This window comes from Amblyraja radiata, chromosome 5, assembly GCF_010909765.2.
Source record: "Amblyraja radiata isolate CabotCenter1 chromosome 5, sAmbRad1.1.pri, whole genome shotgun sequence".
Lineage (NCBI taxonomy): Eukaryota > Metazoa > Chordata > Chondrichthyes > Rajiformes > Rajidae > Amblyraja > Amblyraja radiata.
Genome location: NC_045960.1, coordinates 102,965,243 through 103,109,421, shown reverse-complemented (window position 1 = coordinate 103,109,421; position 144,179 = coordinate 102,965,243). Strand labels below are relative to the sequence as shown.

Below are 144,179 nucleotides of genomic sequence, written 5' to 3'. Positions count from 1 at the left end.
AAGTTCACAGTTAATTCTTATTCAATTAGTATAACACCTTGGTCGAGAACTTTTTGCATGGTGTATATTTCTGAAACCACAAATTGCTATTTTGGGAAGAAATATATATATTTTTAAATTTATTTTCTTTCATTGCAATGTTTGGGGTGGCTCAGCGGTAGAGTTACTGCCTTACAGTGCTTGAGACCCAGGTTCGATCCTGACGGAGTTGGTACGATCTTCCCGTGACCTGTGTGGATTCTCTCCAGGATCTCCGGTTTTATCCAACACTCCAATGACGTACAGGTTTGTCTGTTAATTGGCTTGGTATATTGTAAATTGTCTCTAGTCATATGCTGAGAGAATGGAGTGGATGCACTAGTCCCACCTGACTGCGTTGGTTTCATATCCCTCCAAACCTGTCCTATCCATGTACCTGTGTAACTGGTTCTTAAATGTTGGGATAGTCCCAGCCTCAACTGCCTCCTCTGGCAGCTTGTTCCATACACCAACCACCCTTTGTGTGAAAAAGCTACCCCTCAGATTCCTATTAAATCTATTCCCCTTCACCTTAAACCTATGTCCTCTGGTACTTGATTGACATACTCTGGGCAAGAGACTCTGTGCATCTAACCGATTTATTCCTCTCGTGGTTTTATACACCTCTATAAAATCACCTCTCCACCTCCTGTGCTCCAGAGCATATAGTTCCAGCCTGCTCAACCTCTCCCTGTAGTTCAGACCCCCCAGTCCTGGTAACATCCTCGTAAATCTTCTCTATACCCTTTCCAGCTTGACAATATCTTTCCTATAACATGGTGCCCAGAACCGAACACAATACTCTAAATGCGGTCTCAGCAACATCTTATACAACTGCAACATGACCTCCCAGCTTCTATACTCAATACTCTGACTGATGAAGGCCAATGTGCCAAAGGCCTTTTTGACCAACTTATCTACCTGCGACTACACCTTCAAGGAACCATGCACCTGCACTACCAGATCCCTCTGCTCATTATGAAAAATAATATTGTTTGCCCATTTGTAGCTTTTATCAGATTACAGCAGGATCTAGATCAACTTGGAAAGTGTGCAAGGGAATGGCAGGTGGGATTTTGGTCAAGTGCAAAATTATGTGCTTTGGAAAGATAATCTAGGCATACACGGTGAATGGTTGGGCCCATGGACGTGTGTCAGGAGCAGATAAGAAAGTAGGATAGCATGGAACTGGTGTGAACTGATGGTTGATGGTCAGTGTGGACTTGGTGGGCTGCTGGGTCTGTTTCCATTATGTATCTTTCAATCAATCAAATTCTCTCAGTTTCTTCCTCCAAGTCATACTAAGACCCTATAAACAATACTTACATTCCCAGGTTTGAAGGCAAACTTCACCCCAGTTCCAGGTTCCATATCCCAAGTGTTAAATAAATGTCACCCATTTCTAAATAACTCTGAGTTGTGATATGATCAGGCCCTGGGAAAATCATAGTAAAATCCAATTTTAGGCCCTTCACGTACTGTACTAAATGAAATGCCTGCTTATTTATAGGTTTCAAGCTTTCATGCATGCAAGTGCATCCTTGGACTGCTAATTACACATCAGTGAGAGTTATGAATCATAATGGTATTATTCTTATCCCATTTCCTTTGCCTCGATGCAGCGCATTGAAAATTATGGACACGAAGGTGCAAACTATTTTAAGGTGCTAGGATTCTTTTGTGCAAAATGAGTTTAATAATAATTATTAAATATGTTACAGTCGCAACTCCACACAGCAAGAAAGCAATTTGTCAAAGTTAATACACGAGCTGAGTTTTTAAAGCACATTGTGACGAGTTGTAATCTCCCACCTACTATAGACTTTGACCACTTCATCAGTCAGAGCATTAAGTATAGAAGTTGGGAGGCCATGTTGCAGTTGTTGGTGAGACCGCATTTAGAATATTGTGATCAGTTCTGGGCGCCATGTTATAGGAAAGATATTGTCAAGCTTGAAAGGGTTCAGAAAAGATTTACGAGGATGTTGCCAGGACTAGTGTGTGAGCTATAGGGAGAGGATGAGTAGGCTGGGTCTCTATTCCATGGAGCACAGGTGGATGGGGAGATCTTATAGAGGTGTACAAAATCATGAGAGGAATAGATTGGGTAGATGCGTAGAGTCTTTTGCCCAGAGTAGGGGGAATCGAGGACCAGAGGACGTAGATACAAGGTAAAGGGGAAAAGATTTAATAGGAATCCGAGGGGTAACTTTTTCACACAAAGGGTGGTGGGTGTATGGAACAAGCTGCCAGAGGAGGTAGTTGTGGCTGGAACTATCCTGTCGTTTAAGAAACAGTTAGACAGGTACATATATAGGACAGGTTTGAAGGGATATGGGCCAAATGCAAGCAAGTGGGACTAGTATAGCTGGGACATTGTTGGCCGATGTGGGCAAGTTGGGCCGAAGAGCATGTTTCCACACTATGACATCACTTACAGCTGCAGGTTAAAATACAGATTAGATACTAATAAAATACTATATTAGAAAGATAGATAGATCAGCCATGAATGAATGGCAAAATAGACTCATTGGGCCGAATGGCCTAATTCTGCTCCTATGACCTATGAACTTCATCGTTGTTTACAACCTTGCTCTGGCAGCTCCTGCGACGGCGCTGGTGCCAAACTGTAACGGCCCTGTTGTTCCTTTGGATCGATCAGCGACGTGGAGAGGGGGGACGTGCTGCATGGGCAACAGCCTGGGCGATGTCATATGGAGGACACTCCAGCTTTGCCTGCGGCGTCGACACAACAAGGGGAGCAACAGCCACCGGTTATAAGTCATCGGTAGTTGGCGTAAAGTGAGGCACAAGGGGTTGCTCCCGACGGTGGGACGGATTTTCGGATCTCACTGAACAGCTACCGCCCGCCTCAAGCTGGGCAGCCCCCAGCAAATAAGGTGCCGTCCCGCCACAGTCTGCTATCCTCATGGGGATTAGGAACCATCCGAACAGCAGATCGCAACCTTCACACCTACCAACAAAAGAACACTTCAAAAGAGACCAACTCTAAAACGGGGAACTTGGAATGCCCAGACAATGATGACCGGCCTCTCTGAAAACCTACAGGACATCAGCGATTGCAGGAAAGCAGCTGTCATAAACAACAAGCTCAAGAGACTCAATGTAGACAAAGCCACCATCCAGGAAACAAGGCTGGAAACAAGGAAACAAGGAGAAGGAGTACACATTTTATTGGCAGGGGAAGGACTCTCACAAGCCCAGAGAGCACGGAGTAGGCTTCGCAGTAAGGAACAGCCTGTTGAACATGGTGGAACAGAGCTGTAATGGCTCAGAGCGACTCCTGACTCTCTGCCTCAACACCACCGCAGGCCCAGTCACTCTTGTCAGCGTGTAGGCCCCGACACTGTCCTCCACATCAGACACAACGGACGAGCTCTATGAGAACCTCGCATCCATCATCAGCAGCATCCCCAGCAAGGAAGAACTTGTTCTCCTGGGCGACTTCAACGCCAGAGTGGGCGCAGACCAGGAATCGTGATCTTCCTGCCTTGGGCAGTTTGGTGTGGGCAAAATGAATGAAAACGGGCAGCGACTGCTTGAGCTGTGCTCTTACCGTAATCTGTGCATCGCCAACTGGTACTTCCAGACAAAGCCCCAGCACAAGGTTGCCTGGGGACACCCACGCTCAAAGCCTACGATGACGATGACCTATGAACTATATAGTTTCCACATAAAGATTCCAGATTAATTCATATTTAGACTTTAGAGATACAACATAGAAACATAGAAACATAGAAATTAGGTGCAGGAGTAGGCCATTCGGCCCTTCGAGCCTGCCTCGCCATTCAATATGATCATGGCTGATCATCCAACTCAGTATCCTGTACCTGCCTTCTCTCCATACCCCCTGATCCCTTTAGGCACAAGGGCCACATCTAACTCCCTCTTAAATATAGCCAATGAACTGGCCTCAACTACCTTCTGTGGCAGAGAATTCCACAGATTCATCACTCTCTGTGTGAAAAATGATTTTCTCATCTCCCGTCCTAAAAGATTTCCCCCTTATCCTTAAACTGTGACCCCTTGTTCTGGACTTCCCCAACATCGGGAACAATCTTCCTGCATCTAGCCTGTCCAACCCCTTAAGAATGTTGTAAGTTTCTATAAGATCCCCCCTCAATCTTCTAAATTCTAGCGAGTACAAGCCGAGTCTATCCAGTCTTTCTTCATATGAAAGTCCTGGCATCCCGGGAATCAGTCTGGTGAGCCTTCTCTGTGCTCTCTCTATGGCAAGAATGTCTTTTCTCAGATTAGAAGACCAAAACTGTACGCAATACTCCAGGTGTGGTCTCACCAAGACCCTGTACAACTGCAGTAAAACCTCCCTGCTCCTATACTCAAATCCTTTTGCTATGAATGCTAACATACCATTCGCTTTCTTGACTGCCTGCTGCACCTGCATGCCTACTTTCAATGATTGGTGTACCATGACACCCAGGTCTCGTTGCATCTCCCCTTTTCCTAATCGGGCCCTTTGGCCCGTCGATTCCACGCCGACCAGTGATCACCCCGTACACTAGCACTATCCTACACAATAGGGATAATTTACAATTTTACTGAAGCCAAATAACCTACAGAGCTGCATGTCTTTGGAGTGTGGGAGGAAACCGGAAGACCCTGAGTCACAGGGAGAATGTGTAAACTCCACACAGGCAGCACCCAAGGTCACAATCGAACCCAGGTTTAATTATTTTTAGTTTAGTTTAGATACAGCGCGGAAACAGGCCTTTCAGCACACCGAGTCGACCAGTGGTCCCCGCACATTAACACTATCCTACTCACACTAGGGACAATTTACATTTACACCAAGCCAATTAACCTATAAACCTGTGCATCGTTGGAGTGTGGGAGGAAACAGAAGATCTCGGAGAAAACCCACGAGGTCACCGGGAGAACGTAAAAACCTCCATGCAGACAGCACCCGTAGTCGGGATTGAACCTGGGTCTCCAGCGCTGTAAGGCAGCAACTCTACTGCTTCTCAACCAATTCAACACCAGCCCCCCTGATACCGCACCCTTTCAATTTATCAAGTAATATATTGTGATCAATGGTCTGTCAATCTCTGCCTTAAAATTATCCATTGACGTGGCCTCCACAGCTGTCTGTGGCAATTAATTCCACATATTGACTGAAGAAACTCCCCCTCCTCATCTTCTTTCCAACGCTACGTCCTTTTATTCTGAGGCTGTGTCCTCTGGTCCTTGACTCTCCCACTAGTGCAAACATCCTCCCCACGTCCACTCTATCCAGGCCTTTCACTATTCGGTTAGTTTCAATGAGGGTCCCCCCCTCATCCTTCACAAATCGAGTACAGGCCCAGTGCTGTCAAACGTATTAGTTAAACGGGAAACGGGAAAACGAAAATGGAGATGAACGGCAGTGTTTTGAACAAATTGAAGTTTTTGAAAGATGTGGAATGGGAGTCTAGCTAAAAAAACTTTAGTTAATTCTGGAGTCACAAAGTAACAGATTAGCTAAGCTAAGCGACATGTTTTGACAAATGTTTCCAGGATTTTCAGCATGATGTTTCCTCTCCCTGGTGTTTCATGGCCGATCAGATGGTTTAAAATCAGATTAATTTCACATCAGGATTTAAATTTGACGTCTGTGTTGTCAATCACTGTAAATGTGTCCTCTGATAACTAAACGCCTGTCAGTTTCTTTTTTTATTAAAACTTAAGGAGACGTGGGAGAAGGTATAAGGACAGATGTTGCAGTTTGCAGGGGAAACCACCTGGGGAAGAGGTGGTTTGGGTGGGAAGGGATGAATGAACTGAGGAGTTGAGGAGAAAGTGTTCTCTGTGGAAGGCGGAAAGGAGTGGAGATGGGAAGTGGTGGGATTACGCTGGTGATGGAAATAACCATATATCCATATAACAATTACAGCACGGAAACAGGCCATCTCGACCCTTCTAGTCCGTGCCGAACACGTATTCTCCCCTAGTCCCATATACCTGCGCTCAGACCATAACCCTCCATTCCTTTCCCGTCCATATAACTATCCAATTTATCTTTAAATGATAAAAACGAACCTGCCTCCACCACTTCCACTGGAAGCTCATTCCACACAGCCACCACTCTCTGAGTAAAGAAGTTCCCCCTCATGTTACCCCTAAACTTCTGTCCATTAATTCTCAAGCCATGTCCCCTTGTTTGAATCTTCCCTACTCTCAGTGGGAAAAGCTTATCCACGCCAACTCTGTCTATCCCTCTCATCATTTTAAAGACCTCTATCAAGTCCCCCCTTAACCTTCTGCGCTCCAAAGAATAAAGACCTAACTTGTTCAACCTTTCTCTGTAACTTAGTTGCTGAAACCCAGGCAACATTCTAGTAAATCTCCTCTGTACTCTCTCTATTTTGTTGACATCCTTCCTATAATTAGGCGACCAAAATTGTACCCCATACTCCAGAATTGGCCTCACCAATGCCTTGTACAATTTTAACATTACATCCCACTTTCTATACTCAATGCTCTGATTTATAAAGGCCAGCACACCAAAAGCTTTCTTTACCACCCTATCTACATGAGATTCCACTTTCAGGGAACTGTGCACAGTTATTCCCAGATCCCTCTGTTCACCTGCATTCTTCAATTCCCTACCATTTATCATGTACATCCTATTTTGATTTGTCCTGCCAAGATGTAGCACCTCACACTTATCAGCATTAAACTCCATCTGCCATCTTTCAGCCCACTCTTCCAACTGGCATAAATCTCTCTGTAGACTTTGAAAATCTACTTCATTATCCACAACCCCACCTATCTTAATATCATCTGCATACTTACTAATCCAATTTACCACACCATCATCCAGATCATTGATGTACATGACAAACAACAGTGGACCCAACACAGATCCCTGTGGCACCCCACTAGTCACTGGCCTCCAACCTGACAAACAACCATCCACAATTACTCTCTGGCATCTCCCATTCAGCCACTGTTGAATCCATCTTGCTACTCCACCATTAATACCCAACCATTGAACCTTCTTAACCAACCTTCCATGAGGAACTTTGTCAAAGGCCTTACTGAAGTCCATATATACAACATCCACTGCTTTACCCTCATCAATTTCCCGAGTAACCTCTTCAAAAAATTCAAGAAGATTAGTCAAACATGACCTTCCAGGCACTGGAAATGTCTAAAAAGGATGTGTTGCATGCAGAGGCTGGTGGGGTGAAAAGTGTGGACCAGGTGAACTCTATCCTTGATGGGTCTAGTATGTACCAACCCCAGTTAGTATATCAGATTTCATTTCTTTGAGGAAGAGTTTGGTTCGGGGTAAGACTGCAGCATGGTGGCGGTAGAGTTGCTTCCTTATTTATGCCCCTGTCCCACTTAGGAAATCTGAACGGAAACCTCTGGAGACTTTGCGCCCCCAACCAAGGTTTCCGTGCGGTTCCCTGAGGTTTTTGTCAGTCTCCCTACCTGCTTCCACTACCTGCAACCTCCGGCAACCACCTGCAACCTCCGGGAACCGCACGGAAACCTTGGGTGGGGCGCAAAGTCTACAGAGGTTTCCGTTCAGGTTTCCGAAGTGGGACAGGGGCATTACAGCGCCAGAGAATTAGGTTTGATCCCGACTACGGATGCTGTCTGTACGGAGTTTGTACAGCATGGAACTGCATGGGTTTTCTCCTGGTGCTCCGGTTTCCTCCCACACTCCAAAGACGTACAGGTTTCTCGGTTCATTATCTTGGGTAAAATTGTAAATTGTCCCTAGCGTGTAGGATAGTGCTCGTGTACAGGTTGATCGCTGGTCAGCACGGACTCGGTGGGCTGAAGGGCCTGTTTCCACTCTGTATCTCTAAACTACACTAAACTAAGTTGCAATTACTAATATTAGCTTTTTTTCCCAAGATTTATTTCATTACTTGAAGTTGAATCTCCTCGCGATCACGTAGGGATTTGAATCCATGTCCCCAACTCAAACGCCAAAGAACAAGATACCTCTCCATCCTACCGTGAGTGATTCTGAACATTATTTTGCTGTTGCTGAATATACAAAATGACTTCTGGCTTTACAATGGGAATTCGGAGTAATGACGTTAAGTGGAGCATTTTATCAACCTATTGCAGAGAAATGGTGCTCCACAGATATAAAATAAAGAAAGAAAACAAGGCAGAGTTCAAACATTAATTTAAACAAATTGCCGCTAAGCAGCATAATGTCTTTCCACGTTGTATTTTTCAGCATTGGACAGGTTGCAGGAGCTGCCATTTTTCTTTGCCTGGTAAACATGCACAGAATCTTTTCTTTCCATTAATTTCTCCCTTTGGTGGCAGCAGCAGCAGCAGCAGCCAGAATGCAATTAACTTTCCAGAGGTTTCTTGCAGAAGCTGAGCAAAATGCATTTGTTACCCACGTCAAACTGTCTGTTGATGCACCGGACAAAACAGGAAGTAAATGGGAGTTCAGATTGATTTGTAATTTTTCCATGTTACATTTATTAAATTATTCTACAAACAGCCCATTTTAACATTATTGCTATATATTTAACGGAAAGAGTTGAATAGTGGAAGGCCTGGATAGAGTGGATGTGGAGAGAATGTTTCCACTGGTGGGAGAGTCTAGGACCAGAGGCCACAGCCTCAGAATCAAAGGACGTACCTTTAGAAAGGGGATGAGGAGGAATTTCTTTAGTCAGAGGGTGGGGAATGAGTGGAATTCATTGCCACAGAAGGCAGTGGTGGCCAAGTCAATGGTTACTTGTAAGGTGGAAATTGCTAGACTCTTGATTAGTACGGGTGTCAGGGGTTATGGAGAGAAGGCAGGAGAATGGGGTTGAGAGGGAAAGATAGATCAGCCATGATTGAATGGTGGAGTAGATTTGATGGGCCAAATGGCCAAATTGTGCTCCCACACCTAATGAAATTATCCCAGCCAGAAACAAAAAAGATTTTTATTAGCAGTTCCCAAGCAGTATTGCAAATCAGGTCCAGTCATGTTTGGTGCGTTGTTATTGTGTTTGAAGGCCAGTGCATTGATGGTTTACAGGGTTTTGTTATTAAACCACTGGACATCAAGACGAGTAAAGGGCCTGTCCCACTTGGATGTCATTTGCGCGTCATTTACGCGACATCGTTTACGCGTCACGACGCACGACGCATGCATCGTGATGTGCACGTGAAGCGTGCATGGTACGCATTACGCGCGCATGGTGCGTGGTGATGTAGGCAGTGATGCGCGGTCACGGGCTGCGCCCCACGATTTTGTGACGTACAATATCTTCGCGCACCATCTGCGTGACGCGCAAATGACGCCCAAGTGAGACAGGCCCTTAAATAGATTTCCTTCTTAGCAACGCCAGGGAACAAAGAAATATAACAATAACAGCAGTTAATTAAAATTATCCTTACAAAAAAAACATCAAATTATAAATAGGAGAAACATTCCTAGTAAGGAATATGACAATGTTTTAAAGTTAAAAAAACGCTAATTTTTAATAAATGACAGCGGTTATAGCTATTCAAAGTGAATGCCATAGTGACCTATGTGAAAGTCGACACTATCTGTCCTACGTATTATATTGAGGGGAAAGTAGCCTTATCTGTACTTGTGAGAATTGTAAACTATCAGAGTAACATTGCCATCTGTAAACAGCAGTCCACCTGCCAGCTCCATAAAGCGGCATTGATGAAAAAGTAGAATCTGTGAACTTTGGAGAGCTATTCAATCAATGACACCAATGAAATATCGCAGAATATTAGTTAAAAGCACCAAGCCCCAGATTGCAGCACACCTGCGCTAGGGAATTGTGTTGGAGGCAATTCTAATGTGCACCGGCTGATTTGTGGGTAGGTTCAATGCATTTTTTTTAAAAGAGCATTGTAATGGGTCCATTATTACTTTTATTTATATGTATATATTTTTCAGCTGGATCCAAAATAAAATTGGCAGTTGAAACCATTTCTCGAAAACTAAATGTCATGATGTTCTAAGTAAAAAGTCCAACTTTTCAAAGTTAAGGTTGCTGTGGGAGCTACAGCGAACTACACTTAAAGCCTTAGAGTGGATAGAAATTTCACTAATGTAATTAAGTTCAATAGCAAAATTTTCATCCTACATTTTCATGTTCATAAATTCAAGCAGATTTAGGCTTTTCGGCCCATCGAGTCAACTCTGCCATTTAATCACGGCTGATCTATCTTTCCCTCTCAACCCCATTCTCCTGCCCTCTCCCCGTAACCCCTGACACCGCCCCTGTCCCACTTAGGAAACCTGAATGGAAACCTCTGGAGACTTTGCGCCCCACCCAAGGTTTCCGTGCGGTTCCCAGAGGTTTTTGTCAGTCTCCCTACCTGCTTCCACTTCCTGCAACCTCCGGCAACCACCTGCAACCTCCGGGAACCGCACGGAAACCTTGGGTGGGGCGCAAAGTCTCCAGAGGTTTCCGTTCAGGTTTCCTAAGTGGGACAGGGGCTTTTTTTTAACTAATCGTAATTTTTGAGAAAAAATGTCTTATTATGATTTTGTTTTAAGTTGGTAAAAAAATAATGACAAAAAGTAACAAATCAGTTCTGCACATTTTTATTCCATTAAGTAAGCAGGCCTGCAAGAAATAAAAAATAATATGTGTAGCATCAGAAACCAGTGCACTCGTGGAATGATTACTGTGTGGCCTTGGGCCATATGTAGTGGCAGGCCTTGGTCACCGTTGCAAGAAGATAAGACTGTACTAAGAACTTTTGATGCTTCGGCGGTGCCAGAAACGTGGCAACTCTTTGTGTACTGTCTCGGTGAGACATGTAGTTTCATTACAGAATAATGAAAGGCATAGATAGAGTGGATGTGAAGAGAATGTTTCCACTGGTGGGAGAGTCTTGGACCAGAGGTCGTAGTCTCAGAATTTAAAGGGTACTCTTTTAGAAAGGAGGTGAGGAGGAACTTCTGGAGTCAGACTGTAGATCTCATTGCCACAGAGGGCTGTGGAGGCCAAGGCAGTGGATATTTTTAAGGCAGAGATAGACAAATTCTTGATTAGAACGGGTGTCAAGGGTTATGGGGAGATGGCAAGAAAATGGGATTAGCCATGATTGAATGGCAGAGTAGGCTAGATGGGCCAAATGGCCTAATTCTACTGCTATAACCTGTGAACTTGTGCGGCATGATTTTATCACATTGTATGCAATACAAAGTATTTCACTGTACCACTGCGTTTCACTGTACAGTGACATTAAACATGATTGATGTGTAGGAAGGAACTGGAGATGCTGGTTTAAACTGAAGATTGACACAAAAGGCTCAGAGGGTCAGGCGTGCATCACTGGGGAAAAGGAATAGGTGATTTTTTGGGACGAGATCCTTCTTCAGACAGATCGAGCCCCGAAATGTCACCTATTTCTTTCCCCCAGAGATGCTGTCTGACCCGCTGAGTTACTCCAGCTTTTTGTGTCTATCTAAAGTATCATTGATCATTGAAATGCATCCATGCCAACCAGGATGTCAAACTGAACTGGTCAGATCTGCCTGCATTTGGCCCATGTCCCTCAAAACCATGGACCAGCCCGAATGATTTTTAAACATTGTAATTGCACCTGGCTCAATAGCGTCATCCTATAGTTGTCCCATATACCCACGATCCTCCATGTGAAAAGTTGCCCCTCAAGTCCCTTTGAAATCTTTGTCCTTTAGACTCCCCTACTGGGGAAAAAAACTGTGATCGACCACCTTATTTAACTCTATAAATCGCCATTCAACTTCATACGTTACGGGGGAATTAAATCCTAGCCTATCCAGCTTCTCATTATAACCTCAGCCTTCCAATCTCAGTCACAAAATCATGATTTATTTTTCAGGATGCCTTCCAGTTTATTGATAAGTTAAAAAATGCTTTTCATCAAAGTTACTAATTTGCATGAAAATAAAGTATTCTTGTTGTTGGAGGTCTGAAATGAAACTGGAAGTGTAGGAAATACTCAGCAGGTTGGGCAGTTCATGCAGTGAAAGTTCATCCACCAGAAACTAACTCTATGTTCCTGCTAAAAACTAGGCTACCTGTTTCTCTGTTAAATGTATCTGTACAGACATGAATGTCTCCACTCTGCACTGGACCGCTTGGACAATACAAACATATACATCAGACTGTTGTTCAAAGGACAGCAAGTTCAAGCAGAGGGACAGATGCAGGATAATCTTGGTTATTGGGGAAAGAGACCTGACTGAGGTATATGGAGGAGAGGAGAGGGGAGGGGAGAGGAGTTGCTCCAGCACTTGGTGTCTATCTTACATAGAAACATAGAAATTAAGTGCAGGAGTAGGCCATTCGGCCCTTCGAGCCTGCACTGCCATTCAATATGATCATGGCTGATCATCCAACTCAGTATCATGTACCTGCCTTCTCTCCATACCCCCTGATCCCTTTAGCCACAAGAGCCACATCTAACTCCCTCTTAAATATAGCCAATGAACTGGCCTCAACTACCTTCTGTGGCAGAGAATTCCAGAGATTCACCACTCTCTGTGTGAAAAATGTTTTTCTCATCTCGGTCCTAAAAGATTTCCCCCTTATCCTTAAACTGTGACCCCCTTGTTCTGGACTTCCCCAACATCGGGAACAATCTTCCTGCATCTAGCCTGTCCAACCCCTTAAGAATTTTGTAAGTTTCTATAAGATCCCCCCTCAATCTTCTAAATTCTAGCGAGTACAAGCCGAGTCTATCCAGTCTTTCTTCATATGACAGTCCTGACATCCCAGGAATCAGTCTGGTGAACCTTCTCTGCACTCCCTCTATGGCAAGAATGTATTTTCTCAGAGTAGGAGACCAAAACTGTACGCAATACTCCAGGTGTGGTCTCACCAAGACCCTGTACAACTGCAGTAGAACCTCCCTGCTCCTATACTCAAATCCTTTTGCTATGAATTATCCTTATATCTTTGGTATAAGCTGACATTTGCTGTTCTTTGTTCCTACATTTTGCTCTATGTTCTGTGTTGTTTTCTTTAGAACAAAGGAACCTGTTGATTGAGTTATGGGTTGACGTCAATCAAAAGAGACCATTTATTTAGGGTAAGCATAGAAACATAGAAATTAGGTGCAGGAGTAGGCCATTCGGCCCTTCGAGCCTGCACCGCCATTCAATATGATCATGGCTGATCATCCAACTCAGTATCCCGTACCTGCCTTCTCTCCATACCCTCTGATCCCCTTAGCCACAAGGGCCACATCTAACTCCCTCTTAAATATAGCTAAAAAGCTAAAAATAAACCTCCTTTGAATGCATAGACTCATAAAATGCTCGCAAAGTAGATGGTGGTGATTTTGCCTGTTTCAGTCCATACTGACTCCAGAGGAAGAATAATTCACCCACTCCCTCACCAACGTCCCATAGCCCAGCAAAAGCTTCCAGATACTTCCTTTCAACACTGGGTTTCTAGTTGAAAATATTTGGTAGACTGATTGGAGAGAGATTCAGGTGGAAATAGAGTATATAATGTCTTAGAGGGTGCTAACAGGCCCTTCGGCCCAACTTACCCACACCTGCCAACATGTCCCATCTACACTAGACCCACCTGCCTGGATTTGGCCCATATCCCTCTAAACCTGTACCTGTCTAATGTTTCTTAAATGTTACAATAGGACCTGCCTCGACTACCTCCTCCAGCAGTTCGTCCCATACACACATTACCCTTTGTGTAAACAAAAGTAATCCCTCACGTTTTTATTAAATCTCTCCCCCCCCCTCACCTTAAACCTACATACACCCACCACCCATTGTGTGAAAAATTGGTTGGCATGCAACAAAATAATTTCACTGGCAATAAACTAAACTTAATAAACTAAACTGAAGAATGAAGAACGAGTCGCTCTGACCACTGGGACGATTAATGCATTAGTCCTGCCTCACCCGCTGAGTTTCTATATTGTGGTCTATCTTCTGTGTAAACCAGCATCTGCAGTTCCTTCCTACCCAATGCATTGGTCGTGTTCGGTGCAGTGTGCGGTGCTGAGTCTCGGGCTGGTGGTGATAAGTGTGTTTTATTCATTGGCAGGGCATGGACTTCGCTGGCAATGCTGTCATTTATTGTTTGATGGCGTTTATCCCTGGATTGAGGATCCATTAAACTGTGAGCCACATCGGCAGGTCTCGGAATTTTACATAGGTCAGGCTCGGTAAAGGTACAAGACTGTGTTCCGAATAGGGTGATTTCACGAAAGGTCACTGGATCATAGATCCTCACCCACGTGGACGCAAAATTTAACTGGGGTACAAACGTCACTTCCGGTACATGTTATTGATGCTGGAAACGCGAACTTTCAAACCCGTTAAAAACCGCGAGAACGGCCCGTTTTTGAGCTGTAAATAACTGTGCCAGTCGGGGTGACCGCGAGTCACATTTATCTTACTTTAGAGTCCAGAAGATAAAGAAAAACGAAGGTAAAGACAAGAGGGAGCTGAAGGGGCAACAACAGCGGAAGTGGTTAACAAACATTGGCCGTGGAGATATAAAGATAGAAAATATCGGGAATTATCGCGTTTGCTCGCTGCATTTCATCAAAAGTAAGGCATTATGTTGTATCTTTATTAATTTGTTATGTAAAAAGTTTTAAAAGTGAAAAATCCATCATTAAAATTGCAAAATCTTCCATGGTTCTCAGGTGGGTTTTAACATGCAAAAAGAAAATGCTTCTGAAGCTCCATTTACCATTTAAATAATCGTAAACCATAAATGCGTTTTGAAATGAATTTGCTCAGATGCAAGCTAAGGAATGGGATAATCAGCTGTTAATTGGACAAAATCAGGACATTTTATTATTATTATCCAATTAACAGCTGATTATCCCATTCCTTAGCTTGCATCTGAGTAAAATTCATTTCAAAACGCATTTATGGTTTACGATTATTTAAATGGTAAATGTAGCTTCAGAAGCATTTTCGTGAAATCACCCTATAGACTTCTCTGTACCAAATGGATTTTCACGCCAGTCCGCTGCGTTTATGGTTATTGTTTCTGAAAATAATCATTTTTTTCAAACTTCAGATTGAATGTATTCTGTGCTATGGTGTTCAACGTTATGGGAATGTTCCATAAAATCCAATTTTTTAAAAGTTGGCACTTTGGCGCAGCGGTAGAGTTGCTGCCTTACAGCGCCAGAGACCCGGGTTCGATCCTGACCACGGGCGCTGTCTGTGTGGAGTTTGTACATTCTCCCCGTGACCTGCGTGGGGTTTTTCCTAGTGCTCCGCCCCCCCCTTGTGAGTCGGGTGTTAATATGCGGGGATCGCTGGTCGGCGCGGACTCGATGGGCCGAAGGACCTGTTTCTGCAATCTATCTCTAAACTCTTACTCAGAAGTGCAAAGCACAAAGTGGCCGATGTTAGCGGGTCGGGCAGCATCTGTGGAGGGAATGGGCAGGCGACTTTTCCAGTCGGGACCCTTCTTTAGACTGATGCGCTTTAGGAGATTCCACCTCCATATTATGAACGATGTGGATCTTGTTTTAAATATCGGAGCAACATAATTGATGTTGATTCAGGGTGGCGTTGATCACAGCAACGTTCCACTGAGGAGAAGTTTTCGGAGTGAAAGGTGAAAATTCTGCTAAAAGTCTCATATTAAAAGAAGTGTCACCAGCGGATCACAGGTATCACGACAGTGTTATAACGCCCAACATCATGTGAATTTTAGGATGAGATTATCACACTCAGTGACAAGGAGCTTCCGCGTTTCAAGAAACTTCAAATGCACTCTAGATCAGCCGGCAATTTCCGACGCGGTCTTTAATTCACGGGTACGTGGACAGGATAGGTGTAGAAGAAGTCTCGACCAGAAAAGGCACCCCATTCCTTCTCCAGAGATGCTGCCTGCCCCGCCGAGTTACTCCAGCTTTTTGTGTCTGGCTCAAGGTGTAGAGGGATATGGACCATTGTTTCCGGTAAACTGTCCCCGTGTTCCCCATTCCTGTCATTGTTATTGGCGTCTCTCATCCCCCACCCACCTGGTTGAGAACAGCTGTAGACTTGACTTTAGACTTTAGAGATACAGCGGGGGAAACAGGCCCTTCAACCAGCGACATCCAAAGCCAATGCATCTACAATTTACCTGCAGGTCTTTGGAGTGTACCAGGAAACCGGAACACCCGGAGAAAACCCTCGCGGTCACGAAACTCCGTACAGACAGCACCCGGAGTCAGGATTGAACCCGTATCTCTGGTGCTGTGCGGTAGCGATTCTACCGCTGCGCCCCTCGCAAGATCAATTGTCATAATGTCACAGTGTCATACAGCACGGAAAGAGGCCATTCGACCCAACATGCCCATGCCCACCGAGACGGCATTTCCGGCTAGTTCCATTTGTCTGCATTTATTACGAGACCCATAGATCTCTTTAAACCCTCCTCTCCATCCATTATGGATATCTGTCCAAATGCCTCTGTAAATGTCCCCCCCATCGAGATGTAGGTTAGATGCGGAGGGAGGGGAATAATCCGAAGTGCAAGCGTTTAATTGCAGGAGGTGAACTTCAAGGGTGTGAGTGGTGAATTGACACGGGTAAAGTGAAACCAAAGGTTAGTTGAAGTGCGGCAGAACAATAGGTGGTCTTTGAACGCGAGCTGCTCCTTGTGCGGGCTCGACACATTCCCGCCGGTACAAATGAACACACACAGCAGGCCAGCTGGTCCCTCAAGCCTCTCCCTCATTCATCCGATCAAGACTGATTTCACCTCGGTCTCCAGCTGTGTTCTGTGTTCTCCAACTACCTGATCTTTCAGCTACCTCTGAACACCTCCAATGATGCAGCCTCCACCACAGACTGGAGTAGGACATTCCAGAGATTCACCTCCCTTTGTCAGAAACTACATTCCTGAATCTTAAATGAACACCCTCTCATTTTCATGAGTTCATAGGAGCAGAATTAGGCCATTCAGCCCACCAAGCCTAGTCCGCCATGGCTGATCTATCTCTCCCTCCTAACCCCATTCTACTGCCTTCCTCCCATAACCTCTGACATCCGTACTAATCAAGAATGTTGTAACCTCCTCCTGTTCCGGGCTCTTTCAGTTACGGAAACATCCCACCTTCACACTGCACACTTGAGGTCAAACATTTCAGTAGCATCCCTGTTCATGCTTTCAAACTGCAACAAAATGCAATCTAAAACTTTGTATTATGGCAACTGTAGCGAGGCCAGCCAGGTTGAGCAAAGTGATTTTTATGGTCAATAAAACCAACACAGAACTCGTGAAGTACACGTGTCTGATTGAACTAACAATAATAGCTCCAGTTACCAGGAGGAGCGCTGACTGACTAACACACCCTAAAAAGCCCGTGAACGAACCCCCCGCGGTCACGTGACCGACTCGACCCGACCCATGATGAGGGTTCTAACCTCCCCACCCCACCAGTAGGTGCCGCTACAGGACACCCCCCAGAACCGGAGGAAAGGAAACAAGCGGGCGTCCGAATGAGGCGGCCAGACCGAGTGGAGACAGGAGGGACTATCACAACCGGGGCCACAGGCGGAACAGGGCGAACAGTCGGAACAGTGACAATAGGTAAAACAAGCACAACAGGTGCAACCGGTGATAGTGGCACGGCCAGCGGACGACCTCTACGCCGGGTTGGGCGTAGAGGTCGACATCCAGATGGGCAGGCTTGAGGCGGGCCTCCGAAACGATCTCCTCACGACCCCCGACATCTAACATAAAAGTCGCAACCCCAGGCCGCAACACCTGGAAAGGCCCCTCATAAGGCCGCTGGAGCGGAGTTTGATGTGAGTCCCTGCGAACAAAAACAAAATTGCAGTCTTTAAGCATCAGCGGAACATACGTAGGAACAACCCCATGGCGCGAGGTGGGGACGGGAGCCAGGCCACCCACTTTCTCCCGCAGATGCCTCAGCACAGACGAGGCGGTCTCCGGCGACCTTCGAGCCGCAGGAAGGAAATCCCCAGGCACCCGCCGCAGGGCACCGTACACCAGCTCTGCGGAAAATGTGTCCAAATCCACCTGAAGAGCTGTGCGGATCCACAGCAACACCCAAGGCAACTGGTCCACCCAGTCCGGGCCTTCAATCGTGTACTCGCTTGAATTTAGAAGATTGAGGGGGGATCTTATAGAAACTTACAAAATTCTTAAGGGGTTGGACAGGCTAGATGCAGGAAGATTGTTCCCGATGTTGGGGAAGTCCAGAACAAGGGGTCACAGTTTAAGGATGAGGGGGAAATCATTTAGGACCGAGATGAGAAAAACATTTTTCACACAGAGAGTGGTGAATCTGTGGAATTCTCTGCCACAGAAGGTAGTTGAGGCCAGTTCATTGGCTATATTTAAGAGGGAGTTAGTTGTGGCCCTTGTGGCTAAAGATATCAGGGGGTATGGAGAGAAGGCAGGTACAGGATACTGAGTTGGATGATCAGCCATGATCATATTGAATGGCTGTGCAGGCTCGAAGGGCCGAATGGCCTACTCCTGCACCTATTTTCTATGTTTCAACGCCAACTTCAAATGCCAGTGGTACCGCACAACCAACCTGTTGGCCTGAGGATGGTACGCGGTGGTACGATGCAGCTGCACACCGTACAGCTGAGCCATGGTCGACCACAAGGCAGAGGTGAACTGGGCACCACGGTCGGTGGAGATGTCAGCAGGCACACCAAAACGCCTGCAAGGGCTCAGGCACGTCGGGGCGGAGGTGTCGCACAGCGGAACAGCTTCAGGCCTCCTCGTGAATCGGTCCACAATCGTGAGCCGGTGAGTGGCGCCAGGAGATGGCGGCAGAGGACCCACCAGGTCGACGTGAATGTGGGCAAACCGGTGAGGTGGGACCACGAAATCCTGGAGCTGCGCATGTACATGCCGCTGGACCTCGGACGTCTGGCAGGGATTGCAGGCTCGAGCCCTGGCCCAGGCCGCAACCTGCTTGCCAAAGCCATGCCACACGAACTTGGCCGCCACCAACACAGAAGTGGCCCGGATGGAAGGATGAGCCAGCCCGTGGATAGAGTCACACACACGCCGCTGCCAACCCGCAGGGATGATAGGTCACGGCTGCCCGGTGGAGACATCGCATGGGACCGTCACACCTGCAGGACCGAGCGGAACATCGGCCAACACCAATCCCGACACGGCAGTCCGATAGCCTTGCATCTCGTCTCCCTCGTGCTGTGCAGCAGCCAGCCCAGAATAGTCCAAACCTGGGGACACGGCAGTATAGCATGGATTGCAGGACAAGACAAAGCATCTGCTATCTGATTCAGTTTGCCCGCCATGTGCCGAACATCGGTGGTAAATTCGGAAATGAACGGCAGGTGCTGCTCACGGTCGAATGCACCAGTACCGGCTGAAAAAGGCAAGTGGTTGCCAGCGACCATTGATAAAATGCTCCAGGGCCCCTCCGCCAGCAGTGTCCGATACGTCAATGGTGAGGGCGGTGGGAGCAGCGGCCCGCGGGTGAAAACAGCATCATGGCGTTGGCCAGTGCCTCCTTGGCACCATTGAAAGTGGACTCAGTCTCGGCGTCAGACACGAGATCCTGCCGCTTACCGGCCAGGCACTGGAACAAGGGCCGCATGATCCGAGTCACCGCCGGTACAAAACGATGGTAAAAGTTCACCATTCCCACGAACTCCTGCAGCCCCTTGATGGTGAGCAGCCGCGGGAACTGCCGAATCGCCTCCACCTTGCCGGGAAGAGGGGTGGTGCCCTGTTGGGTAACATGGTGCCCAAGGAAGGAAATGGAGCTGAGACTGAACTGTGGCGTTAACGACCAGGCCGTGATCCTGGAGCTGCTGGATCTCACAGTGTTCCTGGTGAGAGCGGCTGGCAACCAGAATGTCACCGAGGTAGACGAAAACAAAGTCCAAACTGCGAGCAACCATGTCCATCAGGCACTGAAAAGCCTGCGCTACGTTTTTAAGTCCGAAAGGTATCCGCAGCCACTCAAACAGGCCGAATGGAGTAATGATAGCTGTCTTGGGCACATCATCGGGGTGGTCGGGAATCTGATGGTAGCGCGCACCAGATCCACCTTGGAGAATATGGTAGCACTATCCAAGTGGGCCGTGAAGTCCTGGATGTGTGGGACCAGGTCACGATCGGCGGTTGTGACGGTATTCAGGCGGCGATAATCCCCACATGGCCACCACCCGCCGGTCGACTTGGGAACCAAATGAAGGGGGGAAGCCCAAAGGCTGTCGGAGCGCTGCACGATGCCCACGTCCTCCATCTTCTGGAACTCCTCTCTCGTTAAATGCAACTTGTCGGGCGGGAGCCTGCGCGCCCGTGCAAGCAGCAGAGGACCAGCGGTAAGGATGTGGTGCACCACTCCATGTTTAGGGACGGAGTTAGGATCTCTGGGAACTCTGCCAGGATCGGAGCACCAGCCCCACCCACGTCTGACACGGATCCGAGCAGTGGATTGGGTGAAACCACGGGCTGCGAGGCCGCAGGCTGGGGGGGGGAACCGGAGGAACGAGGCGCTGGCCCCGAACGTCCACCATGAGGGAAAAGGCCCGTGAAATATCAGCACCGAGCAACGGCGGGGAGACATCCGCGATCGTGAAGGGCCACGAATAAGAGCGAAAGTCTAGGAGGAGGGAAGCAGTCTAGGAGGAGGGAAGCAGTCTGAGTCCCGTAGGTGCGGTTGGGGCTACCATTTACGGCGGTCACCAGCACGGGTATCGAGGCCGGTCGAAGGTAGGATGCTGAGCTCAGCCCCAATGTCCACGAGGAAACGAAGCCCGGAATGGAGATCCCTGATGTAGAGGCGATGTTTCTGGCCAACCCGCGATATGAATGAATGAATGAAAACTTTATTGTCATTCAGATATACACCTAGACACAGTGCACCTTGAACGAAATTTCGTTGCCTTTTACTCTCCAAATCAGGTAAATAGTAAAAGTGCTAGGTGCGTCCATAAAAATGCCTCATGTGCATGGTTCTGTAAAATAAATATATATAAAAAGATAGCCTCTACTGCGTGGCTGCAACGCCTTGCGACCCTCGTATTTTCCAAAAGCGGGGGGGATTCTGCAGGAAAGGCAACAACCGCTGAGCGCACCCACCACGTAGAAATAGCGGGTAGCATCCGCGACGATCTGGCGGAGCTCGAACTGGGCCTCGATGTGCGCGAACCACACTTGAGGCTGCACCGCCCAGAAAACGGGCAGTTTCAGTGCAACCGTGTTCTGCTGGGTGGGCGAGGTTCTCGGCAGCATACGTATCAAGAAGAAATCTGAAAAACGTTCGGATTGGCGGGGTCACCAATGTAGCGAGGCCAGGCAGGTTGAGCAAAAGTGATTTTTTTTTTCCAATAAAAACGAAACAGAACTCGTGAAGTACGCGTGTCTGACTGAACTAACAATAATAGCTCCAGTTACGATGAGGAGCGCTGACTGACTAACACACCCTAAAAAGCCCGCGAACGAACCCCCCGCAGTCACATGACTGAACCGATCAATGATGAGGGTTCTGACCACCCCACCCCGCTATACAACATCCTCGGTCCTGGAATGAACCGTGAAGATAGACACAAAATGCTGGAGTAATTCAACTGGTCAGGTAGCATCTCTGGAGAAAAGGAATAGGTGACATTTCAGGTCGAGACCCATAGTCATACAGCGTGGAAACAGGCCTTTCGGCCCAACTTACCCACACCGGCCAACAAGTCCCATCTACACTAGTCCCAGGGCATCAGGGAATGCCTTCAGCGCCTCCAATGTCGGCTGCAGGAGGCATCCCGGATGGGCTAGGAGAGGAGAGGATGGGGACATCAGTTCACAGAAACTGTTCCTGTACATTGAGCGCGTGGGCCAAATGGATTTTGGACTAATGGCGCCAATAATGTTGGTGCCTGCGTGTGTAATACATGCAAAGAGAATCTCACTGTGAAGTTGCACATGCGACAAAGAAAGCATTATTAACTATCCATTTACCTGTCTAATTGGTTCTTAAACTACCTCCTTCGGCAGCTCTTTCCATGCGCCCTCTGTGTGAATTCGTTACCCCTCAGATTCCTATTAAAAAATCTTTTCCGCTCCACCTTAAACCTGTGTCCTCTGATTTTCAATTCCCCTACTCTGGGCAAGAGACTCTGTGTGCCTATCCGATCTATTCCTCTCATGATGTTATACATCTCCATAAGATCACCCCTCATCATCCTGAGCTCCAAGGAATCAATCTTCTTCAGATTCGACCCAAAACGTCACCAATTCCTTTTCTCCAGAAGGTGGATAAACAGGGGGCGGTAGGAATGGAGGAGCTAAATACTATTAAGATCACCAAGGAGGTGGTATTAGGGAAATTAATGAGACTGAAGGAGGATAAATCCCCTGGGCCTGATGGATTACATCCAAGGGTCTTGAGGGAGATAGCGGTGGGGATTGTGGATGCATTGGTGATAATTTTCCAAAACTCCCTGGAGGCAGGAACGGTCCCAGTGGATTGGAAAATGGCCAATGTAACACCTATATTTAAAAAAGGAAGTAAACAGAAGGCGGGTAACTATAGACCGGTTAGTCTAACATCGGTGGTGGGTAAAATGTTAGAGACAATTATTAAAGAAACACTAACGGGGCACTTGGATAAACATGACTTCATCGGACAGAACCAGCATGGTTTTGTGAAGGGGAAGTCCTGTTTAACGAATCTGCTCGAATTCTTTGAGGAAGTAACAACCCGGGTGGATAAAGGGGAACCGGTGGATGTGGTATACTTGGACTTCCAAAAGGCTTTTGACAAGGTGCCACATAAGAGACTATTGCTAAAATAAAAAATTATGGGATTGGGGGTAATATATTAGCATGGGTAGAGGATTGGCTAACAAATAGGAAGCAGAGAGTGGGGATAAATGGTTCATACTCGGGATGGCAACCGGTAACTAGCGGGGTTCCGCAAGGGTCGGTGCTGGGACCCCAGTTGTTCACAATTTATATAAATGATTTGGAGGAGGGAACCAAGTGTAATATATCAAAATTTGCGGACGATACAAAAATGGGAGGAAAAGTAGGGGATGAGGAGGATAGGAAGAGTCTGCAAAAGGATATAGATAAGCTAGGTGAGTGGGCAACAACTTGGCAGATGAAGTTTAATACTAATAAATGTGAAGTCATTCACTTTGGGAAAAAAAATGATAGGGCAAGTTATTTTCTAAATGAGGAGGAGCTGCGTTGTAATGCAACGCAAAGGGATCTAGGGGTATTAGTACATGAATCACTAAAAGTTAGTATGCAGGTGCAGCAAGCAATCAGGAAGGCCAATGGAGTTTTGGCCTTTATTGCTCGGGGGATTGAGTATAAAAACACGGAGGTCTTGCTGCAGCTGTACACAGTATTAGTGAGACCACATTTGGAATACTGTGTACAGTTCTGGGGTCCATACTTAAGAAAGGATGTACTAGCCCTGGAGGCAGTGCAGCGAAGGTTTACAAGATTAATTCCTGCAATGAGGGGATTGACATATGAGGAAAGGTTAAGTAGGCTGGAACTCTACTCTTTGGAGTTTAGAAGAATGAAACATTGAAACATATAAGATCGTGAGGGGCCTTGATCGGGTGGATGCACCGAGGATGTTCCCAATGATCGGGGAAACTAGAACTAGGGGACATAGTTGCAGAATAAGGGGGGGCTCTTTTAAAACGGAGATGAGGAAGAACTTCTTCACCCAGAGGGTGGTTAATTTATGGAATTCACTGCCCCAGGGAGCAGTGGAAGCAGAAACTTTAAATATATTTAAGACTAAAATAGATGGTTTTTTAGCTGCCAAGGGGATAAGGGGCTACGGGGAGAGGGCAGGGATATGGACCTAGGTATGGTTAGTATAGTAAGACCTGAGTGATCTCCTGGACAAGTGTCGATCGCCTGGATTGGGGTCGGAGAGGAATTTCCCGGATTTTTTTCCCGAATTGGACCTGGGTTTTTATCCGGTTTTTTGCCTCTCCCAGGAGATCACGAGGTTTTTGGGGTGGAGAGGGGTGATAGCGGTATAAAGGGGAGGGTAGTGTCTTGTGTTCTGTGTCTTGTGTCTACTGTTTGTGGGTAAGTGTGTCTGTTTAGTGTTCAGCCATGAGCGAATGGCGGTGCGGGCTCGACGGACCTGGTGGTCTACTCTCGCACCTACTTTCTATGTTTCTATGTTTCTATGCCGCATGAGTCGCAGTTACACCAGCATTTTGTGTCAGTGTCCGGTGTAAACCGGCATCTGCAGTTCCATCCCAAACATGAACTAAGTGAATCTCTTTTCCACAGTCTGCAATGTTATTATATCCAGCTTTAGTTAATAGTACCAATACTGTGCGCCATACCCCAGATGTAGCCTCTACATTTAGAGGCCCATTGAGGATGCGCTGACCAGCTTGTGGTGACTCAGGATTGATTCAACATGTAGTTTTAGATATATGGTGTGGAAATGGGCCCTTCAGCCCACGGAGTCCATTCCGACCAGTGATCACCCCCATACATTAGTTCCATCCTACGCACTAGGGACAATTTACTGAAGCCAATTAACTTACAAACGTGCACGTCTTTGGAATGTGGAAGGAAACCGGAGCACCAGGAGAAAACTCACCGGGTCACAGGGAGAATGTGCAAACTCCATACAGACAACACTTGTAGTAAGGATCGGACCCAGGTCTCTGGCACTGGAAGGCAGCAACTCTACTGCTGCGCCACTGTTCCACCACTGGGCCATTGTAGGGTTTGGAACAATACTTCCCTACTCTTAAACCTCAATCCCCTTGCAATTAGTCACTTAGTTTGAGCAATGTCATTGTTTCTGTACATCTCGGTGTTGGGCGGCTGGGTCTGTTTCCCACGCCATTATATTCAGTCCATCTAATAACTCTACTGCTTACAGCTGTACTGAGATTTGGTTTGCCATCCTTTCCCTTTGCAAAGACCAACAATAACAAACTCAATGGGTTGGATTCTCCTGGATTTGTCCCATGGCCCAATTTACTGCCTGGGGTGTCTGGATGTCTGCTGCTACACTAACCTGATATGGGTAGAAGTATAAAAAATTATGAGAGGCATAGATAGGGTAGACAGGACCTTGTCCACAGATCGGTAACATCAAATACTAAAGTGCATGACTTTAATGTGAGAGTTTTAGTTTGGAGATACAGCGTGGAAACAGGCCCTTCGGCCCAACTTGTCCATGCCGACCAGTGATCAACCTGTACACTGGTTCTGTCCTACACACAGCTGAAAGGTGATGTGTGGGGCAAGTTTTATTGACACAGAAGATGCCTGGAACGTGCGGACGGGGCGGAGGTGGAGGCAGATATGACAGTGGTGTTTACGAGGCTTTTAGAGAGGCACGTGGATATGCAGGGATTGGAGGGATATGGATCACATGCAAGCAAATGAGATTTGTTTATCTTGTCATCATGTTTGACACAGAGATGGTGGGTTGATGGGCCTAGTTCTGACCTGCACTTTTCTTTATTGCTTGTCCTATGGATATAAAATACCCTCATGTGCAACAGTCCCACCATCGAGCAGATCATCGATAAAGTCTGAAGAAAAGTCCTGTTCTGTAATCAAACCATTACAAAGTATTAGGTGCACCACAAAGCATTTATTAAAACCTATGCAGTGAGAACAATACATACTGTTGCACTTGTTGCATCTTCTTACAGACTGCCGAGCTAGGGACGAGCAGGCTGTTATCAGTAACTGCATTCCTACTCAAATCCTACTCAAATCCCGGACTGGATTACATGGTGGAATGTATATCATGCATAATATATGTGGCGAAGGTTATATTGACAGATATTAATATGGTCCCAACCCGAAATGTCACCCATCCTTTTTCTCCAGAGATGCTGCCTGACCCGCTGAATTACTCTGGTTAAGACAGAATAGACAATGGACAATAGGTGCAGGAGTAGGCCATTCGGCCCTTCAAGCCAACACCGCCATTCAAAGTGATCATGGCTGATCATCCCTGCCTTCTCCCCATATCCCCTGACTCTGCTATCTTTAAGAGCCCGATCTAGCTCTCTCTTGAATGTATCCAGAGAACCTGCCTCCATTCCTCTTGTTATGAAGGCCAACATGCCATTCGCTTTCTTCACTGCCTGCTGTACCCGCACGCTTACTTTCATAGACTGATGAACGAGGACCCCCAGATCCCGTTGTACTTCCCCTTTTCCAAACTTGACACCATTTAGATAATAATTTGCTTTCCTGTTTTTGCTACCAAAGTGGATAACCTCACATTTATCCACATTAGACTGCATCTGCCATGCATCTGCCCACTCACCTAACCTGTCAAATCGTCCTGCATTCTCATACCATCCTCCTCACAGTACACACTGCCACCCAGCTTTGTGTCATCTGCAAATTTGCCAATGTTACTTTGAATCCCTTCATCCAAATCATTGATGTATATTGTAAATAGCTGCGGTCCCAGCACCGAGCCTTGCGATACCCCACTAGTCACTGCCTGCCATTCTGAAAGGGACCCGTTAATCCCTACTCTTTGTTTCCTGTCTGCCAACCAATTTTCTATCCATGTCTGCACCCTACCCCCAATTCTTCCCACACTCCTATGACGTGTGAGTTTGCAGGTTAACCCATACCCAGCGGTATGAATATTGATTTCTTTGACTTCCAGTAACACTTGCATGCCCTCTCTCTCTGTCCCTCTCCCATCCAGATCATCATACTAGTTTCACTGTCATCGTGCTGAGTTTCACTGTTTATGTCACTTGTTATCACATTCCCCACAGCCAGAAATAGACCGTTGTGGGCTCCACCTTTCCTCAATCATCGTTGCTGGCTTTGATCAGTCTTTTTACATATCTTTCATTAATTTGTTCTATGTACCTTTTCATATGTCTCGGTTCCCTCTCCCCGACTCTCAGTCTGAAGCAGGGTCTCGACCCGAAACATCACCTATTCCTTTTTTCCAGAGATGCTGCCTGACCCACTGAATTAGTCCAACACTTTGTGTCTAACTTTGGCATAAACCAGTTCCTTTCTACATATAGATAAAGGCCAATTTGTCATTTGCTTTAACAACCTGGTTAGGGCTGCCTGCTAACTTGTTTTTGTATTTCAGTGGCAAGGGCCTCGGGATCACCCTGAAAAGGATCATCAGCTATGTCCTTTTCACTGGTCTGCTATGAGCTGTTCTCTGCTGTGAATTCCAATGAATTATAGGATGGAGCCCTTGGTCAAGCAGGAGGTCATAATGAACCTTCTACCCTGCCACAGGACACTGTAGTGTGAGGCAGGGTGAGAGGCAGAAAAGGACACAGAGTGATGGAGTAACTCGATGGGTCAGGCAGCATCTCTGGAGAACCTGGATCGGTGCAGTTTTGAGTCAGACAAGCGGGTTGGTGGGATAGTGGGAGGAATGGGTGGATTTAAGAAAGAGTTAGATAGAGCTCTAGGGGCTAGTGGAATCAAGGGATATGGGGAGAAGGCAGGCACGGGTTATTGATTGGGGACGATCAGCCATGATCGCAATGAATGGCGGTACTGGCTCGAAGGGCCGAATGGCCTCCTCCTTCTGCACCTATTTTCTATGAATGGGTGTGCACCAGAAGTGGAGCACTGGAAAGAAAGAGGGATTAAAGAGAAAGGGAATAAAAAAGAGAGGAGGATCTAAAATTGGAGCATCCAATGTTACAGAGATGCTGCCTGACCCGTTAGGTTGGTCCAGCACTTTGTGTCATTGAATGTTCATACCATTGGGTTGCAAGTTAGGTGAAGGGGAAAAGATTTAATAAGAATCTGAGGGTTACCTTTTTCCACACAAAGGGTGGTGGATGAATGGAACAAGCTGCCAGAGGGGGTATAGGTAGTTGAGGCAGGCAGCATTTCGACATTAAATTATGACATTTAAGAAGCAGTTAGACAGGCACATGGATAGGACAGGTTTGGAGGGATATGGACCAAATGCTGGCAGGTGGGACTAGTGTAGCTGGGTCATGTTGGCCGGTGTGGGCAAGTTGGCCCGAAGGGCTGGTTTCCACACTGTCTGACTCTATGACTATGAATCTATGACTCTTTGAGTCTATCACAGTGGAATATGAGGTTCGCCAGATCAAGCAGCCCCTGTGGAGGATCGGTGACCTCTCATCAGGGACTATTTCTCTCTCCTCAACTGCTGCCTACACTGATAAGTATTTTCAGCATGTTCTGTACATATTTTTAAATTATAGTGTTATTTAGCTACCTCGCCACAGGCGGGCCCTAACTCTATGTGTGTAACCCAATTGTTTTCAAGAGAGATTTAGATTTAGCTCTTAGGGCTAAGGAAATCAAGGGATATGGGGAAAAAGCCAGAACAGGGTACTGATTTTAGATGATCAGTCGTGATCATATTGAATGGCGGTGCTGGCTCGAAGGGCCAATTGGCCTACTCCTGCACCTATTTACTATGTTTCTATGACCATGTTTCGATATCCTATCATACAGTTACCCACACAGTAAGACTCTATTCCTTGGAGCGCAGGAGGGTGAAGGGTGATCTTATAGAGGGGTATAAAATCATGAGATGAATAAATTGGCTAGATGCCCAGTGTTTAAGGGGATTAAGGGGAGGGGGAATGATTTAATAGGAACATGAGGGGTAAGGTTTTCACACCAAGGGTGGTGGGTGTATGGAATGAGCTGCTGGAGGAGGTAGTTGAGGCTGGTACTGTTGCAACGTTTAGGAAACATTTAGACAGGTGCATGGATAGGATGGGGTTTAGAGGGATATGGGCCGAACGCCGGCTGGACAAGTATAGATGAGACATGATGGTCGGTGTAGGCACGTTGGGCCGAAGAGCCTGCTTCCACGCTGTATGACTCAATGACTAATGAATAGCTCACCAATCCTAAACTGAAAACAATGAGTTCACGTATTAACTGGACAGAGCCCAAAGTAATGTGACTGCATTTAACATATACATTTTTTTTCGGTGTTTGGCTGTTTTTACCAGGATTTGACAGAGAATTAATAAACAATAAACCAACCCTATTGCAATTGTGTTTAATTAAACAGTATATTAAGCAGTATTTATCCTGCCGTCATCAAAATAACTAAACAGATTATCTGTTCATCAAAATAACTAAACAGATAATTTTCTCGGTTCCTGAAATACGTATTTAGGCGGGAGATCAATTATTGTTTAAAGAAATGTTGTGGTGTAAGAAACTCCACTAGCCAAATATCTTCGGTTATTCAGCGCTGCGAGGATCCGTGAGAGGACAGCAACAAGGAAGACTATCAAAAACTGTTCACTTTTCCTTTTAAATCCACAAAAGTGTCCGGCAGGAAAATGTGGGATTATATTTCACATGGACAATCTCTTTATTTCTTGGCCACCTCTTCTGACACCTTTAAATACAATGTGACTTATGCATACTTCCAAAAGAAATCGGAGGTCTCGACCCGAAATGTCACCTATTCCTTTTTCTCCGGAGACGCTGCATGAACCGTTGAGTTACTCCAGCACTTCGTGTCTATCTTTGGTATAAACCAGCATCTGCAGTTCTTTGTTTCTACATTTTAATTTAGATCTTACCGATCGGGTCGTATGACTTATTGTCCATTTATTTGTCTGTTTATAGTTTTACATACATATAAATAAATATATATAAATAACTATATAAATAGTTATTTATATATATATTTATTTATATATAGTTATTAATAACACACACACGCACATATATGTATATGTTATATATATATATTTGTATGTGTTCGCGTATGTTTACGTTATATATATATATATAAATAATATATGTAAATATATATACACACACGCACACACATATATACTGTAGAGAGAGAGATTGATATATGTATATATATATATATGTATATATATATATATATATATATATATGACAATAAAACCTTTCTCTCTCGCTCTCTTTCTCTATCTATCTATCTATCTATCTATCTATCTATCTATCTATCTATCTATCTATCTATCTATCTATCTATCTATCTATTTATCTATCTATCTATCTATCTATCTATCTATCTACCTATCTATCTATCTTTCCCTCTCTATATCTCTCTTTCCTTCTCTATATTCTCTTTCTCTATATCTCTCTCTTTGTATCTCTCTCTTTCTATATATATATATATATATGTATATATCTATATGTATATATATCTATATATATATCTATATATATATATATATATCTATATATATATATCTATATATATATATCTATATATATATATATATATATATATATCTATATATATATATATATATATATATATATATATCTATATATATATCTTTGGGATAGACAATAGACAATAGGTGCAGGAGTAGGCCATTCGGCCCTTCGAGCCAGCACCGCCATTCAACGTGATCATGGATGATCATCCCCAATCAGTACCATTGGTTCTTGGTTTCTTGGCCCTCCAAAATATTCCAAATGGAATTTAAACTGGCCATACCACCTGACTCCGCTATTTTTAAGAGCCCCGGACCGTTTAATATTGCCCTGTGGTTTGTAGCTGGAGTGAACTTTATTTGAACAAATGTCTGTTTAAAATGCAGTCATTTTGATTTTGTTTCTGCGCTCCATTCGAAGTTCAGGGCGTTAAAAGTTATGCAATGTTAGTAACTCATTCATTGTGAAGTTGGTGTTTTCGCGCTGTTGTTTTAAAATGTGTAACGTGAAGTGGCTCCACATGTCAGATTAACCAAGGAGACTCTGCAGCAAAGGTACCGGCTTAAAGCCCATGTATGTATGTTTCACATCCACGCCCGTCTACGTGCTCGCGTTAACGGCGAGAGCTGGCGACAACACACTTGGCGGAAGAAAGTTAAAATCTTGCGAAGAAAAATCAAACAAAAATTGCAGCTGCGGGATATCTGAAAGAAAGCTGAACGTGCTGGAAAACCCGGCAGGCCAGGCAGCATCGGATAAGTCTCTTGCCCAGAGTAGGCGAATCGAGAACCAGAGGACATGGCTTCAAGGTGAAGGGGAAAAGATTTAATAGGAATCTGAGCGGTAACTTTTTTCACACGAAGGGTGGTGGGTGTACGGAACGAGCTGCCAGAGGAGGTAGTTGAGGCTGGGTCTATCGGAACGTTTAAGAAACAGTTAGACAGGTACATGGATAGGACAGGTTTAGAGGGTATGGGCCAAACGTAGGCAGGTGGGACTAGTGTAGCTGCGACGTGTTGGCCGGTGTGGGCAAGATGGGCCGAAGGGCCTGCTTCCACACTATAGACTCTATGACGGTCTAAGTTTGGGCCTCATGGTTATAGAACCGATACGATTGTGACTTTTGAATAGGTACATGTATATACAGGCAACGGAGGGCTGTGGAGTTTGTTGTTTTCTGAAAATATAATATGGGTTATATTGAAGAATATTAAATCTGATTCTTAATCTAATCTACGAGTTAGATTTGGTATAATCTCTGGGTCAGACATTGTGGACCGAAGGGCCTGATCCTGTACTATGTTATGGTCATAGGGTCATACAACGTAGAACAGGCCCTTCGGCACAACTTGTCCATGCTGACCAACGTGCCCCATCTACACTGGTCCCACCTGCCTGCGTTTGGCCCATATCCCTCTAAACCTGTCCCATCCATGTAATGTTTCGTAAATGTTGCGTTCCTACCTGCCCCAACTACCTCCTCCGGCAGCTCGTTCCATACACCCACCACCCTTTGTGTGAAAAGATTACATCTCAGGTTCTTATTAAATCCCCCCCCCTGCCTTAAACCCATGTCCTTTGGTTCTTCGAAAGACAAAAATGCTGGAGAAACTCAGCGGGTGAGGCAGCATCTATGGAGCGAAGGAGATAGGCAACGTTTCGGATCGAATCCCTTCTTCAGACTCTTCTTAAATCATTTGGTTCTTCATTCCCCTACCACGTTCTCGTGGTTGCAGACACATCGCGGGATGGAGTCGGACAAGAGCACAACCTTGGTGTAAATCTGTTCCAGCATGTTAGATGTGAAAAGGGAACTTCGTTCAAACTTGAAATTAAAAAAATATAACGATTGCAGCAGCTTTAAACTTAAGTGTCTTATATTACAGAAGGGTCTCGACCCGACCCGAAACGCCACCCATTCCTTCTTTCCAGAGATGCTGCCTGTCCCGCTGAGTTAGTCCATCTTTTTGTGTCTATCTTCGGATTAAACCAGCATCTGCAGTTCTTTCCAACACAGAAGAGAGTTTGAGGGTCGATTTGACACACAGGAGGAGAATTGCAAGGTGCTAGCGAGGCAGTGCATGCAGTGCAATAGTCGTGGAAGCGGGAATAACTGCGAGCGACGCGTGGAGGAAGAAACTGCTGGCTTACACCGAAAAGCTGGAGTAACTCAGCGGGACAGGCAGCATCTCTGGAGAGAAGGAATGGGTGACGTTTCGCCTCGAGACTCTATGACACTGTTGAATTATGTAGACGCTAATAATGTCTGCAGAGTTTTTACACAGTTTTTGTTTTGTATATATTTTTATTCCTAATAAAATTTCTTTTTGGACAAAAAAAAATCCCACATATAACAAGTTAATGCCTTTATTGAACATATTTTTAACGGTATTACCCGTGAATCGAACAACTGATTTCGAAAATATAAAGAAATAGAAACAACAAGAGACCGTTCAGCCCATCTTGTCTTTTACGATGCTGTCAGAATATGCTCTTATGCTTGCCGCCACTATCGTGTAGTAATCCCCAGCTCTCGATTACCTTCATGCCCCAAAACCCATGCGTCTTGGATGTAATCTGTCTTTTTTTCGTGGTATAATGTGTATAGAAGGGTCTCGACCCAACAGGTAACATATCCATGCTCTCCAGAGATATTGCCTGACCCGCTGAGTTACTCCAGCACGCTGTGACCTTTGGTGTAAACCAGCATCTGCAGTTCCTTATATCTACAGAACGCATTGTTTTTGTTTAGAAAACACTCTGGAAATTGATAAGAAAGTTTGCCACCCCAAAGTTTCACACCACTGTCTCTCAGAAAAAAAGTTGTGATGTATATCTGAAATAGTACCGTTGCAATAAATCGTAAAAAAAAAAAATATGGCTTCACTTCCCTGAGGCAGGTGGATTTAAATATCGTGTTCACAGTATAATCGGCTTGGTAATTGTCCTCCTACATATTTATTTGTGTTTAACTAACTTAACTTTCTTTCACTTCAGCTCTGAAGATATATTAGGGACAACAGTCCACAGTGGGTGTGTACAATGTTATTTATTTACACGAACGAAAGTTTATTTCCGTTTATTAAACGGGAAAGTAGTATCGTATTGAAAATGTGTAAGATTTTTTTAATTCCTGGACGAGTCCAAGATAGCACAGAACTCTTGAGAAATTCTGTTAATCCAACCGTTTATTTGCTTGCAGCATCAACAATTGGTTTCAATGTTTCTGTGAATAATGTTTCTGTGTGCAGGGAGGAACTGCAGACGCTGGTTTACCCCGAAGATAGACGCACAGTGCTGGAGTAACTCAGCCGGACAGGCAGCATATCTGGAGAGTGACGTTTCGGGTCTTCGGACTGAGAGACATGGGAGAGGGAGACACAGAGATACAAATAGGGTACAAATAGAATGTTTTTTGTGTGTTTTGGGTAAATTATTCATTGTTCTTCATAACATTTCCGCAGTGAATATCCTTTGCTTCACTTTCGCAGTAACATTAAGATTCGCAATGGTAAGGGTAAGGGACTAATTTCACAAGAGGCTGGTTCTACTCGAAGTTAGTCACTTCTCACTCGTCAGAACCTTGCGCTTCGCACAGCACGGAAATAAACCTTGCAAAACCACTCACTCTAATACATTAATTAATAATTAATCAACCACATGCAGAATATCCCTTTAAAATCTTTGAGGGAACGGGATTATAGAGGATTAAAATTACATTCAATTGCACGCATATTAGGATCGAAGGATTCGTGAAAAGAAAACAGGGGTTATTTCAAGTAAATTCCAGGTATCCATTGATGAAGCTAGCCGTGTTTTAGTGTGATTTATTTTAAGGCCAGGAATGACTTATACATTGATCTTAATAATAATTGTATGCGCTTCAGAACATGTCTCGACTTTTATTTCGTCGTGAAACCTTAAAACCGCTGTGGTGTGATTAATATTCATTAGCGGAGGCCTCATTAAAGACATCTTTAGTATCACCTTCGCGCTACAGTGTGGCAATAACATGTGCCTCTTATTAGCAATATAAATACAACAGCGTTTGTGTGTGGGGGGAAATTAAGGTGCAGACAATTGTGACATATGGAAAATATATTAACAGCTTGTGCAGACACCCGGATAGAAATCGCCACATTCTGCAGAACCTATCTTCCCATTCACCCAAACGCAAACATAGCACGTTTGAAACATTGAGCGAATTTAAAATTGAAACGGATTCGCTCTGCAATCGTTGATGGATGAAGGGTGAATATTTCTTAAAATGTGTTTTAGATTATAGAAGCATCGGTAATCGTGTACGTTTTCATCACCGCACACTGGTTACTGGTACTTTGGAATATTTCGATCATTTTTGTGATTATCACATTGCTTATGTAATGAGTACATGTTTTACAAACTCTGGTCGTGTAATTGGTATTTTGCAACAGTATTTTTAAATGCACTTCACTCTTGCAAAGTGGCAAATTGTAATTATCATTTTTATGTCAGTCGTGGTGTCCCTAACATGTTGAAGAAACTTAAAGTTACCTTGCACTCGTTATTTTGTTTTAATTCATAGTAGGGCGATGTGAAGACAATATCAGTAAGTTTCGTTTAACTCTTTGCTGTATCTTTAGCACTGGTGTGCTTAAAGAGGCGTTTGTCATGTATAATGGTGCCTAATCACACATCTCGAAGACCTTAATTTCCCCCCTACTCAACATTTATATTTAATTTCCATTTTGAATTATTGCCAGATTTAAAGAGGATGTTCGGGTCCTAGTCTTAGCAGCTCGTTTACAATAACATATTCCAAATTCAATAACTTTTACGCTTCGAAAACAAAAATGTTTATTTTGGGACAATTAGTCGGAAGAAAGGTCCCGACCCAAAACATTCTTTGCCACAGAAGACTGCGGAGGCCGAGCCAGTGGACATGTTCAAGGCAGAGATAGGTAGATTCTTGATTAGTACGGGTGTCAACGGTTATGGGGAGAAGGCAGGAGAATTGGGTTAGGAAGGAAAGATAGACCTGCTATGATTGAATGGCGGAGTAAACTTGATGGGCCGAATGGCCTGATTTGCTCCAAACACTTACGACCTTAAAACATCGCCTGTCCATTTCCCTCCCCAGATGCTGCCTGAATGACTGAGTTCTTCCAACACTTTTTGTGTTCTTTTGCTTGGGGTCTTTATGGATCTCGTAAACACAGATGCACGGTTATTGTACTAAATGCATTTCGCATAGCTAATATTGAGAAGCTTGGAAACTCTACAAATATATCAATAGATAGACACAAAATGCTGGAGTAACTCGGCGGGTCAGGCAGCATCTCAGGAGAAAAAGAATATGTGACGTTACGGGTCGAGACCCTTCTTCAGCCTCTCGATATGTTCCGATTAATAGAAACATAGAAACGTAGAAAATAGGTGCAGGAGTAGGCCATTCGGCCCTTCGAGCCTGCACCGCCATTCAATATGATCATGGCTGATCATCCAACTCAGCATCCTGTACCTGCCTTCTCTCCATACCCCCTGATACCTTTAGCCACAAGGGCCACATCTAACTCCCTCTTAAATATAGCCAATGAACTGGCCTCAACTGCCTTCTGTGGCAGAGAATTGCAGAGATTCACCACTCTCTGTGTAAATTTTTTTTTTCTCATCTCGGTCCTAAAAGATTTCCCCCTTATCCTTAAACTGTGACCCCTTGTTCTGGACTTCCCCAACATCGGGAACAATCTTCCTGCATCTAGCCTGCCCAACCCCTTAAGAATTTTGTAAGTTTCTATAAGATCCCCCCTCAATCTTCTAAATTCTAGCGAGTGCTTTTGAAATCAGGCATTGCATTATATTTAAACTATTTCGTGCAATGTATATACAATACGAACTACAGTTCTGCGCTTAATTATCCCTCTGCAATAAACAGGGGTTTCTTTCCGCATTAGTTTAATAAAGAGTAATCAGTTACCGTTGCAATTTAGGAATGGATTCTGGGTGCAGGGAGTAATAATGCTTCTTGCTTGGGGTTGGAGGTTAAAGCCTACGTCTAACATCACGCCCGGCGCCAATGGGAGCGGCGCTGGGCGGGCGGGCGAGCGCCCAGGGGCGGACTGGGAAAAGACTGGCGGCGGAAAGTTCCGCCGCTCACAGCTCGGCAGGCAAGTAAAGTTCAGCGCAGCGAGCAGTCCGCACAGCAGCGGCCGCCCGCCCGCCCGCCACCCCTCAGCACAGCCGAAAGGGAGGAGGGGAGGGGGAAGCAGAGAGAGAGAGAAAGAGAGAGAGAAAAAAATTAACGCACAACAAACCCGAGGACGCTGCTGCCCTTTGGCCACTTTCCCAGCCGTTTGCAGAAGATTGCCCAAGTTCGCCCCCACCCCTAGAAAAATGCAACTTGACTTTTAGTGGGTAACGCAAGGTGAGCAGCAAGACACATGCGGGCACAAATAATGCAGCCACCAGTGAGCGCCGCGCCAAAAAGCCAAGTAAATAATCTAGGATTGGAAACAAACGAACACAGGTAGAATTGCAAAGTTGGTGGCTTCAATAAACATAGCCCGTGTCTGCAACGTGTTGTGTTTGGGTTTAACGTCTTTCTTGTTGGTGTGTTTATGAATTAGGTTGCCGTTGTGATTAGAATGAAAGTCGTGAGCTACCTGATCATGCCTTGCTTCTGCTTGCCTTTTTGCTCTTGTAATTGCCCGGTGTCTTTCTTGTCTTCTTGCAGAACCCTGTCACCCGCGGGTATGAGAAGAAGTGGAGGAGCGCTTTGACAATTGCAGCCGGAGAGAGCTGCAAGGGAGGGCAAGTTTGGGACTTTGAGGTTTTGTCTGGATTATGGCACCTTCGCTGCGAAAACAGTCCCCCTCCAGGTACAAAGCCACGATCGAGTCCCCGGCACAGTCATGACAAGCCCGCTGCAAGAGTCTTGATCTACATTGGATTCGAATGTCAAAACCTCATACTCCACACATATAAAACACACTGACTTGCTCCGGCGACTTCCATCCAGGTTTGGATGTTCTTGAGTGTTTCAACGTTAAGGCTTCCCCGTGTAATGTTGGCATATTTAGTTTAATTGAAAAAGGGGAGGGTAGGTATTCACCACCCCCCCTTTTTAAAAAAAAAACGCAATTAATTTCGACATTTATATGCTGGCTTCGCACTTGGCGTTAAAACCACAACCGGTTTCTTTACTCGGGGGGGTGGGAATGAACCTGTGGCGGCCGCGCTGTAAGAAAAAAGGACAATAAATCGAAATGAAGGAAAAATCCAAAAATGCTGCCCGAACGAGACGGGAGAAGGAAAACAGTGAATTTTACGAACTAGCCAAATTGCTGCCGCTGCCGTCTGCAATAACATCACAGCTCGACAAAGCTTCCATCATAAGGCTGACAACCAGTTACTTGAAGATGCGGGTGGTTTTCCCTCAAGGTATGTAGTAACTATTAAAAACATTGGTATCCGCCGGAAAACTAAAACTGTGCTTACGTGGAGAGCTGAAGGTGACGGCTGCACCGCGTACGCGATTAAAAAAAAATGTATTTATATAACAACATAAAAAAATGAAAGGTGCATGTTAAGACATTTGATGATAAACCAGGTGAGGTGTGTGCTTGGTGTGCGATAGCCTTGGTTGGCCGTGTGCTTTCAATGTCGGTAAAAATGGATACTCATGTTGGGAGATTTGAACGGCATTTCATCAATAATGTGAGCGTGTATTGTTATAATCAAATTTAAATAAGAAGAAAATTAAACAGGACATTAAAATCATAATTCTGTAAATCTGCGGCCATTGTAACAGCTAGGCTATTTTTACTATCATTTTTGTAAACACTAGGCTAGTCAGCAGATCAATGGATTTTGGGGTGGTTTTTAAAAAAAAAGACATTAATTGTTCTTATTTATTCATGTGCCTTTAGGGTATAGAATGTAATAGCGAATTCTGGAAACCCACACGTTAATTCCCGTTCACAGTGACTCATTTGTTTTATGTAACAGGTTAGATATAGAGTGCAGCGGTGGTTATAAAACGAGATCACACTGGTTGGGAAATAAAAATAGCAGTTTCATGCACCATACGAAGCAATTTTATTCGTTCAGTGCAAAAGACGCGAATGTGAACTACTCGGCTGAAATCATCTACTGGTTGATTCTTATAAAGGGAAGTGGGAGCGCTGTGTGTTAAAAATACTTCCAATCTGAAATAATGCTCTTTCTGGGTGGTGTGGAACTACTGAAGACTAGAAGACTGGTGCACGTGGTAATATCCCATCAAACGAGGCGCATGTTGTTTCACCGGCGAGGCGAAGTTACAGTGACACACACAATAATATATATTTTAAAGTGACAATTTGACTGTAGGATTTCTCGGGGATTGAATAATTCGATCGCATTTCAGACGTGGGCCCAACATGGCGTGTTCACGCCATTACTGTTAACTTTTTTTCTGTGCAATTCATAATTAGGCCGATCTGGTTCAATGGTGTTTATTTGTCACAGTGAAATTAATTTTTGTACACAGTTCAGTACAAGTATCACTATACGCAAGCGAAGATAGACACAAAATGCTGGAGTGACTGGGCGGGACCCCTTCTTCAGACCACTGCCTGTCCCGCTGTTACATAGAAACATAGAAAATAGGTGCAGGAGTAGGCCATTCGGTCCTTCGAGCCTGCACCGCCATTCAATATGATCATGGCTGATCCAGCATTTTGTGTCTATCTTCGGTGTAAACCAGCACATGTAGTTCCTTCCTCCACGATACATAAGCGCTCAGACACGTCTTCGATAATTGTGAGTTGCTAACGTGTAGGGAGGGCAGTGAACTATTTCTTTGGATAAATAGGGAGGAGTTTACATCGTGTGAACCTGTCCAAAAATTATATATTTTTTAAAGTACAATTCGTCCATACCACGCTAAGTGCAACATGAATATCGGGGAGTGTAGGAGGGAACAGCAGATGCTGATTTATACCGAAGATAAACATAAAATGCCGGAGTAACTCAGCGGGTCAGGCAGCATCGCTGGAGAAAGGGAGTAGGTGACTTTTCGGGTCAAATCCCTTCTTCAGATTATTGGGGTGATTATATCAGATTAAAGGAGTGTCATTTTTACACATTGTCCCAGAGATTGCTAATCATTCAACATTCACATTCTGAATACCTTCCCTTTCAACGCCGAAATGTTTATGATTCCCCCCCCCCCCCCCCCCCCCCCCCCCCCCCCCACACACACACACACATACTCCTTCCTCCCCCAACACACTTCCTTGAGGTGATTTAGCAGCCTCGCTGGGCTCCTTCTCTGCGTGCTTGTAGAAGCGAATTGTCAATTACGTTTTTGCATATCTGACGAGTTGATTGATCAGACGAAGCATATGTTACAACTTGGAAAGGCGACGAGTAATCTATAGGGTTTCAGAGAGAGAGAGAGAGAGAGGGGGGGTAGAGAGAGAGGGGGGGGGGGGGGGGGGAGGGGGAGAGAGGAGAGAGAACGGATCTACCCGTCAGAAACTCGCTCTGAAAAAAAAACATTTGTAGACCCCAGGGACCGCCGGAGCAAAGTGCAATGTAGCAACAACTGCTAACACAGCGTTGTACTGAACCGTTAGGAAATAGCGTGGATTTAGTGGTTGTACAACTCCAGCGCCTCACACTGCACATTCACACCCCAGCCCCAATGCTTTTTGTTTTAGTGCTCGCCACACATATTTATCGTCTCATGTAGGAATTGTCGGTCGACACCTTCAATTCACATCGGCTCCAGCCGAGAAGGGGGCCGGCCGAGCATTGCTTGCTTGGACTTTCCAAAATCTCTTTAAAATTAAATTCTGCCCGCTATAACAAGTATCCACTTGCGAGACCCTCGAGTCAGACACAGGAAACGAATTGCCAATCGTCAAACAATCTTAAATGTAATAGAGAGACCTATTGTCATACTGATAATAACACAAATCTCCGCCGTTGAAAGTCTAGTGATTGTGTCACCTTTGTCCAAGCGGCTGGAGAGGGGAATAATTCATTATATTATTTGTGTAAAATAGTTCCGACCAGGTTCTGAGCGGGGATATTTTCTTCTCACTGGGAGATTTATCGTTGCAGAACCGGTGGATGTAGTGTACTAATTCTCACTTTGAAAGAGTTCAATAGCTCTCCAAAGTGTCTGAACAAAACAGCAACTTTTGCAAGTACGTCTATGTTCAAACGCCATAACTGAGCGATTGAAACGTTGTTTGCAAAAGCCCCACACGAGTGTTACAGTTTAGGAAAGTGTTGAGATTTTCGACGAACCGCCTCCAGATTTATCGAAGCGGGAAGATACCAGCGCTAAATATAATTTCATCGTGACAAATTGTAGAAACATTCGGTGTCCAGCTATTGAGGAACTTCCTGAGGTTTTGTCGACAGTTCCTTGCAGTATTCCTTTAGTCCAGTGCGTTTGGTTTGCGGCCCTAATGCTCTCGACAGCTCTGATCCCCTGTAAACACTTTCATTCTAAAGGTTGGGTATTCGAAATACAGAGAATTCGTTTAATATAGAAAGTATGAGAGAAATATGTGTTTCGAAGCAAATAACTGAAAATGCACGGCCCCTGCTTAGAAATGTTGAATGTATTTTGTGCATACACCGAATTCTAAAATATATATCATAAATATACATGATAAAATAAACTTCCTGCTTCAAAGTAGATACAGTCGCAACCGATGGACGTGTATCGTGTGAAGCCAACACAACATTTAAAACGTTGCCATTTCGCCCAAAGCTTGTTTGATCAAACTCAAATCTCTTCAAGCTAAATTTAAACGGGAAGTATTATCCCCCTCTTCCCCACCCTGGTCCCAACAACTGCAAGTGCGTTGAATTAAAAAACATTTTTTTTGACTGGACCAGATGGGAAAATTGGCGTTAAAAGTGTGATTCCCAGGGGAGCTAAAAAAATGTTTGTGTGTGTGTATGTGTGTGAGTATTTATGTGAGTATCATATATATACATATATTCCTTCTATCCAGAAATGCTGCCTGTCCCGCTGAGTTACTCCAGCATTTTGTGTCTCCTGCATATATATATATATATATATATAATATATGCGCGTGTGTGTATGTGTGTGTGTATTTATATATACATAAGATATGTGTGAATATCATATCTATGTGTGACCTATATATATATATAAGACTTACAAATGTTATATATATAAATATATATACTATACACACATATATATACAATAATATATAGTATATAAATCTATATACATTTATATTTATGTGTGTGTATATATATATGTGTATATACGCACACAGACACGCGCATATATATTTCCTAAATATATAATATATACACAGAGTGTCGCAGCCACTTCTATCGACAATTGATTGTAACATCCCGCTGAATAACTTTCGATTTACCTCCGATTGACTGAGTGCAATGTGACTTGGGAAATGTAGCTTATGGTCTAATGCTAGTAGTTGCTGTCATTGACATTTTAAAGGCTCACAACTGACAACTCTGACAGCCCGGTAAGGATACCTTCCACTAGCGCACAGAACAAACACACATCATTAAATGGTGTAAGATATTCGGTGTTTTGACATGAGCTTGAGTCGACTATTGCGAGCTTGGCTCTCGGTTCGTTGCGCGGTGGCTCGGCGGTTCCCACCGCCTTCTGTGCAGACATCTCTTGGTGCGGGAAATCTGCAAGTAATGTCACCGCTGCGGCGACCAAACACCTGCCGTCTCCCGATCAACAGAACAGCAAGCGAGGAATCCAAGTGCTGGCCGTTTCCGACCAACACTTTCGCTTCTCCACTTACAAAGTACCGTGTGGCAGCCTCGTTTACAAACAATCACAACGCCTTAATTGTAACACCCCCATGATTGTAGCCATCAAGCATCGCTAGTACTTTGTCCCAAACCAGTCAAAGTTTAAACCGGATAGACACAAAAAGCTGGAGTAACTCAGTGGGGCATCTCTGGAGATGATGCCTGTCCCGCGGAGTCACTACAGCTTTTTGTATCTATCTTCTATATATATAATACATATATATACACACACACACACACACACACACACACACACACACACATATATATATATATTCACACACACACACACACACACACATATATATATTCTCACACACACACACACACACACACACACACACACACACACACACACACACACACACACACACGTGTGTGTGTGTGTGTATGTGTGTGTGTGTGTGTACACATAAAGTCTGAAGAAGGGTTTCGGCCCGAAACGTCGCCTATTTCCTTCGCTCCATAGATGCTGCTGCACCCGCTGAGTTTCTCCAGCTTTTTTGTGTACATTCCTAAATCTATGTAGTTTAGAGCTTATTTAGATAAAATAGGAACACCAAAATGTACCCCCTCCCAAAACAAAGATAACAATACTGTTTACAAAGAGGTCATGGCGTGGAAGGGGTGGTGGAGTGAAACTTTTTTTTGCCGGGGGGAAGGATCTCAGACTGCCCCGCGAAAGGGAAAATTTGCTGTTTTCATTTATCGCTAATCAGGAAAACTTCCCCGTTCTCGACCTCTGTTTTCCTTTAAGTTAACGCATCGTGTTAAAGGGTCACCGACCGTGTTCAGACTTCAGAGAGCTTTTGTTTATCAATTCACAATTTAGTTGACGTTTACTGCTGATTGCGGGGGCCGCGGGTGCCATCGTGATTTATCAACACTGCTAATGCACACGGCGGAGGCGAACCGCGCGGTACCACCTTTTCTTTTAGAAGTTTTGCCCAGTCAGGTTAGAATGAAACACTATCCGAGCCTCGGTGCTTAGAAGTCTTCTGCACGGCGAGGGACGCGGGGGGGGGGGGGGGGGGGGGGGGGGCAGTTCAAGTTCATATTGACACAATTTTTAAACATTTTGAACACAGTCTGTGACTCTCGGGCGAGAAAGGCAGGTTAAAATGTTTTCTTTTGTAGTTGCAATACATGGTAACAACAGATAATCCGTAAATAATCGTTCTGCCGACTTTTATTTTAGATGCAGGGGGAGCAAAACAAACAGTGTGGAGAGGAAAACGACAGGTCCTTTTACCAACGTTCAGCATCAGTTTCCATTGCGAGTTTTAAAACTTGAATAGGGGGGTATGAGAGTGGTCAATTCTTGTGCCGTTCCGCTCTTATACCACATTGGGTTCCATCCATATAACCATATAACAATTACAGCATGGAAAACAGGCCATCTCGGCCCCAAGTCCGTGCCGAACACTTATTTTCCCCTAGTCCCATCTACCTGCACTCAGACCATAACCCTCCATTCCTTTCCCGTCCATATACCTATCCAATTTATTTTTAAATGATAAAATCGAACCTGCCTCCACCACTTCCACTGGAAGCTCATTCCACACAGCTACCACTCTCTGAGTAAAGAAGTTCCCCCTCACGTTACCCCTAAACTTCTGTCCCTTAATTCTCAAGTCATGTCCTTCATGTCCGACACGCTGCCGGGGATGGTGGTAGAGGCAGCAGATACGATAGTGACGTTTAAGAGACGTTTGGATGGGCGTACGCCTATGCAAGGAATGGAGGGATATGGATTGTGTGCAGGCGAGTAAGAGGTGGTCTTGGCATCATGTTGGGCACATATATTGTGGGTTGAAAGGCCTGTTCTTGTGCTGCATTTATGTTCAATGTGTAGGAAAGAACTGCCGATGCTGGTTTAGACCGAAGATAGACACAAAAAGCTGGAGTAACTCAGCGGGACAGGCAGCATCTCTGGAGAGAAGGAATGGGTGACGTTTCGGGTCGAGATCATTCTTCAGACTGGTTTGGGATAAGGGAAACGAGAGATAGAAACGATAGTTCCATGTTTTATGTTCTTAACGCGAAGGCCCGATAGAACCACGTGGACTTAACGTAAGATCCAATGCGTTAATAAGAGCTCGGCGCGGTCAGATGAACAAGCGTAAATTAATATGGTCATGCGAATTCAGTCTCAATTCAAACACACACAACTGTAGGATGAATGTAGCAAGAAGCATACACGAGGAGAATGATTCAAATACAACAGTCCCAGACGCACTGAGTAAAACTGGCTGCAAATATTCCCAACATTTTGATTTACTTTTAAATTCAGCGGCAGGTTTATGTTTCCTGTTGGCAATTGTAATTTCTCAACGGAGAAAGCACTCCACACTGCTCACAAGAATTTATCCCGCCTATTTAGAAAGGAAATCTGATTCCTCCAAATTTGAGCATCTTGGTTATTTGAAAACTGCGATCCACCCCATCCCTGGCGGCGTTGCAACTACAGCGAAGTGAGTTTAGAAGGAACAGCATGTGCTGGTTTACACCGGAGATGGAGGCAAAATGCTGGCCTCGGCGGGGACAGGCAGCATCTCTGGTGAGAAGGAGTAGGTGACATTTCGGGTCGAGACCCTTCTTCAGACTTAGGGTCAGGGGAGAGGGAAACTGGAGGTGTGAAGGGTTACAATGAACAAAATAATGGCATTTGAGTCTAAAACGCAGGTGAGGCGATGGCTTCGGTCTGCTGTAGAGCGGTGCGGATGAGGGGGTCGGCGGTGTCGTTGGTTCACGCCAGTCGATATATTTTCTATAGTTTAGAATGATTTAGTTTAGAATGACTCCACAAAGTCTGAGTTTTGATAACAGGGCTCGCCAGCATCAAAGTGCCATCGGTGTGGCCGCTAGAACAGCCGCCATTACTCGCTGTGTTCCTGCCACCGACCATCTCCGTTCAGACAGGGCTACTCGCTTTCATCAGAGTCACAGAATGATACAGCGTGGAAACAGGCCCAGCGGCCCAACTTGCCCGCACCGACCAATATCCCCCATCTACACTAGTCCCACCTGCCCGCGTTTGGCCCATATCCCTCTAGCTTGTTCATGTACCTGTCTAAATGTTTCTTAAGCGTCGCGACAGACTCTGCCTCAACTACCTCCTCCGGCACCCGTTGTGTAAAATAAGTTACCCCTCAGGTTCCTATTAAATCTCCCCCCACCCCCCTCACCTTAAACCCATATCCTCTGGTTCTCGAACAAGATATATAAACTAAACAGACCAGGTTTCCCAGAAGTTTCTAATATAACGAAAGACTAAATATGTAGTGTATGATATGATATATATCTAGTATATAAATATGATGTATTCAAGAGGGAGTAGGATATAGCTCTTAGGGCTAACCGAATCAAGGGAGACCGTAGGAACGGGGTACTGATTCTAGATGTTTATTATAGAAGGAACTGCAGATGCTGGAAAATCGAAGGTACACAAAAATGCTGGAGAAACTCAGCGGGTGCAGCAGCATCTATGGAGCGAAGGAAATAGGCAACGTTTCGGGCCTATTTCCTTCGTTGCCTATTTCCTTCGCTCCATAGATGCTGTTGCACCTGCTGAGTTTCTCCAGCATTTTTGTGTACCTACTGATTCTAGATGATCAGCCATGATTATATTGAATGGCGGTGCTGGCTCAAAAGACCGATTGGCCTACTCCTGCAACTATTTTCTATGTTTCTATCTCAGCAAACAAATTAAAAAATTTTTTTTATAGGTTTGGCAAATCTCTGATATTTAAGAGTTATTTTGTACTTATTGCCCGCATACACCACGTCGATGCGAATTGCTGTCGCGCTATTTTCTTGATCAGTGCGGGTGTCAGAGGTTATGGGGAGAAGGCAAGAGAACGGGGTTAGGAGGGAGAGATAGATCAGCCATGATTGAATGGCGGAGTAGACTTGATGGGCTGAATGGCCAAATCCTGCCCAGATCACTTATGGTTCCTGCACTTAAAACCCGATGAAATACATTGTCCTTTCTTCCTTGATTCTGTTCACAAAAGAAGAAACCTGTGCTCTCAAATCTGTGTCCAAAATTCGTTATGTTTCTTGTGTTGAAGCACAGAGACCATATTTCTGCACATTTCCCACATCAGAAATGTATATGTTATAATTAGTACTCCCCAGAACCAAAATAGGTTTGAAACAATGGCGTGGTCGGGATCTGGTAACCAGTTATATTATTAACGGAGAGCTTTCAAATATTATTATTTTTACCATAAAGGAACGGGCAAATTACTTTACTATTTAAAAACAATGTACCTGTGCTATAACCTGTGCTAACAATCAATTGAAATTCTTTAAAATAAAATGTATCCCTATATCCGTTCTTCTAAAAAACGTTGAGATCATGACATTTCTTTCAGAAAAGTGATTTTAATAGGGCTGCCATGTCTAATGTTAATTATTACCAGACTAATCTGGAATATAATACAATGAACGCACACTTTTAAAATTAGATACACTCACTATATATTGATAGTGAAAGCCTGGCTGGAGAATCTGTCCTTGAATGGCTTGCAATTTTCATTATAAACACTGACATTGATTCGATTCTGCACACCTTATTTAAGGCTGTGTGGACAGTGTTTGCAGGACTCCCCCCCCCCCCCCCCCCCCCCCCCCCCCCCCCCACACACACACACACACACCTTTTCAATGTATACATGCATACATACACATGTATATTTAATAATGTGAAGTTATGGAATTAATTCTGGGAAAAGTTGGATCGATTGTTTTATTTTTGGATAGCTAGCGGAGAGCCCAGCTGGAAAACGAGCCGGGCTGAGCACTGATTAGAAACATCGTTTTCCTCGCCAAGAACGGCCTTAAACGGCACCTCTGGGATTTGGTCAATTTTCCTGGATCTACTTTGCCTCATTTGGTTACTAATTGGTTTCTTGTTTTATAAATCGAAATCTCATTTTCAGGAAATTACAAAACACAAGCGTCCAGTCCATTGAGGTAACCCGGGTCAGTGGATATTTAAATGGAAATGGGCCTTTCAATGCATTAATTCCGCTGTGGAACTGTTGCGTATAAACTTTTTTTTTGTCCCATGTGATGCTTTACTTAATATTGGAGCCGTTATAGTCACCAGCTCCCGATTGCATAATGTCACTTTCACCTCCAAGACAATTTAAAAGAAAAGCTAATAAATCATGTATTTTAACACCAAAAGGCTAATTTGGAGAATCCAGTGTAAAACATTTATCTCTGTGAGGTTGTGGTTGCTGGGAAAATGCATCATCTGCAGATCAGGCTACAAGTGTAGATTTCAGCACACAAAAGCTGCTTGTTACATCTCAGGCGTCTCCGCCTCACAAGTGTACCTTTATCCCAACCCTTATTTCCATTCTAACACTACACAAACATACACAAAGCAAGATTTCAGTTCTGTTTGGTGGCGCGGGCTCTCGGCGGTAGGTCAAGTGCAAAAATTCACAACTTTAGTCCCCCGCACCCTCCCCCAGTCTCAAAGCTAATTCCTCCGATCACTTCTCTGGATGTGTCCGTGTTTGGGGAAATAGTTTACGTTGGGTGGACTTGATTGGATTCCGAGCAGTCTCAATGGCCATGAAACAATCGAACTTGTTGCAGCATATCTGTTTATTTTTTAACGGTTGTTTGAAATAGAAAATATTGGGAGCGGGAATTGGCAGATTTTTTTTATTTAATGGCCACTATTGCCAGCTATCATAATGAAAATCGTGAGGTCAACTTTCTAAAATTAATTTGCACAACTACAACGGTGGGGAAAGGGGAGGGGGGAGGTTCGCTTCCTTCCAGACAGTCAAACAGGCGGAGCATGTCCCCCCCCCCTCCTCTCATTATTTATATCCTCAAATGCCAGGTGCATGTAAGGGCCGTGGTAAACCAACTAGGTTTCGCATTCAGGGTTGTATTTAAATATTTTTATTTTATAGGAAAAATAACACCTGTTGAACGAATATGTTATGTTATTGGATAACTCAAATGCTGTAATCTTCCACATCCTACCAGTTGCAATTTTAATTTTAAAAACGCGGTGCGATTTCATCAGCATTTAGGGGTGACATTGTAGGGTGGGACTTTCTAAATGCAAAGGGTTTACTTATTTATATATATCTCTATCTTTCCCCTCGGGGCGCACATGCCTTTAAATGAAGGTGTTATTGACGAAATCCCTCTTCAACCAAAGGAGGAAACTAGGTTCCCTTCACGCGAAGGGAACGATCATTCCTCGGCTTTCTCACACTTAAGTGTAGGTTATTTAAGGACCCGCGTCTGTAAACTCCCCACTCGTCGATTTATAATCCCAAATAACCACACCAGGATCCGCTGAAGTCAGAATAGACTTTACTTAACCCTCCGCGTACTGAGAGCAGCGGCAATGATGATAATGGTCCCATTGTGCCCCCGCAATCCTTCACAAAAGAGTGGTGTTGGTGTGCTTTTGTAGACACGGGTCTATAATTCGCTCTGTGTGTGAGGTTGACAGCACAAGTGCTTGCTGGAATCTCGTTTATTTTGTTGTCCAATTTGCATTACATCAATCAAATTACCCGGTTGAATCGTGCCCCCTCCCCCCCCCCCCCGCCCCTCACCCACCCACCCACAGCCGCTGGCAGTTAACAGATCAGCAAGGCAACACCACTAACTCAAAGATCTGCATTTTGTTCGCCGGCCGTCGAATCTTCGAGTTGGAAACCAACCTTCAGTTTAGGCACCACAATGAACTGCAGAAGCTGGTCTAAGGCACTCGCCGCCGAGCTACTCAGACGAACAAATCGGTTGAATGGAGATAGACACAAAAAGCTGTAATAACTCAGCGGGTCAGGCAGCATCTCACCTATTCCTTTTCTCCGACGATGCTGTCTGACCCGCTGAGTAACTCCCGTTTTAAACCAGCATTCGCAGTTCCTTCCTACATACACACTTGCGACGCTATGTACTGTCTCAATGTACTACAGCCAACTCCGTGTACTGTATCTGAGATGTATATAAGTGCGTATATATAGTGGTACTGAACTGTATATAAAAATGAATTTCAAATAGCGTACCATGCACAATCTATACCGAGACCCCATGCGGACCAGATTCTATGTAATGCCACTATGTAAGGATAAACGCGAAGCAACAATGTCCTCGCAGAACAGGGTTCGATGCATTCACATGAAGGACTGGGTTAGGCGTTTTTTTCCCACGTCCAACTGCAATAAATTTGGTTGATAGGAAGGGAGAATAACTCTGCTTTAGGAAGCTAAACCCCGCGCGTCAATTTCTTCACGGCTTGCCAGGAACGTAGTGATACGCAGTATCGGTCAGTGGAGGTGAGACAATACAACACAAATCAGTGAGGTTTGTCTTGTCAAAAGCCGAATAAAAAATCACCACAAATCTAGACGAATCGTTTCGTAGTCACTCGACGATTCACAGTGAGAGTCGTTTAAGGTCGATGTTACATCAACCGCGAAACAATTCAACCCGAGGCCAAATATGAAAAAGCCTAAATTAACTTTTGATCACGATATTTCAGTTTGGAAAAGGAAGAGTATTTAGAATGACATCTTTACAGGCTGAGCAAATGATTGTTTTAATGCCTAATTCATGATTGTAGAAATCAGTCGAATTTGCTCTGTGTGTGAGGTTTGCTCAATTTGCTCAACTTTGCTTTGAAAAACATGTCCAAAAACTCTTTGTTTGAGAACTCTAGAAAATTATTTTCGAGAAAAGTCTTCTCAAAAAATTAATTCAAAATGAAAATGTGATTTTATGTTCCATAATTGGACACTTATTGTGTGAGGTTGACCAACAGAAATTTGGATTGAAATGAATAAGGACCGCCAAAGAAATATCCCCACTTTGTCCATATATTTGCAGTCTCGCTTGTCAAAGTTGTGGCAATATCCCGGGCACTCTATTGTGCAATCCATTAATTCAGCTACTAGTCATGGCTGTACAGGTACAAGTCGGCCTTGGACGCGCTCCCGTTTTGCTTTTGGTCACGGGGGGTTCTCAATTATATTTTTAGTTTCGTTTAGAGATACAGCGCGGAAACAGGCCCTTCGGCCCACCGAGACCGCACCGACTAGCGATGAACACTATCCTACACATACTAGGGACAATTTACACTTATACCAAGTCAATTTACCTACAAACCCACACGTCTTTGGACGTCTTGGGAGGAAACCGAAGATCTCGGAAAAACCCACGCGGCTCATGGGGAGAACGTACAAACCCCGTACAGACAGCACCCATAGTTGGGATTGAACCCGGGTGTGTAGCGCTGTAAGGCAGCAACTCTACCGCTGCGCCACCGTGCTGCCCTCAATCTTCGGTCACCGGCGTGGTTATTCATTGATAAACGGACCCATTGCAATATATCATGGAAACTGCACATCCACAGACACATCCAATACTCCTCCTATCTCAGTGAGTTGGATTGTCGCCTCGTTTTAGTTGGGGGAAATTATAAAAAGGCAAAACCTGCAAAAGAGACCCCCCCTCCCCTCCTTTCTCCCCTTCCCTTTGTAACCTGGTGTTTAAAGACCACAATATATTACAGGGGAAATGAATTTAATCTAATAGCAAGGATTGCTGTCAATATACATAAAGTAAATATTTATCCTAATACAGTAGTTCTCAGAACTATTGAGACGCATTAAGGTGCCCCTAATCCCCATTTCACATAATTTTGTTACATTTTAAATGCGATGATGGTTTGACTATAATTCATTCGAGAAGACATAGACTGTTTTGCACTGAACTGCCGCAAACAAATAATCGCTTCAGGAGAGTTCTGTATCAATATTTTATCATGCAACCACGTTCATTCGATGTGTTCCCACAAACTAATTATTGGCGAATGTGCAGTAAAACGCGTCCCGCACAAAAAAATACACGGTCTGAAATAAAAATAGAACCAATTATGTTGAAATAAACGCAGCTCCAAAACTGCCCACGCGTTAACTCAGTCAATTTGAGCGGTTGATGAAGTGGTTCTCGCCGTTTCCTGGGCCACCGAGGTAATTGCGAATCTTGAAACTTGGCTTCCATTCCCGAGACGTTTCTTACGGTTTTCATGCATTTCAGGACTAGGGGAGGCCTGGGGCCAGCCCAGCCGCACTGGCAATTTGGATAATGTCGGCCGAGAATTGGGATCTCATCTGCTACAGGTAAAGCAACATGAAACTGTAATGTTCGTTGCGGTTTGATCGGGGCCTCGGCGAGCATTTCTGCGGAGATCAGAACACACACCGTTTCACTTTCTCTCTCTCTCTCTCTCTCTCTCTCTCACACACACACACACACACACACACACACACACACACACACACACACTCTTACACACTCACACTCGCACACACACACACACTCGCACACACACACTCACACTCGCACACTCACTCACACACACACACACTCACACTCTCTCTCACACTCTCTCACACACTCACACTCTCTCTCACACTCTCTCTCTCACACACACACTCACGCTCTCTCTCACACACTCTCTCTCACACACACACACACACACACACTCTCACACACACACACACACTCTGACACACACTAACACTAACACACACTCACACACACACACACACACGCACACACACGCACACACGCACACGCGCGCACACACACACACACACACACACACACACACACACACACACACGCACACACACACACACACACGCACACACCAACACACACACACACACACACACACACACACACACACACACACACACACACACTCTCACACACACACACACACACACACACACACACACACACACACACACACACACACACACATTTTTTTTTAACACATGCCACATACCTCGTGCTGGCCAAGCAGAGATGTAACTCCACGCTCCCCGATCATCCCCGACACTTTTTCCTGAAGGAAATCGTGACCCCTTCTTCTGCACCTGACGCGGTAAAACAAAGGTTCCCAGCCTGTCTGTGAGGCTAAATCTTGCTGAGCTTCTTGGCAGACAAAAATGCTGGAGAAACTCAGCGGGTGAGGCAGCATCTATGGAGCGAAGGAAATAGGCAACGTTTCGGGTAGAAACCCTTCTTCACATACTTGATGTTGACAAGACAAATTAGCTTATTGATAGTACGAGCTTTTAATAAATATCGCGCCACAAAAAAAAAGCACCCAAGGAAATTATTAATTACAGTCGAAATGTTTAAGTAAATTTGATTTTAAGGCAACATTATTAATTAAAGTATGGCAGATTATGTTTCTTCGAGGTAAACTAAATACTGCTTTAAAGTAATCATAATTTCTCTTTCAGGCATAGTTACCGTCACCCTGTAACCATGTTATAATTTAAAGTAATCCAATTCAATTACATGTCAAATTATCTTCTAATCACACTCCCACTTCTAATGTTGTGGAGTGATTATGCCGCCAGTACTGGTGTTGAAATGGTCGGTGTGGGGCCTTTTGAGTGTGATCCGGAAGAGCGAATTATCTACAGACTAATAGTTACATGCTGTGTAGGGTCTCCCAATCATAAGATCATAAGTGATAGGAGCAGAATTAGGCCATTCGGCCCATTGAGTCTGCTCTGCCATTCGATCATGGCTGATCTGTCTCCACCTCTCAACCCCATTGTCCTGCCTTCTCCCCATAATCCCTAACACCCGTACTAATCAGGAATCTTTCTATCTCTGCCTTAACAATACTCACTGACTTGGCCTCCACAGCCTTCTGTGGCAATGAGTCCTACAGATTCACCACCCTCTGACTAAAGAATTGTTTCCTCATCTCCTTCCTAAAGGAACGCCCTTTAATTCTGAGGCTATGACCTCTAATCCTGGACTCTCCCACTAGTGGAAACATCCTCTCCACATCCACTCTATCAAAGCCTTTCACTGTTAGGAACATTTCAATGAGGTCCCCCCCTCAATCTTCTAAACTCCAGCGGATAGGAAGAGGTAGGAGGGACTGTGGGGAACTATTGAGCTAACCCGATACAATAGATTTAAAAAATAGGATTAGGTTTAGTTTTATTGTTGTCACGTATACCGAGACACAGTGAAAGTCTTTGGGGTTTTTTCCACGCCATCCAAACAGATCAGATCTACCATACATGAATACAATCGTCAAACTCAAGTAATGTGTAGGAAGGAAATGCAGATGCTGGTTTAAACCGAAGATAGACACAAAGCGTTGATGCTACTCAGCGTTCCTCCAGAGATGCTGTCTGACCCGCTGAGAGTTACTCCAGAGTTTGTGTGTCAAACATAAGTAAAATAGATGGAACAAAGGGGAAGATGCAGAGTGCAGAATATAGTTCTCGCAAAGGCAATAATCAACGACGGGTTATTTTCCTCCTCACAGTAGCATGTATTTTTTTTAATGCAAAAGATTTGTTGTATTTACCATCTCCGAGACTGAGGTAAGGGGGGTCTATTAGGGAGCCAGCGACGTATAGTTCCACCGGGTGCTATTTAAAAGTTAAAATCCAGTGAAGTGTTGCAGTAAACAAAGCCCGAGTTAGATAGAGATCAGCTTTCCCACCCGATAAAACGCGTTATTTAGATAACAAGTTACAACACGGAGCGCGGCATGTTTCCACCCCACCAGTAAACACTTTTGTTATTGTTCGGCAAACAGCAGATGAAGAAAGTAGGGCCAGATATTTATTGTGGTGGTCATCAAACTCCATTGTCAGAACTCTCGATCGTGCTTGTAGCCAGACGTTGATGCATTATTTCCCCGCTTGTCTTTCGGTCCATTCAGACGCTGGATGGTTTCATCTTCGTGGTTGCTCCAGATGGGAAGATCATGTACATTTCCGAAACGGCGTCAGTTCATCTGGGGCTGTCACAGGTAAGACATCGGTTCTTTCCGCTTGCTTGCTCTCCCGCCTGTGTCCGTGTGTGTGTGCGATTGCTTAGAATATGTGTCAACGCATTAGTAAAATATGTAGCCATTTATCATTGCATTTGCTATCTAATAAGATATAGTAACAGACACACATTAACTCGGTGGTTTCTGAAACATTATTTGCATGTTGGTATTTATCGTGTACATTCCGGGTTAATGAAGATCTGATTGACTGATATATTCGATCGGCGCCTCCTCTCTTTTTGTGAGGTTGTGATGGAGCTTTCTGATGAAACATGTTCATCGTGTATCCATTGTGCGTTCGCACAATTCAACGCCATTCCCGGGGATTGAGCGATCAGGACTAAGCCAGGGCCGTCCCTCGTATGGCGTTGCGCGTTCAAATGTACTTCACCTCATGGTCAGAATCGAAGATTCATAAAAATCACACATCAGGCAAGACTGACAAACGCATTACAAAAAATATATATTAACCCAGGATCAAGGAACCAAAGTTGTTGCATGCTCTTTGTCGAAATAATATTTTGATTGGTTTAAGTGTAAACTGTAACTGAGCGCTGGTTGCTCTGAGATTCTACGATGTATTCATACTTATTAACATTATCCCAAAGTATAACCTACAGAAAGGTTTAACGTTACAAATTCAGTGCAAGCAAACAATCTGTCACACAACGACATGGAAAAACATCGATTTATTCTAAGTGCCAGATTTTTCAATGTTTCTAAAAAAAAAGCCTTACTCTGGTAAAATATGCCCGGGGTGCAAATAAACACAGCTTTACTGTTAGTACTTTATATTTTACCTGGATTGGTGTACATGGGTCTGAATCTGTGCACTGTCCAATGATTCTAGATCTATCAATTTTCTTTCCTAGAATTATTGAATGTTCAATATCTTCTGCAAAGAAAGCTCAGTTTAAAGTAGAAATATATTGCATCATATTTTGACAACTAGCAAAGCACAATATATAAATTTATTTGTGTAAAGATGGAAATATCCCAATTAAAATGTTTTGTTTTAAGATTCACCACTTCTAGTATTTGTAAAGCATTGCATACATTGCAATTTTTTGGGAAATAATTTTACTCTATGACACAATATGCAAAAGTTACCAACAGAATATTCAAAGGACTTCGGATAATTGAGGGCCATTTTGAAACTTAATTTTCACTTAAAATAATTGTACTTCAATTGGAAGGGTAACAAAATAGCACAGTTCTAACAACATTTAGTTTCCATGAAGCAGAGTGTATGACACTTGCAATGCATAGCACCCTACACAAAAACTAAGGGGAAAAAGTGGATATTTATCTGGAGAAATCAAATCCTTCTGAATTATGTGGGTCTTTTCGAAAGACCACCACAGTGTTAAAGAAACCAAGAGCTATATAGCATTCTGACTTCAAAAATTGTTTAGATAATATTCCTGAAAATGATTTGCGAAATATTAATGGTGTACTAATGTGACAAGTGTGTAGTTGTTTTGTGGGTAATTTAGGACATAGGATCATGTTGTATAATGGGAAACTCCACAAGTCTCGATGGCTAATTTTGAATATTTGTAGAAAATAATAAATATTACCCTGAAGAATACAATATCAATGTTTTACATATAAATAAATTAGATGTATGCGAATTTATTTGAGATTGCATAGATAATATTGGAATGTAAAGATGTAAATATATATATATATGTGTGTGTGATACATCTATTTTAATACAGAACCGTTTGCAAGTAACATTTAAAAGTGCTCCTGATGTTAACAGGTAGAGTTGACCGGGAACAGCATTTATGAGTATATTCACCCAGCTGATCACGATGAGATGACTGCAGTTCTAACAGCCCACCAGCCCTACCACTCTCACCTCGTTCAAGGTACACCCAGTCTATTCTCGCACATTCCCATCTCTGTTAATCTTTCACATTGTCACAACATCGCACTAAAGCAATTAAACTATTGGTATATTTTGACAGAATATGAGATTGAACGTTCGTTTTTCCTGAGGATGAAATGTGTCCTAGCAAAGAGAAATGCCGGCTTGACGTGCGGTGGTTACAAGGTGGGTCACGCTTATCTGTTTGATCACACAGGAACTTTTGCTGTTTTACTTTTCCTGTTCTGCAATTTAACGCAATAACACACACACACTCACACATACTCTCACACTCACATTCACATACACACGCACTCATACACAGACCCATTCAGACACACACACATATATATTTGTAGTTATATTAATATACTAGACCAAGGGGGACCCATTGGGTCCCGTCCCCTCAACGCACGGTTATGGGGGGGGGGGGGGGGGCTGCGGCATCACACACACACTAACCACCCCCACACACACAGGGGTGGGGGGAGGGGGGTATATATATACATACACACACACATATATATATACACACACACATTTATATAATATACATACAGATGTATATATACACACAAAAGTTACTACCATTTGTAGAAAACAAAACGTGCACAGGACATCAGATAATCGAGAGCCATTTTGAAATGTATTGTTCACTTTAAATAATTTTACTGCAATTGGAAGAGTACCGAAACATATATATTGAAAATACCATTTCACTTTGCACTCATCAAATTGTTGTTCATAGTCATAAATATATGGGAGAAAATCTCACATATTTAGGACTAAGAGCAGCATGTGGACAAGTGCAAAATCAAATGTTATTTTCAAAATACTTTTTCTGTTTGCTTGATTGCTTTAAAGTGCTGGAGGGCTCTCCAACATTGGGAGTGTGTTGTTTTGCCTGGACGTGTGCAATATTCCACATGGAGAGATTTAAACAAAAAATGGTGATTGCCTGATAACTAAAGGCGAACAAATATAGAGAGTGAACTTGATATATAATGGGAATTAGGTAGAAAGAAAATATAATGTACAATGTCGTCTTGTGAGTTGCCATGTTGCAGAATTCATTTCCAAATCAAGGTCCATCATTTATCACCTCTGCCTCAGAACATTGTTTTGACCATTTAGCGTGAGATTTAAGTCGAATGCAGGGCAGAGTGGGCAGAGTACCTCTCTTGAAGGCCATTTAGTGTAGTATAGTCTAGTTTAGTTTAGTGATACCGGGCGGTTCCCGGAGGTTCCCGGAGGTTTTTGTCAGTCTCCCTACCTGCTTCCACTACCTGCAACCTCCGGCAACCACCTGCAACCTCCGGGAACCGCACGGAAACCTTGGGTGGGGCGCAAAGTCTCCAGAGGTTTCCGTTCAGGTTTCCTAAGTGGGACGGGGGCATTATACACTATCATACACACTAGGGACAATTTACATTTTTCCTGTGCCAATTAACCTACAAACCTGTAGGTCTTTGGAGTGTGGGAGGAAACAAAGATTTTGGAGAAAACCCACGCGGTCTCAGGGAGAACGTACAAACTCCCACACAGGCAGCAGCCATAGCCAGGATCGAACCCGGGTCTCTGGCACTGTAAGCGTTGTAAGGCAGCATCTCCACTGCCGCTCCACCATGCCGCCCCTGCCAGTTTTGTGAACCAGTTTTGAATTTAATGAAAGTGCAGCAGGTTTCCTGGTCAGCGTTGATCACAGCAGCACATTTATTAAACAACTTACCACAGAAGGATTTGAGTTCACCGTCTCAGTCTATAACTGCCATATCACCCTTCCCTATGCACTCAGTCATTTCAAGTCACATATTGGAGGATTTCAAATAAATTGATATTTTCCACACTGTCAAATCCGAAAATAAAATATATTTATATCAAAGTAATCTGGCACATAGTGTATCTAATAGAGCCCACGCAAAGCTGATTGTAGATTATTCAGTTGGCTCGGGTAATAAAACATCGGTCCATTACAGTAAAACTATAAGCTTTGTGCCTTCTTGTGCAAATGCAGAATTTAGTGGAGCTCTAATGCACTAAGTAATATTCCTGGTGGTCTGTCAATTCCTAGTCAAACTGACAGGTAATGGTGTCTCACTGGGAAAAATATGACATTACTTACTTTCCTGATGAATGCTTGTCTCATGACCCCAGGCTGCAGTGCCTACATACAGACACACGGAGAAACTTACATAGAAACATAGACAATAGGTGCAGGAGTAGGCCATTCGTCCCTTCGAGCCTGCACTGCCATTCAATATGATCATGGCTGATCATCCAACTCAGTATCCTGTACCTGCCTTCTCTCCATACCCCCTGATCCCTTTAGCCACAAGGGCCACATCTAACTCCCTCTTGAATATAGCCAATGAACTGGCCTCAACTACCTTCTGTGGCAGAGAATTCCAGAGATTCACCACTCTCTGTGTGAAAAATGTTTTTCTCATCTCGGTCCTAAAAGATTTCCCCCTTATCCTTAAAATGTGACCCCTTGTTCTGGACTTCCCCAACATCGGGAACAATCTTCCTGCATCTAGTCTGTCCAACCCCTTAAGAATTTTGTAAGTTTCTATAAGATCAGAGTAGCTCATCTGACTAGGACACAAAGAGTCACAGGTTGATCAGATGTGAATGAACTGAAGGGAGGAGTTAGCACAGGGAGCAGCAACGCAGCCCAAAATTTCATCCCAGTGTGGTTCCATCTTGGGATACTGGCATTTTCCAGGTATCCTACGGCCAAATTTAAAGCTAGGGTGGCTTTAGTTTACTTTAGTTTAGTTTAGAGGTACAGCAGGGAAATTGGCCCTTCGGCCCACTTTAAATTGCCCCTGGTAGGTGGATTCAACAGTGGGATAACATAGAACTAATGATTGATGAGTGAAGGGGTGATCGATGGTCGGCATGAACTTGGTGGGCCGAAGGGCCTGTTTCCATGCTGTAATTTTCAATTCAATTCATTTCAATTCAATTCAATATCTCTTGCAGGTCATCCATTGTAGTGGCTATTTAAAGATACGCCAATACAGTCTGGACATGTCGCCTTTCGATGGATGTTATCAAAATGTTGGATTGGTCGCAGTCGGCCATTCACTGCCTCCCAGCGCTGTGACAGAGATTAAACTGCACAGCAACATGTTCATGTTTCGAGCCAGCCTTGACATGAAACTTATATTCCTTGATTCCAGGTAAGGCCATTGTAAGTGGCAAGTAAATGTTTGACTAAGATGGAAGTCAGTGATGGTTGTTCACCCACTTGTCGTCCAAACATGACATTGTCTAAATTAGCACTGCAGTCGGTTTGCAAAGGCAGAAGTTTGCTTTTAGAATTGAAACACCAAATAGTGTCAAAATACTGTAAGAGGATCGCAGGTCGGCGCGGACGCAGTGGGGCGAAGGGCCTGTTTCCGCGCTGTAGCTCCAAACGAAACTAAGTAACTCAGAGGTCGGCACAGGGGCGCAGCGGTAGAGTTGCTGCTTTTCAGCGCCAGACACCAGAGTTAAATTCTGACTACGGGTTTTGTCAGTACAGAGTTTGTACTGCAATCGCATGGGTTTTCTCTGGATGCTCCGGTTTCCTCCCACACTCCAAAGATGTACCGATTTGTAGGTTAATTGTCATGGATTTTTTGGTCTTAAAAAATTGTAAATTGTCCCTAGTGTGTAGGATCGTGCTACTGTATGGGGATCATTGGGCGGCATAGACTCAGTGGGCCGAAGGGCCTGAGTCCGTGTTGTACCTCTAAAATCTAAAGTCTAAATCAGCATCTGTGAAAGGAGCTGAATTCACCTCTGATTTACGTTAGCCTTTGGCTAAACAGCAGCTCTTATTTAATCAATTAATAGTGTGGAATTAAAGATAATCTGGAAGTTAACATAGAAACATAGAAATTAGGTGCAGGAGTAGGACATTCGGCCCTTTGAGCCTGCACCGCCATTCAATATGATCATGGCTGATCATCCAACTCAGTATCCCGTACCTGCCTTCTCTCCATACCCTCTGATCCCTTTAGCCACAAGGGCCACATCTAACTCCCTCTTAAATATAGCCAATGAACTGGCCTCAACCACCCTCTGTGGCAGAGAGTTCCAGAGATTCACCACTCTCTGTGTGAAAAAAGTTTTTCTCATCTCGGTTTTAAAGGATTTCCCCCTTTAAAAACAAGCTAATGAAAAGACAATGCAATCTTATTAAATAAAACTCACAATGGGAGGTTTAAAGAAACATTTCAGAACATACAAGAGCTTAAGGCAATAGGTAGAGTCACATAACACGGGAAGAGTTGGGTTGAATTCAGTTTACTTGAGTTTCATTTATTGCCATGTGTACAGTGTTGCATGCTAACCAGTCAGCGGAGAGATAATGCATAACTGCAATTGAACCATCCGCAGTGTACAGATAAATGATAAAGGGAATAACATGAATAATATTTAGTACAAGACAAGCCAGTAAAGTCCAATCAAAGATAGTCCCAGGGTCTCCAATGAGAATGATTATAGATCAGGACTGTTCGCCAGTTGTGGTAGGATGGCTTATTTGCCTGATAACATCTTATAAAGGAAGAGGTCCTTTGGCCCAACTTGTCCATGCCGAGTATGCTATCCATGTACACTTGTCCCGTTTGCCCGCATATCCCTCTAAACCTTCCCTGTCCAAAATTCTGGCATTCCATATATGTACCACCCTCCATGTGAAAAGTGGGATAACAGAACTTGTATGAATGGGTGATGGAGTGATGGATGGTCAACATGGAGTCGGTGGGCTGAAGGGCCTGTTTCCATGCTGTACCTCTAAACCATCAAGGATGGAGCTGCCTGGCTCATTAAAACTCCGACCACCATCCTAACTATCCTCTCTCTCCATTGGTCATTGTTCTATGCTCCACTTCACTTACCTGACTGAAGCCATAACCCTTAATGTAAAACAATGAACTGTAGATGCTAAGTTGCCAAGGAAAGACACAAAATGTTGGAGTAATACAACAAATCAGGCAGCATCCCTTGGAGAACATTGATAGATGATGTTCTGTCTGAAGAAGGGTTCCAACCTGAAACTTCACTTATGCTTGATCAATGGTGTTTTAGCATTAATGTTATATTATTATTAATGTTTTCTGAGTCATTCGTAACTGTCGCTGTATGTCATGTTGTTACTTGTGGGCGGAGCACCAAGGCAAATTCCTTGTATGTGAATGCTTGGCCAATAAACGTACTTACTTACTTTACTTACTTACGATACCAAGCACAGACTGGGCAACCATTTCGCAGAACAATTATGCTCAGTCCGCTTTAGCCGACACGATCGCCCAGTTACCAAATGTTTTTAATCCTCTTCCCACTCTCATATTGGCCTTTCTGTCCTGGGCTTCCTTCCACTATCAGAGTGAGGCCACAGGCAAATTGGAGGAACAGCATCTCATATTTCGCTTGGGCAGCTTACAGCCCAGCGAGCGGTATGAGTATTAATTACTCAAACTTCAAGTATCCATTCCATCTCTCCCTGTCCCTCCCCCACCCAAGTCCACATGCTAATTTCACCGTTGGTATCCCTCCTTTATCAACTCGTCCCCAGCCAACAATGGACCATTGTGGGCTCCATCTTCCTGAATCATTGATGCAGACTCTGCTTTGTTCTGTACCTTCCCATACCTCTAGTTTTTCCCTTCCTGACTCTCAGTCTGATGAAGGGTCTTCACCCGAAACGTCACCTATTCCTTTTCTCCAGAGATGCTGCCTGACCCGCTGAGTAACTCCAGCATTTTGTGTCTATCTTCGATGTAAACCTGCATCTGCAGTTTATTCTTATACATAATTTGTGACTAGCCTTGATTAATGCTATGGCCCAAAAACCTACCCTGTTCCTGGAATTCTTACCTTCCCATAGGTCTCAAAATGAAAGGGACATTATCCTCATTTAACTTCCGTTATCTTCCACTGATTAAGTTTATTCGGTAATAGTGAAATGTAATAGATAGAGGGAACTTTGATTGGTCTTTACTGGACTTTTATCCTGCACTAAACGTTATTCCTGTTATTCTCTTCATCGTGTATCTGTACACTGTGGATGGCTCAATTGTAATCATGTATTGCCTCTCTGTTGACGGGTCCGCACATACCGAAAGCTTTTCACTGTACCTCAGTACACGTGACAATAAACTAAACTCAAAATAAAATGAAGTCAACAACGATATAGCATATTCATCTATAGCTACTTCTGCAACTTTTCTCTCTGTCTGATGCAGGGTAGCTGAGCTGACCGGTTATGAACCTCAGGATTTAATAGAAAAAACTCTCTACCATCACGTACATGGGTGTGATACGTTTCATTTGCGCTGTGCCCATCATTTGTGTAAGTACTTTTCCAGATGCAAGGGTCTTTTATTTCTGATTATTGTTTAAAAGATAGAAGACCATGTCAGTAGAGAGGAATTAGGCCATTCGGCCCATCGACTACACCATGGCTGATACGATACGATACGATACGGTGGCACTTTATTGTCAGACTGAGGTCTGAAATTTGTTTTTGCATGCAGCCATACAATTAAATAAAGAACACAACACACAATAGAGTCCAACATAAAACATCCCCACACAGCAGAATCAAAAAATTTCCCACTGTGAGGGAAGGCACCAAATTCAGTCATCTTCCTCGATGATCTATCATTCCCTCCCAACCCCATTCTCCTGCCTTCTACCCATAACCTTTGATGGACATACCTAATCAAGAACCTATCAATCTGCTCTCTTGGCAATATATTGGCCTCCACAGCCTTCTTTGGCAATTACTTCCACAGATTCACCACCCTCTGGAAGAAATCCCCCCTCATCTCCATTCTAAAGGTACACCCTTTTATTCTGAGGCTGTGCCCTCTGGTCCTGGACTCTCCCATTTATGGAATCCCATTGCTGGAATCTTGAAGCATCCTTTCCACCTCCAGTCTATCCAGGTCTTTCATTATCCGAAAGGTTTAAATGAGATCCCCCTCATCCTCCAGCGAGTACAGGTCCAGATTCATCAAACGCTCCTCATACTTTAACCCAATCATCCCGGGATCATTCTCGTAAACCTCCTCTGGACCCTCTGCAACGACAGCACGCACCTTCTCAGATATGGGGGGCACAAAACTGCTCACAACACTCCAAATAGGTTTTCCTACTTGGTCATGGGTTTGAAACTTCCTTTTTGGCATTACCCTCACTTGATAATTGGAGATTGTAGCAATTTTACAAACTCTAAAAGGGGGGAGAAAAGCAAATCTGCTGCTAATGTGCTTCCAATGATGGATGCCAGAAATGGCCAGTGCTCTGGAAGCTAACACTAAACACCCTGGGGGCAGAATAATACAAATTGGGCCCAAGTCGTCTGGCCAAGACACCAAATTACCTTCCTTCTGGAATCAAAATATGATCTTGATTGTTTGAACAGCATAACTTGGGGGAATTAGAAATACATTCAAAGTCACTGTGGTAATCTTAGGAAAAATATTTTTAAACATTTAAACAGAGATGCATTGTGTTCCGAGATTGTAGATGTAATTTTTTGTGCGTTTAGTTAATGGAAAATACTAATCGGCTTTCCTTTCTGTTAACAGTGCTTGTTAAAGGACAGGTAACAACAAAGTATTATCGGTTCCTTGCAAAGCATGGTGGCTGGGTTTGGGTACAAAGCTACGCAACTATTGTCCACAATAGCAGATCGTCAAGGCCACATTGCATCGTCAGCGTCAACTATGTCCTCACGTGAGCATCCTGTTACCTTCTCCTTAATTGTCCAAATGCAGGAGACTTTTAGTTCAGAGGTACAGCGTGGAAACAGGCCCTTCGGCCCACCGAGTCTGCGCCGACCAGCACTCCCCGCACTCTGGCACTCTCCTACACACGCTAGGGACAAGTTACAATTATACCAAAGCAATGAATCTACAAACCTGTACGTCTTTGGAGTGTGGGAGGAAACCGAAGATCTTTGAGAAAACCCACGTGGTCACCAGGGGAACGTACACACTCCGTTTAGACAAGCACCTGCAGCCAGGATCAAACCCGGGTCTCTGGCGCTGTAAGGCAGCAACTCTACCGCTGCGCCTCCATACCGCCCTATGTCAGCCTATTATTTTGCAATAGTTACGTATGTCCCAAAGCATTGAGATGCTTTGTCATAACAAGAGCATTATACCTGAATTGTGGTTGGCTTTACTTGTCTTCGGCCTTCTCATTCACTTGTGATCCCACACGGCTATGCATACCTATCACTCCTACATTCTAAGGACGTGCAGGTTTGTAGGTTAATTGGCTTCTATAAATTGTCCTTGGATTGTTGGACATAGAACTAATGTACGGATGATCGATGGTCAGCATGGATTCGGTGGGCCGAAAGGCCTGTTTCCACGATGTTTCTTTAAACCAAAAACATATAGTGTGTATTTATGTGTAGATTATTCTGTGGCTTTAAGAACACAACGTCTAATAGCGATGGATTTCTCTACGACACAATCCTCTGGTAAACTTGTCCATGGTCATTTCCAGGTAGTCTGGGGCTTGCAGGAATTTAGTAGCTTCCTTTTAGGGAGTTTAGTTTATTGTCGTGTGCACCAAGGTACAGTGAAACGTTTTTGTCGTGTGCTGACCAGTCAGCGGAAAGTCAGTCAGTCTGAAGAAGGGTCTCGACCCGAAACGTCACCCATTCCTTCTCTCCAGAGATGCTGCCTGTCCTGCTAAGTTACTCCAGCATTCTGTGTCTATCAGCGGAAAGACAATGTATGATTACAATCAAGCCATCAACAGTGTGTAGATACATGATAAAGGGAATAGCGTGAATAATGTTTAGTGCAAGATAAAGCTAGTATTGTGTGATCAAAGATAGTCCAAGGGTCTCCAATTAAGTAGATAGTAGTTCAGGACTGCTGTGTGGTTGTGGTAGGATGAATCTGGAGGTGTGCGTTTTCACACTTCTGTACCTTTTGCCGGATGGGAGAGGGGAGAAGAGGGAGTGGCCAGGGTGTGACTCATCCTTGATTATGCTGCTGGCCTTGCCGAGGCAGCGTGAGGTATAAACGGATTCAATGAATGGGAGGTTGGTTTGTGCGATGGTCTGGGCTGCGTCCACAATTCTCTACAATTTCGTGTGGTTCTTTGAATGTTTTTTATTGTTTTATATTTGAAAAAGACACTCTGAATAATCCGAAAAAATTTAAATCTTCAATAATTATGCTATTGCATCGTCTCAGGGAAGGTACAAAGAGTGGTCCGTCACTCTCTTTGACATTATTGTGCCCACACCACCTGTCAGCAGCAGTGTCCTCGAACAGTGCTTTCAGTTTAGTTTGTTTATTGTCACATGTACCGAGCTACAGTGAAATGCTTTTGTTGTGTGCTAACCAGTTAGCGGAAAGACAATACCATATTACAAGCGAACCATTCACAGTGTACAGATACATGATAAGGGAATAACGTTTAGTGCAAGGTAAAGCCAGTAAAGTCCGATCAAAGATTGTCCGAGGGTCACCAATGAGGTAGATAGTTGTTCAGCACTGCTCTCTGGTTGTTGTAGCTTGGTTCAGTTGCCTGATAACCACCGGATAAAAAACTGTCCCTGAATCTGGAGGTGTGCGTTTTCACACTTCTGTACCTTTTACTCAATGGGAGACACTGCAGTTGTGAAAATATTAAACACGTTTGGGCAAATGCCATCATTTTACCTTTGACTTTCAGAACATTTATTTTGAAATCATTCTATCTATCTATCTATCTATCTATCTATCTATCTATCTATCTATCTATCTATCTATCTATCTATCTATCTATCTATCTATCTATCTATCTATCTATCCGTCTATCCGTCTATCCGTCTATCCGTCTATCCGTCTATCCGTCTATCCGTCTATCCGTCTATCCGTCTATCCGTCTATCCGTCTATCCGTCTATCCGTCTATCCGTCTATCTATCTATCTATCTATCTATCTATCTATCTATCTATCTATCTATCTATCTATCTATCTATCTATCTATCTATCTATCTATCTATCTATCTATCTATCTATCTACCTGTCTGCCTGTCTGTCTGTCTGCCTACAAACAATAATAGTACAAAGACATAAACAATGCTCCCAGGTCCATGTAGTTCAGAGCTTATTTGGAGGTTGTAGTGTTTAATAGCCTGATGGTTGGAGGGAAGAAGCTGCTCCTGAACCTGGACTTTACAGTTCTCAGGCTCCTGTATCTTCTTCCCGATGGCAGGAATGGAATGAGAGCATGTTCAGGGTGGTGTGGGTCTCTGATGATGCTGGCTGCCTTTTTGAGGCAGCGACTCCTGTAGTTCCCTTCGATGTTGGGGAGCAAAGATCCTATAGCAAGCAAGATAGATCACTCCTTCTAAATGCAATGGGCTGACGTGTAGTACGCAACGGAGCGGAACATGGGCCTTTTTTTCTTCCATTTCAGTAACCCGACCCGACCTGACCTGACCCGACTCACAGTGTAATCGACGTTGCGAGGGAACAGTTTGTGTTAATAAATTATAATTCTGAAAATGAGGAGAAGATTTTTCCCAAATAACTTTTATTTTTCCGAGGATGTTTCCGTAACCGGCTTCCGTCTCCGCACTAGTATCCTATGGGATCTTTGGTGCGGAGACAGGAAGCCGGTTACGGAAATGGGGCCGAAAATTACCCATGAATCTGCCCATGACCGTACTACGTCTTTTTCGTCCAGTGGTCTATCTTGCTCGCTGTAGGATCTTTGGTGGGGAGGTCAATATTCATGATGCACTGTGTGCAGTGTTGACGACTTTTTTGCAATCTTCTTAACCATCTGGTCAGAGAATCTTCCACGGTAACCCACAGAGCCTCCACTGCCCTCACAGATCTATCATTGGGCTCCGCTCATTCATCATGCTATCTTTCATTAATATGATCCAAAAAAAACCAGTGTGACTTTCATTCAGTCAAGGGCCTGTTTCTGTGCTGCATCTCTAAAGTCTAAAGTCTAAAGTTTAAAGTCTAAAGTAAAATCTAAACTGTATAAATTGTAATGTCCAGGTTCAGGAACAGCTTCTTCCTTACAGGCATTAGGCTATTAAACACTACAACCTCCAAATAAGCTCTGAACATAGACGACTATTGTTATTATTGCAGTATTATTGTTTGTTTGTTTTTTATGTGTACGCATGTGTGCGTGTGTGTATATATGTATATTATATATATGCTGTGTGTGTGTTTATGTGTATTTAAAATAAATACAAATATATAATATATATATATTTGTATATGTGAGTATGTGCATATATACACACACTGAACTTTTTTTCCTCGTTTATTATATTGTTTGCAGTGTACTATGTTTACATATTCTGTTGTGCTGCTACAAGTAAGAATTTCATTGTTCTACCTGGGACATGTGACTTCACTCTTAGAAAAAGGGCTTCCCCAATCTTGGCTGTGAACTTACTTGCTTACTTACTTACTGACCGCACTGTTTTAAATCTCCCCACTGTTCCCCCACTCCCCCTCCTTGCTCTGACTCCCTGACACAGACCAGGAAGGGTAATGATGCCAGATTCCCTTTCCTGAAGGACATCTGCGAAACAGATGGGTTTTTACAATACTCTGGTGGTATCGTCCCACTGTTACTGAGGTCAGCTTTTGGCACATTTTTATTTCTCCAGTTTGCCTTCTGAGTCTCTCCTGTTTGGTACATAGGTTGTGCCAACAACCAGTGGCGGACTGGCCAGGGTGTCAGCTTGCCCGATGGCAAGTGGGCCCCTGATGAAGTGATAGCAAGTGGGCCCCTGATAAATGATAACATTGTAGTTGTGGGTGGGCCCCCTTTGTCTCCTGGCAACCAATATTTTTAGACCCAGTCCGCCACTGCCAACAACATGGAAATGGCTAGGACTCTATTCCTTGGAGTGCAGGAGGATGAGAGGTGATCTTGTAGAGGTGTACAAGAGAATGAGAGGAATAAGTCGGGTAAATGCAGTGTATTTTACAAAGAGTAGGTGAATGAAGAACCATTGGTTTAAGGTGAGAGAGAAAAGATTGCACCTGAACCTAAGGAGCAACTTTTTTTTCCACAAAGGGGGGTGGATATATAGAACAAGCTGCCAGAGGAGGTAGTTGAGGCAGGGACTATTGCAACGTTTAAGAAACAGGTATATGGGTAGAACAGGTTTAGAGGGATATGGGCCAAATGCAGGCAGATGGGACTAATGTAGATGGGACATGTTGGTGGGCATGGGCAAGTTGGGCTGAAGGGCCTGTTTCCACACTGTTTGAGGATCTTAGTACAAAGGGAGTATTTTATCTCCCTCAGGGCTGTGCGGAGGTATCTTTAACAGATATCATCATATTTAGAAAAATCTTCATTAAGGAGATTGGGGAAGAGGTTGAGTAAGTTGTGTGTGTTGGTCAGAGGTTATCTCCTTCAGAGCAGTTGAGCTACCAAGCCATTCTGTGTGAGGGACATTGATGTTTCCCACTCTGATGATATTCTGTACCTTTGCTACTTTGGGCACCAGCAAGAGGACAGCACATGGTGATTGGCAGGATCTGGGCGGCACAGTGGTGCAGCTGGTAGAGCCACTGCCTCACAGCACCAGCGACCCGGGTTCCATCCCGACCGACCTCGGTGTGGAGTTTGCACGTTCTCCCAATGACCACGTGGGTTTCCTCCAGATGCCCCGGTTACCTCCCACATCCCAATGATGTGCGGCTTTTTAGGTTCATTGTCATCTGTAAAATTGCCCATGGTGTGCAGGGAGTGGATGAGAAAGTGGGATGTCGTGAAACTAGTGTGAATGTGTAGTTGGCGTAGACTCGGTGGGCCATAGGGCCTGGTTCCATGCTGTACCTCTGAACTAAACTAAACTAAAAGCAGGACATATTTTTGTCCGTGCTTAACTTGATGCCATTCGGACAATCTCAAAGCCATTCTCTGCCTCCTGTCCACTACTTTGCCACCGTTTATGATCAATCTCCCCAGCCAATGAGCAAGAACATATTCAGAGATTGTGATGGAGGATTGTAAAATGTTGCCTGAATTACATGGTCACCTTGACGAGGCAAAAGAATCTCAGAGACTCCCTCCAACATACTATACAGGGTCACCAAATGAGCACATGGTAGTTCAGCACTGCTCTCTGGTTGTGGTAGGATGATTCAGTTGGCCGACAACAGCTGGGAAGAAACTGTCCCTGAATCTGGAGGTGTGCGTTTTCACACTTCTACACCTTTTGCCTGATGGGAGAGTGGAGAAGAGGGAGTGGCCAGGGTGCGAATGGTCCTTGATTATGCTGCTGGCCTTGCCGAGGCAGCGTGAGGTATAAATGGAGTCAATAGAAGGGAGGTTGGTTTGTGTGTGATGGTCTGGGCTGCGTCCACAATTCGCTAATTTCTTGCGGTCTTGGATGGAGCTGTTGCCAAAACAAGCTGTGATGCATCGTGATAAAATGCTTTCTACGGCGCATATGTAGTGTGAATGGGTCGCCGTGGACTTGATGGGCTGAAGGGTCAGTTTCCATGCCGTATCTCACAAATCTAGAGTGAACTAAACTATAAGCAAGGGCAGAACGAGTAGAAATAGACAGAGCAAAGAAGAGGCCATTCAATCCTTCCTTCCTGTTCCAGCTCTTTGAAAGATGTATCAAATTAGTACAATTAGAGTGATACAGTGTGGAAACAGGTCCTTCCGCCCAACTTGCCCACACCGGCCAACATGTCCCAGCTACACTAGTCCCACCTGCCTGTACTTGGTCCATATCTCTCCAAACCTGTCCTATCCATGTACCTGTCTTTTTTTTTTTTAAATTTTTTAAATTTTATTAGAAGTAAGTAGATACCCAGTATATATTGACATATTACATTTCATGTACAGCTTCTTATTTTTTAAATTTTAACAGTAAAAAGGAGACAGAAATAGAATAGATAAGAGATAGAGAGGTGTGTGATACCGGAAGGTGAGAAAAAGGAAAGGAGAAAAGAAAGAAAATAGAGAGAAAAGAAGAAGAGGTAGAAAGCAGAAGAATAAAGGAGAGATAGCTATTTATTATTCTTGACCACCATTCACCAAATCCTGAAACAGATCGTTTCTGCGTTTGTGTTGAACCATATGCTTGTAAGAAGTCGACAAATTGAGACCAAATCCTTAAGAATTCATGTACCTGTCAAACTGTTTCTTAAATGTTGGGATAGTCCCAGCCTCAACGACCTCCTCTGGCAGCTCGTTCCATATACCCACCATCCTTTGTGAGAAAAAGTCACCCCTCAGTTTCCTATTAAATCTTTTCCCCTTCACCTTGAACCGATGTCCTCTGGTCCTCAATTCCCCAACTCTGGGCAAGATACTGTGCATCTACTCAATCTATTCCACTCATGTTTTTGTACACCTCTATAAGATCAGCCCTCATCCTCCAGTGCTCCATGGAATAGAGTCCCAGCCTACTCAACCTCTCCCTATAGCTCACACCCTCTAGTCCTGGCAACATCCTCGTAAATCTTCCCTGAATCCATTCAAACTTGACAACATCTTTCCTATAACATGGTGCCCAGAACTAAACACAATATTCTAAATGCGGTCTCACCAACGTCTTACAGAGTTCTCTGCCACAGAAGGTAGTTGAGGCCAGTTCATCGGCTATATTTAAGAGGGAGTTAGATGTGGCCCTTGTGGCTAAAGGGATCAGGGGGTATGGAGAGAAGGCAGGTACAGGATACTGAGTTGGATGATCAGCCATGATCATATTGAATGGCGGTGCAGGGTCGAAGGGCCGAATGGCCTACTCCTGCACCTATTTTCTATGTTTCTATGTTTCTATATTATACAACTGCAACACAACCTCCCAACTTCTATAATTCTTGTGCTCTTTCCCAGAACCACTGTGACATTGCACCCTTCGATAGTAATTTAATTTTCTATACCTCCATCTGGATTTTCGTATTTCCTTTCCTTCCATTCTCGCTCTTCATTAGCAAATAACCTGTTGGCCCTTCCTCCCTCAGTTCTCTAGATTTGCTTCCAAACGTGAAGTTCTGCACCCGCAATACAAATGAACGAAATTGGCCTTTTAACCCTGTTGGTTTGGTCTGGTTTTTTGCAACAGCAGCATTGATATGAATCATTGTTTGCTTCTCATTTCTATGCTTGTCCCCAAGGCAGCTTTTCACAAACGGTGTTCGTGGAAGTAATGTAAGTTCTGCTCGAAACTAATTAGATTTTTGTTTAAGAAACAGCTGGTGTTCCCGTAAGTGTGATTCCACCTGCAATTATGGAACTGAATCTCTTAACCCATCCGATGACAGTGAAAATATTCTTAAAGTACTTTCATTTATTATTACCACGTTTACCGAGGTACAGTTAAAAGCTTTTGTTTGCCTGCTATCAGGCAAAGAAAAGACTATGCATGATTAGAATCTAGCCATCCACAGTGCACAGATAAAGGATAAAGAGTGCAATTCCAGGATAGTGGGCATGCATACAGGATAAAGTATTTTGTAGTAGCAAATCAAAAAGCAGAATAGATTTTTAGTTTAGTTTAGTTTAGAGATACAGCACAGAAACAGGCTCTTCGGCCCACCAAGTCTGGCCCGACCAGCGATCACCCCGTACGCTAACACTAGCCGACATTCGTGGGACAATTTACCATCTTTACCAAAGCCAATTAACCTACAAACCTGTATGTCTTTGGAGGGTGGGTGGAAACTGAAACCTACACGATCAACGGGGAGAACGTACAAACTCTGTAAAGACACCAACCGATATAAACAATAATAAAACTATAAATAACCTAAGTGGGTAGAGCTGCTGCCTCAGTGCTAGGATGAGAGGGTATTTTATTGAAACATATAGGATTATTAAGCGTTTGGACACGCTAGAGGCAGGAAACATGTTCCCGATGTCAGGGGAGTCCAGAACCAGTGGCCACAGTTTAAGAATAAGGGGTAGGTCATTTAGAACGGAGATGAGGAAACACTTGTTCACACAGAGAGTTGTGAGTCTGTGGAATTCTCTGCCTCAGAGGGTGGTGGAGACCGGTTCTCTGGAGAACTTTCAAGAGAGAGCTAGATAGGGCTCTTGAAGATAGCGGAGTCAGAGGGTATGGGGAGAAGGCAGAAACGGGGTACTAATTGTGGATGATCAGCCATGATCACATTGAATGGCGGTGGTGGCTTGAAGGGCTAAATGGCCTACTCCTGCACCTATTGTCTATTGTCTTTCGAGACCCGGGTTCGATCCTGACCTCGGATGCTGTCTATGTGTGGAGTTTGCACGTTCTCCCTGTGAGTTCATGGGTTTTCTCAGGGTTCTCTGGTTTCCTGCTACATCCCAAAGACGTGCGGGTTTGTAGGTTCATTGACCTCTGCAAAAATGCCTCGAGTGTGTGTAGAGAGGGGATGAGAAGTTGGGATAACGTAGAATGGATGATCGATGGTTGGCGTGGACGTGATGGATCGAAAGGGTTGTTTCCATGCTACATCTCTGAACGAAATAAACTAAATCAATAAAATGACTTGCCCTACCAATTCTGCAGGCCAAGGTTTCTCACTCAAATGATGGAGCTTCCAATCCTGTCCCACCTCCGGGTGTTGTGAGTTGAGAGATTTAATTCTGAACTTTCCCAACAAGGCTGGATTTTCCCTTTGGACTGCATTTGTAGTCCACACTGGAGCAGAGTGACTGGTCTATTGGCCTCTGTCATTCAGCATGTCCTAAATTTACAGTGGACGATCATGTAATTGTGTAAGTGGGGGATCCTGGAGCCAATGGCATGGTCACATATGATTAATTATTATGCAGCTGAAAATAAAAATTATATATAAATTACAAATTAAATATGAATTATATATGTTTCACACAAAGTGTGGTGGGTGTATGGAATGAGCTGCCGGAGGAGGTAGTTGAGGCCGGGACTATCCCAACGTTTAAGAAACAATTAGGTGTGGCACGGTGGCGCAGAGGTAGAGTTGTTGCCTTAGAGCGCCAGAGATTCCATCCCGCCTACAGGGTGCTGCCTGTATGCAGCTTTTAACATTCCCTCTGTAACTGCGTGGGATTTCACTGGATGCTCCGGTTTCCGCCCACACTCCAAAGATGTACAGGTTTGTAGGTTAACTGGCTTCATTAAAATTGTAAATTGAACCTAGTGTGCGTAAGACAGTGTGCAGGGATCGCTGGTCGGCGCGGACTCGGTGGGCTGAAGCGCCTGTTTCCACGCTGTATCTCTAAACTAAACTAAACCAAAGGTACATGGATAGGACAGGTTCAGAGGGATATGGGCTAAATGCAGGTAGGCGGACTAGTGTAGATGGGACATGTGGGTCAGCTTGGGCAAGTAAGACCAAAGGGCCAGTTCCCATGTGGTATGACTCATTGACTGTATATATACACAAGATGCCGGAGTAACTCATTGCAATGGCATCTCTGAAATGCATGGTTGTAGTGAACCTTCATTAGTTAAGCATATACTAATCTGCTTGAGCGATTGTAACTGTGGTAAATGCGTAAGTCTCATATTAAAATGTTTAAAAACTCTCTGCTAATTATTACTCAGCTCATTCTGGCTGAATGAAAGCACATTTTCAGAAATTATTGAAAGAAAATTATGAAGCTATATTACATAAGTACAGATTGCTTTAATCTGAAAATCTTCGTACCACAGTTCATAAGTCTACAAGTGATAGGAGCAGAATTAGGCCATTTGGCTCATCAAGTCTACACTGCTATTCAATCATGGCTGATCTAACTCAGCGGGACATCTCTGGATAGAAGGAACGGGTGACGTTTTGGGTCGAGACCCTTCCTCTGTCTATGACTGTATATTGGTTTATTGTTTGATGTATGTCAGATTTGTGCACAAGATTGCTGGTATTGCCAAGTATGTTTTGCAACATACGAGGAATTTCACTGGCCAGGTCAGTGTCAGATCATACAATTAAAAGCAACAAGACTCAAAAACACATTTCAGCAACTACTTTACTCCAGCAGTGAAGTGTTACATTAGCGACAGTCGTTCCTTTCACACGAACGTCTTGCATGAGTCAGACTTGGAATAATGGAGTTGAATAAGCACTCATTCCAGAACTGGCAATCACTGGTCTGAAAATACATGTTTAGTCAAGCACTGGTGTAATGGTAGCTTAAACAGATTAGGGCAAAATAAATGTAAATAATGTGCATGCCACAGAAATGACATGTCCAAGGGAAACAAATGAACTACACAGGAGCCATAAGAGAACTGTTAATTATTAACCACCCACACAGACGCACATACACACAGACACAGACACACACATAGACACACACACATATACACACACACAATGAAAAACTGGAACCCCTGTTTTTTTCTTTTGTTTATTGACTGGTTCTATTAAACGTGCCCATTGATTTGCCTGCTTTTATGATTTAATCGTGGATCTGTAAAATGCTTATTTATTTTCCATTAGCAGATTGGCTTTAGCGATGACTTAGGAACGATTACATGGCAGCAAAGTTCCTCTCTCAGCTTGTCTGGAATTCTCTTGGTGCAGGGGATTGATATGCATGTCGATTGTGAGTGACTCACATTCCTCATCTGTCTGAGAACCTCCTTTCCTTTAGCATTCTCGCTGAGCACTTAAAGCCCTGTCCCACTGTACGAGTTCACTCAAGAGCTCTCCCGAGTTTCAAAAAAAAAATCAAACTCTTGGAAGCACGTAGAATGTACGTAGCGGGTACGTCGGAGCTTGGGGACGTCTCTTAGCGGCTCGTAACGCTAACGGCAGGTACTCGGGAAACGCGGTAAGCTCGGGAAGACTCAGGAAGATTTTTCAACATGTTGAAAAATGTCCACGAGAGCCCCGAGTACCTACGAGCGGCCATTATCGTAAATCTCCGAGTTCGAATCAGGGCAAACTCGGGAGAACTCTTGAATGAACTCGTACAGTGGGACAGAGCTTTTACGTCATGTGATGAGAGTTTGACGGGACTGGGCCTCTACTTGCTGGAGTTTAGATGGATGAGGGGGACCTCAATCAAATGTACCGAATGCTGAAAGGCCTGGATAGAGTGGACATGGAGAGGATGTTTCCACTAGTGGGAGAGTCTAGGACTAGAGGCCACAGCCTGAGAATGAAAGGACATACCTTTAGAAAGATGAGGTGGAATTTCTTCAGTCAGAGGGTGGTGAATCCGTGGATTTGATTGCCACAGACGGCTGTGGAGGCCAATATACTCATCTTTGGTCATCATTGCTAAGTGACTTTATGAGTATCAGTCTTTTTACTTCTCTCTTGCCACTTGTTTATGTTGAATTAACTAGAGCCAATGACTAGAGATGAGTGCAATCAGTGGCCAAATTTCTCTTAAGTTAATCGAGATGGGTGAACATGGTGGCGCAGAGATAGTATTGCTGTCTTACAGCGCCTGAAACCCACGTTCAATCTTGACTAGGGATGCTGTCTGTAATGAGTTTCTACGTTCTCCCCGTGACCTCATGGGTTTTCTCCGGGTGCTCCGGTTTCCTCCCACATTCCAAAGTCGAACAAGTTTGGCGGTTAATTGGCTTCTGTAAATTGTCCCTAATGTGTAGGACAGTGGGTGACCACTGGTCGGCGCAGACTCGATGGGCCAAAAGCCCTGTTTCTGCACTGTATCTGAGCCTGGTCCATCCTGTATCTCTAAACCTCACTAAACAAAACCCAATCAACTAAACTAAATTAGACTAAACTCAACTAAACATCAAAGGTTACGGGGAAAAGAAGAGAAAGCGATTGAGAGGGAAAAATAAATCAGCCATGATTGAATGGTGGAGTAAACTTGATGGGCTGAATGGCAGAGTAAACTTGATGGGCTGAATGGCCTAATTCTAATGTCTTGGGTGATAAGGAAATTGTCAATGGCTACTCCTTTTCATTGGGGAATCTGTTTAAGATAATGCAGAATGGAGTATGCATGAAAGAGATGATAATATTAACCCATCTCTCAAATGTATGGTTGTAGTGAATCTTTTTTTGTTAAACCTATACTAATCTGCATTGAGGGACTGTAACTGTGGTAGATGCATACGCCTCGTATTAATATTAATTGTTAATTAGTTAATCTGTTCATTATTGCTCAGCTCATTATGGCTGAATGTAAGCACACTTTGAGAAATTATTCAACAAAAATCATGAAGCTATATTTGCATAAGTACAGATTTCTTCAATCTGAAAATTTTTGTTCCAAAATTCATTTAACCAATCAAAATATTGTACCTAAAATGGAGTATATAAACTTAATACGTTATGCAACACTGTTAAATAATATTTGGAAATTAAGGGACAGAAGTTTAGGGGTAACATGAGGGGGAACTTCTTTACTCAGAGAGTGGTAGCGGTGTGGAATGAGCTTCCAGTGGAAGTGGTGGCGGCAGGTTCGTTGGTATCATTTAAGAATAAATTGGATAGGCATATGGATGAGAAGGGAATGGAGGGTTATGGTATGAGTGCAGGCAGGTGGGACTAAGGGAAAAAAATTGTTCGGCGCGGACTTGTAGGGCCGAGATGGCCTGTTTCCGTGCTGTAATTGTTATATGGTTATATGGTTATATGGAAATGATCAATACTGACCTGGGCAGGAGACGATTTGGGTTGGGAACCTTCTTAAGAGAGACTAGACCCAAAATGTCACCTATCCATGTTCTCCAGGGATGCCGTCTGAACCGCTGAGTTACTCCCGCACTTTGTGTCTTTTGTTTTGTAAATCAGCAAATGCAGTTCTTTGTTTCTTCATCAATACTGACCTGTTGGACTGATTGATCTGCATCTTTGTTGCACATTCCTAGATCCCTCTGTTCAACTGCATTCCTCAATTCGCTACCATTTACCATGTACGTCCTATTTTGATTTGTCCTGCCAAGATGTAACACCTCACACCTATCAGCATTATACTCCATCTGCCATCTTTCAGCCCACTCTTCCAAATGGCCTAAATCTCTCTGTAGACTTTGGAAATTTTATTCTTAAAGTGAATATTGCACTTTAATATGGTTCACGTAATGGGATTGAATGCAGATTACCTGGCTTCCTGTGTTAGCTATTTCTACGTTGTGACAAATAAGGCTGCCTCAATGAGGAAAGGATAAATCTAAAGGTGTAGCTCATCAGGCTTTGATAATTTGCCAGTTAAAGAAAGTGGAGAAGAGACGTGATGGGAGCAGAATGAGAGTTTAGTTTAGTTCAGAGGTACTAAGAGATAGGCCCTTCGGCCCATTGAGTCGATGCCGATCATTGATCACCGTACACTAACACTATCCTATACACTGGATCTATTTTATATATATTTATACCAAGCCAAACTGTACGTCTTTGGAGTGTGGAGCGAAACCGGAACACTGGGAGAAAACCCACGCAGATCACGAGGTGAACATGCACAGCTCCTCACAGCATCCTCATGGGTGCTGCCAGTGTGGAGTTTGCATGCTCTCCCTGTGACCACGTGGGTTTCCTCTGGGTGCTCCAGTTTCCTCCCATATTTCAAAGCAATGCGGGTTTGTAGGTTAATTGGCCTCTATAAATTGCCCCAAGTGTGTGGAGAGTAGATGGGAAAGTGGGACAACATAGAACTAGTGTGAACGGGTGATCAATAGTCGGCATGGACTCGGTGGGCTGAAGGGTTTGTTTCCGTGCTGTATCTCTAAACTAAACTAAACTAAGTATGACAATGACAGGATAATCTAGTAATATTACCATGAGAAAGTAGATGGGGCCTCAGATTAATCAGGAGGTGCAACTCCAGAGCCAATAAGATCATGGGAGACCCCTTCCACCCCTGCAACAGACTGTTCCAGCTGCTACGGTCAGGCAAACGCCTTTGTTGCCATGCTGTGAGAACGGAGAGGTTGAGAAGGAGTTTCTTCCCAGAGGCCATTAGGACTGTAAACTTCTATCTCACCAGGGACTAACTTTACTGAACCACTCTACTGGGTTTTTTTTAATTGCTGTTTTTATTCCTTTTTCCTTCCTCCCACAATATGTAATATGTAAAATAATATGTGATTCTGTTCCATTCTGTTTGTAGTTTGTTTGTTTGTTTGTTTGTTTTTTGCCCAAAGTCCGCGAGCATTGCCACTTTTCATTTCACTGCACATCTCGTATGTGTATGTGACGAATAAACTTGACTTGACTTGACTTGACATCTAATAAATAGTCCATGATGCATCCTCCTGCAATCTAGTGCATGAATCTAATCATGAATTTTGTAAGCCTCTGAGCTTTTTCACTGAAAAGTGGAGGTGTTGACAACTGAGCCATGACTGAAATGGCTCAGAATGACACTGTGGTGGAAAGATGCTTCTGAGTTCATTGTCCACTGTACTTATGTTATAGTAGATCGGTGTGGATCAGTATTTATCCAGAGAGTGGTTGGGCTGGGAAATCCACTATCACAAATAGTCAAACACAAAGTTCTGGAGGAACGTTGTTGTACAAAACATCGGTAAGGCGACATCTTGTGTAGTGTGTTCAGCTTTGGTCACCCTGGTATACAGTAGGTAAGACGTTGTTAAGCTCTGTAAGGGAGCAGATAATGTGTAGGAAGGAACTGCAGATGTTGGTTTACACCAAAGATAGACACAAAATGCTGGAGCAACTCAGCGGGACAGGCAGAATCTCAGGATAGAAGGATTGGGTGATGTTTCTGGTCGAGACCCTTCTTCAGACTGCTTACATGCTGCCTGTCCCGCTGAGTTCCTCCAGCATTTTGTGTCTATCTTTAAGGGAGCAGAGAAGATTTACAAGCATGTTGACAGGATTCGAGGGCCTGAGCTATAGGGATGGATTGAACAGTCCAGGACCTTATTCCTTGGCGTGCAGGAGGATGAGGGGTGATCTTACAGATATGTATATGATCATGAGAGGAATAAATGCACAGAATCATATACAATCAAGAACCAGATTTAAGGTGAGGTTTAAGGTGAGGGGGGAAGATTTAGGCAAGGCAAGGCAACTTTATTTATATAGCACATTTCATACACGAGGCAGACTCAAAGTGCTTCACATAAAAACATGTCATACAATAAAATGAAATAATAAAATGAAATAAAATAGAAGAATTAAAATAAAATAAAAGCAAAGTTAAAAATGCATTATAAAAAGTGCAAAAGTTAAAAGTGCAATGTAGTTAAGATTTAGCTGAAAGCTAAAGTAAACATAAAAGTTTGTCTTGTTTTAAAAGTGGTCAAAGTTGAGGCAAGTCTTAAATCTTCAGGAAGTTTATTCCATTTAATACGAACTTGAGGGGCAACCTTTTTACACAAAGGGTTGTAGATATATGGAACATGCTGCTGGAGGAGGTAAAGCAGGTGCTATCACAATATTTACAAAACATTTGGACAGGTACATGGATAGGACAGGATTAGAGGGCCAAATGCAGGCAGGTGGGATTAGTGTAAATGGGGCATGTTAGTTGGTGTGGGCAAATTGGGCCGAAGGGTCTGTTTCCACGCTGTATCACTCTATGACTATGAATGCATTTAGTGTAAACCTAAGCAACCTCATGACATGGCCTCATACTGTGTTGTTTCACTCTATGACATTATGTGGTGGGCAAACAAAAATAAGAAATACCAATCGGGTTAAATAAAATTGGTTAATATTATTCACCTGTGGAGTATAAATAGAGGCATTGGTTGTGAATGTTTGGTCAATCTGCAGTTGTTCAGTCACCTCGGAGCAGCAGTGAGATTTTTGATAGGTTGGATTTGATGATTGGGTAGATTGTACATGCAGGTTGATGAGTGCATTGATGAATAGAGATGGTCTTGCTCCACACTTTACTTTTATAGACAATAGACAATAGGTGCAGGAGTAGGGCATTTGGCCCTTCGAGCCAGCACCGCCATTCAATGTGATCATGGCTGATCATCCCCCATCAGCACCCCGTTTCTGCCTTCTCCCCATATCCCCTGACTCCACTATTTTTAAGAGCCCTATCTTTTTAACTGTGCTTTTTAAGTCTAAACTCATCGGGCTGATGGCAAAGAGATGGCCAATTGATTAAGCTGTGGGGCGAAGGCAGGAGAATGGGGTTGAGAGGGAGAGATAGATCAGCCATGATTTGAATGGCAGAGTAGACTTGATGGGCCGAATGGCCTAATTCCGAGAACTTATGAACATAAACTTAACAATGCAATATAAACGACCATAAGATTGTTTGGACATAATGTTACTAGAAGTGTTCAGAAATGTGTTTGTATGTTTATGTGTGTGTGAGTGTAAATGCGCGAGTGTGATTTACACATTGAACCTGAAAGGATATGTGGTTTGACTGCTTTCAGGGATGCAGAATACAAGGGGCTACAACTTTCGCTGGATCAAGTAACAGCAACAAAGCCATCGTTTCCATACTCAAACTCAACCCCGACCATCACTGACTCCAGAAAGGCAGCCAAATCTCGCCTGGGCCGAACAAAATCCAAACTAAGAGCATCACCATATCCACAGGTAAACGGCTCCTGATATTATCTTTCATCTCATTGATCAACAAGACTGTGGCGGGGCATAGTGGTTAGTGTTACTCAGGTTTGAGCTTGGCTTGTGTGGAAATGTCCCCAAATTGTTTACAACAGCAGCAGTTGGGATTGTTTAGTTTAGCTTATTATTGTCACGTGTTTTGAGGTAGATCATGGGGCGGGAGATTGCAACCTTCACGTGGTCTGCCGTTTCGACGAATGCAATCGACCTGGTGTGCACAATCAAATAAGATCAAATAGAACAAGTTGTCCTACAACTTTAGGCTGTGCAAGCCACATGCAAGAAGAAGAAGGTAGATCATAAGGTCATAAGATCATAAGTCATAGGGGTAGAATTAGGCCATTCGGGCCATCAAGTCTACTCCGCCATTCAATCATGGCTGATCTATCTCTCCCTCCTAACCCCATTCTCCTGCCCTCTCCCCATAACCCTTGACACCCATACTAATCAAGAGCAGTGAATCAAGGTACAGTGAAATGCTTTTGTTTGCATGCTATCCAGTCAACAAAAAGACTGTATATAGAAACATAGAAAATAGGTGCAGGAGTAGGCCATTCGGCCCTTCGAGCCTGCACCGCCATTCAATATGATCATGGCTGATCATCCAACTCAGTATCCTGTACCTGCCTTCTCTCCATACCCCCTGATCCCTTTAGCCACAAGGGCCACATCTAACTCCCTCTTAAATATAGCCAATGAACTGGCCTCAACTACCTTCTGTGGCAGAGAATTCCAGAGGTTCACCACTCTCTCTGTGAAAAAATGTTTTTCTCATCTCGGTCCTAAAAGATTTCCCCCTTATCCTTAAACTGTGACCCCTTGTTCTGGACCCCTTGTTCTGTATATGAATACAATCAAGCTGTCCACAGTGCACATATAAAGATACAGCATTTCATGCAATATAGTCTGAAAACATTCAGATGAATGATAGTTCAAAGATTTCCAATGGGGTGGGTGGAGGTCAGGACCACATTCTAGCCGATGTGGGGACCGTTCAGTTGCCTGATAACTGCTGGAAAGAAACTGTCCCTGAATCTTGAGGCAGGCGTTTTCAAACTTCTGTATCTGATGGGAGAGGGGAGAAGAGAGAATGACCTGGGTGAGACAGATCCTTGACAATGCTGCTGGCCTTGCCGAGGCAGCGTGAAGTGTAGATGGAGTCAATGGAAGGGAGGTTGGTTTGTCTGATGGTCTGGCTTTAGTTCTGTCGGAACTCTTTGGAAGTCTCTGGAGGAACTTTGGGCAGCACAGTGGTGCAGAGGTAGAGCTGCTGCCTTACAGCGCCAGAGTCCTGAGTTCAATCCTGACTACGGGTGCCGCCTGTATGGAGTTTATACGTTCTTGGTGTGACCGCGTGGTTTTTCTCCCGGTGCTCCGATTTCCCTCCACATTCTAAAATCGTGCAGGTCTGTAGGTTAATTAGCTTTGGTAAAAATTGTAAATTGTCCCTAGTGTGTAGGATAATGCTAGTGATCATAGATCGGCGAGGATTCCGTGAGCCGAAAGGCCTGTTACCACAATGTATCTCTGAAGTCTAAAAACTCATTCATTGCCAAAGTAATTATTTTAGCGATGTGATGAACTTACTGTGTTTCGAGACATTGAAGAAATAATTTGTCTTTGTTTGCTTGTGGTAATTGCACAGGCAAGATGGTTATACTTACCTGCACACATTTGAATCCATGGATCTGATTTCCGCTGGTGCTGAAGTCCATGTGCATATTTAGTCCTAACATCACATTTGTAACAATCGATTTTCCACGCACAAAGTCATGCTGGCTAGCCCTAATCAGTCAGAGTCATCGAGAGTCATAGAGTCATACAGTGTGGAGACAGGCCCTTCGGGCAAACTTGCCCACACCAACCAATATGTCCCATCTACACTAGTCCCACCTGCCCGTGTTTGGCACGTATCTCTCCAAACCTGTCCTATCCATGTACCTGTCTAACTGTTTCTTAAATGTTGGGATAGCCCCCGCCTCAACTACCTCCTCTGGCAGCTCATTCCATACACTGACCACCCTTTGTGTGAAAAAGTTACCCTTCAGATCCCTATTAAATTGTTTCCCCTCCACCTGACAGCTATATATAACCATATAACCAGCTATGTCGTCAAAGTCCTTGCCTTTCCAACAGCATGTGCATCATTTTTCTCCGAATCCATGGATAGGTTGCTGGCGGGGATTCTGAGACAAGATGAACATGCACTTGTAAAGGCAAGAACTGTTTAAGGATAGTCAGCATAGCTTTGTGCGCGGAAAATCGATTCTGACAAATTTGCTTGAGTTTTTTGACGAAGGAGATCGATAAGGGCAGTGTGGTAGATATGGTCTACATGGACTTTAACAAGGTACTTGACCAGATACTGCACTGTAGGCTGCTCCATAAGGTTACTTCACATGGGAGCGAGCCAATTGAACACAAATATTTCTTGAAGGTAGGGAAACAACCTCCTTCAAGAAAATACACAAAAATGCTGGAGAAACTCAGCGGGTGCAGCAGCATCTATGGAGCAAATGAAATAGGCAACGTTTCGGGCCGAACCCCTTCTTCAGACTGAAGAACCTTCGATTTTACAGCATCTGCAGTTCCTTCTTAAACAAAATCCTTCAAGAAAATGTTGTGTTCTGTTTTGTTTATTATCACGTGTGCCGAGGTACAGCAAAAACATAGAAACATAGAAAATAGGTGCTGGAAGAGGCCATTTGACCCTTCAAGCCAGCGCTGCCATTCAATATGTTCATGGCTAATCATCCAAAACCCGTTCCTGCTTTCTCCCCATATCCCTTGATTCTTTTAGCCCCAAGAGCTAAATCTAACTCTCTCTTGAAAACATCCAGTGAATTGGCTTCCACTGCCTTCTGTGGTGGAGAATTCCACAGATTCACAACTCTCTGGCTGAAAAAGTGTTTCCTCATCTCAATCCTAAATGGCTTACCCCTTATTCTTAAAATGTGATCAAAAGCTTTTGTTGCGTGCCAACCAGTCAGCAGAAAGACAATACATGATTATGATAGATTCATGATAAGGGAGTAATGTTTAGTGCAAGGTAATGCCAGCAAAGTCCAATTAAGGATAGTCCAAGGGTCACCAAAAATGTTGATAGTAGTTCAGCACTGCTCTCTGGTTGTGGTAGGATGGTTCAGTAGCCTGATAACATCTGGGAAGAAACTGTCCCTGAATCTGGTGGTGTGCGTTTTCACACTTCTGTACCTTTTGCCTGATGGGAGAGGGGAGAAGAGGGAGTGGGCAGGGTGCGACTTGTCCTTGATTAAGCTGCTGGCCTTGCCGAGGCTGCATTGGCTAGCTCCCATGTGAAATAACCTAATGAGCAGCCTGCTGTGCGGTACCTTGTCAAATACCTTGTTAAAGTCCATGTAGACTGCATCTACCACATTGCCCTTATGGTGGTAGAAGGTTGTTTTTTCAGATTGAATGCATGTGACAAGTAGTGTGCCACAGATATCAGTCCTTAGTCTACTGTTGTTTATTATTTATATTTTATTATATTATATTAACGATTTAGATGAGTTTCTCGGCCACATGGTTTGTAAGTTTGCGGATGACACTAAAATTTGAGATTACAACGGGATCAGTCAACTGGGCCAATGGTCTAGGGAATGGAAGATAACATATAATTCAGATAAATGTGAAGTGTTGCATTTTGGTAACAAAAACCAGGGCAGGAATTACATAATAAATATTGGAGCCCTTTGGAGAGTTGTAGAACAGAGAGACCTAAGGGCGGTCATGGTTGCGCAGCGGTAGAGTTGCTGCCTTACAGCGAATGCAGTGCCAGAGACCCAGGTTCTAGAGACCCAGAGACTACCAGTGTTTGTCCGTACGGAGTTTGTACGTTCTTCACCGTGACCTGCGTGGGTTTTATCCGAGTTCTTCGGATAAACAAAACAATGACTTTTTCTTTTTGCCGCAGTTTAACAGGCCCGAGAATTATACCCACTGTACTGTACCTCGTTACATGTGACAATAAGCAAAACAAATAAATCGGGTGGCCAAGTGGTAGAGTTGCTGCAGTGCATCGCTAGACACCAGGGTTAGATCCTGACTACGGGTGCTGTCTGTACGGAGTTTGTATGTTCTCCCTGTGACCACGTGGGTTTCTCCGTGTGCTCAGGTTTCCTTCCGCACTCCAAAGACGTACAGGTTTGTAGGCTAATTGGCTTGGGATAATTGTATCCAAATGGCCTGATTCCGCCCCACATCTCTAAAGCCAAAAAAACTAAAACCAATAAACACAGTTAAATATAACAATAAAAAATTCACCAAATTAATAATTGTAATACTATCGCAAAAAAACTGTTCTCACAATGTGAGCTGTTAAACATGGGTTTACAAGTGGGTTGCCAGTTGATTTTGTAATATGAAAGGAATAGATTGGGTAAACGCACAGATTATCTTGCCCAGAGTTGGTGAATCGAGGACCAGAGGACAAAGGTTTAAGGTGAAGAGGAAAAGATTTAATAGGAATCTGAGGGGTAACTTTTACACACAAAGGGTGGTGGTGGGTGTATGGAACGAGCTGCCAGAGGAGGTAGTTGAGGCTGGGACTATCCTAACGTTTAAGAAACAGTTAGACAGGTACATGAATATGACAGGTTTGGAGGGATATGGACCAAACGCAGGCAGGTGGGACTAGTGTAGCTGGGACATGTTGGCAGGTGCGGGCAAGTTGGGCTGAAGGGCCCGTTTCCACGCCGTTACTCTATGACTATAATATGGAATGTCATTAACATAGCAACGTAGCAGTATAGTAAGCTTGGCCACTGGTTTATATGCTTCATATGACATAAACACATGACACAAGGTAAAGACCCCTTACGTGTTGTTATGTCGGATGGAAATAATGAGACCAGTAAATGCCTCGAGTTAAATATGTGCAATGCATTAGACAGTGGAGGGCTGAAATCAATTTTAATCAAGATCGGCAAATATTTGAGGAGCTCTTGAGCTTTTGAGGCTGAACAGTTTTCATCGGCGATCCGCGGTATAAGAGTTGTTTTAACTCGAGATGGGAGAGGCAGGGCAGATTTCTAATGTGATAATAATGGAGTGAAGGCATTTTCATTGGTGGCATTATGGCAGAAAATATAAGAGTGAAGCTAGTTTGAAACGAGTGGGAAAACTGAAGAGTTGAAAGGGGCCAACTCAAAGTTGCTTCTAGCAGAAAGGATGGCTCACTCGCTACTAATGTTTGTGCATTCGTCCAGTAATCAGTCATCAGCACCTCAAATAACCCTGGCATTCCCTCTCTTTCTATCCCTCCCCCACCCAAATCACACCAGCTTCTCATTTTCACCCAACAAACAACTAACAATGGCCTGTTTCCTTTATCATCATAACTTTTTTGCATATCTTTAATTCATTGTTCTTTATCTCTCTACATCATCGTCTATATCTCTCGTTTCCCTTTTCCCTAACTAGTCTGAAGAAGGGTATTGACCTGAAATGTCACCCATTCCTTCTCTCCAGAGATGTTGTCTGACCTGCTGAGTTGCTCCAGCATTTTGTGTTTATCTTCGGTTTAAACCAACATCTGCAGTTCCTTCCTACACATTTCATCAGCACTTCTCTTTTAGAAACATAGAAACATAGAAAATAGGTGCAGGAGTAGGCCATTCGGCCCTTCGAGCCTGCACCGCCATTCAATATGACCATGGCTGTTTCCTTTCTTAACAAAGGCTGTTTTGTTTCCTTAACAAAGAGATTTTATTCAAATAATCAGTAACAAAGTACTGGAAAGATCAAAACTGTCCAGCAATTTGCAAACATCAACAGGTCAATCGTCAAATTAATATTTTTATTTGTTTTTATGTATATATATGTATACACACACACACACACACACACACACACACACACACACACACACACACACACACACACATACACACACACACACACACACACACACACACACACACACACACACACACACACACACACACACACACACACATAAAAACAAATAAAAATATTTAATATAACACATATGTATGTGTGTGTGTGTGCATATGTGTGTGTGTGTGTGTGTATAGGTGCTGCCTGTCCCGGTGAGTTACTCCAGCATTTTGTGTCTACCTTAGATATACAGATAGATGTATATGTGTGTATACTGTGTATATAGATGTGTGTGTGTGTGTGTGTGTGTGTGTGTGTGTGTGTGTGTGTGCGTATATATATTTATGTGTGTGTGTATATATATATATATATATACACGCACACGCACACATATGTGTGTATTTACTGTGTATATAGATGTGTGTGTGTGTGTGTGTGCGTATATATATTTATGTGTGTGTGTGTATATATATATATATATATATACGCACACATATGTGTGTATACTGTGTATATAGATGTGTGTGTGTGTGTGTGTGTGTGTGCGTATATATATATATATGTGTGCGTGTGTGTACATATATATATATATATATACTGATTTTTTATCTCGTTTATTATGTTGTTCACTGGGTACTTTGTTTACATATTGTGCTGCTGCAGATAAGAATTTCATTGTTCTGTCTGGGGCATATGACAATAAAACACTCTGGACACTCTTCACGCTTGACTCTTAGCTCTTGACAACATTTTCATGCTTAACAGTGACACACTCGACCCCCTGCAGTGACCAGCGTTTCATCAGCACTTCTCATGCACATTAACATTAGCTTACATTGCTATGTTTTACCTAACTGGAGTCGAGTGGATGTCTGCATCTTTTTAGAAAGAGCACCCATATCAAACGATTGGCAACTATGACACTGAAATGAGACTGTTCGGTTTAGTTTAGTTTAGTTTAGCGATACAGCGTGGAATCGGGCTCTTCGACCCACCGAGTTCACGCCGACCAGCGATCACCCCATACAGTGGCACTATCCTACACACTAGGGACAATTTACAATCTTACCAAAGTCAATTAATCTACAAACCTGCACGTTTTTGGCATGTGGGAGGAAACTGGAGCACGCGCACACGTTACTGAGAGAACGTATAAACTCCGTACAGACAGCACCCGTGGTCAGGATCGAACCCGGGACTCTGGCGCTGTAAGGCAGCAACTCTACCGCTGTGCCACCATGCTGCCCGACTGTATTCTGTCTAATTAAGTATTTGCAAAAATATTGTTGAATTGAACACATAAATGGTGCAGAAGAAGCTGTAAATTGCTATTTCATTCATTTTTTCTAATTTTGTTCCACGCCTTGATATATTGTTTTACTATTCTGACCTCTTTATGTTGGGTCGTGGTGTTAATTGCGCTACCTTGATGCTAATTCCTAAGAATTTAATTTTGCATTGTTGCGCGAAAGATTCATACAGAACCAGGATAAATCGTTCGACCAAACTCTCTTAAGGTGAGAGGAGAAAAATTTACTAGGAATCTGGGGGTAACTTATTCACACAGAGGGTGTGTGGAACGAGTTGCCAATGGAGGTAGTTGAGGCTGATACAAAAACAAAATATAGAAGATATTTGGATAGGTACATGGATGGGAAAGGTTTATAGGGATATGTGGGCAGGCAAAACTTGTGTGGATTGGATATTTAGGTTGGAATGGGAATGTTGGGCTGAAGGGCCTGTTGCCATGCTGTATAACTATAATTCATCCAAGGTAGCCAATGTGCTTATCTGGGCTTGTCCCATTTGCCAGCATTTGACCCAAATCCCTCTCAACCTTTCCTATTTATGCACCAGTCCCAATGTCTCTTGTCCAAGTGTTGTACTTGTACCTCCCTCTACCACTAGCAGCTCATTCTATATACTCTCCATCCCTTGTGTAAAAAGACTTGCCCCTCAAGCCCCCTTTAAATATTTCCCCTCTCATCTTAAACCGAAGCCTTTAGCCCTGTCCCACGAGCATGCGACTGCATGCGGCAAGCGCGACCTAACGTGGTCGCTTGAGCCGTACGGCCTCGCGGGGCCGGTCCCACTCCGATCGCCGGAGCCGTATGGAGTTATGCGGAGCTGGTCCCGACATCGCGCGGGGCTCCGAATAACTGATACTGTCCAAAAATTCCGCGCGGCAACGACTTGCCAGCACGCAGCCACATTGAGGCCGTACGCACACCGCGTCGACGGGCGTGCGCAGCATCTCGACGTCGTATGCAGCGTCTTGACGCCGTACGTCACGCACGAACTTCCCACGGACTTCGCTCGAACTTCATGTCAACTCGGGATCACTTGATCTCCGCGCGGCCCCCGCTTCCGGTTTGGTCGCGCTTGCCGCATGCAGTCGCATGCTGGTGGGACAGGCCCTGTACGGGGATCACTCGACCTCCGCGTGGCCCCCGCTTCCGGTTTGGTCGCGCTTGCCGCATGCAGTCGCATGCTCGTGGGACAGGCCCTTAGACTCCCCTGCGCTATGCAATAATCAATATTGTGATTAACTGGCCCTGCATCTGATCTACTGAACTTAGATCAGCCATGATTGAATGGCAGAGCAGACTCAATGGTCAGACTATAATGAGTTTGAAATCATACCTGCTCTGATAATGAAATGCACAGAAAGAGACAATTCAGTCTAATGCTTCCATCTGGAGGTAACCCAAACTAATCCAATATTCTGAACTGTGCTATATTTGAGGACAGACAGAACTAAAGATAAATTTAAATTATTTTTTACTATTATTTAAGATTTATGGGACATCTTGGCTGACATGGACAAGTTTAGTTTATTATTGTCATGTGTACCGAGGTGCCGTGAAAATCTTTTGTTTGCGTACAGTCCAGTCACTAGAGAATGTCCTGAGTTGCTATCTACCTCATTGGACACCCTCAGACTATCTTTAAACGGACTTTACTGGACTTTATCTTGCACCAGATGTTATTCCCTTTAACATGTATCTGTAAATGTCTCAATTGTAATCATGTATTATCTTTCCGCTGACTGGTTAGTACGTGACAAAAAAGCCTTTCACTGTACCTCGGTGTACGTTATAATAATAAACATAACATAACTAAACTAAGAAAAGGCTACATGTGCATACAATCAAGCAGTCCACAACGCACAGTGTTAAAGTGTACAACATTTAGTGCAAAGATATAACATTAAAGTCTGATAAAGTCTGATTAAAGGTCAGTGGTCTCCAATGAGGTAGATGGGTGATCTGGACCACACTCTAGCTGATGAAGTTGGGCTGAAGTGCCTGGATTTGGGTTTGAGTTTGAGTTTAGTTTATTGTCACGTGTACCGAGGAACAGTGAAAAGCTATTGTTGCCTGCTAACCAGTCCGTGGTAAGACAATACATGAATACAATCGAGCCGTCCACAGTATACAGTTACATGATAAAGGGAATAATCTGAATAACGTTTAGACAATAGACAATAGACAATAGGTGCAGGAGTAGGCCATTCGGCCCTTCGAGCCAGCACCGCCATTCAATATGATCATGGCTGATCATCCCCAATCAGTACCTCGTTCCTGCCTTTTCCCCATATCCCGCTATCTTTAAGAGCCCTATCCAGCTCTCTCTTGAAAGCATCCAGAGAACCTGCCTCCACCGCACTTTAGTGCAAGATAAAACCACTAAAGTCCAATCAAAAATAGTGTGAGGGTGACCATTGAGGTCGGTAGTAGTTCAGGACTACTCTCTGGTTGTGGTTGCACGGTTCAGTTGACGGATAACAGCTGGGTAGAAACTGTCCCTGAATCTGGAGGTGTGCATTTTCACACTTCTATACCTTTTTCCGGATGGGAGAGTGGAGAAGAGGGAGTGGCCAGGGTGTGACCCATCCTTGATTATGCTGCTGGCCTTGCCGAGGCAGCGTGAGCTATAAATGGAGTAAATGGAAGGGAGGTTGGTTTGTGTGACGGTCTGGGCTGCGTCCGCAATTTGCTGCAATTTCTTGTGGTCTTGGATGGAGCTGTTCCCAAACCAAGCTGTGATGCATCGTGATAAAATGCTTTCTGTGGCGCATCTGTAGAAGTTGGTGAGAGATACTGGGGATATACCGAACTTCCGAAGCCTTCTAAGGAAGTAGAGGTGTTTCCGTACTGTATGGCTCGATTAAGGGCCTGTCCCACGGCATGCGATCTGCATGCGGCAAGCGTGACCTAAAGGGCCGATCCCACCAGCATGCGCCCTAATGTGGTCGCTTGAGCCGTACGGCCTCGCGAGGCCGGTCCCACTTCGATCGCCGGAGCCGTATGGAGTTGTAAGGAGCTGGTCCCGACATCGCACGGGGATCCGAAAAACTGACCGTGTTTAAAAATTCCGCGCGGCAACGGCATGCCGGCCCGCAGCCGCCTCGCCGCCTCGCCGCCGTGTCACTCACTCGACCTCCGTGCGGCTCCCGCTTCTGGTTTGGTTGGGCTTGCCGCATGCCATACGGCTCAAGCGACCACGTTAGGCCGCGCTTGCCGCATGCTGGTGGGACCGGCCCTTTAGGTCGCGCTTGCCGCATGCAGGTCGCATGCCCGTGGGACAGGTCCTTAACTCTATTAAATGAAAGTAACGCCGAGATTTGAGATCCTTCCGATGATTTACCTTTTCTCTTTTCCTCCCCTTCGCTTGTAGTACTCTGGATTCCACACTGAGAGATCCGAGTCGGACCACGAGAGCCAGTGGGGTGGAAGTCCACTGACAGACAATGCCTCCCCACAGTTGCTGGACCATACAGAAGGGCAACAGCCTCAAGCCCAGCACAATATCATATCCTGCGCCTACGGACAGTTCTCGGACAGAAACTCTCTGTGCTACGGCTTTGCACTGGAGCACTCCAGGTCGGTGGAGGAGAAGCAGACGCATATACACGCGTCTCCCTGCGAGGGCGGGCGGTGCGAGGCCGGCAGATACTTCCTCGGAGGCTCGCAGTCAGCGAGAGAGAACTGGTGGAGCTCGTCCCGTATGACACTGGCCCTGGCAAAGTCATCTCCGGAGAACAGAGACGGATATGAAAGCAGCATGCCACACATCGCCTCTATCCCCACTATTCACGGTAAGACTATCATAAGGTAGCAAATAGCAACTAGAAAAATTCAAGAAATGGTCAATTCTAGGGAGATTGGATTCAGTTTGTGAATACAATTCTTGTTCAATCATCAGTACGACTTTTCACTGTAACAATAGAATGAGATTTACAAGGATGTTTCATGGTCTCGAGTGGCCTGAGTCATAGGGAGGATGAGCAGGATCGAACTCGATTCCTTGGAGCACAGGAGAATGAAGGGTGATCTTATACAGGTGTACAAAATCATGAGAGGAATAGATCGGGTAGATGCACAGAGCCTGTTGCCCACAGTAGGGGAATTGAGCTCAGGGACATAGGTATAAGGTGAAGGGGGAAAGATTTAATAGGAATCTGAGGGGCAACCTTTTCACACAAAGGGTTGTGGGTGTATGGAACGAGCTGCCAGAGGAGGTAGTTGAGACAATGTTGAGGAAACAATTAGGCAGGTACTGTATAGGACAGGTTTGGAGGGATATGGGTCAAACGCAGGCAGGTGGGTCTAGGGTAGATGGCACATGTTGGTCGGCATTGGCAACTTGGGCCGAAGGGCATGTTTCCACGCTGCATGACTCAATGACTCTATAAGAATGTATTGGAATATATGTGTGCCATAGTGCATAGGTTTAGGCTAAGAGGTATTGGAGATTTTGAGAGAATGTTCTGCAACTTTGGAATCTGAGATGGTCTACCTGAAATGGTGGTGGAGGCAGGGATGTTTACAGCACTTTTGATTTTCTGGCTCAATATTTGAATCACCATGGCATGAAAGACTCTAGCCAATTTGTGGAAAATGGGATTAGTATGGATGGTGACTCGATGGCCAGCGTGAAGCAGGTGGCCTGATCAGATTCAGATTCAATCTTTATTGTCATTGTGCAGTGTACAGTACAGAGACAACGGAATGCAGTTAGCATCTCCCCAGAAGAGCGAACATAGAATAATGAGCAATAAATATATACACGTACATACAGTCGTAGTAGTGCAATTTTTCTGGGGGAAGGAGTGTCCGGGGGGGGGGGGTGACTGGCAATCACCGAGGTACAGAGTTAAGTAATGTAACAGCCGCAGGGAAGAAGCTGTTCCTGGACCTGCTGGTCCGGCAACGGAGAGACCTGTAGCGCCTCCCGGATGGTAGGAGGGTAAACAGACTGTGGCTGGGGTGAGAGCAGTCCTTGACGATGTTGCGCGCCCTTTGCAGACATCGCTTGCTTTGGATGGGCATGCCTCTGTGTTCTATGACTCCACAAGTAATCTGGTCGAGTCTGCCATCTGCCATTTGTAAATTCTGTTCACTTTTTATTTAATAAAATTGGCAACATTCATGTATCAATCAATATTGTGATTAACTGGGCATTTATATATTGCGAGACCTTACGTTATGCAAACAGGTTGGGTTTTCACCTGCAAAGCAAAATGATAAAACTTCGGAAAGAATAAGGCAGCACGGTGGCGCAGCGGTAGAGTTGCTGCCTTGCAGCGCCAGAGGCACAGGTTCGATCCTGACAACGGGTGCTGTCTATATGGAGTATGCCCTCCCCGTGACCAACGTGGGTTTTCTCCGGGAGCTCCGGTTTCCTCCCACACTCCAAATTCATACAGGTTTGTAGGCCAATTGGTTTGGTAAAATTGTAAATTGTCCCGAGCGTGTGTGGGATAGTGTTGGTGTGCGGGTATTGCTGGTCGGTGCGGACTCGGTGGGCTGAAGGGTCTGTTTCTCCGTATCTCTAAACAAAACTTAACTAAACTAATTCATAGACTGCAATGAGCTTTGTGATGCCTAGAAAATTTAAGATGTTTTTTGATGTGCAAGGCATTGGACTTATATTCTTGAAATTATCCATCTGTACTATTTTCCAATTTTTGTAAAATCAATGGTGATAGCTCTCAAATGTGCGATGCTGATACTACTGCAGTTTCAGTTTTTGTTTATTGTCACGTGTACCGAAGTGCAGTGAAAAGTTTTTGTTGCATGCTAACCAGCCAGCGGAAAGACAATACATGATTACAATTGAGCCATCCACAGTGTACAGATACATGATAAGGGAATAACTTTTAGTGCAAGGTAAAGCCAGTAAATCCGATCAAAGATAGTCCAAGGGTCACCAATGAGGTAGATAGTAGTTCAGGACGGCTCTCTAGTGATAGGATGATTCAGTTGCCTGATAACAGCTGGGAAGAAACCATCCATGAACCTGGAGGAGTGCGCTTTCACACTTCTATATCTTTCGCCCGATGGGAGCGGAGAGAAGAGGGAGTGACCTAATAGTTGCTATAAAGAGCGCCAGATATCTCGAGCAGTTGACAGCTGAGAAGAGTCTGAAGAAGGGTTTCGAGCCGAAACGTCACCATTCCTTCTCTCCAGAGATGCTGCCTGTCCCGCTGAGTTACTCCAGCTTTTTGCGTCTATTTTCATTGTTGATAGTATTGATGAAAGAAAATGGAGAATGCTGGTGTTTCTTGTGTTGTCTTTGGACTGCAGAGGAAGGCTGGTCCAGTTCTCCCTGGGTCAAAGACCTATATCTCCTGAGAGCTGGCACTGTGCTTGACTGAGATTTGCTTTATCTAACATGACATACACTTACTGGTTAATTTCTACTTAATTCATAATAATGCTGGATCTCTTCCAGATCTGTATTGGTTTAGCTGGAGAATATTTCCGAGACGTTTCAAATGAGAATCTGTGGAACTCATTGCCACAGAAGGCTGTGGAGGCCAAGTCAATGGATATTTTTAAGGCGGAGATAGACAGATTCTTGATTAGTACGGGTGTCAGGGGTTATGGGGAGAAGACAGGAGAATGGGGTTAGGAGGGAGAGATAGATCAGCCATGATTGAATGGTGGAGTAGACTTGATATGCCGAATGGCCTAATTCTGCTCTTATAACTTATGAACGTATGAGATGCTTCCAGTCAGCCTGATTGTGACAATTCACGCTTCACATCTTTTTCTGTCATTTACTCATTCAGTGATTCTCATTATCATGTCATAAGGTAAGGTCATAAGGAATAGGAGTAGAATTAGGCCATTCAGCCCATCAAGCCCATCAAGTCTACTCCACCATTCAATCATGACTGATCTATCTCTCCCTCCTAACCCCATTCTCCTGCCTACTCCCCATAACCCCCCATCGACTGGTTTTGATATCAGAGTAAGAATTCCACTGGTTATAACATCTCGCGATAAGAAGAAAGTTACACCTTATACACATGTTTGTAGTTTTGTTACATGCGCAGAATAATGGAAGTTTACATTAACACATTTTGCTGGTTCGCCACCAAAAGTGACTGAAGGAGTTGTTCACCTATTATTTGCTTGTAGACCAAGTACTCCACTCTTTCTTCAACTCCTGTACAAATCAGTGCTCAGCACAAGGGCGGCACAGTGACGCAGTTGGTGGAGTAGCTGTCTCACAGTGCCAGAGAGACAGGTTCAATCCTGACCTTGGGTACTGTCTGTGTGGAGTTCACACGTCCTCCCTCTAACCGTGTACTCCGATTGCCTCCCTCATCCCAAAGATGTGCGGGTTTGTCGGTTAATTGGCCTCTGCAGATTGCCCCTGGTGTGTAGGGAGTGGATGAGAAAGTGGGATCTAGAGTGAACGGGTGATCAATGGGCCGGCATGGACTCGGTGGGCCGAACGGCCTGTTTCTCTACTGTATCTCAAAACTAAACTAAACTAAGTGGTGCTTCCAGTTTAACATTTGATAAATGCTGAAAGACTTCTCCCTGTTGGTATGAAACATAGAAACATAGGAAGTGGGTGTATGACTAGGCCATTCGGCCCTTTGAGCCAGCACCGCCATTCAATATGATCACGGCTGATCATACAGAATCAGTACCCTGTTCCTGCTTTCTCCCCCTATCCTTTGATTCTGTTAGCCCTAAGAGTTATATCTAAATCTCTCTTGAATACATCCAGTGAATTGGCTTCCACTGCCTTCTGTGGAAGAGAATTCCACAGATTCACATCTCTCTAGGTGAAAAATATCCTCATCTCAGTCCTAAATGGCTTACCTCTTATTCTTAAACTGTGACCCCAGAATATGGACTCCCCCAACAATGGGAATATTTTCCTGCATCTAGTCTGCCCAATCCTTTAAGAATGTTATATGTTACTATAATGTCCCTGTCCCACTTAGGAAACCTGAACGGAAACCTCTGGAGACTTTGCGCCCCACCCAAGGTTTCCGTGCAGTCCCCGGAGGTTGCAGGTGGTTGCCGGAGGTTGCAGGTAGTGGAAGCAGGTAGGGAGACTGACAAAAACCTCCGGGAACCGCACGGAAACCTTGGGCGGGCGCAAAGACTCCAGAGGTTTCCCGTTCAGGTTTCCTAAGTGGGACAGGGGCATTAGATGCCCTCTCATCCTTCTAAATTCCAAGATTACAAGCCCAGTCGATCCATTCTTTCATCATATGAATTGCATATCAGCACATGGAAGCTCATTGTGATGTCTGTAAAACGGGAGGACTCAGGGTAGAGATAGGTTGTGAGAAAAAAAATTAGATTAACATTCTGCCCTAGAGAATAAACCATTTTAAAATTACTTGAATTGCTTGAAAGATGCAGCACGGAAACAGGCCCTTTGACCCAATGAGTCCACGCTGACCATCAATCATCCATTCACAGTAGTTTTATGTTATTCAATTTTCACACCTATTCTCTGCACAATAGGGGCAATTTCACGAATGGTAATTACCTACAAACCCGCATGTCTTTGGGATGCCGGATAAAGCTGGAGCATCCAGAGGAACCCATGATGTTGTGCAGAGGCATAAATCACCCAAAAGAAAATGAAGCTAGGCTAATGGTCAATAAAGGATGAGGAAAATAAAATAGCAGTGAAAGGCAAAACTAAACTTGTACTCGCTAGAATTTAGAAGATTGAGGGGGGATCTTATAGAAACTTACAAAATTCTTAAGGGGTTGGACAGGCTAGATGCAGGAAGATTGTTCCCCATGTTGGGGAAGTCCAGGACAAGGGGTCACAGTTTAAGGATAAGAGGGAAGTCTTTTAGGACCGAGATGAGAAAATCATTTTTTACACAGAGAGTGGTGAATCTGTGGAATTCTCTGCCACAGAAGGTAGTTGAGGCCAGTTCATTGGCTGGATTTAAGAGCGAGTTAGATGTGGCCCTTGTGGCTAAAGGGATCAGGGGGTATGGTGAGAAGGCAGGTACAGGATACTGAGTTGGATGATCAGCCATGATTATATTGAATGGCGGTGCAGGCTCGAGGGGCCGAATGGCCTACTCCTGCACCTATTTTCTATGTTTCTATGTTTCTAAATGCAGACATATTGAAGGCAACTAATTTGCATCAATTTTTACAAAAGCAGCTTATGGAATAAATACTTCACAACGAGGATGTTTTGGAAGTAAAATCATAATTTAGTTGGAATGGACTGGGGGAAATTAACTGATAAGTTAAAAAATCTAGTGGTGACAAGAAACAGGCGGAACGGTGGCGCAGCAGTAGAGTTGCTGCCTTACAGCGCCAGGGACCCCAGTTCGATCCTGACTGGGTGCTGTCTGTACGGAGTTTGTATGTTCTCCCCGTGACCATGTGGGTTTTCTCCGGGTGCTCCAGTTTCCCCCCCCCCATTCCAAAAACCTACAGGTTTGTAGGCTAATCGGCTTCGGGAAAAGTTACAAATTGTCCCTAGTCTGTAGGATAATGTTGGTGCACGGGGATCGCAGGTCAGTGCAGACACGGTGGGTCAAAGGGCCTGTTTCCACGCAAACTAAAATAAAACTAATAAAAGCTTCTCAATGTACCTTGGTACACGTGACAGTAATAAACCAAAACCTATAGTTTAAACTTAACTAGCTGTGCAGTTCAATAATTATTCAAGTTCACCAGACTGATTCCTGGGATGTCAGGACTTTCATATGAAGAAAGACTGGATAGACTTGGCTTGTACTCGCTAGAATTTAGAAGATTGAGTGGGGATCTTATAGAAACTTACAAAATTCTTAAGGGGTTGGACAGGCTAGATGCAGGAAAATTGTTCCCGATGTTGGGAAAGTCCAGAACAAGGGGTCACAGTTTAAGGATAAGGGGGAAGTCTTTTAGGACTGAGATGAGAAAAACATTTTTCACACAGAGAGTGGTGAATCTGTGGAATTCTCTGCCACAGAATGTAGTTGAGGCCAGTTCATTGGCTATATTTAAGAGGGAGTTAGATGTGGCCCTTGTGGCTAAAGGGATCAGGGGGTATGGAGAGAAGGCAGGTACAGGATACTGAGTTGGATGATCAGCCATGATCATATTGAATGGCGGTGCAGGCTCGAAGGGCCGAATGGCCTACTCCTGAACCTATTTTCTATGTTTTCTATGTCTATTATACTTCAATAATTACATCTAATAATTAGCAAATAACAATCTGGTTGGTGCCGAAGAACAAAAAAAGTTAGAGTTTAAAAATCTGTTTATATTTTGTAGCATGTTCATTCTATCAGGGATGGGTTTATCATAAGATCATAAGTGATAGAAGCAGAATCAAGCCATTCGGCCCATCACATCTACTCCGCCATTCAATCATGGCTGATCTATCTCTCCCACCTGACCCCATTCTCCTGCCTTCTCCCCATAACACCCGAGACCCGTACTAATCAAGAATCTATCTACCTCTGCCTCTGTCGAAAGAAATTCCTCATCATCTCCTTCTTAAAGGAACATCCATTAATTCTGAGGCTATGACCTCTAGTCCTAGACTCTCCCACTTGTGGAAACATCCGCATGCACTCCATCCAAGCCTTTCACTATTCTGGAATAGTGTTTAGAGGGAGAATGGGGGAGTCCAGAACCAGGGTTCACAGTTTAAGATAAGGTAAGCCATTTAGGACTGAGATGTGGAAAAACGTTTTCACCCAGAGAGTTGTGAATCTGTGGAATTCTCTGCCACAGAAGGCAGTGGAGGCCAATTCACTGGATGGCCTATTGTTTTCAAGAGAGAATTAGATACAGCTCTTTGGTCTAATGGAATCAAGGGATAGAAATCAAGAGAAAGCAGGAACGGGGTACTGATTTTGGATGATTAGCCATGATCATATTGAATGGCGGTGCTGGCTCGAAGGGCCGAATAGCCTACTCCTGCACCTATTGTCTATGTTTCTCTGTTTCTATGAGATGTCTTTGATGGTTCCCAAATTATTTTCTCACCCTCATTGCTGCCTCTGTTTCACTATGAGGACACTTGTTTTAAAATGCAAGCTGAAACGCGATGCCATTAGCTCCGTACATTGCCAAGTGTTCCTACCATTGTGTTTTAATGGACAAAACAGTAAATAATTGAGAACTTGACTTACAAGAGTATGGTCAAAGCTCAGCTTTAATGACAAGTCTCTCCAAGGACAATAAATGTAAAGAGGACTCAACAAGTTGTTTTTGTAATTATGACTTGAAATTAGGCTTTGTACAGTGACATGAACACTTAATGTCCCTAAAGTGGAATTCTAATGTGCTACTCTAAAGAGGTGGTGAAACAAGCAAATTTTTGATACAAAATTGTTAATTAACAATTATAAATAATTAACGCATTAATTGAAAAGAAAATCGCTTTAAAAATACGAATCCTTATACAAATAAGACAACCGTCCATTAAACTTTCATAAGATCATAAGGTAAAGCAGCAGAATTAGGCCATTCGGTCCATCAAGTCTACTCTGCCATTCAATCATGGCTGATCTATCTTTCCCTCTCAACCCCACACTCTTGCCTTTTCTTTGTAACCTTTGACACCCTAAAGGGCCTGTCCCACGAGCATGCGACTGCATGCGGCAAGCGCGACCTAACGTGGTTGCTTGAGCCGTACGGCCTCGCAGGGCCAGTCCCACTTCGATCGCCGGAGCCGTATGGAGTTGTGCGGAGTTGGTCCCGACATCGCGCGGGGCTCCGATAAACTGACACTGTTCAAAAATTCCGCGTGGCAACGGCCTGCCGGCCAGCAGCTGCATTGAGGCCGTACGCACCGCCTCGACGCCGTACGCACCGTCTCGACGCTGTACGCAGCGTCTCGACGCCGTACGCAGCGTCTTGATGGTGTACGCCTTGCGCGAACTTCCCGCGGACTTTGCTCAAACTTCACGTCAACTCGTACGGGATCACTCGACCTCCGCGCGGCCCCCGCTTCCGGTTTGGTCGCGCTCGCCGCATGCAATCGCATGCTGGTGGGACAGGCCCTGTATGGGGATCACTCGACCTCCGCGCGGCCCCTGCTTCCGGTTTGGTCGCGCTTGCCGCATGCAGTCGCATGCTCGTGGGACAAGCCCTTTACTATTCAAAACTCTATCAATCTCTGCTTTAATTTAATTTCCATTGACTTGGCCGCCACGGCCTTCTGTGGCAATGAATTCCACAGATTCACCACCCTCTGAACCACAGAACGGTTACATCAGGGAAAAAGGCCAATAAACCTTAGTTCAGTTCAGTTTATTGTCACGTGTACCGAGGTACAGTGAAAAGCTGTTGCGTGCTATCCAGTCAGCAGAAAGACAACACATGATTATTGCATGACAATACATGACAGGTTACATGATTAACGTAATCTGTCAATTCCATGCAAGAGGACTTCAACCAGTGCCAAGGGGTGGCACGATGGCGCAGCGGTAGAGTTGCTGCCTGACAGAGCTCTCAACACCAGAGACCCGGGTTCGATCCCGACTACGGGTGCTATCTATACGGAGTTTGTACATTCTCCCCGTGACTGCATGGGTTTTCTCTGAGATCTTCGGTTTCCTCCAACACTCCAAAGACGTGCAGGTTTGTAGGTTGACTGGCTTTGTATATAAATGTAAATTGTCCTTGGTGTATGTAGGATAGTGTTAATGTGCGGGGATCGCTGTTCGCTGCGGAATCGGTGGGCCGAAGGACCTGGTTCCACGCTGGATCACTAAACAGTCTAATTTCCCCATCTTCTCTCCATATTATAGAGAGCAAAGAATAATACAGCGCAGGAACAGGCCCTTCGGCCTACAATTTCCATGCCTAACATGATGCCAAGATAAACTAATCTCCTCTGCCTACACGTTACACGCCTGCACGTTCTTTTCTTTCATCTACTTAACGAGTTCCCTTTTGGACGCTATAATTGAATTTTCCAATGTAACTGGAGTTTAATTCAGATAAGTGCGGGATGTTGTATTTTGGGAAGTTAAACCAAGGGCAGGACCTGCACGGTGAATGGGAGGAGCTCAGAAGAGTGTTGTGGAGCAGAGGGATCTTGCATCAGGTTCACAGGTCCCTGAAGTCACATTGGATAATGGGGTGAAGACAGCCTTTGACACTCTGGCTTTCATCCGTCAGAGAACAGTATAGTATGGGTACATATGGGCATTTATGTTACAGATGCACAGGATGCTAGTGAGGCCGCACTTGGAGTATTATGTTCCGTTTTGATCACCATGCTGTGGGAAAAATGCCATTAAGCTGGAATGGGTACTCAGAAGATTGACAAGGATGTTGTCAAGACTCGGGAACCTGGGCTGTAGGGAGAGATTGGGCAGACTAGAACTTTTTCCTTGGAGTGCAGGATGCTGAGGAAGTGTTCTGAAAGTCAAAGAGTCATCTAGCACAGAAACTGACCCTACAACCAACTTACCCATGCCATCCAATATGCCACATCTAAGCAATTCCCATTTGTCTGTGTTTAGCCCATATCACTCCAAATCTTTCCTATCCATGTACCTGTTCAAATGTCTTTTAAATGTTGTTATAATACCTGCCTCAGCTCCATATACCCACTATATTGCCCCTCGATATCTTATTAAACATAGAAAATAGGTGCAGGAGTAGGCCATTCGGCCCTTCGAGCCAGCACCACCATTCAAAATGATCATGGCTTATCATCCAAAATCAGTACCCCGTTCCTGCTTTTTCCCCATATCGCTTGATTCCCTTGGCCCCAAGAGCTAAATCTAACTCTCTCTTGAAAACATCCAGTGAATTGGCCTCCACAGCCTTCCGTGGCAGAGAATTCCACAGATTCACAACTCTCTGGGTGAAAACGTTTTTCCTCATCTCAATCCTAAATGGCCTACCCCTTATTCTTAAACTGGTTCTGGGCTCTCCCAACATTGGAGAAAATTTCCTGCATCTACTCTGTCCGATCCTCTAAGAATTTTAAATGTATCTATAAGATATCCCCTCATCCTTCTAAATGCCAGCAAATGCAAACCCAGTCGACCCATTCTTTCATCACATGTCAGTCCCTTTCTCCTTCCCCCTCTCCTTTCAGTCCCAAATCTTTCCCCTCTCACCATAAATTTATGTCCTCTGGTTCTTGATTCCGCTACTTATGGTGAAAGACTGCATCTTGCATGGGATAGATGCAGGGGGAGGTTTAGAGGGATATGTGCCAAATACAGGCAAATGGGACTACCTTAACATGGGCAGTGTAGTTAGCATACACGAGTTGGGCCGATGGGCCTCTTTTCATGCTGTATGAGTCCCTCTCTCTCTCTCGCTCTTGTCTACAATACTCTGTCGATACACATTAACCCTCACTGTATGAAAAAAAATAACAGATGGCGCAGCGTTAGGGTTGCTGTCTTACAGCACCAGAGACTCTGGTTCGATCCTGACTACAGGTGCTGCCTGTACGCAGTTTTTATGTTCTCCCCAGAACAAGGGGTCACAGTTTAAGGATAAGGGGGAAATCTTTTAGGACCGAGATGAGGAAAACATTTTTCACACAGAGTGGTGAATCTCTGGAACTCTCTGCCACAGAAGGTAGTTGAGGCCAGTTCATTGGCTATATTTAAGAGGGAGTTAGATGTGGCCCTTGTGGCTAAAGGGATCAGGGGGTATGGAGAGAAGGCAGGTACAGGATACTGAGTTGGATGATCAGCCATGATCATATTGAATGGCGGTGCAGGCTCGAAGGGCCGAATGGCCTACTCCTGCACCTATTTTCTATGTTTCTATGTTTCTATGACCTGCGTGGGTTCTCGTCGGGTGCTCCGGTTTCCTCCCACACTCCAAAGACGTACAGGTTTGTAGGCTAACTGGCGTGTTAAAATTATAAATTGTCCCTAAACTGTGTAGGATAGTGCTAGTGTGCGGGGGATCGCTGGTCGGTGTGGACTCGGTGGGCCGAAGAGCCCGTTTCCGTGCTGTATCTCTAAACTAAGAGTCACTATTGGTTCTTCTGTCAGTCATTTTGGTTCCATGTCCCACGGTTCTTGACCTCTCTAACTACTTTTTATGTACCTTTGATGATCTTAAATAAGTCTATTAGTTTCCCAGTGCCTTTCTTTGTTCTAAGGTTAACAACTTCAGTGTCTCCAATTTATCCGCGTAACAAAACCTCTTATCCCCAAAATAATTTTTGGTTAATTTCTTGCGGCCTCTCTTGAAAGTTGTCGCACGTCTGAAGAAGGATCTCGACCCGAAATGTCGCCCATTCCTTCTCTCCAGAGATGCTGCCTGTCCCGCTGAGTTACTCCAGCTTCTTGTGTTTATCTTCGGTTTAAACCAGCATCTACAGTTCCTTCCTGCAGATTTCCTGACCCAGAACTGGACACAATACTTCAGTTGTGACCAGATCAGCCTTTTGTTCAGGTTCATCCTGGCTTGTTCTTGTACTTGGTGCCTATATTTATGAAGGTCAAGATTCCATTTTCTTCTTAACGACCTTCTCAAGATCTGAAGATCTCTCTTTTTGTTCCCCTCTTTTATAATCTTACATCCTACAATTTACATTGCCTCTTCTTGTCCTTCCTAACTAGATAGTTAGGAACTTGCCTTTCCCAGTATTCAATTTCAGTAGCCTTCTAACCATTCCACTGGCATCTCTCTTATCTCCTTAAGATCATTTACCATCCTCCTCATAATCAGCAAGGATTTGTGGCGTCACCTGATGGTTAGACCACTTATGGTCGAACCCTCTTCAGTGGTTACCAGGCCTGCCACGTGACGTAATTGGTTAAGGGTAGTGTCCTAGTACTTAAGCAGATCTCACCTGGAGATCATGAGTCGACAGGTAGCTGAGCTCGAGCCAACACCCTCGCTCAGCTGCAGCAGCAATAACAATATGTTAGAGGACCTATTATGTCTGAATAAAGTAACTGTTTATTTGTTTGGTGCTGCAACAACCTCCTAGTTTTGCAACATTAGCAAATTTTGAAATTGTGCCTTAAATATTCAATTCCTTTCTACATTTTTTAATTTATTAGAAGCAAATGTACAAGAGTAGAACAAACGGCATATAAAATTATACAGTTATTGTACAGCTTCAATTTTAACTTTTTAGCTTAGAAATAAAGGAAATGAAAAGAAAAAGAACAAGACAGATAAAGTGAGAGGTGCAAAGATAACCCCTAGACTACCAAAGTAGTGTAGCCAACCAGTGGGTAAAAGAAAGAAAGAAAAGAGAAAAAAAAAAGACCAAAAAGAAAAAGATAGAGAAAAGTGGTGATATAAATATTCAATTCCAACCCATCAAATTATTACTTAGGATCTGCAGGGAATAGAGGGATAAGGATCATGTACAGACAGATGAGATCAGTGTAACTTGGCGTCCTGTTCGGCACATACAACATGGGGTCAATGGTCCAATCCTCTGCTGTACAGTTCTATGTTTGAAAGTAATGTTCCTGGTACTGATTCCCACCACTGTGCATGCCTGTTCACTAGATCGGGTAGACGCACAGACTTTCTTGCCCAGAGCAGGGGAATCGAGAACCAGAGGACATAGGTTCAAGGTGAAGGGTGAAAGATTTATTAGGAATGTGAGGGGGTAACCTTTTCACACAAAGAGTGGTGGGTGTATAGGGAAAGAGCTGCCGGAGAAGGTAGTTGAGGCAGTGACTATCGCAGTGTTTAAGAAACCAATGATGGAAATCCATGTAATTGGCTAAATGTTCCTAATTGTCTGATGATCTTAAGAACTTATGAAATCAGTGGGGTTTCAGATCTTAGCTCAGAGTTCACAAGTTCACAAGTTATAGCAGTCGAATTAAGTCATTCGGCCTATCGAGCGTACTCCGCCATTCAATCATGGCAGATAGAAACATAGAAAATAGGTGCAGGAGTAGGCCATTCGGCCCTTTGAGCCGGCACCGCCATTCAATATGATCATGGCTGATCACCCAACTCAGTATCCTGTTCCTGCCTTCTCTCCATACCCCCTGATCCCTTTAGCCACAAGAGCCACATCTAACTCCCTCTTAAATATAGCTATTTAGATCTCTGCCTCCTAGTCCCATTTCCTGCCTTCTCCCCTTAACAGTGGACACCTGTTCTAATCAAGAATTTATCTATCTCTGCCTTAAAAATATCCACTGACTTGGCCTACACAGCTGTCTGTGGCTATTATCTAAATGGTGGCCGATTAGGAAAAGGGGAGATGCAGCGAGACCTGGGTGTCATGGTACACCAGTCATTGAAAGTAGGCATGCAGGTGCAGCAGGCAGTGAAGAAAGCGAATGGTATGTTAGCTTTCATAGCAAAAGGATTTGAGTATAGGAGCAGGGAGGTTCTACTGCAGTTGTACAGGGTCTTGGTGAGACCACACCTGGAGTATTGCGTACAGTTTTGGTCTCCAAATCTGAGGAAGGACATTATTGCCATAGAGGGAGTGCAGAGAAGGTTCACCAGACTGATTTCTGGGATGTCAGTACTGTCTTATGAAGAAGGACTGGATAGACTTGGTTTATACTCTCTAGAATTTAGGAGATTGAGAGGGGATCTTATAGAAACTTACAAAATTCTTAAGGGGTTGGACAGGCTAGATGCAGGAAGATTGTTCCCGATGTTGGGGAAGTCCAGGACAAGGGGTCACAGCTTAAGGATAAGGGGGAAATCCTTTAAAACCGAGATGAGAAAAACTTTTTTCACACAGAGAGTGGTGAATCTCTGGAACTCTCTGCCACAGAGGGTAGTTGAGGCCAGTTCATTGGCTATATTTAAGAGGGAGTTAGATGTGGCCCTTGTGGCTAAGGGGATCAGAGGGTATGGAGAGAAGGCAGGTACGGGATACTGAGTTGGATGATCAGCCATGATCATATTGAATGGCGGTGCAGGCTCGAAGGGCCGAATGGCCTACTCCTGCACCTAATTTCTATGTTTCTATGTTTCTATGAGTTCCACAGATTAACTATCCTCTGACTAATGACGTTTCTCCTCATCTCTTTTCTAAAAGAGCGCCCTTTAATTCTGAGGCTGTGACCTCTGGTCCTAGACTCTCTCACCAGCGGAAACACCCTTTCCTCATCCACTCTATCTATGCCTTTCATTATTCTGTAAGTTTCAACGAGGTCCCTCCTCAACCTTGTAAACTCCAGCGAGTACAGGCCCAGTGCAAACGCTCATCATATGCTAGGCCAGGAACATCAGCTCAACGGTGAGAAATCTCAGCAAGAGCCTGCATGTGGATTCCATTGTTGATGGATTTCGCCGTCTGGATCTGTCAGTGCTGTATCAGGCAGAGCTACTGCCTCATCGCACCAGTGGTCCAGGTTCCATCCTGATGCCCCCACTTGTGTGGGGATTGGCCCGGGTGCTCTGGTTTCCTCCAACATCACAACGGCATACAGTTTTTTTTTAAATTCAATTATTTAAAAAATAATATTACACTACAATAAAACAAACCAGAACCCACCACCATAATACAATACAAATAAATATCTTTAATAAACTACTATACAGCTATCTTACACTCCTTGTCAAGGATGCATTCAACACCCTGCGGAGCCCAGCGGTCCCGGAACTCCCTCAGGGTGCCCGTGGACAGGGCGTATTCACTTTCTAACCGCACCCGGGCACGGACGTAACCCCGGAAAAGGGGCAGGCAGCCGGCTCGGGTAGAGCCCTCCACCACCTGGTGCCATGACTCGCGGATGGCCAGCTTGGCCAGGCCCAGGAGCAACCCAACCAGGACATCTTCAGCCCTACCCTCTCCCCTACGCACAGGGTGTCCAAAGATGAGGATGGTGGGTGAAAGGTGCAGCCAGAATGCAAGAAGCAGCCCCTTTAGGTATTCAAACAGTGGCAGGTTAATCGACCACTGTAAACTATCTCTCCTACAGCTGGGTGGTGGATGAAATGGGGAAGACTGATGGGAGAAAGCATGTGAGAGAGGGTTTAGGCAAGCAAAAACTAATTGACTAATGAGATTGGTGGGATGATCTGAAAGGGAGGCACAGTGGCGCAGCAGTAGTGTTGCTGCCTATACAGCGCCGGAGATCTGGGTTTGATCCTGACTGTGGGTGCTGTCTGTAGTGAGTTTGCATGTTCTCCTCCCATATTCCAAAGACGCACAGGTTTGTAAATTAATTGGTTTGATATGAATGCAAAATTGTCCCTATTGTGTGTAAGGGTAGTGTTATGGGCCTGTCCCACTTACACAACTTTTTCGGCGACTTCTGGCACCCGTCATAGGTCGTTGTAGGTTGCGGAAAATTGTCAACATGTTGAAAATCCAGCAGTTACCAGAAAGACGCTCCGACTCTTTGGGCGACTGAGGAGACTACTCGCGACCATACAGGCGACACCCTGGCGACATGTGGCGGGGTGAAACCTGTACAGTCGTGAGTAGTCGCCCAAAGAGTCATACCTTGTTCTGGTCACCACTGGATTTTCAAAATGTTGAACATTTTCGGCGCCCTGCAATGACCTATGACGGGTGCCGGCAGTCGCCGAAAAAGTTGCGTAAGTGGGACAGTCCCTTTAATGTGCGGGGATCGCTGGTCGGTGCGGCTCGGTGGGCCGAATGGGCCGATTTCCATGCTGGATCTCTAAACTAAAACTAAACTAAACAGGGAGGTTTTACCTTCCGAGCCCCCTCCCCCCCCTCCCCCCCACCCCAGGGAACAAGGGCTGGAGAGGGCTGGGTGTGGAGAGGGACATCGGTTTGCGGGAAGCGACGACTGTAAAGGGGTTTGTGGCCAGTTGCAGCTGGGATCGGAAAATCACATCTTGTGCATATGGACTCAGTGGGCGGTTCTGTGCATACTGGATTGACCAGGGGATTGTGCTTATAAATGTATGGGAATAGTTTAGTTTAGTTTAGTTTAGTTTAGAGATACAACATGCAAACAGGCCCTTTGGCCCACCGAGTCCGCGCTGACCAGTGATCCCTGCACATTAACACTATCCCACATAATTTACATTTATACCAAGCCAATTAACCTAAAAACTTGTACATCTTTGGAGTGTGGGAGTACTAGAAAACCCACGCGGTCACGGGGAGAACGTACAAACTCCGTACAGGCAGCACCCGCAGTCAGGGTGGAACCCGGTCCTCTGCCGCTGCAAGGCAGCAACTATACCGCTGCGCCACCGTGCCGCCTGCAATAAATGTATTTCACTGCACTCTGGCACACATGGCAATAAAGAAACCATGGACTCAATTGGCCAAATGGTCTCCTTTAAGCCACAAAGAAACATGAAACTAATTTTACCTTCCAATGAGCATGTACAGGGTCCAAGATTTCTAGTCATTCCAACACTGCATAAGAAGATCCAGAAAATCTCACCATTATCTAAACCAATATATCTTTTTTTTGTAAGAAACCTGCTGTTGGAAATGTTGTAGTTTAATAATTTCAATTCAATTTGACTAGCTCCTATTTCTGATGTTGATAATTGCAGCGAATTGCTAGCACAGTTGGGGGCAAATGAGTTTGCAACCCACCCATGTTGCTGCTTACTCAAAGACATAGAGGATTGGGGGTGGGGAGGAAGAGGGGGAGGAGATGACTACTTCATATTATTATGACTATGATCTAGATTCGGTCCCCGACACCCCACCGAGGGGCACCAAGAAGTCCCAGACTATACGGTTGTCTGGGAAAGGTGAGGGAAAGATAGATCAGCCATGATAAAATGGCGGAGTAGACTTAAGGTCATAAGTGATAGGAGCAGAATTAAGCCCATCGGCCCATCAAGTCTACTACGCCATTCATTCATGGCTGATCTAACTCTACCTCCAAACCCGATTCTCCTGCCTTCTCCCCATAACCCCTGACACATGTACTAATCAAGAATCTATCTAAGGTACACAAAAATGCTGGAGAAACTCAGCGGGTGCAGCAGCATCTATGGAACGAAGGAAATAAGCAACGTTTCGGGCCGAAACCCTTCTTCAGACGTTTCGGCCCGAAACGTTGCCTATTTCCTTCGCTCCATAGATGCTGCTGCACCCGCTGAGTTTCTCCAGCATTTTTGTGTACCTTCGATTTTCCAGCATCTGCAGTTCCTTCTTGAACAAGGATCTATCTATCTCTGCCTTAAAAATATCCACTGACTTGGGCTCCACAGCAGTCTGTGGCAAAGAATTCCGCAGATTCACCACCCTCTGACTAAAGAAATGGGCAGAGAAATGGCAGATGGAGTTTAATCTGAGCAAGTGCGAGGTGTTGCACAGTGGGATGACAAATGTAGGGGGAGCTGTAGGGTTCATGACATGACCTTTGGCAGCATTGATGTGCAGAGGGACTAAGGGGTTCAGGTCCATAGCATCCTTGAGGGTAGCAGTGCAGATGGATGGAGTGGTGGAGTGGTGGAGTGGGTGTGTGTTATTGATCATTGCCATCATTGATCAGGGCATTGAGTGTACGAGGCAAGATGTCATGATGCAGCTTTGTGGGACTTTGGTTGGACCGCATTTGCAGTGTTGCATGCAGTTCCAGTCGCCCCATTGCAGTCGGGATGTGGAGGCTTTGCATAGGGTTCAGAGGAGGTTTACCAGAATGTGTATGGACATGAGGATAGAGGCGGACACGGTGGCGCAGCGATAGTTGCTGCCTTACAACGAATGCAGCATGGAGACCCCGGTTCGATCCCGACTACGGGTGCTGTCTGTACGGAGTTTGCACGTTCTCCCTGTGACCTGCATGGGTTTTCTCCGAGATCTTCGGTTTCGTCCGACACTCCAACGTCGTACAGGTTTATAGGTTAATAGGCTTGATAAATGTAAAAATTGTCCCCATTGTGTGTAGAATAGTGTTAATGTGCTGGGATCACTGGTCAGGGCGGACCTGGTGGACCAAAAGGCCTGTTTCCACGTTGTATCTCTAAACTAAACTAAACTAAAATGCTGGAGTAACTCAGCGGGTCAGGCAGCACCTCTGGAGAAAAGTAATTGGTGTCGTTTTGGGTTGGAACCCTTCTTCAGACTACTAATAAATAGCAGAGTGATGTCTGGATTAAAGAGACACTTCTTCGGACTGAGAGTCAGGGGAAAGGGATATAGAGAGATATAGAAAGTAAATAGGAAAGTTCAGCTCATCAGCCTCCGAACCAATGCTTTGGAGAATATTGCAGGAGGCATTCATGGGGTGGTGGTTTAAATTAATGTGTCGCTAGGCAACGAAGGTGCATCTCATTGTGAGATATAGCTGCCCTGAAAACGTTAGTGATCAGCAAAATCCACACGAGGTGAGATGATTCATGTTAATGCACCAGCACAGGGTAGTTTATCAGAGCTTCCCTGTAGTTGGAAGGCAGTAGCCGAGCATTACTGGGAAAAAAAGATAGTCATACAGCGTGGAAACAGGCCCTTCAGCCCAACTTGCCCACACTGACCAACATGTCCCAGCTACATTAGTCCAACTTCCCTACATTTGACCCCTATCCCTCTAAACCTCTCCTATCCACGAACCTGTCTTAATGTTTCTTAAACGTTGCGATAGTCCCTGCCTCAACTACCTCCGCCAACAGCTCGTTCCAAACACCCACCACCCTTAGTGTAAAAAAGTGACTCCTCTGGTCTCTATTAAATCTTTCTCCGCTCACTATAAATCTATGTGTAGGTAGGACACTGGATAGTCACAAATGTTGGAGTAACGTTTCGGGTCAGATTCTGAAGGAGGGTCTCAACCCAGAACGTCACCCATTCCTTCTCTCCAGAGATGCCGCCTGTCCCGCTGCATAACTCCAGCATTTTGTGTCTATCTTAGATCTATGTCCTCTGCTTCTCGATTCCCCTTATCTATTCTCTTCATGATTTAATGTTACAGGGGGGAGATAAAAGGGGAGGTTTAGAGGGATATGTGCCAAATACAGGCAAATGGGACGATCTTAACATGGGCATTGATGCGAGCAAAGATGAGTTGGGCAGATTGGGCCTGTTTTCATGTTGGATGGGTCCCTCTCTCTCTCGCTTATCCACACTAATACTCCAGCCTGCTCTGGGTAAAATACTCTGTGCGTTTACCCTATTTATTGTTCTCATGATCTTATACACCTCTACAAGATCACCCCACATCCTCCTGCGCTCCAAGGAGTAAAGTCCTAGCCTGCTCAACCCTTCCCAGTAGCTCAGGCCTGCGAGTCCAGGCGCTGGGCAGGTATCTGGGCAAAACACCTCATAATAATACATTAAATTGGCAAAGATTGTCAGAATCCCTCTTCTCCCCTCTTCCATTGGGCAAAAGGTATAGAAGTGTGAAAACGCACACCACCAGATTCAGGGACAGTTTCTTCCCAGCTGTTATCAGGCAACTGAACCAATCATCAACTAGAGAGCAGTTCTGAACGATTATATACTGTACCTCATTGGAGATCCTCGGACTATCTTTGATTGGACTTTACCGGCTTTACCTTGCACTAAACGTTATTCCGTTATCAAGGGATATGGGGAAAAAGCCGGAACGGGATACTAATTTTGGATGATCAGCCATGATCATATTAAATGGCGGTGCTGGCTCGAAGGGCCGAATGGCCTTCTCTTGCACCTATTATCTATGTCTATGTTTCTATGTATCTGTACACCGTAGGTGGCTCGATTGTAATCATGTGTTGTCTTTCCGCTGACTGGTTAGCATGCAACAAAAGCTTTTCACTGTACCTCATTACACGTGACAATAAACTAAACTAAACTAAACTAAAGGACACTACAGCTTGCAGTACTCCATCTTAGCTGATCAAGGTGCAGCAACACCTTGTGTTTGGTGTTGATTTCCCACAATGGCATGAAATCCACCATTTGCTGGTGGTTTGGCAGAAAACCACTGGCCAGGTGCTCTTCATGGCTCAGCAGATGGCAGACTCTGAGACAATGATTTACAGCACAAAAGTAGGGAGCAGATTCACTGTCGGAACCGATGAATCTGACCTCTTGTAGAAACAAGGAACTGCAGGTGCTGGTTTGCACAGAAGGACACAAAGTGCTGGAGTAACTTAGCCGGTCAGGCAGCATCACTGGAGAACATGGACAGGAGATGTTGCGGGTCAGGACTTGACTTGAAACGTTAACTATCCATGTCCTCCAGGGATGTGTATGAAGGAACTGCAGATGCTGGTTTACACTGAGGATAGACACAAAAAGCTGGAGTAACTCAACCGGTCAGGCAGCATCTCTGGCAAAAAGGAATAGGTGACATTTCAGGTCGTGACCCTTCTTCAGACTGAGAGTCAGGGGAGAGGTATGGAAAGGTATAGAGCCGGTACCGATGACCAAAGAGCCTACAATGGTCCATTGTTGGCTGTGGAGGTGGTGATACTGTGGTGTGTCTGTACGGAATTTGCACATTCTTCCCGTGACATGCGTGGGTTTTCCCCGGGATCTCTGGTTTCCTCCCACAATCCATAGACGTACAGGTTTGTAGGTTAATTGGCTTGGTAAAAATAGTAAGTTGTCTCAAGTGGGTAGGATAGTGTTAGGATCTGGGGGTGACTGCTGGTCTCAGTGAACTGAAGAGCCTGTTTCCATGCTGTATCTCTAAAGTCTAAAGTCCAACTTTGATTATCAGTGGAATCTTAAAACAGTTGTAAGGATTTTGGGACCATGTTCTGTGAAAAGGCCATCAGAGCAGTATCGGGTGGGATGTTTAGTTTAGTTTAGATATACAGCGCGGAAGCAGTCCGCTCGGCCCACCGAGTCTGCACCGACCAGCGATCCCCGCACACTAACACTATCCGACGCACACTAGGGACAATTTACAACAATACGAAGTCAATTAACGTACAAACCTGCACATCTTTAGAGTCGAGTCAAGTCAAGTCACATTTATTTATACAGCACATTTAAAAAACAACACTCATTGGCCAAAGTGCTTTACATTTGTTATAAGAATAGTATAACCAAACAAACTACATACATATATACATATAGCCCTCGCTCAGTGGACGTCAGGAAAGGCTTGGGAGTATAGATACGTTTTTAGTCTTGACTTAAAGGAGTCGATGGAGGGGGCAGTTCTGATGGGAAGGGGGATGCTGTTCCACAGTCTAGGAGCTGCAACCGCAAAGGTGCGGTCGCCCCTAAGCTTATGCCTAGACCGCGGGATATTCAGCATCCCCAAGTCGGCCGATCTGAGGGACCTGGAGGTGGAGTGGTGGGTGAGAAGACTTTTAATGTAGGAGGGGGCAAGCCCATTGAGTGTTGGAGGAAACAGGAGACCTCGGAGAAAACCCACGCAGGTCACGGGGGAGAACATACAAACTCCGTATAGACAGCACCCGTAGTCAGGATGGAACCCGGGTCTCCGACGCTGCAAGGCAGCAACTCTACCACTGCACCACCGTGCCGCCCACTGGGGTGGTAAAAGGGGAAGGTCTCGATATGATATGATACAATAGAACTTTATTTATCCCAGGAGGGAAATTGGTCAATACTTTCGTCTCAAGGTCAATACTAGTTGAGCAGCCGGAATGCTTAGTGTTGTGATGGAAACAGCACATTAATTTCTCATTAAACCCTTCTCAGCGAGCTGTTTAGTAATTATCCATGCTGTGAATTGTTAATTGTTAACTATCACCAATCCTCAATGGTCTAGAAGGTGAATAATTAAAACGGTCAGATCTGGTTAATGAATTGTTTTCAGTCATTTAGAAGGAATGGGATTTTAAATTTAATATTTTTTTCTGACTATCCTTTAAAAAGGAGATGAGGAAGACTTTCTTTCATCAGAGGGATGGCATATCTGTGGAATTCATTGCCACAGAAGGCTGTGGAGGCCAAGTCAGTGGATATTTTTAAGGCAGAGATAGATAGATTCTTAATTAGTACGGGTGTCAGAGGTTATGGGGAGAAGGCAGGAGAATGGAGTTGAGGGGAAAGATAGATCAGTCATAATTTAATGGTGGAGTAGACTTAATGAGCCGAATGGCCTAATTCTGCTCATATGACATGATCTTATGATTTCTATTTTTTCTCCACATTCCTCCTGTTTCAATTTTCTCTTTCTTACCTGTGTTTAAGAAGGAACTGCAGATGCTGGAAAATCGAAAGTCTGAAGAAGGGTTTCGGCCCGAAACGTTGCCTATTTCCTTTGCTCCATAGATGCTGCTTCACCCGCTGAATTTCCCCAGAATTTTTGTGTACCTTCTCTTTCTTACCTGACTGAATTCATTCTCAACCCATGCTCTGGGGGCAGTCTCAGTCCTAGCTGAAGCACATAGTAGAGCCACAGTTTCACTGTTCCACTCACCTGGGTTCAATCCTGACCTTCGGTAACGTCTATGTGGAATTCCCACCTTCTCCCGGTCACCACACCCAAATCCCCAAGATGTGTGGTCAGCAGATTAATTAGTGTCATAGAGAGTCATACAAAATGGAAACAGGCCCTTCAGCCCACAAGCCCACACCGACCAACATGTCCCATCTACGCTAGTCCCATCTGCCTGCATTTGACCCATGTCCATCGAAAGCTGTCATATCCAAACCTGTCCTGTCTAAATGTTTTTTCCAAAAGGTTGTGTTCACATGCCAACCACTCTTTGTGTAAAAAAAGTTGCCCCTCAGGTTCCTATTAAATCTTTCCCCCCTCACCTTAAATCTGTGTCCACTGGTTCTTGATTCCCCTACTCTGGGTGAATGACTGTGCATTTAGCCGATCTACAGTATTCCTCTCTTGATTTTGTGCACCTCGTCCTCCTGCGCTCCAAGGAATAAAGTCTTAGCCTATTCAACCCCTCTCTACAGCTCAGGCCCCTGAGTCCTGGCTACATCTCATACATTGGCCATTGTGAGTTGCCCTTGGAGCAAGCGGGTGGATAAAACTAGTGATGCTGATGGGAATGAAGGGAGAATAAATGGTGCATGACTGGTGTAAATGGGTGCTTGATGGCCAGTGCAGATTTGGTGGGCTGTAGGTCCTGTTTCTATGCATTATGGCTCTACGACCCTATCACTGGTTAAGGAGATGGTAAAGGGCTGCAGGGTGGTGCAGCGGTAGAGTTGGTGCCTTACAGCGCCAGAGACCCGTGTTCGATCCTGACTACGGGTGCTTGCCTGTACGGAGTTTGAGCGTTCTCCCCGTGACCTGCGTAGGTTTTCTCTGGGTGCTCCGGTTTCCTCCCACAATGCAAAGACATACAGGGTTGTAGGTTAATTGGCTTGGTGTAATGGTAAATTGTCCCTGGTGTGTGTTGGATAGCGTTAGCAGGGATTGCTGGTCGGCACGGACTCGGTGGACCGAAGTACCAGTTTCTGCACTGTATCTCTAAACTAAACTAAACTAAAAAGATATGATGTTGTATTGTTGCTCACCAAGGCTACATACATGACAACAACTTTACACGGAAGGTAGCAGGAACCCTTCTAATAATGGTAGTGTCCGTTGAGATGGGCTATTCATAAGGTCATAAGACTGGATAGACTCGGCTTGTACTCGCTAGAATTTAGAAGATTGAGGGGGGATCTTATAGAAACTTACAAATTTCTTAAGGGGTTGGACAGGCTAGATGCAGGAAGATTTTTCCCGATGTTGGGGAAGTCCAGGACAAGAGGTCACAGTTTAAGGATAAAGGAGAAATCTTTTAGGACCGAGATGAGAAAAACATTTTTCACACAGAGAGTGGTGAATCTCTGGAATTCTCTGCCACAGAAAGTAGTAGAGGCCAGTTCATTGGCTATATTTAAGAGGGAGTTAGATGTGGCCCCTGTGGCTAAAGGGATCAGGGGGTATGGAGAGATGGCAGGTACAGGATACTGAGTTGGATGATCAGCCATGATCATATTGAATGGTGGTGCAGGCTCGAAGGGCCGAATGGCCTACTCCTGCACCTATTTTCTATGTTTCTATGTCATAAGGAATAGGAGGAGAATTAGGCCATTCAGCCCATCAAGTCTACTCTGCCATTCAATCATGGCTGATCCATATCTCCCTCCTAACCCCATTCTCCTGCCTTCTCCCCATAAACTCTGACACCTGCATTCCAGGGAATTCAGGACCTTGATGGTTCCTCCTTAGGATTAGCTATATTATTATTATCATATGTACTGAGGTATTTAGTTTAGTTTTGTTAGTTTAGTTTATTGTCATGTATACCGAGGTACAGTGAAAAGCTATTGTTGCATGCTATCCAGTCAGCAGAAAGACAACTCATGATTACAATCGAGTCATTTACAGTGTATAGATACATGATAAGGGAATGCTCAAGATGGAACTGCAGATGCTGGAAGATCGAAGGTAGACAAAAATGCTGGAGAAACTCAGCGGGTGCGGTTGCATCTATGGAGCGAAGGAAATAGGCGACGTTTCGGCCCAAAACCCTTTTTCTGACATGATATGGGAATAACATTGTGTGCAAGGTAAAGCCAGTAAAGTCCGTTCAAGGATAGTCTGATGGTCACCAATGAGGTAGATAGTAGTTCTGGACCGCTCTCTTGTGGTAGGATGATTCATTGGCCTGATATCAGCTGGGAAGAAACTGTCCCTGAATAGCTTTGTTCTGCATGCTATCCAATCAAATCAGATACTACTGTACATGATCACCTTGAAGCCAAACTCGTACGATAGGTAGAGTGAAGGGAAGTGCTGAATATAGTTCTCAGTATTGTAGTGCATCAGGTCCTGAAACAAAGTCCAATGCCCTCAATGAGGTGGAGATGGATCGGACAGTACCGAAGCTTCATAAGTTCATAAATTCATGTTATATGAGCAGAATAAGGCCCAAGGCAATGTGATGCGTAGATGGAGTCAATGGTGGATGGAACGAGCTGCTGCAGGAGGTGGTTGAGGCAGGGACTATTGCAACATTCAAGAAGCATTTAGACAGCTACATGGATGGGACAGGATTGGGGGGATGTGGGTCAAACGCCGGCAAGTGGGACTAGTGTAGATGGGGCATGTTGGTCAGTGTGGGCAAGTTGGGCTGAAGGGCCTGCTTTCAGCTGCATGACTCTATGGCTCCATAACTCTGTCGGAAATGAAGAAATGAAAAGTCAGCTATTCATGTTCCCTAAAGATGCTGCCTGACCCGTTGAGTTACTCTAGCACTTTGTGTCCTATTGTGTATGAGTAGTTTAACCTATGATGAGCATATGTCGCCACTGGGCCTGTGCTCGCTGGAGTTTAGAAGAATGAGGGGGGACCTCATTGAAATGTACTGAATAGTGAAAGGCTTGGATAGAGTGGATGTGGTGAGGATGTTTCCACTAGTGGGAGAGTCTAGGACTAGAGGTTATAGCCTCAAGAATTAAAGGATGCTCTTTTAGGAAGGAGATGAGGAGAAATGTCTTTAGTCAGAGGGTGGTGAATGTGAAATTCTTTGCCACAGAAGGCTGTGGTGGCCTAGTTAGTGAATATTTTTAAGGCAGAGAAAGACAGATTCTTGATTAGCACAGATGTCAGAGGTTATGGGGAGAAGGCAGGAGAATGGGGTTAGAGGGATAGATAGATCAGTCATGATTGAATGGCGGAGTAGACTGGCCTAATTCTACTCCTATTCCTAATGACCTTATTAACACGCATGTTCAGTTCTTTGTTTCCATGTTGCTTCATTGCATTCTGGTCTTATCTGTGGAGAAATGAATAACTTTGCGAGTTTTGCCTTTCAATGCAGGAAGAGGACACTGGGACGAGGAAAGCGTGGTCAGTTCGCCGGACCCCTGCTCTGCCAGCGAGTCGGGCGATAGATACCACAACGAGAGGTACCAGAGCAGCCCGCACGAGCCCAGCAAGATTGAGACTCTAATCCGAGCCACGCAGCAGATGATCAAAGAAGAGGAGAGCCGGCTGCAGATGCGCAAGGCTGCCTCCGAGCAATTGCAGACTATGAACGGCATGGGCAAGGTTCACGCCGCCTGCTTCAACGTGAGCTACCAGCAGCAGCAGATGACCGGTGTGGTGTGTCGTGCCCCACTGGTGACCAACACATCCCCCTGCGATCACCTCCAACAGAGGGAAGGAAAGATCATGAGTTCTCACGAGAGCGAATACCACGGCAGCCCAGTCTCACTGTCCAGAATAAGCAGCCCCCATACTGAGCGGATCTCAAAGGACAATGTTGCCTTGGGTAAGGACTACCTGGCTTCTGACCTGTCCCCTCATCAAACAGGGGGCAACTGCGCATCCTCCCCAAACTATTACTCCACCCACCACCAGCAGTACTTCGATAAGCATGCGTACGCGCTGACTGGCTATGCCTTTGAACACCTGTATGACACCGAAGCCATAAAAAACTACTCTCTGGGCTGCAATGGCAGTCACTTTGACGTGCCCTCTCACTTCCGAATGCAACAGGACCCGACCCACACGCACAAGGGCACTTCAGTTATAATCACCAACGGAAGCTGATGTCTCACTGAGGACAGAGGTCACGGTGGAACGTCGCCAGCAGAGATAAAGCAGCGATTTGAACTTGAAGCAAGCATTGAAGCTGCATTTGTACTCCCAGTGCTAGCATGCGTATAGAAGCACTAAGCTGGGTTTACTGATCCACTCTGTTTGGGATCTGGTTCATACATACTGCTACTCCAGATGCACTGCAGAGCAGTCAAGATTAATCACTGTAAAGGGTGAGGGAACTGGGTGTAATTTGGGGTCGCCTTCCCCTCTGCTTGTCTTAGCAAAATCCTAACTGTGTTCTTTGCCAAGCAGTTTACAATTCTTTGTTTTCAGGCAGAGTACAAAGGAATTCTATCCCTGCTCCAGCCCTGGGCCTAGGGTTCAGTCCGCGCTAAGTAAATGGTTAAATGCGAACCAGGGTATCATTTTTGTTTTGTTTTCATTTCACGACATTTAATGAACAGTTTTTCAAAAATGTCAAAGAAAACTGAGAAACCTGGCAGTGAAGTTAGAGACAAGTGAACAACTTCGATGGTGCATGAGTAACTCCTTAACTTAGCAAAGTGATGGTTGTAGTAAACTGATGGAATAGGTGTTACATTCGGAGAAATAGCCCACAGATAATATGATAATGGTTAGCAGGCTGCTTGCTGGTACCATGATAGAAAATTGTCCTTAAGAACAACAGGAAATAAAGTATAGTCTACTTCACTATACACCACCTCTGAATTTCAGTTCCATTGAGAGAAGTCTGAAGAAGGGTCTCCACCCCGAAACGTCACCCATTCCTTCTCTCCAGAGAAGCTTGCCTGTCCTGCTGTGTTACTCCGGCTTTTTGTGTCTGTCTTCAGTTCCATTGGGTTGAATTGAAATGAGGAACCAGAGCACGTTGCAGCACAGCGGTAGAGCTGCTGCCTCACAGCGCCAGAGACCCGGGTTCGATCCTGACTATGGGCGCTGTCGGTGCGGAGTTTGTATGTTCTCCCTGTGGCCAACGTGGGTTTTCTCCGGGAGCCCCGGTTTCCTCTCACACTCCAAAGACGTGCATGTTTGTCGGTTAATTGGCTTCGGTAAATTGCCCCTAGTGTGTAGGATGCAAGAGTGGGATAACATAGAATAACTAGTGTACGGGTGATGGATGGTCGGTGAGAGCTTGTGCCAAGGCGTTTCCACGCTGTGTCTCTAAAAACAGTTGTTACTCCACATGCACATATAGCACCAGTAACAAGAGATAAATTTCACTGGTATCAATGTGGCAACTGATATGTCACTTATGACCGAACTATTGAATTTAAATTTACTGGAATATGTTGTACTAGCAACGCGGTGCCCAAACAAATAAGAGTTCACATGGATTTGTGAAAATGTCCGTGCATAAAAGATGGCAGCTGAAACCCTAAAATTAAAGCTCATGTTAACAGCGCAGTCTGTTGGCTGTTTGAGGGCTGAAATGAATATCGAGGCTCTGATCACATTTCAGCTGTTTCAAAATGTTTATTTATGAGGCAACATACTTCCCGTTCGCAATTAGAGAAACAAACGCAGCGAAGTAACGGAGCAAATCAAAACGAAGTCCAAGACATGTGGCGCACAGCAGATTTTTATGAGGCATTTGACATGTTTTACAAGACAGTTGCTTTCTTTAGCTGGGCTCCCCTCACATAAAATGTAACCGTTCCCTCAGTCAGAGGAGGAAGCTTCAGAACAACGTGTAAAAACAGATTACACGTGTTTTTAAAGGTTTTTTCTGTTGATGTTGGATGTTCTTGAGATACTGAAACCACCTGCACCAACAAGTCTACTTTCCGCTCCTATTACAAGTGCCTGTCCACATGTATCTACTTCCCACAGGTATACATTCCTACAATCCCAAATATGCACTTGCAAAATTCAACTTCAAAAGGAATTTCATCTCTGCTAAAGTGAAGAGTTACTCCTAGACTTAATCTTCTGCCAGATTTTCTGATGCACATACTCTGCTGTGTGTAAGAAATCCAGTTTGAGACATTTTACAAATTAGTTTGGTTCAGTTTTGTTTATTGTCACGTGTACTGAGGTACAGTGAAAAGCTTTTGTTGCATGCTGACCAGACAGCGGAAAGACAATAGATAATTACAATCGAGCCATTTACAGCGTATAGATACATGATAACGGGATCATAGTTAAAGAAAGAAATGGTGTTGAAGGAGCAAAGATTTAACAATGTGGAGCGATTGTAATATGTGATTGTAGATCTGCTTCTGTGGCTAGCACGCAGATAGTCGCCTGGGTTGGGGGCCATCTTGGAAGCATCAATTATTATTTGCCCTCCATTAAGGAATTGTGGTGAATTGCCAAAACCCCCTCTGTAAGAACATTTGACCAGGAAGCCAAGGTTGCCTGTATTGGCGGGGAATGGAGCTTATTAACTGTTGCTTGGGAATTATACGCTCCAACTTCAGAACTGTTCACTCAGTTTGACATGACAGGAAGCCAGAATGTATTGAAAAGGATGTAAAGACCAACTGGCTTAAAGAAATGTATTTTGTCAGCCAGAATGCTTCGTACCGAATTTTGATCCTCAAGGAAAACTGATTAAGCCATTTACGCTCAAAGTTCAGAGGAGTATTTGGGAGAATTTTAATTATAACAGCAGCACTCCCTCTTACTGCTTGCTGGAAGGGTGGGGGGCACAGCGGCAGAGTTGCTGCCTTACAGTGCCAGAGACTATGGGTGCTTGTCTGTATGGAGTTTGTACGTTCTTCCCATGACCGCGTGGGTTTTCCCTGGGATTTCCAGTTTCCTCCCACACTCCGAAGACATACAGGTTTGCAGGTTAATTGGCTTAGGTAAAAATTGTAAATTGTCCCTAGTGTGTAGCGTGTGGTAGTGTAACGGGGATCGCTGGTCGGCGCGGACTCGGAGGGCCAAACGACCTGTTTCCGCACTGTATCTCTAAACTAAACCAATCTAAACTGAGAAGCTATGTTGAGTTCCTGGCATGAAGGAAACGAGTTGGAACAACCCTCCAATATTCCTTAAAGCAATCAAGAATACGTTCAAGAATATGATGCTTTCCATAAAAAAAGACCCTATTGAATATCTTTATTTGATTTGATTTTTATTTTGCCAGGTTCAACTGATCAGCTACCTCCATGTTTTGGCAGGTTTTCTGCCTTAAACTGTACAGTTGCCGGTTTGTTCCATCATTGTTTTAATAGATGGGACTGTAAATAACTGAGTGCATGAATTATGTGATCACAGCTACGTTCAAAGCCCAGAAAGCTTGACTTATTGACTTGCCTATGATAACAAACGAGGAAAAATAAAACTGGAACTCTGAACTGAAACTGGAACGAGATATATGCGACTAAATTATTCCTCAACCGAGAGAGTTCAACTTCTCACACAATTAATTTCTCTCTGGCTTCAATAACCTAAACAAAGACTTGCTTTAACAGCCCTGTAACGCACGCCGTAGGTCACCAAATACAAGACAAAAGATGACAAGAATCACTTGTCAAGTAACCTGGACCATGTAACGACCCTTAAAGCACTAATCATGTCATTTGGTGTTCTGAACAATATTACAGTTCTATTTATACAGGAGATGGAGGTGATTAAACCTAGATAGATTGAGATCTGCCTTGCTTCCTCTGTCTTGATGTCCTGATTTAGAAAAGCTGGTGATATTCTGTTGGAGATGTTGCTGTTCTGATTAAATTCTGCCTGATCCCCCCCTTTTACAATGTACAGTTGATGGTAGCATTAGAGTACATGTTGATGTGAATACAATTTGTAAAATGGTGCCAAGTTTCTTTTGTGTATTCATATAGAAGACTATGATTTGTATAGTTAATCCCCATGATCCTGTAAAGTGTTTCCTGTTAGATTTATTTATATTGTACATAATTCTGGCATTTGAAGTACATGTGCATAAAATGTATTTATTATGTGAAGAAAGAATGTTTTTGGTTTTAAAATATAGTTACAATTAAAAAGGTTTTTTGTTTCTATGACCCTGTGTTGCCATTGTATGTAACGCTCTGAAGGTTGGGGAAGGAATTAACCACAGAAGTTGAAAACTACATCTTCTGGCAGAACTGAAAGATCACGAGAACTAAAAGATCAAGATGTGCAAAAATCTTGAGAGGAATAGATCAGGTAGATGCACAGAGTCTCTTGCCCAGAGTAGGAGAATCGAGGACCAGAGGGCATAGATATAAGGAGAAGGGGAAAAGATTTAATAGGAATCTGAGGGGGAACTTTTTCACACAAATGGTGGTGGGTGTCTGGATCGAGCTGCCAGAGGAGGAAGTTGAGGCAGGGACTATCACAACTTTTAAGAAACAGTTAGACGGGTACATGGATGGGACAGGTTGGGAGGGATATGGGCCAAATGATTGCGGGTAGGACAAGTATAGCTGGGACATGTTGGTCGTCATGGGCAAGTTGGGCTGAAGGGCCTAATTCCACACTGTATGACTATGATTCTATGACTCTATGAACCGATACAGTCATTATTTTGGAAGGGTAAATGTTATCCTCATTCACATTAATTATGTTGATTGTGGAGAATGAAGTGCCATTTTAATTTCCCTCAACAAGTTTGTAAATATTTTACAAAATCAGGCACCACAAGTGCCTGATTTTAGTTTCGTTTCGTTTCGAGATACAGAGCGGAAACAGGCCCTTTGGCCCACCGACTCCTCCCCGACCAGCGGTCCCCGCACACTATCACCATCCTACGCACTCAGGACAATTTACAATGATGCCAAAGTCAATTAACCAACAAACCTGTATGTCTTTGGAGACTGGAGCACCCGGAGAATTCCCACGCGGTCACTAGGAGGATGTACAAACTCCGTACAGACAGCATCCATAATCAGGATCGAATCCAGGTCTCTGGTGCTGTAAGGCACTGATGTCATCTGCTTCTTGATTCCCCTGTTCTGGGTAAAGGAATCTGTGCATTCACCCTATCTAATCCTAAATCCCAGTCCTAAATGCTGCATTTCATATTCATAATTCCTTGAATCTGGATCTCCCCACCCATGGGAACACCTATCCTGTATCTAGTCTAGCCAGATTATCAGTTTTTTGCAAGGTTCAATGGACTTTGAGACTTTGGGAGATTGAATGTAAGGGAAGAGTATGCAGTCTTCTTCTTGCATATGGCATGCACAGCCTAAAGTTATAGACCAACTTGTTCTATTTGATCTTATTTGATTGAGTACGCTGGGTTGATTGCATTCGTTGAAACAGGGTGAAGGTTGCAATCTTCCACCCCAGTATGCAGTTAGTGGCAAGAACCTAAACAGTGGTAATGTACAGAAGGATCTTGAGATCCACGTCCATAGGTGGTCAAAAAGGCGTTTAGTACCTTGGCCTTCATCAGTCAGAGTATTGAGTATAGAAGTTGGGAGGTCATGTTGCACCTGTATAAGACGTTGGTGAGGCCGCATTTAGTTCAGTTCTTATGTTGTGTTCAGTTCTGGGCACCATGTTATCGGAAAGATGTTGTTAAGCTGGAAAGTGTACAGGGAAGATTTACAAGGATGTTGCCAGGGCCAGTGGGTGTGAGCTATAGGGAGAGGTTGAGTATGCTGGGGCTCTATTCCTTGGAGTGCACAAGGATGAGGGGTGATCTTATTGAGGTGTATAAAATCATGAGAAGAATAGACGCACAGGTTCTCCTGCCCAGAGTAGGTGAATCGAGGACCAGAGGACATAGGTTTAAGGTGAAGGGAAAAAGATAGGAATCTGAGGGGTCAATTTTTCACACAAAGGGTGGTGTCCTGTATTGAACACGCTGCCAGAGGAGGTAGTTGAGGCTGGGACTATCCCAACATTTAAAGAACAGTTAGACAGATAACATGGATAGGACAGGTTTGGAGGGAAATGGATTAAACGTGGGCAGGTGGGATTAGTGTAACTGGGACATTTTTGGCCAGTGTGGGCAACTTAGGCCAAAGAACCTGTTTGTACATTGTATCACTCTATGACCCTATGACTCTATAATCGTTTCTCACCACATTAAATTAATATTCAAGGATAGCATGCTCTCGAATTGGTTCCTCAATGCATCTGTTCAGAAAACTATACCCCAGGAATTTCTCCCTTCAGTATTGTTGCTAATTTGGCTGTGTAGATTATAGTCATCATTTTCCCCAGAGATGCTGGCTGACCCGCTGAGTTACTCCAGCAGTTTGCGTCTATCATATAGTCATCCATGTAGGTATATGGAATGAGCAGTCGGAGGAGATAGTTGCGGCAGGTACGAGCACAACGTTTGAGAAGCATTTGGACAGTTACATGTGCAGGATACTTTTAGAGGGATATAGGCCAAAAGCAGGCAGGTGGGACTAGTGTAGATGGGGCATGTTGGCCCCATCTACACTAGTGGGTATGGGGCATGGGGAAGATGGGATAAGGGCCTGTTTCCACGCTGAATTACTCTATGATTCAGATTCAGATTCAGATTCAGATTCAATTTTAATTGTCATTGTCAGTGTACAATACAGAGACAACGAAATGCATTTAGCATCTCCCTGGAAGAGCGACATAGCAAATGATTTGAATAAATAATAATAAGTGTCCGGGGGGGGGGGGGGGGGGGGGTGATTGGCAGTCACCGAGGTACGTTGTTGAGTAGAGTGACAGCCGCCGGGAAGAAGCTGTTCCTGGACCTGCTGGTCCGGCAACGGAGAGAGACCTGTAGCACCTCCCGGATGGTAGGAGGGTAAACAGTCCATGGTTGGGGTGAGAGCAGTCCTTGGCGATGCTGAGCGCCCTCCGCAGACAACGCTTGCTTTGGACAGACTCAATGGAGGGGAGCGAGGAACCGGTGATGCGTTGGGCAATTTTCACCACCCTCTGCAATGCCTTCCGGTCGGAGACAGAGCAGTTGCCATACCATACTGTGATACAGTTGGTAAGGATGCTCTCGATGTTGCAGCGGTAGAAGTTCACCAGGATCTGAGGAGACAGATGGACCTTCTTCAGTCTCCTCAGGAAGAAGAGACGCTGGTGAGCCTTCTTGATCAGAGTTGAGGTATTGTGGGTCCAAGAGAGGTCATCGGAGATGTTGACTCCCAGGAACCTGAAGCTAGAAACACGTTCCACCTCCGTCCCGTTAATGTGGATGGGGGTGTGCGTGCCGCCCCTGGACTTCCTGAAGTCTACAATGAGCTCCTTGGTCTTCTTGGAGTTAAGGGCCAGGTTGTTGTCAGTGCACCATGCTGCTAAGTGCTGGACCTCCTCCCTGTAGGCCGACTCATCGTTGTTGCTGATGAGGCCAATCACCGTTGTATCATCTGCATACTTGATGATGGTGTTAGTACCATGTACAGGTGTGCAGTCATAGGTGAAGAGGGAGTAGAGGAGGGGGCTCAGCACACAGCCCTGTGGAACGCCGGTGTTCAGGGTGAGGGTTGAAGAGGTGTGCTTGTCTAACCTAACAGACTGGGGTCTGTTGGTTAGAAAGTCCAGTATCCAGTTGCAGAGGGAGGGGTCGATGCCCAGGTTACCGAGTTTGGTGATCAGTTTTGATGGTATAATGGTGTTGAATGCTGAGCTGTAATCGATGAACAGCATTCTTACGTAAGTGTCTCTGTTGTCGAGGTGGGAGAGGGCGGTAGTGAAGTGCCGTTGAGATGGCATCCTCTGTACTCCTGTTCTTGCGGTAGGCAAACTGATAGGGATCCAGTGTGGGGGGTAGGCAGCTTTTGAGGTGTGCCAGGACCAGCCTCTCGAAGCACTTGGTGATGATGGGGGTAAGTGCAACTGGGCGGAAGTCGTTGAGGCTTGCCGCAGTGGAGTGTTTTGGCACTGGCACGATGGAGGTGGTTTTAAGGCACGTGGGGACAACTGCTTGGGCAAGTGACAGGTTGAAGATGTCAGTCCAGACGTCTGTCAGCAGCGCAGCACAGGCCCTGAGCACGCGCCCGGGGATGCCGTCAGGGCCAGCAGCCTTACGTGCATTAGTCCTACTCAGTGCCACGTATACGTCGTAGGGGGTGAGTGTGAGGGGTTGGTGATCGGCAGGTAGCACAGCCTTGATGGCTGTCTCTAGATTGACCCTGTGGAAGCGGCCATAGAAGTGGTTGAGCTCCTCAAGGAAGGAGGCGTCGCTGGATGTGGGGGTGGTGTTGGAGGGTCTGCAGTCCGTGATGGCCTGGATGCCTTGCCACATGCGTCGGGGGTCGGAGTTGTTGTTGAAGTGCTCCTCAATCCTGAGCTTATGGCAGTGCTTGGCCTTCTTGATGCCCCTCTTCAGGTTAGCCCTGGCTGAACCGTAGGCTCGAGCATCGCCTGACCTGAAAGCGGTGTCCCGTGCTTTCAGCAGTATGACTGTGATTAGAGATGTATCCTTATTACGCACCATCTCCAATTTCCTGTTTCATGCCATCACTACTGTATCTGTAAAAGTATTATTGAATTAATTTTAAAACACGAGAAGGCAATAATGAAAAAAAGGACTTAGAGTGATTATATGGATAAGTTATATAGACTGATGGATTTTAGTATGGATAAACTGGTGTGAGGGAAAAGGATATATTGCAAATAAAAGGATTTGAGAATGCTCGCTACCATTTCATCGAAGTACTCATTTGACGTATAGCTGTTATTAATCAAAAAATATCAATCCCCCAAAGTATATTTAATTACATATTTCAACAAATTGACATTGTATAAATCAAGTGTTACCCTATCTTAAAAAAATATAGATAAAACATTATAGGCCAGGATATTATTATATCTTAGAGATTTAGCTTTGAACTCAAGCGACTGAACTTATTTTTACACAAAGGATGTGTATATGGAACCAGCTGCCATAGGAGGTAGGCCCAAAATGCTGGAGTAACTCAAGGAGTATCTCTGGGAAAAATGAGTAATTAATGTTTTGGGTTGGAACTCTTCTTCAGAGGTGGTATTTGAGGTAGGTACCGTCACAACATTTAAAACATACTTGGATAGGTACATGGATAGGATAGGTTGAGAGGGATATGGACCAAACACAGACAGGTGGGACTAGTGTAGATGGGCCATGTTGGCCGGCGTGGGCAAGTTGGGCAGAAGGACTCTATGACTCCAGAGCGTGTGGTACACCAGACATGCTCACAACAACCTGTCACATTCATCTTCAAGACTGTTTGACGAGCTGAATATTGTGCTAAAACATAGCTGAAAAGGATTGGGAAGATTGATCACAGGAAGAGGCATTTGTCAGTTTAAAGACTGTTTTATTGGTATCAGCTGGGATGCAAGGCAGCATCTCAGGCTGATAATCACCTCAATTAACCTGCATCTTTTAAACATAGAATCGTTCCTTCTTCTTGTTGGCAGATGCAATAAACATCCGAGAATATTCCAAGGAAAGAATTGTTGAGGGAAGCATTGAGCTATCATTTATTTTGGGTGTACATAATGGTGTCCTTCTGTGCACAGGATCATTCTGCTGCAATTTACAACTTTGATTTATCAGGCCTGAAGAAAGTGTGAGCTGAGCCCAGTCTCCAGGCATAACTCCATGTTGTACTCATTACTGATAACACCCGAGTTCTTTCAATCTCTCTCCCTTCCCCTGCCCCTCCCACCACCAGCCCGCAACCGAGCTGGTTTGCGTACATCAAATTTTACCTACATCATCTATCTGCAAATAATTCCGTTCCAAACAGGAGTAACATGTGCTGGCCAGAATGCCGATGAAACCATGACAATGCATGGTTCTCCCATGGAAATATGCTCTGATTTCAGCTGCTAACGTACTGAAGGTCAACTGCAAACAGCTATGGGCTCAACTCTCATTCTGATGTTCATTTAGCTTGCGAGAGGAGGTGGAATGGCGGCCTCTGGTGAAACAGATGTGGGAGAGAAAGTGAAATATCAATATTAAAAAAACCTTCAAAATATTCCAAAGAAATGTTTCCAATAAATATTTCAATAGGAGGAACTGAATGGAAAATAAAATTGAATAGTGAAAGGCCTGGATAGAGCGGATGTGGAGAGGGATTCCACTAGTGGGAGAGTCTAGGTCCAAAGGTTATAGCCTCAGCATTAAAGGACGTTCCTTTCGGAAAGAAATGAGGAGGAATTTCTTTCGTCATAGGGTGGTGAATCTGTGGAATTCATTGCCATAGAAGGCTGTGTCGGGCAAGTCAATTAATATTTTTAAGGCAGAGACAGATAGATACTTGATTAGTAAGGGTGTCAGGGGTTATGGGGAGAAGGCAGGAAAATGGGGTTAGGAGGTAAATATAGATCAGCCATGATTGGATGGGACTTGATGGGCCGAATGGCCTAATTCTGCTCCTATCACTTATGAATTAATGAAAATTGTGTGCAAGAAATTCGTTTCAATTTAGTTTAGTTAAGAGATACAGCGTGAGAAGCCCATCGATTCCATGCCAACCAACAATCGCCCAAACACTAGTTCCATACTATACCCTAGGGAGAATTTGCAGAGGCAATTAAGTTATAAACCTGTGCATCTTTTGGGATGTGGGAGGAAACCAGAGCAACTGGGAAAAAACCCAGGTGATCACAGTGAGAACGTGCAAACTCCGTAAAGACAGCACCCTTAGTCAGGATTGAACCTAGGTCTCTGATGCTGTAAGGCAGCAACTCTACCGCTGTGCCACTGTGCCACCCTGTATGTCAATGTATTTCAAGGTGTGCAAACTCTGCTTTACAAGTTCTTGATTCAATGGCATCATTCTGATTTCATTGTATGGGGCCCTTTTGAATGAATGCTTATGAAATTCATTAAAAGAAGGAATATGAAAGGAATATAGAAGGAACATAGAACAATAAGTACATAGATACATAGATGCATAGACAACAGGTGCAGGAGTAGGCCTTTTGGCCCTTCGAGCAAGCACCACCATGCAATGTGATCATGGCTGATCATCCACAATCAGCACCCCGTTCCTGCCATCTCCCCATATCCCTTGACCCCTTGAAAGTTCTGAGCATCTATCCTATCTGTGCCTCTCAGAATTTTATAAACTTTTATAAATGTATCAATTTTATAAAATATCAATGGATATTTTTAAGGCGGAGATGGGCCGAATGGCCTACTTCTACTCCTATCACTTATGAATTTATGAAACGTCTATCATGCCTCTCCTCAACCTACAAGGCTCAAGAGAAAATAATCCAAGTTTTTCTGATCTCTTCTTATAGCTAATACCCTCTAACTTAGGCATCATTCCGGTAAACCTCTTCTACACTCTCCCCCCATGCCTCCACATCCTTTAGGTAAAGGGGTGACCAGAACTGCACAATATACCCCAAATGCAGCCTAACCAAAGACCTACAAAGCTTTAGCATGACTTCCTGCCTCTTATGCTCAAAAGGTGTTGATGGTGATTAGGGTGATCAGGCCTTTAGTGTGTAGTCATGGCAACGATGCAGGGCCGGTTAGAAGGAACCAGGGGTCTTACCTTCTGCACCCTCAAGAACGGCTGCAGGAGGAGCTCCCGGAGCACAAAGGCTGAAGGTGGCCCGGCGAGGGGAGTGATGAGGAATAGTTAATCTGAATGGTGGCCGATTAGGAAAGGGGGTGATGCAACGAGACCTGGGTGTCATGGTACACCAGTCATTGAAAGTAGGCCAGGTACACAAAATTGCTGGGGAAACTCAGCGGGTGCAGCAGCATCTATGGAGCGAAGGAAATAGGCGACGTTTCGGGCCGAAACCCTTCTTCAGACTGATGGGGGGGTGGGGGAAAGAAGGAAAAGGGGAGGAGGGGGAGGAGCCCGGGGGCGGGCGGATGGGAGGGTGGGAGGAGACAGCTAGAGGGTTAAGGAAGGGGAGGAGACAGCAAGGGCTAGCAAAATTGGGAGAATTCAATGTTAATGCCATATGGACGCAAGGTCCCCAGACGGAATATGAGGTGCTGTTCCTCCAATTTCCGCTGTTGCTCACTCTGGCAATGGAGGAGACCCAGGACAGAGAGGTCGGATTGGGAATGGGAGGGGGAGTTGAAGTGCTGAGCCACCGGGAGTTCAGGTAGGTTATTGCGGACTGAGCGGAGGTGTTCGGCGAAACGATCGCCCAACCTACGCTTGGTCTCTCCGATGTAAATCAGCTGACATCTAGAGCAGCGGATGCAGTAGATAAGGTTGGAGGAGATACAGGTGAACCTTTGTCGCACCTGGAACGACTGCTTGGGTCCTTGAATGGAGTCGAGGGGGGAGGTGAAGGGACAGGTGTTGCATTTCTTGCAGTTGCAACGGAAAGTGCCCGGGGAGGGGGTGGTGCGGGAGGGAAGGGAAGAATTGACGAGGGAGTTGCGGAGGGATCGGTCTTTGCGGAAGGCAGACATGGGGGGAGATGGGAAGATGTGGCGAGTGGTGGGGTCACGTTGGAGGTGGCGGAAATGGCGGAGGATTATGTGTTGTATTTGCCGGCTGGTGGGTGAAAGGTGAGGACCAGAGGGACTCTGCCCTTGTTGCGAGTGTGGGGATGGGGAGAGAGAGCAGTGTTACGGGGTATGGATGAGACCCTGGTGTGAGCCTCATCTATGGTGGCGGAGGGGAATCCCCGTTCCCTGAAGAACTAGGACATTTCCGATGCCCTGGTGTGGAATGTCTCATCCTGGGAACAGATGCGGCGTAGGCGGAGGAATTGGGAGTAGGGGATGGAGTCTTTACAGGGGGCAGGGTGGGAAGACGTGTAGTCCAGATAGCCATGTGAGTCAGTTGGTTTGTAATGTATGTCGGTCAGGAGTCTGTCCCCTGCGATGGAGATGGTGAGGTCAAGGAATGGTAGGGAAGTGTCGGAAATCGTCCAGGTGTATTGGAGTGCCGGATGGAAGTTGGTGGTGAAGTGGATGAAGTCAGTCAGTTGTGTGTAGGTGCAGGAGGTGGACCCAAAGCAGTCGTCAATGTAACGGAGGTAAAGGTCGGGGATGGGGCCCTGGTACGTCTCGAACAAGGATTGTTCAACGTACCCGACAAAGAGGCAGGCGTAGCTGGGGCCCATGCGTGTGCCCATAGCTACGCCTTGTGTTTGGAGGAAATGGGAGGAGTCAAATGTAAAGTTGTTGAGGGTGAGGACCAACTCCGCTAAGCGAGGGAGAGTGTCTGTGGCTGGGTATAGGTTGCTCCTCTGGTCGAGGAAGAACCGGAGGGCTCCGAGGCCATCCTGGTGGGGGATGGAGGTGTAGAGTGACCGGACATCCATGGTGAAGATGAGGGGGTGAGGGCCCAGAGAGTGGAATGCGTGGAGGCGGCGGAGAGTGTCTGAGGTGTCTAGAACATAGGTGGGGAGGGATTTGACCAAGGGGGATAGGATGGAGTCAAGGTATGTGGAGATGAGTTCGATGGGGCACGAACACGCAGAGACAATGGGTCTGCCGGGAGAACCGAGGCATGCAGGTGCAGCAGGCGGTGAAGAAAGCGAATGGTATGTTTGCATTCAAAACAAAAGGATTTGAGTCTAGGAGCAAGGAGGTTCTACTGCAGTTGTACAGGGTCTTGGTGAGACCACACCTGGATTATTGCGTACAGTTTTGGTCTCCTAATCTGAGGAAAGACATTCTTGCCATAGAGGGAGTACAGAGAAGGTTCACCTGACTGATTCCTGGGATGTCAGGACTTTCATATGAAGAAAGACTGGATAGACTTGGCTTGTACTCGCTAGAATTTAGAAGATTGAGGGGGAATCTTGTAGAAACTTACAAAATTCTTAAGGGGTTGGACAGGCTAGATGCAGGAAGATTGTTCCTGATGTTGGGGAGTCTAGAACAAGGGGTCACAGTTTAAGGATAAGGGGGAAATCTTTTAGGACCGAGATGAGAAAAACATTTTTCACACAGAGAGTGGTGAATCTCTGGAACTCTCTGCCACAGAAGGTAGTTGAGGCCAGTTCATTGGCTATACTTAAGAGGGAGTTAGATGTGGCTAAAGGGATCAGGGGGTACGGAGAGAAGGCAGGTACAGGATACTGAGTTGGATGATCAGCCATGACCATATTGAATGGCGGTGCAGGCTCGAAGGGCCGAATGGCCTACTCCTGCACCAATTTTCTATGTTTCTATCCTCTTGCATGGAGGTTCATAGAGGTTCTTGTAATTTATTTAAAACTTAGCACATGAAGGGAATGAAGGAATATGGATTGTGTGCAGGCTGATAATGGTTGGTCTTGGCATTATGATCAGCATAGACACTGTGGGCTAATGGGTCCGTTCCTGTGCTGTGCTTTAGTTTGTTTAGTTTCATTTTGAGATACTGTGTGGAAACAGGCCCTTCGGTCCACTGGACTCCACACCAACCAGCAATCACCCGCACATTAACACTACCCTACACACACTGGGGACAAGTTTACATTTATACCAAGCCAGTTAACCTACAAACCTCTGCGTCTGGAGTATGGGAGGAAACCGAAGATCTCAGCGAAAACCCATGTGGTCACAGGGAGAACATACAAACTCTGTACAGACAGCAACTGTAGTCTCTGATGCTGTAAGGCAACAACTCTGCCGATATGCCACCGTGCTGCCTACGTTCTATTTCTTGCTGGTTTTGTCTCCTAATATAGTAGTTCCCTTTTTATCAAAAAGAAATTAGCAATTCTTTCTGCTGTCTAAAACGTTCCCAATTCTCTGGTTTATTATTTGCCTTGGCAACATTATAAATTCTTGTTTTTATATGTAATTTTGTCATGATTCACTTTAGTTGGTGGATCAATCTTCATCTGAAGTGTTTATTTCTCAATGGAGAATTTGTTGTGAATTATGAAATATATCTGTGAGTGAATGTTATTTTTTACTTACCGTCACAATGTAACATTAATCTAATTTTGTGATATAATTTAGTCCACTCAACCAAACAACACAAGATTTAATGTCATCCACTCTCTAGTTTGTTCCTTGATATATTTTTTCCTGTAAACTGCCTTGAAAGTATTTTATGATGTTGGGCTTCAAGCCATTTTTTGCCAAATTCGCTCCTTGCTTTGTCCAGTATGTGTGAAGACTAAATTTCTCTTGAATTCTTCGAGAACATTTATGCACCAATAAGCAATATAATTAAAGATAAAAGTCATTTTCCCAGAGTTGGGGAATCGAGAACCAGAGGTTTAAGGTGAGGGGGGAAAAGATTAAATAGGAACCTGAGGGGTACATTTATCACACAAAGGGTGGTGGGTGCATGGAACGAGTTGCCGGAGGAGGTAGTTGAGTCAGGTACTATTGTAACGTTTAAAAAACACACAGGAGGCCTGGTCCCCCAACACAATATTCCACCTCTCCACCAATTCCAAGATTCCACCACTCACGCATAGCCCCCAACTGCGCAGGTGCGGGTGACTGGTTCCCGTTGTGACGCCCCTGATCCCCCCTCCTCCCCTCACCCCTCCACTCAGCCCCTTGCCCTCCCCCCCCACGCACTCACTCCATCTCACTCACGGCTTCTGGACTCACAGTTCACTCACAGCTTCTGAACTCACAGTTCACTGACTCACGGCTTCGGACTCACAGTTCACTCACAGCTTCTGGACTCACAGTTCACTGACTCACGGCTTCTGGACTCACAGTTCACTCAGTCACGGCTTCTGGACTCACAGTTCACTCAGGGATGGCTTCTGGACTCAATGTTCACTCAGTCACAGCTTCTGGACTCACAATTCACTCTCTCAAGGCTTCTGGACTCACAGTTCACTGACTCACGGCTTCTGGACTCACAGTTCACTCACTCACAGCCCCTGGACTCACAGTTCACTCACTCACAGTTCCTGGACTCACAGTTCACTCACTCACAGTTCCTGGACTCACAGTTCACTCACTCACAGCTGCTGGACTCGACTCTCACTCACTCACGGCTTCTGGACTCGACTCTCACTCACGTCTTCTGGGCTTCCAGGCTGACACACGCCTGACTTCTGGACTCACGCTTTATTCTCCTTGCCCCGGTGATTGACAGCAGGTGCCGGAAGTGGCGTTACCTTCATGGTGACTGACAGACGAGAAGACCAATCTGCCGATCTCACGATTTTTAAACCTTCATAACTTTTGTATATTCCACCGATCGGACCAAAACTTGGTGTGTTTGGAGCAGAAGGGAACGGTGAGTAAGGTGGCGAAACAATCCTAGTGATATAGGGTACCGTTTTTGCGCAAATTTAAAATCAACGCAAACCGGAAGAGGACAAGATGAGAGTTTTGTGATAGTAACGATAGATTTAGACAGGTACATGGACAGGGCAGGTTTAGAGGGTTATTGGCCAAACATAGGCAGGTGGAATTAGTGTAGATGGGACGTTGGTCAGCATGGGAAAGTCGGGCTGAAGGGCCTGTTTCCATGCTGTATGACTATGACTCGATGAATATCACAAAATTTTAAAAGCTCTTATTCCTTGATTAATACCATGCGCATCAGAGTACTCCCTTGCATTGCAGGACACGTACCCAGTATCACTGGAGGTTTCTGCCAATTATTATCCCTTATCCCTTACTCGCTAGAATTTAGAAGACTGAGGGGGGATCTTATAGAAACGTACAAAATTCTTAAGGGGTTGGACAGGCTAGATGCAGGAAGATTGTTCACGATGTTGGGGAAGTCCAGAACAAGGGGTCACAGTTTAAGGATAAGGGGGAATTTTTTTAGGACCGAGATGAGGAAAACATTTTTCACACAGAGAGTGGTGAATCCGTGGAATTCGCTGCCACAGAAGGTAGTTGAGGCCAGTTCATTGGCTATATTTAAGAGGGAGTTAGATGTGGCCCTTGTGGCTAAATGGATCAGGGGGTATGGAGAGAAGGCAGGGATGGGATACTGAGTTGGATGATCAGCCATGATCATATTGAATGGTGGTGCAGGCTCGAAGGGCCGAATGGCCTACTCCTGCACCTATTTTCTATGTTTCTATGTTTCTATGTTATCCCCACCAAAACCCAATATACATTTTCATCTATAAATAAGGAACTGCAGATGCCAGTTTACATAAAAGGACACAATATGCTGGAGTAACTCAGCAGGTCAGACAGCAATCTTTGGAGAATATGGGTTGGTGATGTTTCAAACCCTTCTAATCTGAAGAAGTGCCCTGACCCAAAACATCAGCTTTCCATGTTCTCCAGATATGCTGCCCGACCCATTGAGTTACTCCAACACTTAGTGTCCCACGATCTGATCTTCTGAGCAAGGATTCTTCCTCGGTTTTGTCCTTTGATTAACTTTTTTTGTCCTTGCATCAACTTTTATTATTTGTTAACTGTACCCCAGGAAGAAATGCGTTCCCCATCGTTTGCCAACTCTTGCAGCAGTGTAATTTTAGGACACACGGGCTACCATTGAGAACAGCAGGGCGTCTTTATAAAGGTGACAGTCACCAAGGGTATTGGGGAGAAGGCAGTAGAATGGAATTAGGAGAGATAGATCAGGCATGATTGAATGGCGGAGTAGACATGATGGGCCGAATGGCCTAATTCCGCTTCTGTCACTTATGTCTTATGACCTTATGATGCCGTTATAATGGGTGACTTCAATCTACATATAGATTGGGTGAATCAAATTGGCAGGGGTGCTGAGGAAGAGGATTTTTTGGAATGTATGCGGGATAGTTATCTAAATCAACATGTAGAGGAACCAACGAGAGAGCAGGCTATTTTAGACTGGGTATTGAGTAATGAGGAAGGGTTAGTTAGCAGTCTTGTTGTACGTGCCCCCTTGGGCAAGAGTGACCATAATATGGTTGAGTTCTTCATTAGGATGGAGAGTGACATTGTTAATTCAGAAACAATGGTTCTGAACTTAAAGAAAGGTAACTTTGAGGGTATGAGACGTGAATTGGCCAAGATTGACTGGCAATTAATTCTAAAAGGGTTGACGGTGGATATGCAATGGAAGACATTTAAAGACTGCATGGATGAACTACAAAAATTGTTCATCCCAGTTTGGCAAAAGAATAAATCAGGGAAGGTAGTGCATCCGTGGATAACAAGGGAAATCAGGGATAGTATCAAAGCGAAGGATGATGCGTACAAATTAGCCAGAAAAAGCAGCATACCGGAGGACTGGGAGAAATTCAGAGACCAGCAGAGGAGGACAAAGGGCTTAATTAGGAAAGGAAAAATAGATTATGAAAGAAAACTGGCAGGGAACATAAAAACTGACTGCAAAAGTTTTTATAGATATGTGAAAAGAAAGAGATTAGTTAAAACAAATGTAGGTCCCTTGCAGTCAGAAACGGGTGAGTTGATCATGGGGAACAAGGATATGGCGGACCAATTGAATAACTACTTTGGTTCCGTCTTCACTAAGGAAGACATAAATAATCTGCTGGAAATAGCAGGGGACCGCGGTTCAAAGGAGTTGGAGGAATTGAGTGAAATCCAGGTTAGCCGGGAAGTGGTGTTGGGTAAATTGAATGGATTAAAGGCCGATAAATCCCCAGGGCCAGATAGGCTGCATCCCAGAGTACTTAAGGAAGTAGCTCCAGAAATAGTGGATGCATTAGTAATAATCTTTCAAAACTCTTTAGATTCTTGAGTAGTTCCTGAGGATTGGCGGGTAGCAAACGTAACCCCACTTTTTAAGAAGGGAGGGAGAGAGAAAACGGGGAATTACAGACCAGTTAGTCTAACATCGGTAGTGGGGAAACTGCTAGAGTCAGTTATTAAAGATGGGATAGCAGCACATTTGGAAAGTGGTGAAATCATTGGACAAAGTCAGCATGGATTTACAAAAGGTAAATCATGTCTGACGAATCTTATAGAATTTTTCGAGGATGTAACTAGTAGCGTGGATAGGGGAGAACCAGTGGATGTGGTGTATCTGGACTTCCAGAAGGCTTTCGACAAGGTCCCACATAAGAGATTAGTTTACAAACTTAAAGCACACGGCATTGGGGGTTCAGTATTGATGTGGATAGAGAACTGGCTGGCAAACAGGAAGCAAAGAGTAGGAGTAAACGGGTCCTTTTCACAATGGAAGGCAGTGACTATTGGGGTACCGCAAGGCTCAGTGCTGGGACCCCAGCTATTTACAATATATATTAATGATCTGGATGAGGGAATTGAAGGCAATATCTCCAAGTTTGCGGATGACACTAAGCTGGGGGGCAGTGTTAGCTGTGAGGAGGATGCTAGGAGACTGCAAGGTGACTTGCATAGGCTGGGTGAGTGGGCAAATGTTTGGCAGATGCAGTATAATGTGGATAAATGTGAGGTTATCCATTTTGGTGGCAAAAACAGGAAAGCAGACTATTATCTAAATGGTGGCCGACTAGGAAAAGGGGAGATGCAGCGAGACCTGGGTGTCATGGTACACCAGTCATTGAAAGTGGGCATGCAGGTGCAGCAGGCAGTGAAGAAAGCGAATGGTATGTTAGCTTTCATAGCAAAAGGATTTGAGTATAGGAGCAGGGAGGTTCTACTGCAGTTGTACAGGGTCTTGGTGAGACCACACCTGGAGTATTGCGTACAGTTTTGGTCTCCAAATCTGAGGAAGGACATTATTGCCATAGAGGGAGTGCAGAGAAGGTTCACCAGACTGATTCCTGGGATGTCAGGACTGTCTTATGAAGAAAGACTGGATAGACTTGGTTTATACTCTCTAGAATTTAGGAGATTGAGAGGGGATCTTATAGAAACTTACAAAATTCTTAAGGGGTTGGACAGGGTAGATGCAGGAAGATTGCTCCCGATGTTGGGGAAGTCCAGGACAAGGGGTCACAGCTTAAGGATAAGGGGGAAATCCTTTAAAACCGAGATGAGAAGAACTTTTTTCACACAGAGAGTGGTGAATCTCTGGAACTCTCTGCCACAGAGGGTAGTCGAGGCCAGTTCATTGGCTATATTTAAGAGGGATTTAGATGTGGCCCTTGTGGCTAAGGGGATCAGAGGGTATGGCGAGAAGGCAGGTACGGGATACTGAGTTGGATGATCAGCCATGATCATATTGAATGGCGGTGCAGGCTCGTAGGGCCGAATGGCCTACTCCTGCACCTAATTTCTATGTTTCTATGTTTCTATGTTTCTATGATACAGCTGCTATGTACTGGCTGCGTGGAGCAAATAGTTTAGTTTAGTTTAGTTTAGAGATACAGCGCGGAAACAGGCCCGTTCCGCCCACCGAGTCGGCGCCGACTAGTGATCTCCATATGCTAACTATTCTACACACTAGGGACAATTTACATTTATACCAAGCCAATTAACCTATAAACCTGTATGTCTGTGGAGTGTGAGAGAAAACCGGAGCACCTAGTGAGAATCCACGCAGGTCATGGGGAGAACGTACAAACTCCATACAGACAGCACCCGTAGTCAGGATTTGAATCTGGGTTTTTGGTGCTGTAAAGCCCCTGTCCCACTTAGGAAACCTGAACGGAAACCTCTGGAGACTTTGCGCCCCACCCAAGGTTTCCGTGTGGTTCCCGGAGGTTTTTGTCAGTCTCCCTACCTGCTTCCACTACCGGCAACCTCCGGCAACCACCTGCAACCTCCGGCAACCGCTGCGCCATCATGCCGCCCATGTAAATAAGCACAATGTTTGTGAGTTGCCCACATCAAAGCAAAGGGCACGGAATAATTCTGTTTTTATGGGGAAATTCCATTTAACTTCCGAACTGTTCAATAACAAGGTGCAGTTGTGATAATTAATGATTCTGAGCGGGGGTGTTGGCGTTGTTATCAGCCAGAGTTTCCCTATGGTGTAATGAACTGTGTGCAGGGTGCATTTACTGTAGATGTGGGAATTGTTAATAGATGTTTGGCTGAAGACAGTTCAGTTATTTACATCAGCGCCATGGCCCATAATTCTTGTAAGATTGAAAATAGTAATTTCTCCTTACAATGAAAGTACATAAATACCAAATTTAGAAAGCATTCACTGTTGGAAGAATACCATCAGGGACAGAAAGCCATCATTTTGTTTTTGTGGGAGGTGCTTTTCTGATATGTTTTAAAGACTATTTTAAAAATATTTTAAAATATTATTTAAAAAAAATAATATTTTTTTACTCCACATCTTTGTATCTGAATCCACAGTGAAACATTTTGAATACAACTGGAATTTCATGTCCAGCTATTCCCTTTTCCAGCTTTCTTCTCCCCCCCCCCCCTTCCCCAAAGAAGGGTCTCCACCCAAAATGTCACCCGTCCATGTTCTCCAGAAATGCTGCTTGACCTCCCGAGCTAAGGGCCTGTCCCACTTTCACGACCTAATTCACGACCTTTTTTACTCGTGGACATTTTTCATCAGGCTAGAAAAAAGCGCCTCGACCTACTTGATGCCACGAGTACCTACGACTAGCATCACGGCCTCCTACGGCCTACCTACGACCTCCGACGGACTCGTGACGACCATGCTGCAAGTATGAGTCATGAGCAAACTCGGCAGAGGTCATGAATTAGGTCGTGAAAGTGGGGCAGGTTTAGTTTAGTTTAGAGTAACTATACACCGCAGAAAAAGGCCCTTCTGACCACTGTGTGCACTCCAACCAATGATCCCCACACACTAACGCTATCTTACACACACTAGGGACAATTTACAATCTTACCGAAGCCAATTAACCTCCATACCTGTACATCTTTAAAATGTGGGAGGAAACCAGAGATCCCGGAGAAAACCCAGGCAGGTCACAGAGAGAATGTACAAACTCCGTACAGGCAGCACCCATGGTCGGAATCAATCCCGGGTCTCTGGCACTGCAACGCAGCAGTTCTACCGCTGCACCACCATGTCGCCCTAATTGATTTTTATCCAGATGTTTATCCAAGAGAGAAAATGACTCATGTTTGTAAACCCCAAGTTATGACCTCCCGCATCCCATATTAATTCACAGCAAATTTACAAAAACTGTAGTCATCTTGGGTGTAAGATGCTTTGGGGCAGGATGAAGTAAAGATATGTGTTACACAAAGATGAAGCTCTCTTTCCTGATGAAATGTATCGAAGAAGAACTAAACTGTTATCCCCAGTGATAGACAGTGATAGGAAAGTTGAAGATAGACACAAAAAGCTGGAGTAACTTAGCGGGTCAGGCAGCATCTCTGAAAAATGAAATGGGTGACGTTTCGGGTTGAGACCCTTCTTCAGACTGAGAGTCAAGGGAGAGGATGTTATGTTATCCCCAGTGTCCTGGCCATCATTTATCTCTTTCCCTACATATCCATTTAGTCATAGAATCATGTAATCGTAGAACTATATGGCACAGAAACAGGCCCTTCGGCCCAACTTGTCTATACTGTCATTGCCTAACTGAATCAGTCCACTTGTTGCACCTGGCCCATATTCTTCCAAACCATTCCTATCCACGTCCCTGTCCAAGTGTCTTTGAAATGTCGCAATTGTACCCACCTCTGCCACTTCCTCTAGCAGCATGTTCCATGTGTACAACACCGTGTGAAAAGTTACAAATCATCAAATTATAACAGTATTTCAAAGCAATTCGGACAGGTACTTGAATAAGAAAGGGTTAGTGAAATATGTGACACACGCGGTCAAATGGGGCTAGCTTAGATGGGGCACCTTGGTCGGCATGAACGAGTTCATAAGGCCATTAGGAATAGGAGTAGAATTAGGCCATTCTGCCCATCACGTCTACTCCGCCATTCCCTCCTAACCCCTAATGAGGGGCCTGTTTTTGAGCTATATTATATATTTTGTTGCCCGAGTTGGTTAATTATTTTCTTCAAAATGTTGGCATGGTGTCCTTTCGGTATTTCTGAGAGTGAGAGAGCCTCTGACACTGGATCACCCTCAGTAATGCATTGGAGTGGTTGGTGGTGCAGACCTGGCGGGCCAAGTGCTCTATATTTGCTCATTATTCAAACATTTTGCGATAACAAAATGTTTGCCCGACCAGAAAAGTAAACAAAGAAAAACGCCATATTCTCCAAGGGAATTACGTACTGTTTAAGAATATTAAGCTTTTTTCCTTGCTGTCAATATTTCATGAGATAAGAAATTGAAATGAGTTACATAGAACAGCACAGCACAGCACAGGAGCAGGCCCTTTGGCCCACAATGTCTGTGCCAAGATTAAATCTGATCCGTCTGCAAATAATCCATATCCCACCATTTCCTGCATATAAGCCTCTCCAAAAGTCTCTTGAATGCTACCGATGTGTCTGAAGAAGAGACCCGACCCGAAACATCGTCTATCCATGCCTTCCACAGATGCTGCCTGTTCCGCTGAGTTTAATTCAGTTTAGTTTAGAGATACAACACGGAAACAGGCCCTTTGGCCCAACGAGTCCGCGCTGACCAGCGATCGCTGCATTCCAACAATATCCTACAACCACTCGGCTGGTACTCACTAGAATTTAGAAGATTGAGGGGGGATCTTATAGAAACTTACAAAATTCTTAAGGGGTTGGACAGGCTAGATGCAGGAAGATTGTTCCCGATGTTGGGGAAGTCCAGAACAAGGGGTCACGGTTTAAGGATAAGGGGGAGATCTTTTAGGACCGAGATGAGAAAAACATTTTTCACACAGAGAGTGGTGAATCTGTGGAATTCTCTGCCACAGAAGGTAGTTGAGGCCAGTTCATTGGCTATATTTAAGAGGGAGTTAGATGTGGCCCTTGTGACTAAAGGTATCAGGGGGTATGGAGCGAAGGCAGGTACGGGATACTGAGTTGGATGATCAGCCATGATCATATTGAATGGCGGTGCAGGCTCGAAGGGCCGAATGGCCTACTCCTGCACCTATTTTCTATGTTTCTATGTTTCTATGTTTCTACTAGGGACAATTTACAATTTTACCAAAGCCAAGTAACTTACAGACCAGTACTTAGGAGTGTGGGAGGAAACCGGAGATCCCGGTGAAAACCCACACAAGTCAGGATCAAAACCCGGGTCTCTGGCACTATAAAGGGCCTGTTCCACTTAGGCTATTTTTTAGGCGACTACAGGCAACTAGGCTGTCGCCACATGGTCGACAGGGTGTCGCCTGTGTGCTCGTGAGTAGCCTCCTCAGTCGCTCAAAGAGTCGTGACGTCTTTCTGGTCGCCGCTGGATTTTCAACATGTTTAAAAAATTTTGCCGACAGTCAGCGACAATGGGCTTGACGCCAAAGAGCGTAGCTTGACTTCACCTGACGTAGGTGCTGTCGTAGTTGTAACCAGGATGACATAGGTTGTCGCCGGGTGACGTAGTTTGGCGCTGGGGCTGACTTCGGTGAATTCCATTGGCGACTACCAACATCAACCTACGTCAACCGGCAACAGGTACCGGCGACTGAATTGTCTTCAGTTGTCGCCAACAGGGTCGTTGCTTGCCGTAGCTTGTCCACGGTGGACGTAGGTTGACTTTGGTTGTTGTAGGTTGTCGCCTGTGTAGTCGTAAGTGTCGTAGGTGTGGTCGTATGTAGACGTATTAATGGGTCACCAGTTGTCGGTAGCTTGCCATAGCTTGACTTCGAATAGGTGATAGGTTGTTGTAGCTTGTCGTAGACATTGTCATAGGGGGATCCAGTTGCCGTTTTTTTGGCGACCTGCTACAACTATGACAGTTGCCGGCAATCGCCTAAAAAATCGCCTAAAGGGCCTGTCCCACTTAGGCGATTTTTCAGCGACTGTCAGAGTGGAACACACACACACACACGCACGCACACACGCACGCACACACGCACACACGCACGCACGCACGCACGCACGCACACACGCACACACGCACACACACACACACACACACACACATGCACGCACACACGCACGCACGCACACACACACACACACACACATATTCACACACACACACATTCACACACACACACATTCGTACATACACACACACACACACACACACACACACACACACACACACACACACACACACACACGCACGCACACACACACACACACACACACACATTCACACACACACTCTCACACACACACACACACACACACACACACACACACACACACACACACACATTCACACACACACTCTCACACACACACACACACACACACACACACACACACACACACACACACACACACACACACACACACACACACACACACACACACACATTGCCAAGGCAGGGGCCGGGGCAAGCGGGGGGGAGCACTGTCTGAAATTCACACGGTGCAAAGCTAGGGTGATACAGACACACACCACGATGAACAGGAAGGTTAAGACGGCTAGCACAGTGTATGGTAAATCCTTTTAAAGAGCGGGGAGAAGGGGGGTAGAAGGGGGGGTAGAAGGGGGGAGGGAGGAGTGGAGAAGGGGTGGAGAAGGAGTGGAGAAGGAGTGGAGAAGGAGTGGAGAAGGAGTGGAGAAGGGGTGGAGACACTTTTAAGAAGCCAGACAACCTTTAATAGACCAGAGATACACAGCTGTGAAGTTCGGCGAGCATTTAACTTTACCGGTCGGTTATCCTTGGTTGTGAAAACTCGTCCTTACGTTTTTTTCCCCAATCAGCGAATGAAAATGACCGGTCAGCAAAGGCGATTAACTAAAACTACCTACGACTACCTCGACTACCTATAACAACATGGCGACCCCACTACAACTGCACCTACGACTACAGGATTATCGATTTTCTCCATGGCGACCAATTTTTGGTCGCAGAAAATTTTTCAACATGTTGAAAAATTTGCGGTGACCTTACTGAGGCCACGACTAGTTCCCAGAATGCGGGAACTCCTCGCGACCATGAAGGAGACTCACCAGAGACCACCAGCGAACATGTGGCGACCATGTAGCGAGCGCAGATTCTCCTGCACTCACCTAAAAAGTCATCTAAGTGGGACAGGCCCTTAAGGCAGCAACTCTACCGCTGCGCCACCGTGGCGCCCAGTTGCTTCAACCCTTTGTGTTCTACACAAGGATCCAGCATCTGCGGTTCCTTGTGTCTCGGGTCCATTGAGTCCTTTTTGGGTAGTTTGCTTATTGACAGATTTTATTGCTTTGACCCCACAAAAGATTGGAAGTTATTTCTTGTCAGCGGACCGAGCTGTAATTCATGGAAAGGCTGGCATTCTCCACTTTAAAGCCAATCGACTTGTTAATATCAAGATGATGGAACAACTAAAATAACAGAGTGAAATGGGAAAGATTGATTAGTAGTTGTGTATCAGTCAAGGCTGAAATGAGACCTCAAAAGCAAACACTGCATATCAAGAGACCACTGTGCATTGTTGGTTGTTGCCAGCGAATTAATCAGATTTGTACTTTCCAAAGCTCAAATTCAAGTAGATAAAAATTAGCTGGATTAAAACCAAAGAAATTCAATAAAGAAGCAAAACTTTCAGATTTTGTCCATATTATCACTGTTAATGTTATTCATAGAAAATGAGATAATAGGAAAGATTTATTTGTTGCCTGGCAACTGCTGTCTCTCAGCCCCTGGGACGTGCTGTGTAGGAATGAACTGCAGATGCTGGTTTACACCGAAGATAGACACAAAATGCTGGAGTAACTCAGCGGAACATCACTGGAGAGAAGGTTCCTTTCCTACAGAGATGCTGCCTGACCCGCTGAGTTACTCCGGCATTTTGTGTCTATCCGTAGGACGTACTGTTGCTCTAGCATAGCCATGGATGTGGTCTTCTGCTGTGAGAATCCAACCACTCCCCCCTTATAAAAACATGAGGGGGAAAGACTAATGAGTTTGGAATATAAAATTATTAAGGGATTGG

At 44.7% G+C, this 144,179-nt stretch overlaps 1 protein-coding gene across 2 annotated transcripts; it reads left to right on the top strand.

Moving 5' to 3' along the window:
* Positions 1-36,272: 36,272 nt before the first annotated feature.
* Positions 36,273-118,574, top strand: sim1 (SIM bHLH transcription factor 1). Of its 2 annotated transcripts, none has more exons than XM_033021913.1 (12): positions 36,273-36,534; positions 36,844-37,550; positions 51,033-51,115; positions 53,707-53,796; positions 55,583-55,691; positions 55,791-55,876; positions 58,676-58,875; positions 61,930-62,036; positions 63,280-63,427; positions 79,968-80,133; positions 90,703-91,123; positions 116,868-118,574. In XM_033021913.1, exons 2-12 carry the CDS (start codon positions 37,376-37,378, stop codon positions 117,599-117,601), a joined length of 2,319 nt encoding a protein of 772 aa, XP_032877804.1. In that variant the 5' UTR covers positions 36,273-36,534; positions 36,844-37,375; the 3' UTR covers positions 117,602-118,574. The 2 variants fall into 2 exon arrangements, with proteins under 2 accessions (XP_032877804.1, XP_032877803.1); XM_033021912.1 differs by having other exon boundaries at positions 36,273-36,636.
* Positions 118,575-144,179: the final 25,605 nt, after the last annotated feature.

Coding starts and splice junctions, on each gene's coding strand:
- sim1 (XM_033021913.1), top strand. CDS start 37,376: ATGAAGGAAAAATCCAAAAATGCTGCCCGAACGAGACGGGAGAAGGAA. Junction 58,876..61,929: donor CTTATATTCCTTGATTCCAG/GTAAGGCCATTG, acceptor TGTCTGATGCAG/GGTAGCTGAGCTGACCGGTT. Junction 91,124..116,867: donor CTCTATCCCCACTATTCACG/GTAAGACTATCA, acceptor CTTTCAATGCAG/GAAGAGGACACTGGGACGAG.